This window comes from Ipomoea nil, unplaced genomic scaffold, assembly GCF_001879475.1.
Source record: "Ipomoea nil cultivar Tokyo-kokei standard unplaced genomic scaffold, Asagao_1.1 scaffold0579, whole genome shotgun sequence".
Taxonomy (NCBI): domain Eukaryota; kingdom Viridiplantae; phylum Streptophyta; class Magnoliopsida; order Solanales; family Convolvulaceae; genus Ipomoea; species Ipomoea nil.
The window spans coordinates 287,627-431,805 of NW_017617007.1; the positions used below are offsets into that span (position 1 = coordinate 287,627).

The 144,179-nt window shown below is 36.7% G+C and overlaps 9 protein-coding genes and 6 long non-coding RNA genes across 19 annotated transcripts in view; 6 read left to right on the forward strand and 9 right to left on the reverse strand.

Annotated features, from left to right (window-relative positions):
* The window catches only part of LOC109174272 (G-type lectin S-receptor-like serine/threonine-protein kinase SD2-5), a 3,289-nt gene extending 419 nt beyond the window's left edge, over nucleotides 1-2,870 (forward strand). Inside the window, exon 1 of the mRNA XM_019323517.1 lies at nucleotides 1-2,870. This exon is cut by the window's left edge and continues 419 nt beyond it. Coding sequence (XP_019179062.1) covers nucleotides 88-2,460 — 2,373 coding nt within the window. The 5' untranslated portion in view covers nucleotides 1-87 and the 3' untranslated portion in view covers nucleotides 2,461-2,870.
* A 25,503-nt stretch (nucleotides 2,871-28,373) lies between these two features.
* Nucleotides 28,374-33,446, forward strand: LOC109174273 (protein WVD2-like 5). Of its 2 annotated transcripts, none has more exons than XM_019323518.1 (9): nucleotides 28,374-28,558; nucleotides 29,413-29,708; nucleotides 29,795-30,076; nucleotides 30,205-30,263; nucleotides 30,715-30,783; nucleotides 30,896-30,995; nucleotides 31,089-31,160; nucleotides 31,259-31,369; nucleotides 32,514-33,446. In XM_019323518.1, exons 1-9 carry the CDS (start codon nucleotides 28,543-28,545, stop codon nucleotides 32,949-32,951), a joined length of 1,443 nt encoding a protein of 480 aa, XP_019179063.1. In that variant the 5' UTR covers nucleotides 28,374-28,542; the 3' UTR covers nucleotides 32,952-33,446. The 2 variants fall into 2 exon arrangements, with proteins under 2 accessions (XP_019179063.1, XP_019179064.1); XM_019323519.1 differs by having other exon boundaries at nucleotides 28,380-28,572.
* Nucleotides 33,447-33,462: 16 nt separating this feature from the next.
* Nucleotides 33,463-39,647, reverse strand: LOC109174270 (phospholipase D alpha 1-like). 3 transcript variants are annotated; one of them, XM_019323513.1, is made up of 6 exons: nucleotides 39,498-39,647; nucleotides 39,267-39,376; nucleotides 38,135-38,206; nucleotides 35,945-37,059; nucleotides 34,746-35,515; nucleotides 33,463-33,980 (listed from the first exon to the last, which is right to left on the reverse strand). In XM_019323513.1, exons 2-6 carry the CDS (start codon nucleotides 39,360-39,362, stop codon nucleotides 33,541-33,543), a joined length of 2,493 nt encoding a protein of 830 aa, XP_019179058.1. In that variant the 5' UTR covers nucleotides 39,363-39,376; nucleotides 39,498-39,647; the 3' UTR covers nucleotides 33,463-33,540. The 3 variants fall into 3 exon arrangements, with proteins under 3 accessions (XP_019179058.1, XP_019179059.1, XP_019179060.1); XM_019323514.1 differs by having other exon boundaries at nucleotides 39,494-39,647; XM_019323515.1 differs by having other exon boundaries at nucleotides 39,630-39,646.
* Nucleotides 39,648-40,002: 355 nt separating this feature from the next.
* LOC109174279 lies at nucleotides 40,003-47,524 on the forward strand. Its single transcript, XR_002053044.1, has 3 exons — nucleotides 40,003-40,014; nucleotides 44,116-44,121; nucleotides 47,385-47,524. It is a non-coding gene; the product is annotated as an uncharacterized LOC109174279 (long non-coding RNA).
* A 736-nt stretch (nucleotides 47,525-48,260) lies between these two features.
* On the reverse strand, nucleotides 48,261-109,371 carry LOC109174274 (B3 domain-containing protein At5g24050-like). The gene is made up of 7 exons (XM_019323520.1): nucleotides 109,263-109,371; nucleotides 74,206-74,298; nucleotides 74,057-74,138; nucleotides 73,580-73,831; nucleotides 72,543-72,879; nucleotides 49,860-50,032; nucleotides 48,261-49,230 (listed from the first exon to the last, which is right to left on the reverse strand). Exons 5-7 carry the CDS (start codon nucleotides 72,681-72,683, stop codon nucleotides 48,405-48,407), a joined length of 1,140 nt encoding a protein of 379 aa, XP_019179065.1. The 5' UTR covers nucleotides 72,684-72,879; nucleotides 73,580-73,831; nucleotides 74,057-74,138; nucleotides 74,206-74,298; nucleotides 109,263-109,371; the 3' UTR covers nucleotides 48,261-48,404.
* Nucleotides 50,571-51,197, reverse strand: LOC109174280. Its single transcript, XR_002053045.1, has 3 exons — nucleotides 51,063-51,197; nucleotides 50,909-50,990; nucleotides 50,571-50,658 (listed from the first exon to the last, which is right to left on the reverse strand). It is a non-coding gene; the product is annotated as an uncharacterized LOC109174280 (long non-coding RNA).
* LOC109174276 lies at nucleotides 62,591-65,110 on the forward strand. 2 transcript variants are annotated; one of them, XR_002053040.1, is made up of 3 exons: nucleotides 62,591-62,739; nucleotides 64,446-64,519; nucleotides 64,613-65,110. It is a non-coding gene; the product is annotated as an uncharacterized LOC109174276 (long non-coding RNA). The 2 variants fall into 2 exon arrangements; XR_002053041.1 differs by having other exon boundaries at nucleotides 64,449-64,519.
* Nucleotides 69,801-70,687, reverse strand: LOC109174277. Its single transcript, XR_002053042.1, has 2 exons — nucleotides 70,628-70,687; nucleotides 69,801-70,160 (listed from the first exon to the last, which is right to left on the reverse strand). It is a non-coding gene; the product is annotated as an uncharacterized LOC109174277 (long non-coding RNA).
* On the reverse strand, nucleotides 83,260-83,754 carry LOC109174278. Its single transcript, XR_002053043.1, has 3 exons — nucleotides 83,733-83,754; nucleotides 83,399-83,594; nucleotides 83,260-83,301 (listed from the first exon to the last, which is right to left on the reverse strand). It is a non-coding gene; the product is annotated as an uncharacterized LOC109174278 (long non-coding RNA).
* LOC109174249 lies at nucleotides 87,432-88,079 on the reverse strand. The gene has a single exon (XM_019323494.1). The coding sequence runs from the start codon at nucleotides 88,077-88,079 to the stop codon at nucleotides 87,432-87,434; it is 648 nt and encodes a 215-aa protein (XP_019179039.1).
* LOC109174251 lies at nucleotides 90,254-91,108 on the forward strand. Its single transcript, XM_019323495.1, has one exon. It carries the CDS (start codon nucleotides 90,254-90,256, stop codon nucleotides 91,106-91,108), a length of 855 nt encoding a protein of 284 aa, XP_019179040.1.
* LOC109174252 lies at nucleotides 98,132-99,093 on the forward strand. The gene is made up of 2 exons (XM_019323496.1): nucleotides 98,132-98,288; nucleotides 98,630-99,093. The coding sequence occupies exons 1-2, from the start codon at nucleotides 98,132-98,134 to the stop codon at nucleotides 99,091-99,093; spliced, it is 621 nt and encodes a 206-aa protein (XP_019179041.1).
* LOC109174275 (putative B3 domain-containing protein At3g24850) lies at nucleotides 107,723-109,269 on the reverse strand. The gene is made up of 2 exons (XM_019323521.1): nucleotides 109,173-109,269; nucleotides 107,723-108,743 (listed from the first exon to the last, which is right to left on the reverse strand). The coding sequence occupies exon 2, from the start codon at nucleotides 108,548-108,550 to the stop codon at nucleotides 107,864-107,866; it is 687 nt and encodes a 228-aa protein (XP_019179066.1). The 5' UTR covers nucleotides 108,551-108,743; nucleotides 109,173-109,269; the 3' UTR covers nucleotides 107,723-107,863.
* A 15,017-nt stretch (nucleotides 109,372-124,388) lies between the features above and the next one.
* Nucleotides 124,389-124,740, reverse strand: LOC109174269. The gene is made up of 3 exons (XR_002053039.1): nucleotides 124,685-124,740; nucleotides 124,493-124,591; nucleotides 124,389-124,403 (listed from the first exon to the last, which is right to left on the reverse strand). It is a non-coding gene; the product is annotated as an uncharacterized LOC109174269 (long non-coding RNA).
* A 14,232-nt stretch (nucleotides 124,741-138,972) lies between these two features.
* LOC109174266 (crocetin glucosyltransferase, chloroplastic-like) lies at nucleotides 138,973-140,313 on the reverse strand. The gene has a single exon (XM_019323510.1). It carries the CDS (start codon nucleotides 139,598-139,600, stop codon nucleotides 138,989-138,991), a length of 612 nt encoding a protein of 203 aa, XP_019179055.1. The 5' UTR covers nucleotides 139,601-140,313; the 3' UTR covers nucleotides 138,973-138,988.
* Between the last annotated feature and the right edge of the window lie 3,866 nt (nucleotides 140,314-144,179).

Here is a 144,179-nt window from a genome sequence, read left to right on the forward strand (position 1 = left end):
TGACCACTGATCAATTTGCCAATACTCCTCCGGTTCTTGATTTGATATACCTAAGTTCTGAACCGAATTTTACTTCTTGCTCTGGTCATGGGTTCAAGGGGGTTCTTGGTTTCAATGTTCATATGCCTGTTTTTCCTGTTCCTGCCCGAAAATTGTATGGCCAGCGTTCAAAATACAGGCAGGTTGGAACTGGGGTTCATAGCTTCTCAGATGTCTTGGATAGACTATAATGGAATGGTTCTGGTATCCAACAATTCGAATTTCACATTCGGGTTCCAACAAACAGAAGATGTCACTTTGTTTCTGCTTGTGGTAATGCATTGGACCTCCCAAACTCTGGTTTGGTCAGCTAATAGAGCCTCTCCAGTCCGGGGTTCTGATCACTTTCTGCTTGATGATACTGGAAATGCCTATTTGCAAAGTGGTGGATCCACGATTTGGGCGACGAATACTGGTGGCAAAGGAGTTTATGCAATGGAATTGAGGGACTCGGGGAATCTGGTTTTGGTGGGGAATGATAGTAGCATTGTTTGGCAGAGTTTCAGCCATCCTGTGGATACTCTTCTGTCTAACCAGGAGTTTATTGAAGGGATGAAGCTTGTGAGCAGTCCAAACACCAATAACTTGAGTTACTCCCTTGAAATCAAGTCTGGTGATGTGCTACTTTCTGCCAGTTTCAAACCTCCACAGCAGTATTGGGCTATGGGGAATGACAACCGAAAGACCATAAATAAGGTTGGGGGATCTGTTGTTTCTGCTATCCTCGACGCCAATTCTTGGAAATTTTATGATAAAAGCAAGGTCCTAATCTGGCAGTTCATTTTCTCGGGAATTACTGATGCAAATGCTACATGGGTGGCAGTTTTAGGAGATGATGGTTTTTTAACTTTCAGTGTTCTTGGAAGCGCTGGACCTTCCCCAATAAAAATACCAGAAGATGAGTGTGGCAGACCGGCAGCTTGTGATCTGTATTTTGTTTGTTTTAAAGGAGTCCAATGTCAATGCGCTTCATTGCTTCCGTCTTGCAAACCAGGGACTGCTTCGCTGTGCAATAAACCCGAGTCTGTAGACCTTGTTGAGGCCAGAGATAGTCTTGGTTACTCTGCTCTCGGATTTACTGTGCCCTCTTCAACGACTGATTTGAACAGCTGCAAAACCTCCTGCCTCAAGAATTGCTCATGTGTTGCCATGTTCTTTGACAACAGAACTGATCATTGTTTCCTGTTTAACCAAATCGGAAGCTTACAAGGATCAGTTAGTGCTGGTGAGTTTAGTTCCTATATTAAAGTCCTAAGTAGCCATGGAGATGGAGGGAGTGGAAAGAAACACTTGGCTGTTATCATGGTTAGTGTCATTATAACAGTACTTGTTATCCTTGGCCTAGTTTATGCAGGAATTCGTTATCACAAGAAGAAAACGGAGAAGTTACCTGAATCTCCCGAGGACAGTTCTGAAGAGGACAATGTCTTGCAGGGCTTATCAGGGATGCCTGTTCGTTTTACCTACAAAGACCTTCAAGATGCTACTAATAACTTCAGAGTTAAACTTGGACATGGCGGGTTTGGTTCAGTTTACCTAGGAGATCTTCCCGATGGGACTCAGTTGGCAGTGAAAAAGTTGGAAAGCATTGGCCAGGGAAAGAAGGAATTCCGGGCTGAAGTTAGTACAATTGGCAGTATCCATCATCTCCATCTTGTGAGGCTTAAAGGCTTTTGTGCTGAAGGAACTCACAAGCTTCTTGCTTACGAGTACATGGTGAACGGATCCTTGGATAGATGGCTTTTCCGGAATAATAATGAATTCTTGTTGGATTGGGACACGAGGTTTAGTATTGCACTGGGCACTGCTAAAGGTCTAGCTTACCTCCACGAGGAATGTGACGTAAAGATTGTGCATTGTGACATTAAGCCTGAAAACGTGCTACTTGATGATCATTTCCATGCCAAAGTCTCTGATTTTGGTCTCGCTAAGCTTATGACTCGAGAGCAAAGCCATGTGTTCACCACACTAAGGGGAACTAGGGGATATCTTGCACCAGAATGGATCAAAAGGCATGCCTTATCCGAGAAGATTGATGTTTACAGCTACGGGATGGTGCTACTCGAGATAATTGGGGGCAGGAAAAACTATGACCCATCACAAAGTTCGGAGAAATCCGACTTCCCAACCTATGCTTTCAAGAAGATGGAAGAGGGGAAGTTGAAGGATATCATTGACATGAAACTTAGAATCGATGAGAATGATGAGAGGGCCGTGAGAGCTATCAGAGTCGCCTTATGGTGCATAAAGGATGACATGTCCCTCAGACCTTCCATGACAAAGGTAGTCCAAATGCTTGAAGGCTTCTGCCCTGTATTTGAACCTATAAGTGAGGAGGGCACTTCATCTGGAGCCTCAGCACCACCGGACTGCAACAGTGATACTTATATGTCTGCTGTTCTACTATCGGGGCCAAGATAGGAATTGATACAGATACGCCCTTCTTTGATAAGTCATTTTGTATAGATTTCGAGCTGAAAAAATCCCAGACTTCCTTGCATTAGATCACTAGGAGAGTTTTGCCATACCTAGCAATAGTAAAGCTTGGAATTTCAGTAAGAACTGTTTGTCTTGTATATGAATATATCATCATGCATCAGTTGACATAATAGATAAAAAAGCCTTTGATCATTGAATTCAAGAAGTCCTTTATCACCAAACAAAACATTGAATATGAAGTTCATAACTTTTCATAGTTTGTCTGCATCTGATGAGTAGGCTGCTTTATTGCCTTCTTGATTCATTGATGATAATTGCTAAGACATGTATAAACCAGGAAGGGTGGTTGTTGGTAAAATTTATGAATACTGGTAAACATATTCAATGTTTGACTGCTATGTGATTGCTTTTCTCAGTTTCCATGGTATAAAGCTTTTTTTTTTTTTTTTTTTTTTTTTTTTTACAATGAATGACTTACTAAAAGTAGGATAACAATTTAAGTATGATGTGAATGACTTACTGTATATCTCGTTCGACTTATACTAGTTGGGTTTTTTGATGATTGAAGGTGGTGTATAGTTTTGAGTATTGTAAAAATCGTGTCTAGGTGTTGTCCAGTCGTGACGCTTTGTCATTTAGGCGTCACCTAGTCGGTCTGTCGATTAGGTGTCTAACTCGACTGACTCGTTGTCTAACTTGACTGACTCGTTGTCTACCTCGATCGACTCAGAGCTGAATCTAGCAAGTTAGCTGAGTTATTATTGTTTTTTAATTTAATTTTATTTATTTTGCAATTCATAGAGGCATATGTAATATTTTGTGTGTGTATGTATGTATGTATGTATTTATAATACGGATCAAATGGGAAAGCTTCTCAAAGTGAAAAAATAGGGTGGGATCTCAACCATTGATTAAATTCAAATCAATTGGCAGAATGAGTAAAATTTGGTAAAAACACGGGGTTGTTTGGTAAATTTATGTAAGTTAATGTTTTTTTTTTTTTTTTTTTTTAAACTTCGAGTGCATAATTTTCCTTCTTTGAATGCATATTTTTCTTTTTCAAGTGCATAATTTCTCTTTTTCCAAGTGCAAAGTTTCCTTCTTCTAGTGCACATTGTAATATGTATGTGTATATATATACTTTGAGTACATTTTCTTTCTTCTAAGTGCATATTGTAATGTTTTTTTTTTTTTTTTATTATTGTGAGTGCATAATTTTCCTTCTTCAAGACACATTTTTCTTCTTCCAATGCACACGGTAATGTGCGTGTGTGTGTGTGATTGTGTGTGGGTGTGCGTGTATATATATATATATATATATATATATATATATATATATATATATATATATATATATATTTGTATTCAAATGAAGACACCCTTTCAAATGAGGACGTGAGGACTAATTTTGACAATTTATTTTCTTTGATTTGATGGCTGTATTTTTTTTATTCATTTTCTTATTCTTTTCTTTATGTAATAATTGTATTTCTGACAATTTATATGGATATTTAATTGTAAATATTATATTTTCGATAAGTTATGCATATTTTTAGGGATGAATTTAAGGTAACTTTCAATTCTTTTCTCATTTGTTATTGGAGCAATATTTTTAGAGATGAAGAACGTAACAGTGCCAAAATCCTTTTTGGTATTGTCGGAAAAAAGTGGAAGAGGAAGAAGAATCCCCGCGAGGATTCGAATCACCTGCACTCCGGAAGTGTTCGTCGTCGCCGGTGTTCTTCAACGCCTTCAAGTTGATCTCATCGATGTCGTCGGGGTTCAACTGCACATTTTCCTTCTTCAAGTGCATAATTTCCATTTTTTGAGTGCATATATAGTTACCTTCTTCTACATATTGTCTCCCTAGCTTCTAGTGCATATTGTTTTCCCTTAAATAATTGATCAATTAAGTCACGGGCCCATTAAACTCGGAATCCATGATGAACACCACATGCATTGATCCCATCCATACAAAATGGTTTTACCTGCACAAGACCATTGAATTGAATTGAATTCTCGAATATGATGAAATTCACAGCAAAATTGAAGGAGAATGGGCTAGGAATGATCACGCAACAGCAAAATTGAAAGAGAACGGGTTGAGAATGATCGCGGAAGCTTACGTAAAAATTTTATTTTATGAAATGAATGGTTCAACTTATTTTGATTTTAGTATTTGTTTTATATTCTTACTTTACCCTCTATTATATTATTTTCTTTTCTTAAATATCCATGCATTCTGTTAGTATAAATTTTAGTAGCAAAATATTCTGTTAACTATTTATTATTTTAACTTACTCATTAATTTCTATAAGAAAGGTTTTAGTTTCGAACCTCATCCCAATCAGAGTTGACATAATTGTTGAACATATACTTCAAATATGTTAAAGTGTATTAAAAATACAATATAAAATTTAACACGAACTTTGGTTAAATAGTTAGCCCGACTAAATACAAAGCATTCAAAGTTGATCATTAAAGATTACAAATAAGGAACCTTGAAAATAATTTTCTTGCATTTTTTAAAAAAGTAAATTTAGGTTAAGTTTTTTTTTTTTTTTTTTTTTTTTTTTTTTTTTTTTTTTTTGGGTTTAATTAATCTTTCTTTGATTATATTTAGAACAAGACTCAATATTTTAATTATGTTTTTGCATTATTGATATGATTTAGGTCATTATAGTATTAATATTTTTTTTCTGTATTTCTATAATGGTACAATTGTAAATTACTTTACAAGGACAAAATTGTTCTTACATCATTATCAGACACTCAGATATGTGTGACCTAACTACAAAGTTGTTGATGAGAAATATAACTACACCTGGACTCTAAATGGTATGACCATTGTCCAAAGAATTGACAATGTTGACACTCAACTAGCTCTAATTGATCAAGTTTATACATCATTCTTGGAATTTTATCAATGTATGAAAACTTCTAAAGAAATTTGTAAGTTAATTTTTACTATATCATTATAACAATATCTATTGTAAGTTTGTAACCATATGTTTCGAATTATTTATTGATAGCAATTGTAGCAATTGTCATTGACAAAATATCAAAACAATTTGTCTCAACAACGAATGAAAATAAAATAAAAAATCAATGACTTCATTGTTGTGGATGAAAAGTAAGTACCACACCCTATTACTCTTATTAAATTAAATAAATTAGTAGATACAACCAAAAATTATATATAGGGAAAATTGTAAAAAATGCCCCTATATAATATGTCAATTATCAATGTCACCCCTGAATTATGAGTGCTGTAAATGTTGCCCCTCAATTATCAAAATGGTGCACATATAGCCCCTCCCGTAACGGACCTGTGGTTCCCCACCGTTGTCCATCGCTGGTACTTCGAATTGAGGAAGGGAAAAAACAACTACATTATATATTTACTCCGACTTAACGGTGTCGTACACTAACAGGGAACCACATGTCCGTTACGGGAGGGGCTATATGTGCACCGTTTTGATAATTGAGGGGCAACATTTACACCACTCATAATTCAGGGGTGACATTGATAATTGGCATATTATAGAGGGGCATTTTTTACAATTTTCCCTTATATATATATATATATATATATATATATATATATATATATATATATATATATATATATATATATATATATATATATATATATATATATATATATATATATATATATATATATATATATATATATATATATATATATATATATATATGCATTTCTCTAATTTAGAATTAGATGTCAACAATGACTTTATTAAAAAAAATAGAGTTAATACCTATTTTGGTCCTCTGACTATAGGTCATACTAGATTTAGTCCCAGACTGTTAAAAGTACATACCCAATTTAGTGTTCTAACTTTTAAAACGATACCATCCAATTTGGTCCTCTGTTACAATTGTCATCTATCCACCGTTATTTTGAGGAACATAAACGTCCTTTTATTAGATAAAGCACATTGAAGATCAGCCCTTTTGGTGCTAAGAATGTCGCTGTCAGGGAGGAAGCAAAACATGGAGATTTCTTCATCATCTTCTGGGTCAGTGAAGCAAAAATTACATTTTGGACTGTTTGGAGAAGTGATTCAAATTCTCCATTGTAATTGCGGTAATGAGTTAACCCTTCAAACTTCATGGACTTTTAATAATCCTGATTGAAGATTTTGAAATTGTGTTGGTATCAATTTAAGCAATTAGCATTACTTTAGCAATTAGCATTACTTTAGCAATTACTTTATTTCTATATCTTTAGATGTTTGTTGGCAAGCAGATTTGGTTCACACATTATTACAGTTGTGTTGTTTTTTTTTTTTTTTTCTTTTACGATTCAAACCAGAATTGTGTTGGCAAGCAGATTTGGTTCACAATTTTCTTTGTGTTGTTGTTTGTATTTATTTATTAATTTATTTAGAATGGTTCACAAATGTCTTTTAGTTATTTATTTAGAATTGTTGACAAATTTGTTTTTCATAAATACATACATGGGCATGCACTCATGTGGGTCTTTTTATTGGTTTGATCCTCTATGTTCAGGGTCGAAGAAGATCATTCCCGAATTGTTGAAGAGGATGAATCAAAATGAGGAAGAAATTGAGAGGCTCAAAACATTATTACTGTGAGTTATAATTAATTTAGAATATGATTAGTTAGAGGTTATTGTAGTCAAGCATGACTTTAGCTTAGTTATTTATTGTATAGGATTAGTTACACTTGTATTTGTAACTTATATTATCATGTTTAAGTTGAATTAGAATTTCAAACCTTAATCATTACGAAGTGCAAATGGTCCAAAAAAGTATTGTACTGGCAAATGACTAAAATGGTGCAAATGGCTCAAAGCATTGTTCTTGGTAGCAATAGTAGTAATGATTAATGTCATGGCAAAGAAATGTGGGAATGACGTGCTTCTGGTCGGCAATAGTACAAGTTTGATTATTTCGCGTATAGGCCATGCATCTATTCCATCTTTGTCTGTTTCAAAGTCTCTAAACTTATGTAATATACTCCAATGTGCCTGATTTATTTGTGTCGTTACTGTCTGTTCAAAGATTTACAAAAGAAAATAATGTATTCTTTGAATTTCACCTGAATTATTTTGTTGTGAAGGACTGCCTCACCAAGGGGGTGCTTCTTAAGGGTTTCAGTTCAGGTGGTCTATACAAGCTGTTAGTCCCCCAGTCACATTTGGCATTCATTACCGCCCGTACCTCGCCCGTGGTGTGGCATCGCAGATTGGGTCATCCACACGCTGGTGTCCTACAACGGGTCTTACAAAACTGTCCGATCACCGTCAACAAATCTGGTTCGTCGGGGTTATGTTCGGTTTGTCATCTTGGCAAATCCTCCCGGTTTCCCTTAGATAGAGTTAATTATTCAAGTAATAATGTTTTGGATATTCTGTACTCGGACATTTGGGGCCCTGCCCCCGTTATTTATGCAAACGGTTTTAGGTACTTTGTTTTATTCGTGGATGATTATTCACGATATTGTTGGTTTTATCCTTTACGTTTAAAGTCGGACATTAACAAAGTGTTTGATTCGTTTCGGGTCATGGTAGAACGTATGTTTTCACGTTCTATCAAAGCTATACAATCTTATTTGGGTGGTGAATACCGCCATTTGCATAAAACTTTTGAGTCGCTCGGTATTGTGCACAGGCAGTCATGTGCCTTTACACACGACTACACGAGCAAAATGGGCGGGTAGACCGCCGAAATCGACATGTTGTTGAAACCGGCTTAGCCTTATTAGCTAAAGGCTCAGTACCCTTAAAATATTGGGACTCCGCATTTGAAATAGCCACCTACCTAATAAATCGCCTACCCACCTCTGTGCTGCAATTCGAAAGTCCACATTACCGTCTCTATAAGTCCCCACCAACATACACTTTTCTTCGAGTATTTGGGTGCCTGTGTTACCCTTATCTACGACCCTACAACCGACATAAACTAGAGTACCGTTCAGCTCCGTGTGTCTTCTTAGGCTACCATATGTCCTTTAGAGGTTACCAGTGCATGGACCTAAATACGGGGAAAACCTTTATCTGTCGCCATGTCCGGTTTGACGAGTATGTATTCCCTTTTTCTACATGTTCATCTTTGCAGGTCAAGCCGCCTGACCCCACGGTGCCTTGGGGTTCGGCCCCCATAATCCCGTTTGGCCCAGCTATTACTCCACAGGCGGTCCACAATTGCGCTGTGACTACCACGACACGGAGGCGTGCGCGGCAGGCTCAACCTATTGAGCGGGGTCACGTAATGCGGCTTCGTCACATGACTCGGGGCACAGGCAAACAGTTTCATGCCTTAACTGCAACCGATGCCCCTGCTGATCCAACATGTTACTCACAAGCGGTGGGGCATTCGCAATGGCGTGACGCTATAGACCAGGAGTTCAATGCACTTCTACACAATGACACATGGAAGCCTGTACCGGCCAAACCAGACATGAATGTAGTAGGGTGCAAATGGGTCTTCCACACGAAACGCAAGGCAGACGGGATCATACAACGCTATAAAGCCCGTCTTGTAGCCAAGGGTCTCAATCATCTAGCCGGGGAAGATTTCTTCGACACATTCAGTCCCGTGGTCAAAGCAACTATGGTTCGAAACTGTGTTTATGCACCACCCACCAGGTTATGAAGATCCCGGGCACCCAAATCACGTGTGTCACCTCTAGTGGTCTTTGTATGGGTTGAAACAGGCACCGCGAGCATGGTTTAAGAGGCTTCTCGATTTTTTACTTTGCACGGGTTTTGCCGCGTCCAAGACTGACGTGTCCTTGTTCCACTATTCGGCTGGCACTTCTCGGGTCTTTTTGCTGGTCTACGTCGATGATATCATCATGATTGGTAATGACTCAGCTTTAATTGACACGCTCCTCCTACGGCTCTCGTCAGCCTTCAAGATACGAGACCTTGGTACACCCAGTTTTTTTCTCAGGATCGAGACCCTGTTCACAGATGGTGGCCTGGTATTATCACAACGTCGCTACATGGGGGATCTTTTGAACCGCGTCGGCATGACTGACTACAAACCGTTGACGACTCTAGCGTCGGTCTCATAGCATGTGTCCTCATCTGCCGAGCTATTTAGTAATCCCACACAGTACCGTCGCCTAGCTGGTGCGTTGCGGTACTTAACTATCACACAACCAGACTTGTCCTACGCGGTAAATCGTTTATGCCGGTTCATGCATGCCCCCACTCAGGAACACTAGGGCCTACTTAAGTGTGTACTTCGCTATGTGAAGGGTACAGTATCATATGGTCTCTGCCTGTCACCCTCTTCTTCTTGTGACATCCACGCTTATTCAGATTCGGACTGGGCTGGGTGTCCTATAGACCGGAAGTCCACCAGCGGATACGCGGTGTTCATTGGTTCGAACTTGGTTTCTTGGGTATCCCACAAGCAACGCACGGTTGCTCGCTCTCCAACTGAAGCCGAATATAAGGGCATGGCCGATGTCTCTGCTGAGGTTACCTGGATTGTATCGCTTCTCCATGAACTCAACCTACATTCGGGGGTCCCGCAATACTATGGCGCGACAACCTCGGAGCCACCTACATGTGCGCCAATCCTATCCTCTACGCTCGGACCAAACACGTGGAAATTGACTACCACTTTGTCCGGGACATAGTCGCCTCCGGTGATCTCAAGGTAAATTTCGTGTCCACGAAGGATCAGTTAGCCGACATCTTCACAAAGACTCTACCGTCGGCTCGCTATGCAACTCTTCGCAGCAAGCTCAATATTGTATCTCTCCAACCTCGTGCTTGAGGGGGTGTGTGAGTTATAATTAATTTAGAATATGATTAGTTAGAGGTTGTTGTAGTCAAGCATGACTTTAGCTTAGTTACCTATTGTATAGGATTAGTTACACTTGTATTTGTAACTTGTATTATCCTGTTTAAGTTGAATTAGAATTTCAAACCTTAATCATTACGAAGTGCAAATGGTCCAAAAAAACATTGTACTGGCAAATGGCTCAAAGCATTGTTCTTGGTAGCAATAGTAGTAATGATTAATGTCATGGCAAAGAAATGTGGAAAACCTAGTGATCTTTATAGGTTGCCATGAAATTATGTAATTGCTCACTATTTCGTATTTACAATGCTCACTATATAATGTAACTTCCATTACATATTTAAGGTTCTTATTTCATTGCTCATTCTTTATTTTGTATTTAAATTGCTCATTGAAAAAAGAGATTGCATAAATTGGGCAAAAAAGAAAAAGATTCCATAAATTGGGCAAAATATACCCTGCTAACAGTTTGGTTTTTTCTTTCTAACACTGCCAACAAAACATACCTTGCTAACATTTGGTACTTAGATAACACAACAAAAACATACCCTGCTAACGATTTTTTTTCTAACACTGCCAACTATGCTAACATTTTGTACTTAGCTAACACAACAAAAACATACCCTACCACTGTTTGGTTTTTATGTGAACCCTAGGGGAGATAATTTGTGTTTAAGCAAGAGATAAGTCCCATTCTGGAGTCGCGACAAAGGCCAAAGGAAGAAACGAGTTTGGAGCAAATAAAATGTTTTCTTTGCCTTCAAAATAACGATAGATAGATGACAATTGTAACAGAGGGCCTAATTGGTGTGATTTTAAAAATTAGAGGACTAAATTTGGTACTTTTAATAGTCTGGACTAAATCATGTATTACCTAATAGCCAGAGGACCAAAATGGGTATTAACTAAAACATATATTCATTATAAAAAAAATTAAAAAGAAATATAAGATTCCTTACCTTCAAATTTATAAATTAATTATATTCACTACATTGTCATATTGTCTTATTTTTACTAAGAGCATCCCCATCAGAGAAGCATTCACGGTATACAAGAAATATTTGCCTACATGGAAGAGAGACAGCCAAGAGAAAGAAATGATAAGGAATCCCTGCCAAGGGTTGAGATATTTCTCTTCCCATGCTTTTTATATTATTATTTTTTTAATAAAAAACCTGTTTTGAATTTTTTTTCTCTCCCCTCCGCATTCTCTTTCCTAATCACTCTTACATTTTCCCCCTATATATATATATCCCCAACTGATAATGTTGCTCTAATGTTGCAAAAGACGCTAGGCGCCTAGGCGCCCGATTTTTTTATTTTTTATTTTTATTTATTTTTATTATTTTTAAAAAAAAAATTAAAACAAAAAATTGTAAAATTCTATTACCTAATTACCTAAAATGGATAAAAGTCTAAAAACATTTATAAAATTATAATTCATTAGTTTAATTGTAGATTATATACAACTTTAAAGAATTACAAATTAAAACTTTATAACATTAAACACATTTTCATAAGAAATTGAATACCTAAAACTTTATTCTCAATAAACCCTAATTCTCTCTCTTCTCTGTTTTTCGACTACTCAAATTCCTATAGCCGCCGCCTCCGTGAAGCAAGCGGGTCGGAGGCGGCATCCAATTGTCTTCCTCTACTGCCATCTCCACCTCAGACAACGTCTGCCTTCATTGTCTTCTCTGTCTTCACGATCTTTTCTTTCATTCTCCACCTTCACACGGTTATTTCCCTTTACTTTGCTTTATTGGTTCAATTTTGTTTGTCGTTTCTGTGTTTTTCCTCTCGTTGTTTTGACGAGTTACTTCCTCTCGTTTACTTGGCGAGTTCTTTTTTCATAAAGCGTGAAAACGATAAAATTGGTCATGACGTATGTGAATCGCATCCTGGTTGACAAACATGACAATGAAAAAGAGACTCCTCTGAACTATGATATGCAGTTCAGCCCGATGGAGATACTGTCAATGGATAGAAGAATGGAAATAGATACTCATGTGGTGTGCAAGACTATTCAACCACTATTAGTCTTGGGTACGTTTGACCAAATCATTAAAGAAGCTTTAAGTTCTTCCAAAGAATCGAGCTTCAAATTTGTGAAATAGTTTACGAATCAAGTTTTCTTTAGCATTGTTACGAAAGTTGTTTCTATGTCTGACTGTAAGGAATGTTTCTCAAAGCAAACTTTCAAATTCTAATTTCCTAATCATAGTTTTGACTCCATAATCCATTAATCCATACTCCATACTCCATACAAACTCCAAAAGTTCAAAAAAAAAAATCATCATATCAATAATTCAATACAAAAAACTCCAAGTCATCAAATTTCAAAACAAAGTGCATGACAATTAAGTTCAACAAGATATCAAATTCAACTTTCAAGGTTTTGTTCTCCATCTATCGCACGATTTTCATCATCTTCAAACTCAACAACCACATCTTCTTCTTCACTTTCGGATTCAAAGTTATCTTCTTCAAGCTCCCTCAGTCTACAACTCCGTCGTGGTCTTAATGCTTCATCACCCTCCTCATTATTAGCCACTTCATCTTCAACATCAACCTCAACTTCATCATTATCAACAATCCAATCTTGTGCCAAACTTGCATCACTAGCAAGTAATGTTTCAACATTTTGCTATTTTTTGTTTTTGTTCATCAAGTTTGCATTGAATTGCACAAAGACTCAATTGTTTAGGCGGTTAGATTCCAACCTTTTTTTTTTTTTTTTTTTTTGTAAAACAAATGTATCAACTATCATTCTATCAAGTCATCAAGTATGTAAACAAAAATGAAAAATAACTAAGTAAAGACGTAAAGTAACAAATATTAACTACCCCATTCAAATGTATTCCAATTCCTTTCACAACCCGATGAACTTGAAGTAAGGGATATAATCTTTCTAGCAATTGTTTGCAAGTTTGAAGTTCCCAAACCAAAAGTTGACCACCACATTGCTACATCAAAATTGTATAAAAATATTAAGTATAAAAGATGTATTAACAAATAAAAGATTCAAAGATGTATTTACCCGGATCATATCGCTCATTATTAAACTCACATCCTTTGGCCGCAACTGTTTTCCCAAATACGCCATCTTTCTTCTTATACATGGGAAATTCAGCATTCAATACCTTATTTTGTATTTCTATGTTACCATGATATGTTTCGAGAAACTCAATGCATCCAAGAGAAACATTTACATCCAAATGAAGTCGAGGATCTTTAAAATGATAATAAGGATTTAAGGATTCAACATAAAAGCCATCAAATGAAGATGAGAATCTATCATATTTCTCATCTTGTTTTCGACTATCTTAATAATAGGCTCATAGTTTCTTTCAACTTCATTGAATGCCTTCTTAATGTCTTCTTTGGCCTGCATAAGCTCACTATAAACAAATCTCATTGAAGGTTTCTTATCTTGATCAACAATACGAAGCACCTTCACCAACGGTTCAAAAACCTTCAAGCATAATGTAACCCCTTGCCAAAATGAATTATTCAAGACAGTAGCATAGGTATGTTTCCCTTTAACTGTTTTGGTAAACTTACATTCATCTCATTCATTGCTTGTAAACATAGCCCTTAATTCAATTTTCTTACTAGCTAAACTCTGCAAAGTAAGAAATGAAGAAGCAAACCTAGTCACACCTGGCCTAACTATGTCACGCTTCTTTGTAAAGAATCTCATCATTGCTAAAGTTTTATGGTGTGCATAGATAAAGATAGTCAAACTCTTTGCTTGATCAAGAACTTTTTTAAACCGTGGTAAACCTGCAAGGCATTCAAGTATGAACAATTTAAAGATTTAAAGTTAAAGAATAAAGATTTAAAGATTTCACATTGATTGAATGATTGCACAATTCTGCATACCTGCAATGCTTTCAAGCATTAAATTAATGGAATGAGTTGCACAACAAGTCCAAAATATCAGTGGCCTCTTCTCCTTCAACAATTTAGCAACTCCCATGTTGGTTGAGGCATTATCTGTGACAATTTGAACCACATTCTCCTCTCCAATTTGTTGAATGCCCCTGCTCCACATATTCAAATATAAACTGACTTGCGTGTGCCTCATTTGAACATTCTTTAGAAGATAAAAAACAGTGCCCAAACTTGAATTTACGCACAAGTTCATGACGCTTCTTCTCTTCCTATCTGTCCATGCATCGTCATAATTGAGCAGCCATTTAGTTTTCACTCCGCTTCATGCACCTTCAAAATCATCTCGGACTCGATCAACCTCTTTTTTCAAATATGTTTCACTCAATTCATATCCATTTGGTGCAGGCGCTCCCAGACCGAATTGACCAACAGCTTCAATCATCAACTTGAAGTTATCTTTCTCAATAACATGAAATAGAATAGCTGCTTCATAAGCCCATCTGCATATTGTTGAGCATATAACCATTAATGTGTAATCCAACTATCAGTTTATGTTTTTAGTTGAGATGGAGCACATGCTTTAATTTGGTATCAGAGCCAGACCAAAGGTCATGGGTTCAAATCTTTTTGTCACCCGATAAGCGACTACGGGGGTTCGAATCTCTACGTTACTCGATAAGCGACTACGGTCCACGTGTCTCTATGTCACCCGATAAGCGACTACGGGGGTTCGAATCTCTACGTCACCCGATAAGACTACGGTCCACGTGTTGCTTGGAATCCACCTCACACGTGAGGGGGCGTGTTTAGCATATAACCAGATGGCTCCCGATTATCCCTCTCCTTGTCAAAGGCCTCAATTGGACGAGGTGGCTTCAAAGGTCTAAATTGTTGCAAGTCTTGCAAGTCATCAACATCTATAGTATTACTCAAACTCTCATGTGAATCAATCATTAACTTCTTCAGCTCTCTTGCTCTTCTTTTTGTTCTTTGCCATCATGAGAGCATCTCTAAATTTTAATTGATCTTCCTTTGAAGTTGTGGGGCATTTGCTAACATTTCCTTGTATGCCAGCAATATGTTCTTTAATCCGATAAACTCCACCAGACATTACTTTCTTGCACAATAAACACCTAACCTTGTCAATTGACTTAGTAGGATCATGAAGTACCCCATAGTCACAACCTATATCATTGGACTTTCTTTTTATTGTAAATGGTTGAGAAGATCCAACACTTTGACTTTGACTTTGACTTTGACTTTGAGCTTGAGTTTGAGAAATATTATTATCATCATTTGTCATACCTAATTATTAATAATGTTCCCAAACATTCACATTCGAAATTACAGTATAGTAGTAGATTGAAAAGTCAAAACAATGTTCCCAAAGATTCAAAATTATAAATATTATAAATAACAATATTCCTAAAAAGGTAAAAGTTCACATTCACCTAATTGACTAATCACATACTTCAATTCCATTCATCAACCGTTATGCCATTCCATCATATTATTCAATATTCAATTATTCATATATCATATATCATACTTCATAGTTCAGGTTCATACTTCATATTTCATAAGTTCATAATTCACAAAAATTCATAATATCAATATATCATATATTGTCTGTCATGCCATTCCAAAAATTCACATTCACCATAGTTCATACTTCATAATTGATAATTCATATCAATATATCATATATTCAATTTATTCATATAAATATATAATCAAAAAAGTCAAAAACAAAATAAGTAAAATTGTAAAAATGTAAAATAGAGTAATAGATGTAGTGATGTACTGATGTAGACATACATGAGCGGCGACGAGTCGGCGACCAGGCAACGGCGGAGGCGAAGAGACCGAACGGTGGCGACTGTTGGCTAGCAGAGGTCGGACGGTGGAGAGGAATCGCAGTCACCACTGGCTAGGGCGGAAGGGTTTGGTTTATGTTCGCGTCTGGGGGGCTGAAATCGTGATTTTTTTTATTGGGTTATTCGCTAGAACGACGTCGTTTTGGCGAACCAAAAGTACATCGAGCAGAACACTTAAAGGACTTGTATACTTTTATGCTGATAATAATATGTAAATGGTAATTAAATCATTATCTTACGTTGCTACATTTAAAACTCGTTATTAAAAATGTCAGTGTAGGGCAATATAGGGCAATATATCATCATTACACACTTGACGCATTAAAAAATGTCGAGACTACAATAGTGCTGCAATCAATCTTGCAAATCTAGAAAATGGAGAAATTTAAAAAATAACCATTATTGCAACATTCATTAGTTTTTTTTGTAAAATACTTATTGTGCATCCTTTAAATATATTAGAACTAATATAAATTTACAATTCATTTCGTTTTTTAGACTCATTCTGCTTGGATTAAAGGCATAATCAACATCAACCTTAACAATCAAAACACTTGGTATATATGAAGTAGACACTGTTTTAAAAAAGTTTATGCGCAAAGTGACAAACTATTTAACTGCATGCATTATAGTGAAAAGGAAGTAGTGGATACTCAAAGGTTATTATTAATTCAATAAAAAAAATTACAAAAAACACACACATGGATACAAAATCAAGTACTACACTCATTCATACTAATCCAAAAAATATGAACTTCAAAATCAATAGGTGCAAAATGGATGTGAAAATTGTTGATGAAACTGAACACATTGCGAAATCAGTATTCGGACTACTTGCAGAGTCATTGTTGTTACTATCAAGTAAACAAGTTATGCAACTAGAACAAGTGGTACTACTCATGAACTTTCTACAAATATAATAAATATTAATATTTTGTTCAATACTTTCACATAAGAATCTACGAAAGACATCTCATAGCGCATGAAATATGTAGGGGAAAAAATTACCAATCCAAAATATCAACAAGCGATTGCAAGATCAAGAGTTCATAGTACAACTAAGATCCCAATCAAATACAGAAGAATACAAATCCATAGTTTCCTACACCATAATCTCATTGCATGATGCTACACTCTATGGTACCACCAGTAGCCCAATTGCACATGACATACTACCAATAAAAAAAGAAGAGTACAAGTATTGAAGATAAAGACAATGACAATGCTAACCAAAATAGAATTACGAAGACTTAGAGAAATTCAAACTAAAAGTAATATTTAATTAGACAATTGTTTGAACATATTGAGTTTATGTGTCACATGATCATTATTTTGGGAGGCAGATACGCGTCTAGAACTGCCGAATCTCGCACACCAATTTCGTTTAGGCATAGCGAGTCTCAAGTATGTTAGGATGGGGTTGAGGTAAATAACCACAATTATGAATTGGAAATGGCGATACTCTCTATCCGGGAGACACAAACCAAAATCGTGCATTTGAAAGAGATCATCAGGGAATTGGGAGCATATATGCAAGCACTTGCACGACAAATCTAGTAGCACCTTAGAATATAAGGCATCAAGATATGGAGGAAAATAATTTGTGCTGAAATTTGTTGTTCAAATTCTTTGTTGCTCTGATACCAGAAGAGAATGCATATTTTCTATATATAAATCCGAAATAATTTACAATTGGAAGAATATATACATAGTTAGATGGCATAGAACTATAACACAATAAGGACTTTAAGAGTCCTAACAAGTTGAAGAATATCGTTGACATGGAACTTAGAATCGATGAGAATGATGAGAGGGCTGTGAGAGCTATCAGAGTAGCCTTATGGTGCATATAGGTTCTATCAGAGCTATTAGAAATTTAATGTATATTTAATGATTTGGTTTGAGGGAACTGTAAATCTATGGACAAAAAAAATAAAATAATAAAACCGTTTTAAATAACAATTGCCATTTGTATGAAGAATACTTGTTATTGTGCTTAATGGGGTTTGCTACAACTTGGGGTGTGGTTTGTTGTGTATGGTTGTTGATTGCATGAGGTGGAGGATGTTAGGAGGATGTCTTGGATATGGGAACGGGCTTTTAGTTGGTTGAAGGTGGAGTAGAACTCGCAAGGAAAAAATAGTCAACATGATTGGGCGGGCTTTGAGTTTGTTTGAGGTTCAATTCACCACTTTCATGGACCTTGGCCAAAGATCTCTTGAAATGGGAGTATACATAGAATAGTTTGTGGAATGTGTTGGAAAAATTAGCTTAAAATGGCATAAAATGGCATATTAAGTGGCTATTTTGTGGTACAATTATCAGTGGGGTCCACTACCGGTTTGGGTCGGCTCAAAGTGGATTCGGATTCTTCGTAGTAAGAAGAAGAGATTGATATATTGTACGCTCAAAACGGATAATGGGTGAATGAGATATTGATTCTCAAAGTAGACCCATTTAAGTTGGGAAATGAAGGGAAAATGTAGGACTTTGTCCCACATTGGTTTGGAAACAAGATTTGCCCCCCTTATATACATGAGCTCTTTTCAAGGTTGTAGAATTGTATAGCATAGAGGCTCTCTCGTGCGGGGGGGGGGGGGGGGGGGTGCAAATCAAAATCCAACTAGAGGACATCAAAAAGGCTTGAAATCAAGCCCGAGCTCGTGTGCGCCGGCACCTGCGGGCACGAATGTCGTCCAGAAATGGGCTGGCCTTGCGGGCTAAGTTATGCCTAACTTCGGTATCATTTTCCATCTGTTATAGTCACTTGGCTCGGCCAAAACCGAGAACACCACTCTCGTGCTACAGAGAGCACGAGAGGTCGTGGTGCACCGAGAGCAAAACTCTCGTGCAACGGTGAACACGAGAGGTGTACTCTCGTATTGCACCATAGCACGAGAGGTGTACTCTCGTGGTGTACCACAGCACGAGAGTTCACTCTCGTGCACCCCAACGGTCTGAAACCCGAAAGTGCAGAAGATTAAACTCATCTGTTACGGAATTAATACTGTTTTAATTCCAATTTTTAAATTCTGAGTTTAATCCTACTTAGTGGTGACCGTTACATGTGTTACACAATTGGTTTTAACACCAATTTAATGGCCATGTTGAATGCTATCACTCCAACATCCCTATATAAAGAGAGGTAGAGCAGTAGCATTTTACACACAGTGAGAAACAAAGGAATTCCAGTAACTTTTCATCTCAAAACTTCTGCTTCTACTCTCTTCTTTAGCCAATCTGTGTTCCAGCTTTGCTTTGTTTGCCGGGTTCCTTGTTTAGGTGCTTAAACAAGGAATCGTAGCACGTTTTATCCTGGGAAACCTAGGCTACAACGCTCCTAGCACTTGTGGGAGGTAGCAAATAAGGTTTTAAGGAAAAGAACTTCGTGTTCGAACTCGTGCTAAATCCCTACCCAAACACTCAACCTTTTCCTTCCCAATTCTTTCCGTTTTCCCATATAATATTAATCTTTTCGTAGGATTATTATTTTTGGGAATTTTCAACCATATTACCCAACAATCTTAAAACCTTATATCCGTTTCCCGTTGGTTGTTTATCTCTAATTTCCTAGAAGAAATGGAGAATCCAGTTTTGCCAGCTCTCGGGGAGGAGAATGTTGTTGAGAACAACAGTGGTGGGAATGGCAATAATGTTGCTAATTCCCAGGCTACACCAGTGAACGTTGGTTCACAAGATGGTGGGAGCACTGAGGGATATATTCCCATGACTCGGGTACCTACGGTACCCAGTGGTTCGGCCGAAAGACCGGAGAAATTCACCGGTATTGGATCGAATTTCAAAAGGTGGCAACAAAAGATGTTGTTCTACCTAGCAACTCTCGGCTTGGCGAGATTTTTGACCGAGAAGGTTCCCGAACTAAGGGAACAGGATGCCCAATCCGTGATGGCAGTTGGCTATTGGAAGGATTCGGACTTCCTATGCCGAAACTACATCCTAAACGGATTATGTGATGCGTTATACGATGTATATCGCAAGATTGGCACAACGAAAGCACTGTGGGAAGCTTTGGATCATAAATACCGAAGTGAGGATGCCGGCGCAAAGAAATTTGTGGTTGGCCGATTCCTAGACTTCAAAATGGTTGATTCCAAAACCGTGCTAAGTCAGGTTGAAGATTTACAACTAATCTTTGATGAAATCCGTGACGAAGGCATGACGTTGAGTGAAGCCTTCCTAGTGGGATCTGTTATCCACTTGCTGCCTCCAGGGTGGAAGGACTTCAAGAATTACCTTAAGCATAAGCGAAAGGAAATGAACCTGGAGGACCTGATCCAGCGACTCCGAATTGAGGAGGGGAACAGGACGAATGATGGAAGAAATTCTGTCACTATTGGTGCTAAAGCCAATGTTGTGGAGCATGCTAAAAACTCCAAGAAGAACAAGAAGGACAAGCAAAAGCTAGGTCCGAAAGGAGGCATTACCAAGAAGAAATTTCATGGAAAATGCTTCAATTGTGGCAAGACTGGCCACAAGTCCTCTGAGTGCAAAGTTCCAAAGAAGAAGAACAAGAGTTCTGAAGCCAACATGGTTGAGGAAAGCAATCAGAAGGAGGTCGAGATTAGCCTTTCGGCTATGGTGACCGAGGTGAACCTCGTGGACTCTAACCCACGAGAGTGGTTCATCGACACTGGTGCAACAAGGCACTTGTGTTGCAACCGAGAAATGTTCAACACCTTTGAGACCGTTGAGGGCGAGAAGGTTTGGATGGGAAACTCTGCTCAGTCTGTTGTGGAAGGCGTGGGCAAGGTGGTTCTGAAGATGACTTCCGGGAAGGAACTGACGTTGAACAACGTGCTGTATGTTCCAGAGCTGAGGAAGAATCTGGTGTCTGGCTCACTGTTGAACAAGCATGGCTTTCGCATGGTGTTCGAGTCAGACAAGGTTGTTTTGTCTAAGTTAGGAATGTTTGTAGGCAAAGGTTATGTAATTGATGGGCTTTTTAAGCTCAATGTAATGCCTATTATCATGAATAAGAGCAAAGTTAATTCCGTTTACTTGCTTGAGTCTTCCAATTTGTGGCATGGTAGACTAGGTCACGTTAATTATAATTCTATACGTAGATTAATTAACATGGACCATATTCCTAATTTTCAAATTAACACAAATAACAAATGTGAAATTTGTGTTGAGGCAAAATTAACGAAAGTACCTTTCAAATCGGTTGAAAGGGAAACTGAACCACTAGAATTAATCCATAGTGATTTATGCGATTTTAGATCGATACAAACGAGAGGTGGTAATAAATATTTTATCACGTTTATCGACGATAGCACACGTTATTGCTATGTGTATTTGCTTAAAAGCAAAGACGAAGCCTTGGAAAAATTCATTCTTTATAAGAACGAAGTTGAAAACCAACTTAATCGTAAGATTAAGAAAGTTAGAAGTGATCGAGGTGGTGAGTACGAAGCACCTATTGGTGACTTCTGTGCGAGTGTAGGTATAATACACGAGCGTACTGCACCTTACTCACCTCAATTGAACGGTGTTGCCGAACGAAAGAATCGTACATTGAAAGATATGATAAATGCGATGCTTATAAGTTCGGGCCTACCTCAAGATGCTTGGGGTGAGGCGATTTTGACAAGTAACTACCTTTTGAATAAGGTACCCCGAAAGAAGCTCGATAAGACTCCTTATGAGCTGTGGAACGGTAGGAAACCTTCCTACCAGTACCTGAAAGTGTGGGGGTGTCTTGCCAAAGTTTTGGTGCCAACACCTAAGAAAGTAAAGATAGGTCCTAAGACGGTGGACTGTATCTTTATTGGCTATGCACATAATAGTAGTGCTTATCGGTTCTTAGTACACGAGTCCCATAATCCGGACGTACACGAGAACACGATAATAGAATCAAGGAATGCATCTTTCTTTGAAAATGTATTTCCTTGTAGGTCTAATGAGGGACCAAGTTCGTCAAAACGAACATTTGACGAAGCTATGGATAATGATAGTGGGGAATCCGAGAGAGAACCCGAGCTCGAGCCAAGACGCAGTAAGCGGGCGAGAGTTGGAAAATCATTTGGTCCTGATTTTCTAACTTACTTGTTGGAGTACGATTCGAGTACTCTAACTTGTTTATTAGAAAATGAACCCGATTTTCTATCTTGTTTGATAGAAAACGAGCCTCGAACGTACGGAGAAGCCGTGACTTCTACAGAAGGACCAATGTGAAAAGAGGCTATTAAAAGTGAAGTGGATTCTATTTTACAGAATCACACTTGGGAACTTGTTGATCTTCCTCCGGGTAGTAAACCCTTAGGATCCAAGTGGGTCTTTAAAAGGAAGATGAAACCCGATGGTTCCATCGAGAAGTATAAGGCTAGGCTTGTAATCAAGGGTTACAGGCAACGCGAGGGCCTTGATTACTTCGACACGTATTCTCCCGTGACGAGAATAAATTCCATTAGAATGATACTTGCTATAGCCGCGCTGCGGAATTTGGAAGTTCATCAAATGGACGTTAAAACTGCTTTCCTAAATGGCGAACTAGATGAGGAAATCTATATGGAACAACCCGAAGGGTTCGTGGTTCCGGGCCAAGAAAGGAAAGTGTGTAAATTGGTTAAATCGCTATATGGTTTAAAACAAGCGCCTAAGCAATGGCACTAGAAGTTTGACCATGCGATGTTGACTAATGGATTTAAAATAAGCGAAAGTGACAAATGTGTCTACGTTAAAGAAACGATAGACGGTTATGTCATTCTTTGTTTATACGTAGATGACATGCTCATCGTTGGTAGTAACGATCGGATGATCAAGTCTACCAAAAACATGTTAAATGCGAGATTTGACATGAAGGATATGGGTTTGGCTGATTTAATCCTCGGGATTAGAATCATTAGAAGACCTGATGGTCTGGTGTTAAGCGAATCACATTATATTGATAAAATCCTTGAAAAATTTAACAAGGATAATCATCAAGGGACTAGGACGCCATTAGATCGAAGCGTTCATCTAACCAAGAACCACGGGGAGTGTATTTCTCAAGTAGAATATGCTCGGGTTATTGGTAGTTTGATGTATCTAATGAGCTGTACTAGGCCGGATATTGCCTTTGCGGTTAGTAAACTCAGTAGATATACGAGTAACCCCGGTGCCATGCACTGGACGGCAATAGTGAAGGTTCTGAAATACTTAAGGTATACTCGAGACCTTGGACTGCACTATGGGAGATATCCTGCTGTACTTGAAGGGTATAGCGACGCTAGCTGGATATCTGATATTAAGGACTCTAAGTCCACGAGTGGCTACGTGTTTACACTAGCCGGTGCAGCCGTTGCATGGAAATCCTCTAAACAGACCGTGATAGCTAGATCCACGATGGAATCTGAGCTGATAGCCTTGGACAAATGTTGTGAAGAGGCTGAATGGCTACGCCATTTTTTAGAGGATATTCCTAATTGGGAAAGACCTGTACCTCCAATATGTGTGCATTGCGATAGTCAAGCTGCAATTGGACGAGTACAGAATCATATGTATAATGGTAAGTCTAGACATGTGCGTCGTAGACATAATACCATTAGACAACTTCTCACAACTGGTGTTGTCTCGATTGACTACGTAAAGTCAGAAGACAATATAGCGGATCCGCTAACCAAAGGGTTATGTAGAGTAGCTGTGGAGAAGTTAAGACGAGGAATGGGTCTAAAGCCCTTGGTATAAAGTTCTATAGTGGACACCCAACCTAGCTGGCACCTAGGTTCAATGGGACAACTAAATTATGGAACGGAGCGTGTCACTGTGGGGGTCTCGGATTCCCTACCACTCCTCGTTAGAAACAGTGGCTCCCGCACAAGGTTAGCATGTTAAATGCTTTAGTGATTCGAATGTCGGTTGACATATGTGAGTATGCGGGATACTCGGGAAAGAATCACCTATGTGAGAGAGAAGTGAGGGTCGCTTCAAAGGAGAATTGACGGGCACAATTCTTCACAAACTCTTGCAGAACCAGGAATGGTGACCCACGACCAAAATGGGCACAATCATGAGAACAAAGCATGGTTGGGAGGTTCCTGTGTGAGATATGTCATCGTCTACATAAACGGCAGTCGGTTCAAAGACATCGCGTTCTACCGTACAGTCAGTAGAGTAAATGTATCTTCACGAGGGAAGGTTCAAAGGGTGTGACCCTACCTATCCTATGCAGGGATCGACCGTTGAACACAGTTGTTTCCGTTTTAAAACTACCCCGAAAATCAATTTTCATTCATGTGGGGGATTGTTGGAAAAATTAGCTTAAAATGGCATAAAATGGCATATTAAGTGGCTATATTGTGGTACAATTATCAGTGGGGTCCACTACCGATTTGGGTCGGGTCAAAGTGGATTCGGATTCTTCGTAGTAAGACGAAGAGATTGATATATTGTACGCTCAAAACGGATAATGGGTGAATGAGATATTGATTCTCAAAGTAGACCCATTTAAGTTGGGAAATGAAGGGAAAATGTAGGACTTTGTCCCACATTGGTTTGGAAACAAGATTTGCCCCCCTTATATACATGAGCTCTTTTCAAGGTTGTAGAATTGTATAGCATAGAGGCTCTCTCGTGCGGGGGGGGGGGGGGGGGGGGGGGGGGGGTGCAAATCAAAATCCAACTAGAGGACATCAAAAAGGCTTGAAATCAAGCCCGAGCTCGTGTGCGCCGGCACCTGCGGGCACGAATGTCGTCCAGAAATGGGCTGGCCTTGCGGGCTAAGTTATGCCTAACTTCGGTATCATTTTCCATCTGTTATAGTCACTTGGCTCGGCCAAAACCGAGAACACCACTCTCGTGCTACAGAGAGCACGAGAGGTCGTGGTGCACCGAGAGCAAAACTCTCGTGCAACGGTGAACACGAGAGGTGTACTCTCGTATTGCACCATAGCACGAGAGGTGTACTCTCGTGGTGTACCACAGCACGAGAGTGTGAACTCTCGTGCACCCCAACGGTCTGAAACCCGAAAGTGCAAAAGATTAAACTCATCTGTTACGGAATTAATACTGTTTTAATTCCAATTTTTAAATTCTGAGTTTAATCCTACTTAGTGGTGACCGTTACAGGTGTTACACAATTGGTTTTAACAACAATTTAATGGCCATGTTGAATGCTATCACTCCAACATCCCTATATAAAGAGAGGTAGAGCAGTAGCATTTTACACACAGTGAGAAACAAAGGAATTCCAGTAACTTTTCATCTCAAAACTTCTGCTTCTACTCTCTTCTTTAGCCAATCTGTGTTCCAGCTTTGCTTTGTTTGCCGGGTTCCTTGTTTAGGTGCTTAAACAAGGAATCGTAGCACATTTTATCCTGGGAAACCTAGGCTACAACGCTCCTAGCACTTGTGGGAGGTAGCAAATAAGGTTTTAAGGAAAAGAACTTCGTGTTCGAACTCGTGCTAAATCCCTACCCAAACACTCAACCTTTTCCTTCCCAATTCTTTATGTTTTCCCATATAATATTAATCTTTTCGTAGGATTATTATTTTTGGGAATTTTCAACCATATTACCCAACAGAATGTAAGGTGGTAAGACTCTAAATGAACTTTCTCGGTGTGGCACAAAGCAGAAGGTGAGATTTTCTTCTAGTGAGATTAGTGATTCCTTGCTCCCAATGAAAAAGGCATGAGGGATGCAAAAAGATTCAATAGAAAAAAGTTAAAAGAGACTTTAAGCTATCCTTGCTTGAGAGAGAAAAATATGAGGTGAGCCATCTCGTAGGACTCGAGCAACGATTACACGGACTCCAAAAAAGTGTAGAGCTCTACGTGAAGGCGGTTGACTTGATGAGGTGTCCTAGAGGTGATCAGAAGAAAGAGATAAACTCACGCTAAGCCAAAACGTATAAAGAGACTTGTGTCACACAATCACACTTGATTAAATGGGTCTTTGGGACCGAATGTGGCAAAGTTTGGAAAGCCCGTGTGCATCGTTTCGATTATGGGGCTCGGCTCGGTAGGCCTATGAAGGATGTGGATTGAATCATTCCTTTTGTTTGTGGATATAAGTGTGTCGAGAGGTGTCCCTTGAGTAGCAAAAACAAATGAGTGATCTTGGGGTTTTTAGTTTCCTTCAAATTTTGAGCCAATTGAGGATGTTACACTCATTTCCACCACATTTCCCAAGTAGAAGGAAGACCAACATGTTCTTGATCTATTGTACATAGCCTATTTGCTCAATACTTTAGAAGAAATAGGATTATGATGAGTGTATTTGACATTTCTATTTGTGATTGCTTGGATTTTGTCTTGCCTGAGGGCAAGCAATGTCTAAGTGTGGGGAGATTTATTTTATTTTATTTTATTTTATTTTTATTTTTTTTTAGATTTAGGGTTTAGAGTTTAGTCTCTCACATCATATTGCTATTAAAATTAACAATGATGCACGAGTAAATATGTAAATTCATTAGTTTCCTCCCATAACATATATCAAATAAGTGAAAAACAGATTTTAAATCAAAAGCATCATACTATAATTTTGTTTTCTAGAAAAATAATCATATAGCTAAATATTTTTGAAAGGGAAAATTGTAATTTATGCCCCTCTATACTATGCCAATTATCAATGTCAGCCCTGAATTATTAGTGGTGTAAATGTTGCCCCTCAATTTTCAAAACGGTACATATATTGCCCCTCCCATACCATACGGGAGGGGCAATATATGTACCAATTTGAAAAATGAGGGGCAACATTTACACTACGGGAGGGCACTATATGTACCGTTTTGAAAATTGAGGGGCAACATTTACACCACTAATAATTCATGGGTGACATTGATAATTGACATATTATCGAGGGGTATAAATTACAATTTTCCCTTTTTGAAATGATTCAGGGAAGCTAAAAGTTAAAAGACTAGTGTAATAAAGTGAAAAATATGCAATACTTTTGAAGTCAAGCAAATTTTAGTTTCCTTCAACCAAATATGTAGGGGTATATAAACTTCCGCACAAAATCGGTTAACTGATTGAATCGAAAAAATATTTTAAATAATTATTTTTAAAAATATTTTAAAATCAGGGTCAGCTGTTAAAAATTTGAAAAATCTACAAATTAGACTATTTCATGAAATTGGTTAGTTTAGGGATTCAATTGTAATTTTTTAGGTTCAATGAACTAATTGTATTATCATGTGCAGTTCGATGGCGGGACGTTATGCCATGGAACCGTGTTCACCATTCATGGTGAACACGGTTCCAACGGTGTTAGTACACCGTTATCTTTTTTTTTTTTTTTCTTAATTAATTGCGTGACTTTTCTTCTTTATTTTCACATTTTGCGGTTTCACTTTAATTTGAGGTGAACAAAGATTTCGAACATTCATAAATTATGAATTCATGCCTGCCCATTCACTTTGGAACCATACCTACACATTCCCGTCCGAAATCACGGACATTCATAAATTATGAATCCATGCCTGCACATTCACTTTGGAACCATGCCTACACATTCACTTTGGAACCATGAGATTATGAATTTTCTGTTATAAGATTATGAATTTTCTGTTATGAGATTATGAATTTTCAGTTATGAGATTATGAATTTTCTGTTATGCGATTATGAATTTTCTGTTATGAGATTATAAATTTTCATTACATTCATAATTTCAGATATTCATAAATTATGAATTCATGCCTGCACATTCACTTTGGAACCATGCCTACATATTCCCGTCCGAAATCACGGACATTCATAAATTATGAATCCATGCCTGCACATTCACTTTGGAACCATGCCTACACATTCACTTTGGAACCATGAGATTATGAATTTTCTGTTATAAGATTATGAATTTTCTGTTATGAGATTATGAATTTTCAGTTGTGAGATTATGAATTTTCTGTTATGCGATTATGAATTTTCTGTTATGAGATTATGAATTTTCATAAAATTCATAATCTCATAACAGAAAATTCATAATTTGATCAAACGCGCGCCGTTAACTCCACATCCACGAATTTTTTTTTTTTGGCCTAAAAACGACGTCGTTTTGCCTTGTGTTCACCATTCTCGGTGAACACGATTTCATGGCATAATTTGCGGTTCGATGGCTTATTTGGCTCTTATTCCTTTCCAAAATTTTATATGTAAATTGAAATTATTTTTTACAATTTTGCTAAGAGAAAAATCCGTGATAATATATTTTCCTTTCATACTCCCAAATATAGCTGGCAATTAAAAAATATAAAATATAAAAAATATATAAAAAACAAATTGCATAGCCCTCATATTTTTGAGTTGAATCTAGAGAGTGTGTGACAAGTGAGCACTGTAGACTACATTTCAATTTCAATTCCCATTCGAAAAATCTCAGGAAAGCCGTAAAAAAACAAAGAAAAAGGAAAAAAAAATAAAAAAAAATCAACAACCCATTTCTAGTTTCTCCATTGGGTCTTCAAAAATTCCATATTTTTCAACAATTTTCTCTCCCTTACTCTGCCCACTCCAAACCCTCTCAGATCCCTCGTTGATTCAATGGCTCTTGATCTTTGTAAGGTTCTTTAGGTAAACCCATTGTCTTTTGGATTAAAAGAGAAGTTAGTTCATTTCAACTTGATGTTCGTATTTCATGATTTTCATCTGTGTTTGTGAGTTTTTTTTGGTGAATGTGTGTGCGTATCTATGTTTGATGAGTGGAGAATGTACTAGTTGTCCATCCGATATTGAATCTGAGTATGTAAAGATTGGATCTTTTTTATTTATTTATTTATTTTTTTTAAATAAGTTGGGTTGGGTTTGAAGATCTAGAGTAGTGTATTTACTTCTCTTCAGTTTTGTCCTTTTGTGGTTAGCATTTTGTTTGAGATGAAAATTATTGTCTCGCTTTTCTTTGTATCGATTAGGTATTTCCATGAGTTCTGTGTTTAATGATATATGTAATTGCTTATCAAGAATTTTTGTTGAAAAGCCTTCTTAGTGAGAAGGCAGAGAATGAACACAAATTTCAGCACTTTCCTTTGCTCTCTTTCTTTTTCATCATTGCTAATTCTGAGCAAAGATGATCTTTCCTGATGAATGGTGCATATGTAGGAGTATGTTACCGAAATGAAGTTATCGTATGGTGTAAACATTTTTATCATATGCTTAATGTTGCTTTGGAAAATGCCCAGGTTAGCAATATGTATTATGCAGTGTCAAAGAAACTTGTTTTTGACTTTGTATCATCATTGTGCAATAAATTTCTTGAATATATTTCAGTCTCATCTCTATATATTTCCTTGATATTGATATTTTGGGTGTAACGGGGAAGGGTGCATTATAGGCATGTTTGCATATGATTTTCGAAACTTAATTATCCTATAACTTATATTTGGGGGATTCACTGTTCCTTCTTTATCCTTGTAGTTAGTAGGTTGCAATCTGGCAACTTGCAAAGCCCAATGGATATAGATGATAACAAATCAACTGAAAACGGGGTACACTGTGAAGGTGAATTTCACGAGCAACTTCCTAGTGCGGGGGAAGATGTTTTTGCAGAGAAGTCTGATGGGATGCCCAATGGCACTTCTACTACTGAAGAGCTGGGATGTTTGAAGAGCACTGAAAATTTGAATGATGATGAAGCTGTTGACTCTTTTGTTGAAGAAGTTAAAACCGAATCAATAGTGCCTCCAGAAAGCTACCCTGCTACTGGTTCTAAGGTAGGTGTTTTAACATGGTGCAAATTCAACTATTAATTCTGTTTCTTTTCAACCCACGACGTGTGTAATCTATTTATTTCTAGCAGGAGCCTGAAGTTTCAGATTCCGGAGAGCCCAAGAGTGGCAAAGTAGAAAAGGCTCTTAGCAAGCCCAAAAATGGTAAACCTTTGAGCCTTAAGCATGCTGTGACTGCTGGGTCAAAGAAGGGGAAATCTGGAAAAGATGGTTCATCTAGTTCTGTGGTCTCAAATGGTACTGTTTCCTTAGAATCACGGGCCAAACAGCCATCTGCTCTTAGGGCAAAATCATTTGACGAGAGGAAAACAGCTGAGAGCAATTTAAAGCCAGTGAAGGTTAATCATGCTAAGGTAGAAGATGATATCATGATGGATTCTGATATTTATAACCTACCTTTTCTTTTGTGGTTTTTTTGGTTGGTGATTATTTGTAACCATGGGTTGTTGATTACTTATCAAACTTTCCTGTTGGTAAGCAGCAGTCTGGATGCTCTGATGTAACATCTCCTCAAAGCGCTGCACAGCTTGAAGGTGTTAAGTATGTCAAGTTTTCCCTAATAGTTGTATTCCCTTTTGCGTGTAGCTGATTGGGTTAGAAGATATAACTAGTTGATAACATTAGTTGATCGTAGAAAGGTGTTTGGTAAATTAGTTGTTAGCTGATAGCTGTTTGGTATAATTTTTTTTCTCAAAAAGCTAATTGAAAAAGTTGCTTTGAGCAGCTTTTTGAATTTTAGCATTTTGGAGTTACAAAAAGCTGATTGACCAAACACTTATATTGATTTTTTAACCAAGTCAAACAGTTAATAGTGGTCAAATAAGCCAAAATTGGCTGATAAGCTAACTATTTTACCAAACAGGGTCATGTCATCTGTATATGCTTATCAAGTATAAATACGTACGTGCTATCAATTTTGGTAATCTATTGGCAAGCTTTTTCTGCAGTTTTCTGAACTCTATTTTATTTTATTTTATTTTTTTAACTTCAGAGAAAAGCCTACACTGAAGCCACTGAAGAAAGGTCCCCCAAGTAAAGCTGAAGTGACTCAATCTCCTTTGTATCCTATCGTAACAATCCTTTTGTTTCTCACTTTCTCCTGTTAAGAAATTATCATTTTGCTAGTATTTTGTTATTAATGTTCCTTTGGCTTATCCTTAAGCACTTTATAGAAGTCCTACCACTGAAGATGCTAAGTCTTGCAGAGTTGGTACTCTTCCAACTTATAATTTCAGCTTCAAATGTAATGAAAGAGCTGAGAAAAGGAAAGAGGTTAGCTTTGTCTTTCACTAGAAATACTGATTTTTAACTGTTGGTTATAAGCTGAGTAATTCACCTTAATTTCCTTCTGTTCCTACTTGTTAGTTCTACACTAAACTTGAGGAAAAGATCCATGCAAAGGAAATGGAGAAGAATAATATGCAAGCAAAGACTAAGGTGTGTATTACTACCATTTTTATTGTACAGTATATTCAGATTCTTGAGAGTGTTATGCATTTGGTTTTTTTGTCATTATCATTTTCATTTTTCAACAGGAAACCCAGGAAGCCGAGATCAAAATGCTAAGAAAGAGCTTAGCTTTCAAAGCGACTCCAATGCCAAGCTTCTATCAGGAACCTCCACCTCCTAAGGTGGAGCTGAAGAAGGTCCAATCCGCCTATTATATATGTTATGAAAGTGCATATTTCCTTGTTGCATATAATTTAGAGAACCCCCTTTTTTTCTTCATTTATCCCTTCCTTTGGTACTTGTAGGGAAAAAAAAAAATTGGAAAGTTGAAATGGTTACACCTTGTTGTTTAGTTCTCCTGAAGTCTAGAACCATATCAGCATTCCCTTTATTACATTGTACTTCAAGATTGAATATACCATTACAGGATTGTTTGCAAAGAGTTCACCTTATTTAGAGGTGCTTTTATCTAGTTTATAGTTAGTCTTTCATCCATCCTTAACCAAAGGTCAAGGGTTCGATCCTTGGCTTTGGGTATGGACCAGCCTTAAATCTCCAGGCCAGCTGTCCCACCCAAAAGAGGTGCCTACAATTCAGTGAGGGGATTAGTCACTGTGTCCGACGGTAGAAACCCTGAGTATACCCAAAAAAAATAGTTAGTCTTTCTCCATAGTATTTAGCCATTTAAATGTGCACATGGGCATGATATTGAATTAAAGGGTGCTCGGTGAGTATTTGAATATTCATGGCATACAGGGACATATCATACTAAATAACAAAACGGCCTTTTTGAAGATAAAGGAACTCCATTGTCATAACCTTTCAACCTCCTAGTAATGAACCAAGCACTATATGTGCTTTACAATCTTTGATTCTCTTTTTATCTTGTTTTGGGAAATATGGTCATTCTTTCTTTATAACAAACTCCAGCCTAGGAATATTTTTTAATCTTAGCCCCATGTAATTACTAGTGAAATATAGGGGCACTTTATGGCATTTGTTTTTTATAGGGTTCATATATAATGGATTCGTTGTATTCCTATGGTCAAATGATCATTTGGATTGCAACTGAGCTCTCGTTCTTTCATGCTCCCATAGTCCCATTCCTATCATGTAAATCGGTAAGTAATTGGCTCGAGTTTATAAGCTACATTATAAGTAATTGGCTCGAATTTAGAAGTATGTTTAAAGATTAGTGTGACTTTTTATTCTTTTGTATAGGTCCGATGGATGATTTTCAGTGCATAATGCTTATGTGCTGCTATTAATGAGTTCTTTTTAAGTCGTATTTTTATAGTGATTATTGTTAAGGTCTAATTGTACTATCTAACTGTTATACAGATTCCAACAACAAGAGCCAAATCTCCCAAGCTTGGTCGGAAAAAGAGCTCGCCTACCGATGAGGAGAGCAATTATCATGGCACGCACCACAGGTTGAGCTTGGATGTAAAAGTATCCCAGGATGAACCTGCCAAAGTGTATTCTCTTGTAAGTGTGAAAACCCCCCAACGGAAGTCCCTTCCTAAACTTCCATCTGAAAAGACCAATTTATCCGGTGAAATGAGGAAAGTACCTTCTCGCAAGTCCAAGGAGACAACTGAAATCACATCTCGACCAAACAATGCAGCCAGCAAAATTGGTGAAGCTACATCTAAGGAAACGAGCAAAGAAACAACCGTTGAGACAAACGATACTGAAGCCAAGGTAAATGATAAGTTTGTCATTGAAGATCAAGGACAGTTAACTATGGTGCAGGAATCTATCGCAGTGGATCATTAAGAGCAAGAACTGGAGCCAAAAATATATTTATTAAGCAGCAACCATAAACCCATCTTTGCGAAAATATTGGAAAGGTATCAACAAGACTCGAGTCATTTGACAAATGAAGGCATGGCCGATATTTAATAGGGGGATGGGATGGGGGGATGATGTGTCATTTTGTCCATAGTCAGTGATGTGGCTTGGACGTGTAATCTGCACTTTCTTTCAAGATTGCTGAGTTTCGGTCATTTGGAATTGCTTGCTAGCAGATTGTAAAACTGAAAGTCTACTAGTGTTTGCACGATTTGTTGGTTGCAGGTTTTGGTTAGATGAGGGCTCTAGTGAGACCCCCCGCGCTAGACTAGCAGGAAATTCTTGAGAAAATTTGTCTTGAAATGGTTCAAGATCCGAGTCTTCGACAATTTTTAGAATTTGGCTTGTGCTGGCTGTTAAACTGTGATGCCAAACTGTCTACTGTTTGTCAATTATGGTGTATCTATATTTGTTAAATGATTCCCATTGTTTGTTGTTTAAGGTAACCTTAATACTTTTTTTGTCACATTGGAAGAAATATTAATGTCTGAAGTGCATTTCTTGGAACCCCAAATTAAGTAGTGAGGATTGGTGGGAGATAAACAGATCTGGTGCCATGAATGGGAGCTTTGGTGTCTGGGAAATAGCTTTCCACTCCTGCATGTCCTTGGACCTCTCCCTTTGGTGAGATATGTACAGGGTAGGTGAGAAGATGGCCTGGAAGATCTTTCTCCTGCGTCGCGCTTATATACATGCTCCAGTTCTCGTCGCCAATGGCGTTTACTGTCTTCACGCATTCTAGACTTTCAGGGTGGAAGAACGAGTCGTCTACATAGTTCATGTGCTCACACCATAAGGCCATTCTGAACCCGAAAATCTTCCCTCTAGCCGGTTGATCAGGGCGTGCCAGGTGCATCGGTTGGTACCCTCCCATCGCGATCTCTGAGTCTCTCGCCCCGTCCATTGAGCGTTGGTTGATGTTGGCAGATCCAATTATAATGTACTCATCATCAACTATCCAAAAATGGAAAACTGTTAGCACTTAGGATCAAACACTTATCACTACACCGAACGCTACAGCGAATGCGCAACTTTATACCGCCACACATTTTCAAAACATATGTTGGGTATTGGACTTGACCCTTTAAGCCATCTACTGGCCTCCGCCCAACAATCCCCCAGCCACCCATAGCTAGACTTGACCATTTACTGACTTTGCTAGATTTGACCATTTATTGGTTTCCGCTCAACAATCCCTTAGCCACCAGGAGCTAGACTTGGCCATTTATTGGCTTCCACCCAACAATCCCCCAACCACCAGGAGCTAGACTTGGCCATTTACTGGCCTCCGCCCAACAATCCTCCAACCACTAGGAGCTAGACTTGGCTATTTACTGGCCTCCACCCAACAATCCTCCAACCACCAGGAGCTAGACTTGACCATTTACTGGCCTCCGCCCAACAAGACTCCAACCACCCAAAGCTAGACTTGGCCATTTATTGGCCTCCGCCCAACAATCCTCCAACCACCAGGAGCTAGACTTGGTCATTTACTAGCCTCCGCTCAACAATCCTCCAACTATCACCAAACCCCCGTTGCCTGTTATGAATAGAAAAAAGAGCTAAACTTAGCCTTATTGACCTCCACCCAACAATCCTCCAGCCATCAAGTGCTAGACTTGGCCTTTACTGGCCTCCGCCCCATAACATTATATTACATTTTGATATGAAATTGCAGGTGGAAGGAAGGGGTTGCTCAGGACAGTCAACAGTATTTACCTATCATCATTTTGGAGTGGACATAGATCATGAAGCGCCTGGATTCTTGAGCCCTGGCATAATCACTGTCAGGACTAGGCTTCTCAGGAGGATCATACTCATCTGGGAGCTTGATTTCGCGATTCCCCAGGCAAAAGAACGTCAAGTATTCCCTAAGATCTGCAGAAATTCCCTTAGCGTTCAAAGCAGAAGCAATATCAGTGTACATCATCTCCATCGTCCTCCTTTGCCAATCAAGAATCGCCTGCACACTTTCACTCTCCGGCACCCCTTCCGGCCACATCGGGATCACAACGTACACCGTGAACCTCTCCCCGGCCTCAATCTTGCTCACAATCTTCAAACTCAGCTCCTTCGGGATCAAATGAATCGCGCCAATATCCTCCAATTTGAACTCCTTTGAAGCACTCCATCCATACGAGCTCCCCAGGAAGTACTGGTTCTCAATGTAGATGAAATTCTTGGCGCGACGAATGGCATTGATATATGCATCTTGAATGCTATGATCAATCACGTGGTTTTTCCCAGTTATCAGCCCACTCTCCGCTGCCTCCACGGGGTTCCCGGGGAACCCAGCGGCGTCGTTCCCGTCGATGGACCGGAAAATCTGAACGTTCCACCTCTCGGGATCATCCGAAACCGGGAATTCTGAGGGGCGGATAGTTAATCCTTGGAGCTCCTTCATGGAGTATATGTACTTATCCCCGATATGTTTCTTCCATCTCTGCTCGAAATTATAGAGCACATCCCAGGCCGCAGGGCCTTCTAACCTGCATTTACGGATGTGCAAACTTCGGTAAATTTTCAGTTATTCAATCAAACAGACAGAATTCGTTAATCCTTTTTAATCCAATTTTTTTCAGTTCATTGGTTAAACATTTTTTAAAATTTGGATTAATGGTTAATTCGGTTCGGAACAGTCACTTAACTGAATTAACCAACAGTTAACCAAAATTTTAAATATATATAAAAATAAGTATATAATTGTCATTATATTGTTTTTGTATATTTTCTTATGAATTTATTATTATATGTATTATTTTAATTGGATTTATTATTATATGTATTACTTTTAGGATTTTAAAAAAAAAACTTAGATTCAGTTAATTCAGTAATACAAAATTTAGTTTGATTAACGGTTAAAATTTTTGTTAAAACTGTTCGATTAACCAAACGGTTACCCGATTGAACACTCCTACCTGCAATGAATGTCGTGCCAGGGCTCCCTCGGGCCGCCTTTATTCACATTCGCTCCTAGGAAATTGGGCTGGTGGAAATCCTCCTTGTGGGTTGTGTTTAATGTCCGGAATAACGAATGTTCCCTGGTATCATACCGGCCGTCACAGAGATCAATCCCACCCAGGAAACTAAGAATAGTCCGCTTTCCAGAACTGCCGCCGCCATGGAGCTCGCTATCCACTATCAGTGTTTTCTGGTGGTGAGTGAACACTGTTGTTCTGGTGGTGAACTGGATTCCTTGCAGAATGGAGCTCCCGTAATCGGAATTTCTCGGGGATAGGAAACAATGGACACCCGTATCCCGGAAATAATCGTAGGTTTCTTGGTCGTGGGTTGCCATTAATCCATCCCTCTTGAAAACCTCGATGGATGTCCGGTCGTCCCAAACCAGGACCAGAACGTTAACCCCTTCCTTGGCTTTCGTCTTTAGCAGATCGCCGAGAAACATCTCCCCGCCGGGTTTCTGTCTCGCCGGGTCTCTAACCAACGATATCTTCGTGTAAACGGACCACCCCGTGATGTAAATCAAATGCCGGGCATTAACGATCGCCTGAAAAATGTCTTCCCAGCACCGATCGGGGTCGGCGAAGCCCTGATCTTGGAGATACTTAGCCATCTTGTCGTCGGGGACGTGGGCGTCGGCGTAAAGCCTGACGCTGCAATTTTGCCGTTCCTTAAAAAAGGTGAACGGGACGGCGCCGGAATCCGGCGCCGGGATCCCTCTAGACCAATCGTCTTCTTCTTTTACGCTCGAGTATTGTAATCTGATGTGGATTCTTGGGTGGCCGTGGATGGGAATGCCTTCTTCGTCGAGAATTGGGAGCCATGTGTCCACCACGTACTTGTTCACCACCTCCGCCGCCGGGAGATAGGCTCTTCCGATGAGCGTGGCGTCGATTGGGTCGTCATATTTCACCGTGAAAATGACGTGGGAGATTGCGTGGGCGCAGTAGATTCGGAATGACTCGTTCCATATGGGATTGGAATGGTGGTAATGGTGGTTTTCTACCACTTGGGTCCTCCCCACTCTTGCCTTGTCTAGATCAATGGTTGCATAGAGCTTAGTACCTGTAATCTGATCAACAATTTTCACCAAGTTATTTAAAAAAAAATTATATTTTGATTATTTATGAATTGACCGACATAAAATCGTTAACGAGGTGTTTGGTACACCGTAATTGCAATTCTTAATTACAAATTTACAATACAATTCTTTGGCCGGACAAATTACATTGTTTGGTTTCAATGGTGCATGGAAAGGAAAAAAAAATAAGAAAAAGACTTTTTTGCCCTTAGTAGTTATTATTTTTAATTATTATATAGGGGCCGGCATTTTAGTTTTATATCACTTTTTCCATTCTCATTCTTAATAATTTTATTCTCCCCTACCAAATAATGTATAATTTGAATTCCTACTATATTTTCACCAAATTACAATTCACTTCCTCCTAGTTCACTGTAAAATAGGTTCAATTTTACAAGTTAGGCCCATTTAACACATTTTGAAGACAAGTTCGGTTATAAATTTCACATAAGTTACCGGTTGGCCTGCCAACTCACTCTTACATTACATGGTGTTTGATTGGGAGAAGCCGAAAAGGGATTATGGGGGAAAAGAATAATGTGCTAGGAATTCAAATTACATTATTTGTTGAAATAATAGAATTACTAGGAATATAATAGAATTACTAGGAATATAATTGAAAAGAAAGAAGTGATATAAAAATTAAAATGCCTTTCTGTTAATACACCTTTTTTTTCCTATAAGTACAAAGCAACAAAACACATGACCATTCTAACATATGAATTGTAAATAAAATATCCCAAATATTTAAATATAAATAGACCTTTTCAAAAAAAAAAAAAAATCATAATAACCTTGAAACTTTATAAACAATGAGGACATTAACAAAGAAATTTAGAAATGGTAATACATAAAAAAAAAAAATTAAAAACCGAAAATAACAAAAAAAAAATGATATAGATATATGGACACCTTCTTTTAATAATCAATAATTTATTATCCAAATATTTTTTTTTTGAAAGTAATTTATTATCCAAATATTGTTGTATTGTTAATTAAAATTATTATTGTTGCATTTTAAAATCTAAGGTAGATCAAATGAAAATATACAAGGAAACCAGGGTACCTCTGGCCTACACAATATGAATCTCTTGATGCTGTTGAGGAACTTTTTGGTTGACGATTTTGCAGAGGAATCCTTCAAGTTTCCAAGAAAAAAAAAAAAGTAAAAATTGAGATAAGTAAATTAAGGTGTAACAAATTAGCAGGCTAGTACAATCTGTCAATATCAATAGAATTGCTTCATTTAAATATATAGTTAATTCTATTTTTTGTCCTAGATTTATAGGTAACATTTTATTTTTAGTTATTTTTTTAGAACATTTTTCTTTGATCATAGTATTATTGTGGCATGATCATTTCTTGTACTCCATCAAAAAATCATTGAAATGTCATGAAATATAAAGGCATTTTGATTTTTTAAATACAAAATGGGTTGACCAGCTATATTTTTATTTTTATTTTTTTAAAAAAATTATAATTAAATACCTAAATGCCCCTGTATTTTACAAAATTTAAATGATTTTCTTGATGGAGGACTAAAAATGGTCATACCACAATCATATTAGGACCAAAGAGGGATATTTTGAAAATAAAAAACTAAAAGTGAATTGTCACCTATAAATCTAGAACAAAAAATGGAATTAACTCTATTATAATTTTGCGGAGTTAATTCTTGGTTTAGTTATTGAATATGATGGCACTTTTTGATTTAATTATTTACTAATAATTCTTTCTAATTTTGTCTTCAACTTATTCAAAACCTAAATCTTTATTCAATTGTTTAAGTGATTTGACAGGAATTTCGATAGGGTTAAAGATGGAATCTAATGGGATAAAGTATTTTATTTTTCAAATCCTCAAACTTTACAGGAGATGAAATTGTAAAAGAAAAGTTAATTAAATTAGGCATGCGGGTCTAATGGTATCCGGGTTGGACTTCCATTTGGAAGATTGTGATTTCGAGCCTCAGTGGAGGCTACTACATTGTAATAGAGCTAGTAGCATTCAAAAAAAAAAAATTAGGCATGCATAATCACTAAAGTAAATGGTTTATAAAGTCAAATTATCTGTCAATGCTGACTAAATAAAAAAAAATGTCACCACTATAAAAATCAAATCGAGAGTTAAATTTAATAGATACTTTAATAGTGATATTAAAATTTTAAAAAATATTAATTGGCGAAAAAAAATAATACCTGAACAGTACTACAAAAATCAAAGAGACCACTCGATATCTTATCAACCTCAAAGATGGTTGCATATAGTGTCCCATGCAACAATTGCTGCCCCATAGTTGATTCACGTACTAGAAACACCCGCAAAAACCAACAATGTTAAAACCTCAATACTATTGAGACATTATACGTAACTATAATTAATTAATAGATATTAGCAACAAAAAATACTGAACAAAAAGTTATACATACGCTCAAGACTTCGTGATCCGCGAACACCGACCTATGACTTTATGTTATAATGTCATAGATTCGACATCCCTTTTCCAGATCAACAAAAAAATAAGGCTATATATGTATAATGGATATCAAATTACAACATACATTTGTAGATGAAGAAAGCTTTTGGAGACAATCAAAGGTTTGAAGACATGTGGATTGATATATATATGGGAGGGAGCTAAAGGCTAAAGGGAAGATGAAGAATATCCTGTTTGGAAGAAAGAATGATGGTTTGCTTTGTGTGTTCCATTGTACAATTATGTTTACTAAGTTTGGGAAGAATGTTTACTAAGATAAGAAATTGTTTTTCCTCTTTGGTTTTCTCCTGCAACAAGTTACGTGGAGAAAAGAACATCCTTAGATTGGGAAAGTTCTGAGAAGCTAAGCCTTCAAAGAATAACATTTTGGTTGAACCAAGAAGCAATTCACTTATTAATTAAGCATTCAGTATGCCTTGGCCCATGGGTGATGGGACTGCAATACAATAGTTATTGTGTGGCTCGAGATCCACATAGTTGTGTGGACCATTGTCTAAAAATGACGTCATTTTGCGTAATTTATTTTACACGCAACCCACTTCAATATATATTTTTATACTCCATTCGTCCCATTTTATGTGTTTGGTTCGGTTAACGAGGTTTGACTGAAGTTATTTTTAATCCAAATTTTCATAATATTAAATTTTGTATTAGTATACAAAATTTATATATTTAGAAACTACACTAAAAGTACTATTAAACACAAAAAATTAAATTTAAAAAATAGTAAAAAATACTAAAGAAAATAAATAAAGAACAAAGAATTGGTTTGACCAATGAATAGTAAGTAAGACAAATAAAATGAGATAGAGAGAGTAATTCATAATGTACATTATTCTAACTCATAATGTAATTTCATTATTCTAACACATAATGTACATTATTCTAATTCATCAAATTCAACGATGTGGTTTTGGACCACAGTCCATACAATAATTTGCCACTGCAATAATCCAATATTTTTTTTCTTTTCCTTCTATCAGCAAAACATATTTTTTTTTAAAAAAAAAAGGTATTTAATATATTAATTAAGTAATATGTTTTCAATTTTTCTATATTAAGCGTATAAAAGAAATATGTTATAATTTCAAATACATATTGTATTTATAATAAAAGAGTTTCTAAAATCTATTTTGATGGGTTGAAATTACTTGATAATAATGCTTGTGTTATTATTATTATTATTATTTTTATTGCATAATGTTCCTAAAATCCTTGTGTTAATTGGTTGATAGTGTAGCTTTATGTGTGACTTTGTTATTGATAATTGATAATTAAATTTGATATAATATTAAGTCGAAATTTAAAATGTACAGTAGTTAACAACCATGTTACTAATGGCCCCTCTGTGGCTCTCCTTGGTCGAATCCTGGTGTTGGCGTATTAACTCTGTGGACAACATATAGATAAAGTATAGATCAGATAATAATGTAACTAATTAGTATTCAAAAAAATAATGTAACTAATTAATTGAAAGAAAAAAAAAATTTAGCATTCCCCCATTGCATATTTAAAATTATTTTCTATTATTTACTTACTCCAAATTATTGGTTTAACTTTAGAACTCAATAGTTTTTGGTTGTACTTGGAATTAGATAAAAATAATAATAATTTATTTAACACTTAATTTTGAACAAAAATATATTACTTATATATCACTTTTGTGTATTATCATGAAATTAGAACTTGACATTTTAAATGATGATCTTTTACATCATATCATAAAATAGTAGTCAATAGGACATTTAGTATGGGCAATATATAATTTTAGGTTTCCTATCACCATCAATAATAATTTAAAAGCATTTTTAAGAAATTAACAAAATCTAAACTAATTAGTGTCTTTTCAGTTTCTTAGTCAATCAGCGAACAAGCTTGCTCGTGCTTTAGCTAGGAAAGTTCGTTCTTAACCTGGTCTTGGTTTTTTGTTTAATTCTATCCCTTCTTTTATTGAACATCTTCTTTAATATAAGGGTCCGTTTGGAAAGCAGGAAAATGACTTCTGGAAAATGATTTCTGGAAAATGAGTCATTTTTCGGAAAACATTTTCCTTTTCCAGTGTTTGGTTACATTTGGAAAACTGTTTTGGTGTGTTTGGTACATTTTCTGAAAAATGAGTAGAATGGTATTATTAAATATTTTAATTATTTTATTTTAAATTAAAAATTCATTTTAAATCTTAAAAAAAAAAACAAAAACAAAAACAAAAAACAAAAAACAAAAAAACAAAATTTTGATTTCCGGCGGAACCCGGTTCCGCCAGAAACCATAGCTATGGTTTCTGACAGAACCCAGTTCCGCCGGAAACCATAGCTCTGGTTTCTGGCGGAACAGTTCCGCCAGATTTTTTTTTTTTTTTTTTTTTAAAAAATTGAAAGAGAAAGGCGGAAAACGACTTCCGCCCAAATTTGGCGGAAGTCATTTTCCGCCAAATTGGGCTCATTTTCCCCAGTCAACGGAAAATGGATTCCGTTGACTGGATTTTCCAGGTGTAGCCAAACACCAAAAACTCGGAAAATAATTTCCAGAAGTCATTTTCCGGGTTTCCAAACACAGCCTAAGTTCTTGAAGTTTTTCCTAAAAAAAAAATAAAAAAATAAAATTGACAATTATTAATTTGGCAGGAAGGTAATTAAAACATTAGAAATGTTTGAAAACATCAAAATATTATTTATAATAAATTTATTTAATCATAATAAATTGATTATAAATTTATCCGAGCACCGCTCCACATTACACTAGTTAGAAAACTAATGTATTGAACCTGGTTGTTGATTTGTTGCAATAAATTTGCTTGAGTTATTGTAATAGAGATATTCATTTATCATTAGATTATGTAATATATATTGTGTATACTGTATACCATCCTTTAGAGAAAGGAGAATTACTTCTTCCCTTTTTTTTTTTTTTTGAAAAGAGAATTACTTATATAGTGTGAACATGGTAAATAGTAAACCTGAAAAAAAAAAAAAACTTATAACCACTATAAATGTCCATTACAAAATGACTAAAGTGATGCCACAACACAATTTTTAATGATTAGTTAACAAGATTAAAAAAAAAAAAAAAAAAAACTTATAACCACTATAAATGTCCATTACAAAATGACTAAAGTGATGCCACAACACAATTTTTAATGATTAGTTAACAAGATTAAAAAAAAAAAAAAAAAAAAACGTCATTACAGAAAATAAAATTAAAAAAAAAAAAGAATAAAAACTAAAATAGTAGATGTAACAATATAATAACTACTATAATTTCATATGATGTTTTTAAGAAAGTACAGCCTTCAACTGCTTCAACATTCTTCCTTAGATCATAAATGTTTATAATTCAACTAAATGCATGACCAATTCATGGAAGGCTTTTACTGCTGAAACTCCCTACAAGAACATCAATTCTACTAATTAGATTCTTTTGTCAAGGACAAAAGAAATTGTAAGAAAAATCTTAAAGAGTTTCGGCATAAGAAAAATAAATCACAATAAAAAAACTTTGTGTGATGGGCTTAACCAAGAAAGTGTTGCCAATAATCGAAAATCATAGTACCTTAAAACTCCAAAACCTTTCTGCCTGTTTCTTGTTTCTCAGTAATTAATGTTTGTGAATTCCGCAGTATACAGATGTGTTCGACAAAAAAAAAAAAACACACACACACACACACACACATATATATATATATATATATATATATATATATATATATATATATATATATATATTGCTGCATTAGGATACAAATTTGCCATTGATACTATATTCCATAGTAATAATGGAAATGTCAAATGACTAAAACCTTACCTTACCTGATTGCTATTTTTGTGAGCAACCTGAACTTTTGAATTCACCAAAGCATTAATGCATTATACTGCCTTTTGGCAATTTCACCACCAACAAGACTACAAGAAAGCACATTAACCAATATGAAACTTGTTGAGTTTGGTTGTCCTAGCTATGTTCTTATTCCAGGTGATGAGAGATCAAAGTTAGATCCCAAGTCGAAGAAGTGCATCTTTTTGGGTTACAAGAAAGGTGTAAAAGGATATAAGTTTTGGGATCCTGCAACCAAAAAGGTGGTGATTCGCAGAGATGCAGTGTTTGATGAGAATTTCATGTTCCAGCCAAAGAAAGAAGATACACTAGTTGATGGTTCTAGCACAGTAGAAGTGGATATGGATCGTGTACCTTTGAGTGAGAAAGTAGTTAATCCACCTACGATTGAGACTCAAGAAGTTGCAGATCCTACATCTGCAGCAGGTTCGAGTTCAGAAAATTTACAAGATTACAGTTTGGCTAGAGATAGACCGAGACGCACCAATGTCAAACCACCTAGTAGGTATGGGTTTGAGGATATGGTTTCTTTTGCACTTCTTGTTTCTAATAATGATCCAGTTACCTTTCAAGAGGCTATTTCTAGCCAGGAGAAAGATAAATGGATGGCATGTATGATTGAGGAGATGGAGTCTTTACATCATAATCATACTTGGGAGTTAGCTCAACTTCCTCAAGGAAAGAAAGCTATAGGGTGCAAGTGGGTCTATAGAAAGAAGCCACCAGTATCAGAAAAAGAAGGGGAAAGGTTTAAGGCTAGGTTAGTTGCGAAAGGGTTTTCTCAACAGAAGGGGATAGATTATGATGAGGTTTTCTCTCCTGTTGTTAGACATACTTCTATCAGATTAGTACTGGCTTTGGTAGCTATTTGGGATTTGCATTTGGAACAAATAGATGTGAAAACTGCTTTTTTACATGGTGATCTAGATGAGCAAATTTACATGAAGCAACCTGAAGGGTTTGTTAAACCCGGAGGTGAGCATCTGGTTTGTCGACTCAAGAGGTCTTTGTATGGGCTGAAACAGGCTCCACGGCAGTGGTACAAGCGGTTCGATGCTTACATGATTCAAATTGGCTATACACGTTGTGAGTATGATTGTTGTGTCTATGTTAAAAGCCTTGGTGATGGTTCTTTTATTTTTCTGTTACTGTATGTGGATGATATGTTGATCGCTGCTAAGAGTATGAATGATATTACTGCATTGAAAGTTTTGTTGGGTCAGGAATTTGATATGAAAGACTTAGGAGTTGCACAGAAAATTCTTGGCATGGAAATTCACAGGGATAGAGGTGCAAGAAAGTTGTGGCTAACTCAACAGAGTTATATAGAGAAAATTCTTGACAGGTTTGGGATGAGTAAGTCTAAACCGGTTAGTACCCCTTTGGCTAATCATTTTAAACTCTCATCCAGTCAGTGTCCCCAAACAGTTAGTGAGATTGAAAATATGGCAAAGGTTCCTTATGCTAGTGCAGTTGGCTGTTTAATGTATGCAATGGTTTGTACTCGACCTGATTTGGCTCATGCTATTAGCCAAGTTAGTAAGTACATGTCTAAACCTGGGAAGCAGCATCGGGAAGCAGTTAAATGGATTCTCTGGTACTTAAGGGGCACTATGGAGCATGGTATTATATTTGGGAGTCAACAGAATGAGCATGTACTCATGGGATATGTGGATTCTGATTATGCTGGTGACATGGATAATAGACGTTCTACAACAGGGTATATTTTTACTCTTGGGGGTGGTCCTATTTGCTGGAGATCATCAGTTCAATCTATTGTAGCTTTGTCTACAACTGAAGCAGAATACATGGCTGTGACTGAGGCAGCTAAAGAGGCTTTGTGGCTTTCAGGTTTGATTAAGGAGTTGGGTATTGAGCAAGATGGAGTTCAATTACACTGTGACAATCAAAGTGCCATTTTCTTAGCTAAAAATCAAGTATACCATGCCAGAACCAAACATATTGATGTAAGGTTTCATAAGGTTAGAGAGTTGGTTGCTTCTGGTGAGATTTTGTTGCAGAAAATTCATTCAAGTGAGAATGCAGCAGACATGTTGACAAAGGCAGTTACTAGTGACAAGTTCAAACATTGTTTGGACTTGTTGGGTGTTTCCAGATGTTAAATGAACATGGTGGTCCTAATCCAGGGAGACTATGAGATGAGTTTTTTTCTCCTAAAGGGCTTATTTGCGAAAGGTGGAGATGGTTAGATAAGTCTTTTCTCCTAAGGGACATATTTGCTAAGGTGGACATACTTGATTTTTAGCTAAGAAAATGGCACTTTGATTGTCACAGTGTAATTGAACTCCATCTTGCTCTGATACCAATTTGTTGAGATTAACAAGAACAAGAAACAATGTAAAGAAGACAAGATTTACGTGGTTCGGCAATGTGCCTACATCCACGGGAGTGAAAGTATTCTCTTATTATTTGTGATGGTGTTGGTGGTGACACAACCCATTAGGGATACAACCAATATATTTATAGGCATCTAATCCCTATACAATGGATCTACCCGTTTCACTCCTACTTCTAGTATGAGACAAACTCATATTCCTAATCCATATATGAGACAAACTCAACAATCTCCACCTTGGCGAATATGTTCTTTAGGAGAAAAGATAACTCAACAAATCTCCACCTTGACGAATATGCTCTTTAGGAGAAAAGACTTGTCTCACCATCTCCACCTTCACATATATGCCCTTTAGGAGAAAAGACTATCTCCACCTTGGCGAATATGTTCTTTAGGAGAAAAAATAACTCAACAATTCTCCACCTTGACGAATATGCTCTTTAGGAGAAAAGACTTATCTCACCATCTCCACCTTCACATATATGCCCTTTAGGAGAAAAGACTTCTCCACCTTCGCAAATATGTCCTTTAGGAGAAAAAGATAACTCAACAAAACTAAAGCCTGATTAAGATCCACGACAATTTATAACAGCACTTTGTCAATAAATTTAGAAGTTCTTGCTTAGTATATTGGTTCATAACAAAGCCTGGCAGATGGTAAATTTTAGAATCACCCTAGTGGCTTAACTTCTAATGTCTTGGCTCTCTAAGATTTTTTTAAACCAATAACAATCCAAAGAAGGAGATGACAATTAGAATGTGCAAGAAGTCAGAGAGCATAAAATTGAAGTACAAAAACTATGGTGGAATTTTTGCAATTTGAAATAAGTGAATCTCAATGCATGTAAGCTTTGCTAAAAAAAAAAACACCCATTCACTACATCTTAGAATACTTAAGAGACATACCTGATTCCTGTATCATCCCATTCCCCTGCACCTCAGCTGCATCAAAGATAATTACCTCAATGCAATCTACTTCGCCCATCGGTTTCCTCTGGTTGTTTGAACTTGCCAGTGTATCTTTGCCATGTAAACTAGTTTGGAGTGATGATGGGTGCATGATATGTGGGCTGCTCTTAAGCTTATGTCGAATGGAGACTGGTTCTGCTTCTTTCTTCGCTAGCGCAGCCTTCAGAACAGATGATATAATGTGATTTTTCAATAAACATTAAGTGCTGGGCAGTGTAAAATCACTTCTAGTTTCCTATAATACCATAACAAGAAAGTGGAAACAAAACTTAGTACCTGTTCTTTAAGCTCTTTTACATCTGCAGAATCTTTGTTTACTCTTGCAGCACCAAGTTCCAGAGCAGCCACTATCTCAGCAAAAAAAAAACTTGCCACGTCGTTTTGGCTTGCAATGCAGAAGCTCAAACTCCTCAACAACTTTGCTCAGATCAACACCGACTCCACAAGCTGCAACAAACAAAAAGTTACTACCCTTTTGGCATGAAATGAACACAGTAGAGAAAACTTCAAAATCCTATTTAATTGATTAAGATCCAAACAGGAAGTGTCATTTCTTAATTGGACAACTAACACCCTAAGCAGATCTGCAGTAAACCCCACCCAAGGTTGGATCACAGTCTTTACAATCTCTAGGGAATTAACAAAAGGATGCTGGGGAGACAGCTAAATCCTTCAAAACTGACAATGTCCCATACAGCAATAACACAAATGCTGCCAAATACCCAAAGCAAAAAGTGAAGCAGAACCTTCAAATCACCATTCAATAGATAGATCGGCCAACAGAGCCTTTCAATCATTCATAACCCACCCGGTCATCCTTTCGGGGCAAAATCTTTAGAGTTTTGTCTCACCAAGAAATTTTCTTCTGCCAACCCTCCTCCATTGAGTTCATCTTGGCTTCATATTCTGACCATCGTGGCTCAAATTGTTTTACTTGTTCTTTTAATGCTGCATTTTCCTTTTCATTCTGTTCAATGATAGCCTCAGCCATAAGAACCCACTTTTGAAGTTGTTCAACAACAGATGGTAATATAAAACTTCTGAAGGCAAGTCCTGATAAAAATGTCAACAACTTACGGCAATATCATTAAGACTAGCACTAGCATAAATGTAGAAGAATGCACCAAAAAAAGTTGCTACACTTTATTTTCCTGTAAGAGAGATCCTTCAAACACATGAAGAGAGGCTAAACCTTTTCCCCGGTTTTTCTTACATCACACACCTTCAATCAGTGTCCTTTTTATTCTTAAAGCAAAGGCTTTTCAGTTGTCTCATTAAAGGAGAAAATTTTCCAATTGTTGTAGTCATTTCCGATTATCCTATTTGGATGAAGATTGGAAAGGTTACAAATATGGGAATTGTGAAAGCAAACCTGATGCCAAATATGAATACAATTTCTTTTTCACTGAGCTATTCCAGTGATTTTTAATTGCATTGTCTGTCTTGAAAATAAATAAACACAAAAGATCAAAATAAAGCAACCACAAAAGAAAACCAAACACAAATAAGAGCATTTATATAGCAAAATAATCCCTACTCTCATTCAAAATGAACTGAACAGTATTTGATAGACATTCATAACAAAATTCAAAACTCTTTGAATTAGTTTCGAAAAACACAAAAAAGCATATACAAAGAGCATATTTGTATCTCCTAAATTGAAGTGGTAAGTTGATTAAAAGATCAAGAAAGCCTAACTAGAGCCATCCACAAGTCTACGCCAACCCGAATAGCCCACAATTGAACTATCATCTTGCTTTCAAATTTATTCCGTCTTCTTATTTCATTCCAAGTATTAGCTATGACGTAAGATACACTGGGAACTCCCCTTTCTTTCTTCATCTCCCACCTCCTCAAGCTCACCTTTGCTACTTCCATCATTGGTGTGATCAACGGAACTTCATCTATAGAACATACATTCTTCCCATTGCACTGACAAAGTAGAAGATGCTCTTCTTCCGTAAGGAACTCCTCCCTCACAAGCCTCGCTGGGATGGACAGCCTATTCTGGGTGCTGTTTACATCCGTTTTGGTAAGCTCCTTTTGAATCACCAATTTCTCGACACATACTGCCCGGTTACCAGCCCTTTGGAGAATAAAATTTCTGAATTCAACCGGTAGTCCTGGTGGTGGTTCTGGACCGTTGTTGGGCACCCCACTTCCCCTCTTTCGCTTCTTGGAATTGATCCTCTCTGCCACAGCATTTCCCGCAACCTCATCAGACTTTAACCTCCTCTTTAAAGAAGCTCTGCTGTCATCAATGCCACTGGAATGTGAAATATCAGATTCTAGTGTGTTTCTTCGTGCTGCACTTTGCACCACAGAATTCAAAACATTCGGCCAAGATAAGCCATAAAATGATCCCATCAATTTTTTCCTCCATTCCTCCTTATCAGGCACTGTATGGTTTGAAGGAATGATCAAACTCTTATTGAGATCGACCCCACAGTAATGATCATCATCATCATCATCATTGTAGCATGCTTTCTTTTCTTGCTTATCCTCCTGTTTCTCTTTCTCAAGTAGTAATCTCTCTTGCTTACACACCGCAAGTAGATAATCAAATCTGCAAGAAGCCGCAGGAAGGGTAATGTCAGCAAAGTCTTTAAGACGAACCATGATGAAAATAAACACCACACAACAAGGTATGTATTAAAAACTGAATATAGCAGATAAAGAAAGTGAGTTCAGAACAGAAGAAAAACTAAAGAAACTCTAGTTAAGAATGAATGAAGACTAAGTGTATCTGTGTATTTATTGAAAACTGAATATATAGCAGATATAGAAACTGAGTTCAGAACAGAAGAAATTCTAAAGAAACTCTAGTTAAGAATGAATGAAGACTAAGTGTATGTATTGTAAACTAAATATATAGCATATAAAGAAAGTGAGTTCAGAATAGAAGAAAATCTAAAGAAACTCTAGTTAAGAATGAATGAAGATCGAGTATATGTGTGTCTGCCTATATGTAGGGATGGATCATATACATAATACATATATACTAAATTTGTTTCCAAATCCCATCAGAAATCAAAATTGGGATAAAGCATGTTGAGTTACCGTTGGTATGAAGCTCTACTGTCATCACTGCCACTGGAATGTGAAATAACAAACTCTGGGGTATTGCTTTTCCTCCATTCCTCCTTATCTGGCACTGTATGGTTTGAAGGAGTGATCAAACTCTCATTGAGATCAACCGTACTTAAATGGTACTGATCATCATCATCATTGTAGCATCCTTTCTTTTCTTGCTTATCCTCTTGTTCCTCTTTCTTAAGTAGTAATCTCTCCTTCTTACACACCGCAAGTAGATAATCAAATCTGCAAGAATGGAAGGGTAAATGGGTAATGTCAGCAAAGTCTTTAAGATGAACCATGATAAAAATAAACACCACACAACAAGGTATGTATTAAAAACTGAATATATAGCAGAAAAAAGAAACTGACTTCAGAACAGAAGAAAAACTACAGACTGAACCATGATAGAAATAAACACCACACAACAAAAAATGTATTAAAAACTGAATATATAGCAGATAAAAGAAACTGAGTTCATAACAGAAGAAAAACTACAGACTGAACCATGATGGAAATAAACACCCCCACAACAAGGTATGTATTAAAAACTGAATATATAGCAGATAAAAGAAACTGACTTTAGAACAGAAGAAAAACCAAAGAAAATCTAGTTAAGAATGAATGAAGACAGTATATATGTGTGTGTGTGTATATGTAGGGATGGATCAAATACATAATACATATATACTAAATTATTTTCCAAATCGCATCAGAAATAAAAATTGGGATATAGCAAATATTGAATTACCGTTTGTAGTTTGCATGATCGTAGCACCCTTTCTTTTCTTGGTTATCCTCCTGTTCCTCTTTGTGAAGTAGCAATCTCTCTTGCTTACACACCTCAAGTAAATAATCGAATCTGCAAGAACCCCCAGGAAGGGTAATGTGAGCAAAGTCTTTAAGACAAACCATGATATGATGAAGACAAACACAGCAGAGCAAGGTAATGAATGAAGATTAAGGATATGTGTGTCTGAGTGCGTAAATGTAGGAATTAGGAAATTGAGTTGAGTTAAGTTGCCGTTGGTATGAAGATTAAGTATATGTAGGGAGGGATAGAGGTTTCCAAATTCATCAGAAATCAGAATTAGGAAATTGAGTTGAGTTACCGTTGGTATGATGAATCATACTGTACCGTTGGTAATGGTATGATTCCCTCCAAACTTCCGGCCGCTCCCCCGCCGACTCCGACTAATTAAAATTTCAAATATTCCTAATTTAAAAAAAAAAAAAAATAGAAATTAAAAGCGTCTCTTAGCTTACCGGCGACACTTCTAGGTGGAAGAGCAGCTCCGGCTGAGGCGATGATAAGAGCTCCACAACCACCGCTCCACCCCTCCTCTGCTCCTCCGCCGTCGCATTCTCGTCAGAGCTTCTGCGCTTTGCTGCGGAGGAGGACGAGGAGAGAAGAGACACTTCGCCATTCTCCCTGTGTTCACCAACATTAACTTTGATGATTATGTAATTAAGAACATAGAATTTATATGGATGACTAAGTCGTATAAATGTCACCCTAATCAAGACTAATCAATAATTAACTCATCTAATAAATACATCATAGCAAATATTATGTGTACGTGAATTTCCACAATGTTTGAGAAAATCATGACATTTTTTTTTATCAAAAGCATAAATAATATTTTGATATTGTTGAGTTGAAAATATTTATTATTTTATACTTCAAATTTTATTATATGTTAATTAAGAATGTTGATAAATAATTCTGATAAACTTTAAATTTAAGAATTAGTAGAAGTTTCAAGAAGGATTGGGGAATCAGTAAAAGTTCCAAAAATGATTGAGGAATAAGAAGTTCTCGGAAGGATAGGGGAATCATAAGAAGTCTCGAAAGAAATGGAAAATCAAAATATGTACTTAGAAGGATTGAGCCATCATAAGATTGTTACTATTCCCATAAGGCCTTCTTTTGGTGGTGAAAGTCCGTCAAAGTATCTATGAGGTCCCTATACTATAGTGTTTTGTTCAATTTAGTCATTTTACCTTAATTTTGTTCAATTTAGTTCTTGTACTTTTAACAGTGAAACAATTAAGGATAATAGCTTATATTTATGTATTTTTTTAGACATATTAATGTAATATATTCGCGGTAAAAATAATTAATTTTAAATATTTATAAAATAATATATAAGTTGGCATGTAAGTATGATGATGTGACATATATAATGTCAACGTCATATCAGCTATTGTCCTTAATTGATTCACTTTTAAAAATTTAGAGACTAAATTGAACAAAATTAAGATAGAAGAATTAAATTGAACAAAACACTATAATACAGGGACCTGATAGATACTTTGATCGTAAAAGTCTAATAATGAATATTGTATATATTGTATTTAATTTAATATATATACTCTGTATATATAAAATTATTATATATTTCACATTTATTTATTATATATTTAGATTTATAAAATGAAACTAACTAACTATATGCCAAGCACCTTGTGGATGGCACTCGGGTTAGACTCCAATATGGGAGGTTGTGAGCTTGACCCTTAATGGAGGCAAAATTACATTGTAATAGAGTCAGAAGCATTCAAAAAAAAAAAAAAAAAAAAAAAAAAAAAAAAAAACTAACTAACTATATATATAATAACAACAATAATAATATTATTAAGTATGAGCTTTTTGGACTTTATACTACTTATTCCCTCTCAATTCTTGAAATTCCCATATATATATAATAACAACAATAATAATATTATTACGTATGAGTTTTTTGGACTTTATACTACTTATTCCCTCTCAATTCTTGAAATTCTCAGTAATTATATTCCTGCAAACCAAACACTGAAATTTAAATTACCACTTTATTCTCACATTATTCATTTCCTATGGAATTATAATTCTTTTTCACCTAATTCCCTCCCTCCAACCAAACACCTCGTCATAATGGAGTAGCATACTCATCCTTCCATACTGCATATATATATATATATATATATATATATATATATATATATATATATATATATATATATATATATAATAATAATAATAATAATAATAATAATAATGGAGGTGGTCGAGTGGAACATTTGATTAATCAAGAGTACAGTTGGCCTTGAGATTTTATCTTAGTTTTTAATTTTTTTTTTTTTTTTAAATTCGATTGAGGTTAAGGATATGATGCTTGTTTTTGTCACTACCTTCACAATTGTTGTTTTTTACGACTACAACTGTTGGTCTATTATTGTTATTATATTAGATTTAATTTTTTTGTCCAAATATGTAAATTTTATAAAGTGAATAATATGAAGACCCTTATATAAAGCTTACAATAGAGTATATTTACAGTCATTATATCGTGATTCAGGATCTACAGTGCATTGTGGACCTTGGTTCAATACACATAATTTGACTTCATAATGTATAAAATTCATGTTCATAATGTATAGAATTTATGTTCATAATACACATACACATAAACATGATATAATGAACATGAATTATGTGCATTATGAACATGAATTATGTATATTATGAATATGAATTTTATGTATTATGTTAAGTGTTTATGTGTCTTTATTGTATTGTGTTTATGTGTATGTGTATTATGAACATAAATTCTGTATCTTATGAAGTCAAATTCTTTGTATTGGACCAGGATCCACAGTGCACTGTGGACCCTCATCCACGATATAAATTGTTGTATATTTAATGACCTACATATTAAACATGTCTTTAAAAAGGTTTCAGGCCAGATCAAACCTATTGTAGGCTTAAGCTTGAGCCTAAAAAAAAAGCTTACATATAGGCTCTAACCTAAGTTTTCATAGCACGCCCATGCCTAAGTTTTCAAAGTTTGGCCTAGCCTAACCTATTTCAATCCCTAAATATATACTCCGTAATAGAACTTCGATCAATTGCCAATACAATGATTACTGACAAAACAACTGTAGAGTTTATAAGAGAATTTTTACATGCAAACAAAAAAATCAAGTTACGTACTCTTTTGGTAAATTTATCAAAAAAGTAACCTGAGAAATTTGATATTTCTTGTACTTTAAAAGTTCTGGTTTGATCATTCTTGTTGCTTAGTAAGAGAAATAAAAAAACTTTTGATATTTTATTTTACACACCTGAAGATTGTGATCAAGTAGTGATTCCTTATTTTTACCAAGTCCATGTTCATTAGACTTAATTATGTCCCTAACAATAATTATACAAATAGAAGTGAGGTTGTATATTTGTATATTTATAACCTAATATACCTTGATATATTTTTTTTTTCATACCAAAACAAGAAACTATAATTTTCCAGTGATCAAAGAATCCAAGTTACACAGTGGAAGATCAAAAAAGATCTACACTCCGGTAACCAACGGATTTGGCCAACAAATGAGCTAAATTATTCTCACCTCTAGCTAGGAACAAAATTAATGCTAGCATCTTGGATAATAAATGATTGATTTTATGTTCAAATTGAAAAGACTATGGACAATTTTTAATCCTTACTTTGTTAGTAATCGATAGACAAAAAATGAGAAACATTACAAACCATGAGGAAGTAAAAGTTATATATATATATATATATATATATATATATATATATATATATATATATATATATATATATATATATATATATATATATATAATAATAATAATAATAATAATAATAATAATAATAATAATAATAATAATAATAATAATAAAACATAATAAGCTTCAATTAAGGTTATATCCTTGATTTATGTCCTTCTTTTTGTATGTAAATAATTATGTACATTGTACTTTAAATGTTATACATTTCAATGTTATTAGACAAAATTACCCTTACAACGTCATAACACCGTTAGTATTTAATTCTAACATTGATAACACATCATTATTATCATATACATATATCTATCATATCTTTTCCTATTTTTAATTATCATTTTATTAAAATCATTATATATTAATTTAATGCTTAATTATATTTTAATTAAATTTTTATGAATGATAAATTATATATGTGTGTCTACAAAATACATATATTATTTTGGTATATATAATTCAAATTATAATTTTTAATTAATTGTATTTATCAATGTTTTAATATTGGGCATAAATTTTCGCGCATCGCGCATACAAAATGTTAGTATTAAAATAAATGTTAGAGTTGAAATAATTTGTAATGAAAAAAAATAATATTTTTATATTAATTTATGAAAAATTATTACATTTTTGTTAAAATTATATTATATTACACACTTTTCTCATTAGTTTCATATAAGATCAATTTACTATATATGACAAAATCTTGTGTGAGACCATTCCACACATTCTTAACCGTGAGAGCATATCTGCCTCATAAAAGCTCACAACCACCAAACCATCGCATTCTCATGAGAATTGTTGTGCTTTGCTGCAGAGGAGGACTCTTTGCCCCCCAATGAAGAGAAGATAAGATACAATGCGACTCTATTCTCATCGGGTTGTCTCAACCAAGTTATGGTACTAAATTTTGAAAATGATTTTCAGACTAAGCGACATATTTAGTTTGTTGAAATATATTATTCAATTCAGTTAATAAGAAGATATTGGTTTTAAAATATTATATGCTATTAAATCTACTTTATTTTTATAAATTTATTAAGATTTCATATTTCTCTAATATTTTTCTTTTACATTATGTAGGAAGAAGAATACAATAAAGATGAAGATGTTGATAAGGCAGTACCTAGATACAGGGGTGGAGCCAGAATTTTTTTTCATTGGGGGCACAACATTACAATAAAAGAGATAGTTTGAAAAATAAAACACTTAAGAAGTATGGACATAAATATTATTGAATATGAGTAAAAAATAAAGCATATTAGAACTATATAAAAATATTCATAACAAAATATGAAACATAATTAATTTGATAAAATAATTAGAATAGAAAATACATTATAAATTACACATCTCATTATTAATATAAAAGAAGGTTAATGTAGTTATTTATAAAATTAGCTAGATCAAAGCAATTTTTTTATCAACTTTTTGAGAAAGTCATTTTGTATGTATCAACTATTAGTTAATTACTTAATTTACTAAACATCTTTTTAAAATTAGCTAATGTTATTAACTAATCAAATCACTAACCTAATCAGCTAATAGTTATTTACCAAACACTTTCTAGATGATTTTGACAAAGCAAAATAGACTTCTATACTTCAGAAATTAGGGGCCGTTTACTAACTGAAAATTTCCGAAAACTGGAAAAATAGAAAACAGAAAACATGTTTACTAGCACAGTTTTCCATTTTGAAAACTGAAAATAATTTCTGAAATTCTGAAACACACTTAAAAAAACTGTTTTTGAAATGAAAAACCGAATCATCCATTATCTATTTAGTTATATGTCACTACAACCACATTACTATGATTACATTCATTATCATCTTTTTTACTTATCACTATCTTCTATATTTTCTGCTTACTTTACTTATTTAAACATAATTTATTTGCTTACACTTTAAAGTTATACATTATTACATTATCAAAATTAAGAATTAAACTCTATATAATATTTTAGATTTTGATTGAACTCAATAGATTATTAGTTCGAATATTTTTAATTATGTTACATCATAATACAAGTTCGATCCAGATATCGGATATTGAAATTTCATATATATTAGAATTCAAAGTAAAAGTTATATATTCATATACATGTCATTCAAATGAATATATCCAAAAAAAAATATTTTAAATATTAGCTCAAAAAAATATTAATATTATCTAAACTAAAATTTAGGTGAAAACTGAAAAATTAGAAAATAGAAAACAGAGAACAGTTTTCAGTTAGTAAACAAGTTTTCTAAATAGAAAATAGAGAATAAAAAATAGAGAATGAAAACTGAAAAATTAGAAAACAGAAAACAGATAACAGTTTTCTCTTGGTAAACAGACCCGTGTTTTGAGGGACCTAACATTACGGGGTTTTTGACTGTAATGGGAATAGACATAGGTTTATTGACAATAATAGGAATGAGTTTTTTTTTTTTTTTTTTTTTTTTGACAAAAATAGGAAAACCGAGTTTGGGAAACGCGGTTGGGCTAAAAACCGCATTTCCCAAACTAGGTTGTGGCTGAAGGCCACGTCGCTAACAGCCGCATTTGGGAAATGCGGTTGTAGTATAATATACGACAACCGCGTTTCTCAAATGCGGTTGTCGTATACACAAAAACGAATTTGGGAAATGCGGTTGTCATATATTATACGATAGCTGCATTTCCCAAATGCGGATATGATTCTGATTTCCCCCGGCGCCGGCGACCAAAACGCGTTTTGTTGCATAAGTAAACTGGAAATCGCGTCGCCGTGGTCGCAATCGCAAAACGCGGCGAGGGCGGGGGCGATGTCGATGAACAATGCGGCGCAGAATCTCTCGCAGAACTACCTGATTGGGTCTCTGGTTAGGGAGGAAGGGCATATATATTCTTTCGCTTCCAGGGATAAGATTCTGTACACGGGGTCGGACAGCAAGAACATTCGGGTGTGGAAGGACAAGAAGGAATTCGCGGCGTTCAAATCCAACAGTGGGCTAGTGAAGGCCATCGTGATATCCGGCGACCGGATTTTCACGGGCCACCAGGACGGGAAGATTCGGGTGTGGAAGGAGAACCAAAAGAACTCGGGAGTGTACAAACGGGTGGGGACGATGCCGACGTTCTTCGACATTTTTAAGGCGTCGTTGAAGCGGAGCGCAGTGTATATAAAGCATTCCGACGCGATTTCCAGTTTAACCATGGATACGGAAGACGGGCTGTTATACTCTGCGTCGTGGGACATGACTTTCAAGGTGTGGAAGAAGGAGAGCTCCAAATGCGTGGAGTCTGTTTTGGTCGCCGGCGCCGGGGGAAATAGGAATCATATCCGCATTTGGGAAATGCGGCTATCGTATAATATACGACAGCCGCATTTCCCAAATGCGTTTTTGTGTATACGACAAACCGTATTTGAGAAACGCGGTTGTCGTATATTATACTACAGTCGCATTTCCCAAATGCGGTTGTTAGCGACGTGGCCTTCAGCCACAACCGAGTTTGGGAAATGCGGTTTTCAGCCCAACCGCGTTTCCCAAACTCGGTTTTCCTATTTTTGTCAAAAAATAAAAATAAAAAATTCATTCCTATTATTGTCAATAAACCTATGTCTATTCCCATTTCAGTCAAAAACTCAATATTACGTCCTAGATTACACTTTGACTCAAAATTTAAATGCACTTTTTTCCTAACAACTAGTAGTAATTGCTTGAATTAACTTTAAACACAACGGCTCTCATATTAAGTGGAACGATTTTTGTACTAAGGCGTTGTTTGGCAAACCTAGCTGAAAAACTATAAGCTAGGAGTTGAAAGCTGAAAATGAGCTGAAAACTGAAGAACTGTTAAGCTAGCTGTTATGATGGAAAGTGTTTGGTAAAATTAGCTTTTTGATAAGCTGATAAATGTAAAAATACTAAAAAGGACATCTTCATAAAATTTAAATTAGTTTGTTTACATATTAAAATTTAATATTTTGTCTTTAAAAAAAAAACTAGTATTTTCACCCGTGCGATGCACGGAATGGAATTGTTGTAATATATTAAGAATATTTAAATCGATATATAATTATTTAAGAGTTAATTTCACCAGAGGTCGTTTATATTTCCTGACAATTCCAAATTTAATCCTAGACTATAGTTATTAATTATTACAATTTATTCTATGTTACAACTCTTACGTTAATATTCTTACTATTATTATTAACACTTAATTGCTTTTAGATATTATTATTACCACTTATATTATTATTATTATTATTATTATTATTATTATTATTATTATTATATTATTATTATTATTATTATTATTATTATTATTATTATTATTATTATTATTATTATTATTATTATTATTATTATTATTATTATTATTATTATTATTATTATTATTATTAGTTTCTTTTCAAGTACTGTTAGTATATAATGGTCCAGAGGCACAATAATAATATAACCATAATTAAATATTCTTGTATTGTATTCTGAAGTTAATGCCATTTTTGGTCCTAGACTTATTGAGGCATTGACACTTTTCATCCTCCATAATAAAAATTGCCACTTAGTAGACACTGTTATTGATCATTGGATAGTTTTGATCCTCCGTCAATGAAGCCGTTTATTGACCGTGAATTAGAAAGGCTTTTCTGTCTTTTTATGTCTTATTCTTCTAATCTTGTTTAGACCAGCGCTGCTGTGACTCCGGTGAGGCGAGACTTGGCGGCTAAGTAGTAACTGTCGGTAGTGAGTAGCAGCGAGGTTCTTCTCCGGCGAGTTGTGGGTACGGCGGCGAGCATACGAGGCAGTAACTCCTTCCGGCGACGGACCAGTAAGGCAGATCTGGCGGTGCAGCAACAGATCCGCGCGATGTTGGGGCCTTCACCGATGGTTTTTTGTTCCGGCGAAGCAGAGAGTGCAGCAGGTCGGCGAACCCTCCTATGGTAAATAGCAGTTGTAGTTGTAGATGGCGTGATGTAGAATTTGCACCTGTAAGTCCTCCCTTCCATATTGACCACAAATATCCTTCCTATCTCTCTCTCTCTCTCTCTCTCTCTCTCTCTCTGACCACAACTACTTGGTGCACAACCTCAAAAACTCTGTTATTCTACCTGAAATTCATTTAAGTTTCAAGCTGAAAATGTGGAATCCGCTGCTCCCCAAAAATCGCATTGTCTGAGGTGTTGGAATGGCCGGTGTTGACTTCCTGGCTGCTGTAGCTTCATTCCCCAACCCGGATGATAAAATTCGGAGCACCAGCTTTGAGGTTAAGGAGGTGGTAACACTGGCAATGCTTCGATAAAACCCGGATGATAAAATTCGTCTTGGTCTTAATCCAAGGATCATATCTAAGGTTGCTGATGACTCGCATGGCGAAAGAATACTTGATGAGCTTGAAAGGGATGGTGTTGTTACATCTTTTATGGTGGTGTCCAAAGGAGGAAACTCACCATTCACATATGTCATTGTTGACAACCAAAAAAAAAAAAAAACCTCGCACGTGCATTTTCACTCCAGGATATCCACCCATGATATCTGAGGGTCTAATACCCAATTCAAAATTGTCTTCAGTGCTTGGAGTAAATATTGTCTACTTAGATGGAAGGCTGCATGAGACTGCTTTGATTGTAGTGCAGGAAGCAAAGAGTAGGGGCATACCTATTATAGTTGATGCAAAAAGGTTAAGGGAGGGGTTGGGTGATATTCCTAACTTTGCTAGTTATGTTGTATGCTCGACAAAATTTCTACAGGCATGGACTAACGCCCTTTCTATTCCAACTGCACTTGTTTCCATTATCTTGAGATTGATGTCAAATGTAAAATTCGTGATTATTAGTTGGGTGAAGATGGTTTCTTAATGTTAGAAAGGACGGAAGCGGATAACCTAAGTTTGAAGAAATGGATGTAACAGTGACCAATGGATGGAGAAATACAAGGATTATAACATAAAAAGACAGAAAAACCCTTCTAATTCACGGTTAACAAACGGCGTCATTGACGGAGGATCAAAACTGTCCAACGATCAATAACAATGGCTACTAAGTGGCAATTTTTATTATGGAGGATGAAAAGTGTCAATGCCCCAATAAGTCTAGGACAAAAAATGGCATTAACTCTTATATTCCGTGAGTCACAATAATAATATAACAATAATTAAATATTGTTCAATTCTATATTCTTCTAGGATTTCTATTACCATCATTAATTATTCCCAAATTTACCATAATTAAATAATTTGACCAATTATAAAGAAAGATTATTAAATAATGCACGGGACAATTGTTTAATTAAAAATTTTTAAAATTCATTAATAAAACATAAGGTTCTCATAGTTTTTTCTTAGAAACTCTTTAATAAAGTATTTTTTTTTTAGAAATTGGTGGGCCAAACCGCCTACGGTAGTTTGCGGTGGATAGATCTCGAAAAAATACGCATTTTCAAAAAAATATTTGTCCAAAACGGACAACAGAGTCAAAAGTTATGCCTTGCCGAACTTTTGACACTTTACAACTTAAAATAAAAAATAAAAAATTAAAGGCCGGTTGAGCCGGCGAGGCGGCCGCTAAGGAGGACGATTCCGGCCTTCCTCGCCGCGGGCAGCGACATGATTTTTGCAACACTGATATATAATATTAGAATAGAATTTTAACGCATAATTATTGTACGAATAGGGAAGTAGAAATCAATATATTTTATTAGGAAGAGAGATTTTGTAGGAATTGGGCGGGAAGTTAAAATTTCAGGATTTTGTTTTTATATATAGTATAGATTGTATTACATAATTTTATAATATTACAATAGAATTTTAACGCAGAATTATTGTACGAATAGGAAAGTAGAAATCAATATATTTTATTAGGAAGAGAGATTTTTTAGGAATTGGGCGGGAAAATTTCAGGATTTTGGTTTTATATAGTATAGATTGTATTACACAATTTTATAATATTAGAATAGAATTTTAACGCAGAATTATTGTACGAATGGGAAAGTAGATATTAATATATTTTATTAGGAAGAGAGATTTTTTAGGAATTGGGCGGGAAGTTAAAATTTTAGGATTTTGTTTTTATATATAGTATAGATTAACATTTTGAAATAAAACTATTAGCATAATCATGATCTAGCATCTCATAATGAAGTAGCAATATTGTTGCAAATCAAATAATAATAATAATAATAATAATAATAATAATAATAATAATAATAATAATAATAATAATAATAATAATAAAAATAATAATAATAATAATAATAATAATAATAATAATAATAATAATAATAATAATAATAATAATAATAATAATAATAATATTTGCGGTGAAAGTTGCGGATAAAGGAGAAGAGAAAATGGTTTTAATTGGGAATGATAAATTATGTCATTTCTTTAAAATAATAAGAATAAAGACGAAAAAAATTAAGAAGCTAGGAGCTTATTTTGAATTGCGGTAGCATTCCAAAATAAGCTCTTATTTTAAGCTAGGAGCTTATTTTCGGAACATTACCAAACAAAGCTTATAGCTTATTAGTAGCTTAAAATAAGCTATAAGCTCTAAAATAAGCTCTGTCAAACAGAGCCTAAATGCTTAGACTCCCAGCTCCTGACCATTATTGGCGATGTTTGATGATCATTATGGTAATTAATATTTCGCGTTGGATACCCGTATACTTATCCAATTATCATGTCAGCCGCTATTGACAAAAAGACTATAATAATATTTGCATATGTTACAATCCTTTAACAAGCTTTTAGTATTTATTTTGTTTTCTTTTAATTATTTCTAGAAAACGAGTCCATTTATAGTTGGCCCAAAAAAAAAAAAAAACTTTTGGTCACAATGTTATTACGGAGTATTAAATGTACAAAGAATTGTATCTGTAAAAGAACTATTTCAATCCTTTTAATTTATGCTTTCTCTATTGATGTTTTGCCCAATAAATATTATCTAATATGAACATTATATTTGTTATCTATTGATGTTTTAATCCCTGCTTCTAATGCACTCCAATAACTAGAAAAGGAAAAGACAATGCAAAAAGAAAATAACAGATTTGCAAGACTTGTATATATGAGAAGTGTAGCTGAAATATTTTATGAGGATACATTCTACATCTCCTGAAAAGAAGAAAGTGGAATAGATAATAAAACTTCTTTAATTTTTTAAAATGCAAACGAATCAATTATTATTATACAATAATAACGAAATCAAAAAGTCGGGCAAAACATAGAACCATACAGAAGTGAACCATACATCAATGGCTCGGTCAGTGGCAGTCGCCGTTCGTGGAGGGGTCGGTCCGGGCAGTCATTCTCGCCGGCGACGCCGCCCTCGGCTTCTTCGTACAGAGTCGCGGAGGCATCGTCGTTCTGCACGGCGACGGACGGCGCACCGGTGGGGTCTGCGAGGTTAGTGCCGGTTCTCATGGTTTTTAGTCATATTCCGTGCGATTTTGAAATTGGTAATTTGGGTTGTTTTCCTGGAGCACATGGATGCTCGAATTGGGCTTTTGGCAGTTTGCTTGTTGTGCATTCGTAGCTTGATTGGGGTCTGCCGGCATGCATGTTGCACTAGACAGATAGGCAACCATGTAGCATTTAAAAATCCCCAATTTTAGGGTGGGGGTAATCTGTTTTTGATTTGTTGATAAACTTCTTCTGTAGTTTACTCTCTAGAAAGCACAAATGAAGCAGATAAGTCCAAACTTGAAACAGTTATTAGGAGTTTATGGGTAAAGTTCAGTATTAATCAATGAATTCAGCTTTCACCATGCTTTTATAATTGACTGTAATGGTTGGTGGCTGGTTTTTATTATGGAGCTGAACTACATAATATATAATACAGTATTTCTGTCATTTATCAATTTTTTTTTTTTATGTAATGAATAATTTAGTAAAGTTGAATATTACTCCAAACCTACAGTTTAGGAAGATGAGTAATAATATAATAGAATCAATGGTGGCCCTTGCACTGTGATATTAATCCAAACTGCAATAACATCTTTGTTAGAGATATATACTTATATTAGTGCTCTCTTTGTTAGACCATTTTGTCAGTTTGCATACAATTTAAAGATTAAGTTAGCATTTTGGTGGCCCTTATGTTAACATTTTAACATTTTGTTTTGGTTTTAATTAGAGTTGATAAATTCAGTTTATTATGAAAACAAGCTGAACTTTCAGAATTTTGCAGATTTTCCTTTGACTCGAAACACCAGCCATTCACTATTTTTTTGCACCGCATTGCAGCCTGGCACATCATCTTGTAAAAGCTCCATTCGTTCACTAATTGTTTCTCTGCTAATCTGTTCAAAGTAGGTGTAAGTAGAGTCTCCACTTGCTAGAATGGATTAAAACAAAGATAATCCACTTAATCAAGAAGCTGTTTGAAGAATCTATACTCTTTGTGCATTCTTAGAGTGCAATAAGTGGCCTGGCCCCTTTTGGCTCTGTCATGAAAGCCAGATGGCCTCTTAGATTTCTCTTCACTTCTAGCAAACGCTTTTAATGGATTATAATTTTGCTTCAGTAAGATTCTTCTAGTGAAGTTAAGGAGTCGAATGGGGAAAAATGGCTGAATTATTATAATTTTAATTTGCTTCAGTTTGATACTGCCAGTGATAGCTAAGGAGTAGAATGAGGAAAAATTGCTGAATTAAGAAATCAAGGTGGTCTTGGCTTGTGTTATCTGGTTTTATTTAGTTTTGCCCTTTCGACATTTCTCGCTTCCTACACTATTAGTGTATGTAATCATGCAAGCATTGAAGATTATTGAGAGTTTATTCTTTACCTAGATGAATTGTTTGGGTTGCCTAATATATTTACATATAATCTTCTAAGTATCAGTGTATGTAATCATGTAACTACTGGTTCCCACTTGTCTGTTGACATTTTTTGCTTCAGTTTGATACTACTTGAAAACACGTCAGTTTCATGCTTTGAAGTCACCATGGTCTGAAATTATATGCTTTGTTTCAAGTTTCATTTGCACTAATCTAGTGGGGCATGTCTTTGTGTTGCTCCAGGTCGTGATGATCAACAACCGGTGTATTTAAGCAACCGGTGTATACTGCCTCGTGCATCAGCTACACGCGCCCTTCATCCACCCATCCAAGAAGTTGATCCAGGCTACGAGGATGACACCGGTCCACCCACGGTTCACCACGTGCCCCCTCCAAGTCCCAACACGGTACGCCTACTCCACCTGTGATTCCTCTACCCCGTTTCTATCCGTGTTTGAGGCATATTTAATCTTGATTGTTTGGGATCCGTTTTGCCGTAGGGGTTTGAGCAGGAATTCGCGTCCATGACTAGGGAACTTCTTTCAATAGCCACACGGATTGCAGAGTTAGTACGCAAAAACCCCATCCAAGCTCGCATGCACCCAAATTTCCAAACGATCGCCATCGTGGCGAATTTGTTGAGGGGGTTAATACCGGAGCCGACGGAGGACACACCCCACCCCAACCCCGAACCAGCTGAGGCACCAGCCACGACATCTGGCCATCAGGACGACGCTCTTTCGCAGGACACGGAGTTTTAAAGCCACATGTCCGGGCATAGGTGATATAGAAATGAACGCCTTCGGCTAGTGTTTTAAAGCGGCGTCCAACGACTGGTGTAATTGCCGTGTCCACATTTGTATTTAATAGGAATGGTGGTTAGCTCCGTCGTACTATACGGCACACCCCCACCCACGCTCTCCAACTCTTTGCAATTAAGAAATTAGGCCGCTGTGTTCACAACACAAAACCAGGTGCATTGCAATTCATGCACAAATCATTGGTCATTATAATAAATTGATTTTATCAACTTTATTTAATACAGGTGGCTGAATTTTTTTTTTTTTTTTTTTAAATTTCTAAATTATTTTTTTAATAATTGAATTGGTAACCTGGTAGCAACCTGCAAAAAAAGTTAATTGAACAAATTTAACATGTTAGTGTGGTTAATTAGCATTTAATTTAGTTCGTGGTGGGAATTGAGCACTTAGCAGTAGTAGATAAGCTTATTTGACACTTCTCCCTAAAAATAATGATGCATTTTAGTTCATCAATTATGCAATTCTACTTGTACATTTTTATATTGTTCTTTTAGTCGTTGCATATTGCATATCCCTAATTTTACAAAAACAAAAAAAAAAAAAAAAACAAAAAACAAAAAACAAAAAACAAAAACAAAAATTGTGATTTTCATTACTCTAACAACTAAGTAGACATGTTTGGCACTCATATTTTATATGCATTTCAATTCCTCACACTAGATATGTTTGAGTTTTGAAACTCAAGATTTTATATGCTTCTCACATTTTGTATCTTTGTTTTAATATTTTGTACATTAGCGGCGGGAGAAAAGAAAGTTAAAATTTTTCATGCTCAAAAGAATACTGTTCCTACTAATAATATCGGGTCATGACATTTTTGATGAAAGAATTTGGGTTCTCAATTCTTTTTACTCGGCAACAAATTTAAAAATGCTTTGGATTCCAATTGTGGATGATCATGTAGCATGGAGAAATGAACAGTTTGAAAAATTGGTAGTGAAGATGTGATTTTTGTCAATGGATGATCCACGGAAACAGATTTCACAAAAATTCATTAGATTCGTCAAGAAAAATCTCTCATCTACCTTTCACATTGAAAAGGAGCCCGTCATCATTTCACTAGACAAACAAGGAAATTAAAGATCATTCATTCAAATGCAATGCACATGATGCTGATATGGGATCCTCGTAATATTGAAGGACAATCAATGAGAATCCAGAAACGAGACAATATAATCCAATTTATCGGAAAAGAGATGAAAGAAAGGACTCAAGGTATTGATAGTTTGATAACTGATATTGATGAATTGATAAGTCATTTGGCTTGTGAAGTTAATGACAAGATAAATGCTTGGTCACGGGACATTCTGAATAAGATAGAACAATTGGTTTGTTCTTATTTTACTCTCTTTCATTACATTTACGGTGTTACTAACATATAATTTCTAACTATGCAATTTGGAAAGCATACAAATACCACGAATATAATAAATGATTTGCAATTTTATCACTCAAAAAATTTTACATTTAAATTTCTTTGTTTTATCTAAATTATGTCATTTTGTAGCATTACTTACGTATTTTGCTTTCATTCATATTCAGAAATCTACTTCAAGTATGTACACAAGTGAAAGATAAATTACTCTATGACAAAGAGAAAAAGCTTGGAGTCTTGACCTTTTGCTGGAGAATATTGATAATATCATAAAGTCTTGGGTAAGTCCATTTTCAACCTCTTACTAATAACAACTATAAAATCTTATATTGTTTGAAGGGGTAGGGATCACAAAAATTAACTACAATATTTTTTTTAAGTAATTAAGTACACAAAATTTATTTTCAATTCTTTAACATTCCATATGCTAATAAAATATTGTTTAATATATTATTTGTTGAAACAATCAATTTTGTAACACTTCCTTATTTTCGATCTTTCACCAGATTATTCAAGAAAATCACATTTTCTTATATGGTGGAATGATGCTAAATGGGTTCGAGAGTTCACTTCTAAAGTAATTGAAGTAAGCTCTAAAACTCACTCAAATATAAAGTTGGCTTATGTAAGTTAAAATGAAATGATAAGAGCAAGCATTAGTGAAGAAAACATGGGTCATATATTGACTAGTCCCTACCATGTTTGGTGGTTTTGGGCGCGACTCCAAAGCTCTTTCCTATCAAGGATCAGTTATTTAAATGCAACAAGTCCGGTTGGTGATGAACGCAATAATGAAATTGCACGAGGGTTCAAAAATCTGTTGGCTTATATATGAAAGTGAGAGCGCAACAATAAAAGGGTGGGCATTGTTAAGTAAAGGGCAAAAAGTGATTGTTAGTGGATATGGAACTAAAATATTGAGTCATGAATATCAGAATTGGACGAAAAGCATGGCTCCACAAAGTTTTGGCCAAGCATTCAAAGATTATTGCCAGATGATTTCTTCTTGTTCATTCAATATCCATCCTTATTGTGCTCTTGAATACCCAATCACTTTGGAAGAAACTATAGAGAATGAAAAATGTCCCGAGTGCTCCTATCATATGCAAAAGTTCATCACTTTTACATGTAATCATGGTGATATTTGATTACAAGGATGATGGAAAACCTTTTCATGGCTAGGCATTCAAAGACAAGCACATGAGCAGGCTTGTTTTCTCTTGTGCAGTATATTACCACCTACTTTGTGTGTATGAGAAATTGCTTCCGATTGATAATTTATGTATTGTTTCTTTATACAATAATTTCCGAAGACTTATACCACAAAAGAAAATTGCTCATGGAAAATATAATGTGTATAATTCAGCTAAAAAAGTTATACTTAAGTCTTCAACAGAGACAAAAGTAATAGGTAAATTAGTACAATAAATTTTTGGTACAAACTAAACTTTTCTCATCGAGACAATTTTTATTTTGAACTAAAGATTTCATACCCAAAACAAATATTTTATTTAAAAATATAATTCTATGATTCCTTTAGTATAATTAAGTAGTGGCTAATGCTTAATTTGCTAATTGATCAATTGCCATTTGAATCGCCAATCTATTATAATTGTTGATTTAACCTAGTGGTCTGGTACTTAGCAATAATCCAGTGTGTGTTGTTGTTAAGGAGAATTATATTTGATTATGTGGTCCAATGGTACCCGGGTTGGACTTCCATTTGGAAGGTTGTGAGTTCAAACCTCAGTGGAGGCATTATTAGAGCTAGTAGCATTCAAAAAAAAAAAATATTTGATTATCTGGTTGTAATAAATTGGTGAGTTTTGTTCATTAGGATTTGTGTCTTTCTTGTTTTTAATGCTATCAATTGAATTATTTTATGAGTTTTATTTGATAATCAGTTGGTAAGGGAAATAACTATAGATGTCTCGTAGTTATCAACAAATTTAGGATGGATTGATGTCTGAGCCATTGTTCGGTTTGCTATAACCAAGTCTGTTTTGCAATTATTATAGGCCTATCTTTGCAACTATGATCTATTGCATGAACCATTGCGAAAATAAATCTATAACTATAACCTGTTATTCATTGAATTCTTATCACTTGCATCTTGTGTTTGTTGCTAGTTTATATTTGAATCTTTTTATTTCACGCAATTAAACCCCATGTGGATACAATCCCTACTCACCATTATATTGTTTTTTTAGGAGTAGGAATTTATTTTGGCAGTTGACACCCAACCAAAATTTGGTGTTGTTGCCGGTGGACGGCTTGTAATTGTTTTTTTTTTTTTTTTTTTTTTTTTTTTTTTGCTTATTGTATTTATTTTCCAGTTTATGCCTCGTTCTTCTAGTACAAGTGATTTGCAATTTGATCCTGATATTGATAGAATAGAGTGTAGGCTAAGGAAAGAGGCATGAGAAGCAAAACAAGTGTCATCGTTTGGGAAGAGATTACTTTAAGAGAGTTGGCTAATCCTATGTTAACGAACAACCCTTGTGCTGTTGTGCATTACTTTTCCAAATATTCGAAAACCATTTTGAGGTAAAATCTGGACTAATCCATTTGTTGCCTATTTTTCGTGGTCTTGCAGGTGAAGATCCTTACAAACATCTCAAGGAATTTCGATCATGTTGTGTGTTCAACTTTAAGCCCACAAGGACTAACAGATGATCAAATTAGATTGAGAGCATTTCCCTTTTCATTAATTGATAAGGCTAAGGATTGACTATTTTATTTGTCCCCATTCAATTACCAAATTTAGTCCTTGAGTATTGAATCATTTCCAATTGTACGTAATCCACTATAAAGTTTTTCATGTGTGAATTATAATTGAAAATGATTCAATACTCAATGACTAACTTTGCAAATGAGTGCGGGGTGGTCAAAGGAATAAATCCGGAATTAACTATAATATATATTACATACAAAAATGGTTACACAACTTCAAAACTCGTGTTTTTAACATAAAATTGAGGTGATGGACTAAAACGACAATTAAATGAACAATTCAGTGACTAAATGGGATCACATGTATAATTAATGGATTGAGTTAACCATTATAGCATAATTGAAGGACTAAAACGGTCATTCTCTCTTAATATATTCTTTAATTTATTTTAATCCACTTTTCATAAAATCAAAATAAATCCATAGTGCCCAATGTTGCAAAAATCACGCTTAGGCGGCGCCCGGCAACATCAAGGAATGCAAGAATCTGCCTCCTCCAAGGCCGGGTTCATAGGCGGCCAGCTAGATAATTTTCTTCAAGTGTTAATGGTTGGAAGTTCAACTCTCAATGGAAGTGGGCTATTGACCTTCTTAATTTGAGATGGTGAATGTTTACAGTGTGCACTCTTAAATAGTTCAATGCATTTTACTTGTATATGGCTCTCATTTTACTTGTAAGCTTTGCTAAAAAAACACCCATTCACTACATCTTAGAACACTTAAGAGATATACCTAAATCCTGTATCATCCCATTCCCCTAAAAGATAGCAAATCCATTATATATAGCATTTTCCTAGACAGATTGTGATGTAGCTTACAAATAGCTATTTGCCTCTTAAAGAATCAATGTTGCAACAGTAAAAATGCTTAAATTTTACCTAGACTAGATACATACTCTGAATTGTTGCAACAGTAAAAAATCCCCTCCCTCCTGTGTTTGAGATTGCTTTTGTAATACTACCACACTGAAGCATAATCAGAATATATCGGGTTCAAATCCATCAGGATAAAACCTCCGAACTCGAGGGGCTACTTTCAATGCTTGCCATGCTCTTATTAGGTATACTTTTCTCCCAGTGCAACACTTCCAACTGCTGCTCCCATAACCAAAGGAGTTGTCTGAAACCCAAAATGCCAAAGAGCATTCATTATACTTTCACCTCCAGAAATAGTATCTTCAAACTACATCAATACAATAGATACTTCTGTTTTAGTCTATAGACCATATGAAGAAATTCAACCAAAAGAGAAAAGAAAAAACTAATCAACTTTTCATATTATTAAATGTTTCCATACTCTGTACTCACAATTCACAACCAATCAATAACAAATATCAAGAACAAAGAAACTTTGATCTGATATGCAATTGCAATGATAATACAATGCCTAGACTGCCCTGTTAGCACCATGACCAGGCATTAGAGTTTTCCTTAAAAAGGGAATAAAAATAAAAACTTTCTAAAAGGAATTCCCAGCCCACAAGACTTGCTGATTATATTATAAAAACTTCCTAGTCTGCAGTTTCGGAACTTTAAACCATTTCTGGAAGATGGAACTAATTAAGCTAAAAGTAGAAGAAGATTTACCATATTGGAACTTCAGACGAGGAACGAATTCAATTTCGAACCTTGTTCTCTCTGCAATGAGTATTTTGGGCCATGTAATCAGCAGAAAGTAACAAATAGAAGCAGTGAATTGAAGTCAGTATACTAGGAAAAAGAGGTCATAGTTACCTCATACTCGCATATGGGAATAGTCTTTAAAACTACTACCTCATATCTATCTATAAATGCCACAATCAATGTCTCCAAAGTAGGCAGTCTTGTTTCTCAAAATTGTATTCAAATCCTTACGTTGGTTCTGCACAATAAGGTATAAATTACAAAGTAGAGTCTCAGATTCTACAAAACTAGAATTTCAACCATAAATGTACATAGAACGGGAGTACTAATGAGTAGCATATCAATGTTTGAGCATGCAGATAATGCCAATCTTAGGTTTATAGATGAATATTGAATATAAGCTGTATAAAATTGGGAACAATCCAGGTCAGAAGAACATACAGTTGTGCAGTGGTGATTTACATTGTCTATAATCACACAAAGCTTATAAATTAATGATTCAAAACAGTTCCTGTCATAGCACTTCACTGAGATCTCAATGAAAAAACACTATGCAAACTACCAAGATATTTTAGATGAATAGATCACATTTTTCAATATCACTTTCCGACAGAACTCAGCTAGGACATATAGATTCTATCTTCAAATTTGAAGATGAATTTGTGTTTCAATGGGAAGAGGAGGAAGGATTAGACTATTAGAGGGGTAAAACTACACACAAAATCAACTGAACCCCAGAAAATTTAAAATAGTAGAAGAAATAACATTCAGATAAACAAACTGTTTTAATCCACCACAATTTCAACAATGACATTAGCTAGCAACAAAGTTTTGAGAAGGTTAGCAAAACATCTTACCTGAAGTGGTTCCCTTCTGATTGAAAGCAATCAGGCTTTGATCCAAGTTTAATGAACTTCATCTTGGCAACTTCAAGATTTGTTCCTCCTTGAAACTTTAACTCTTATATATACTTCAATGTTACTAAACTGATCACTGTAAAATTAAATACCTGTGTTCATTGGCAGACAGACTAAAAGATCAAATACATCCGGAGTTCCAGAAACAGAAAATAGAAAACACTCAATATAAAGAACAATTTAAAGACATCCAGAAGAAGAAGCTGCACCGATATTATGAATTCCATAACACAATTAAAGGCATTTATATAACAAAATAATCCCTACTCTCAATCAAAATGAACTGAACTGAATTTGATAGACATTCATAACAAAATTCAAAACTCTTTGAATTAGTTTCAAAAAACACAAAAAAGCATATACAAAGAGCATATTTGTATCTCCTAAATTGAAGTGGTAAGTTGATTAAAAAAAGATCAAGAAAGCCTAACTAGAGCCATCCACAAATCTACGTCAACCCGAATAGCCCACAATTGAACTATCATCTTGCTTTCAAATTTATTCCGTCTTCTTATTTCATTCCAAGTATTAGCTATGACGTAAGATACACTGGGAACTCCTCTTTCCTTCTTCATCTCCCACCTCCTCAAGCTCACCTTTGCTACCTCCATCATTGGTGTGATCAACGGAACTTCATCTATAGAACATACATTCTTCCCATTGCGCTGACAAAGTAGAAGATGCTCTTCTTCCGTAAGGAACTCCTCCCTCACAAGCCTCGCTGGGATTGACAGCCTATTTTGGGTGCTGTTTACATCCGTTTTGGTAAGCTCCTTTTGAATCACTAATTTCTCGACACATACTGCCCGCTTACCAGCCAACTGGAGAATTAAATTTTTGAATTTAACTGGCAGTCCTGGTGGTGGTGGTTCTGGACCGTTGTTGGGCACCCTACTTCCCCTCTTTCGCTTCTTGGAATTGATCCTCTCTGCCACAGCTTCTCCCCCAACCTCATCATACTTTAATCTCCTCTTTAAAGAAGCTCTGCTGCCATCAGTGCCACTGGAATGTGAAATAGCAGATTCTGGTGTGTTGCTTCGTGCTGCACTTTGCACCACAGACTTCAAAGCATTCTGCCAAGATAAGCCATAAAATGATCCCATCAATTTTTTCCTCCATTCCTCCTTATTAGGCACTGTATGGTTGGAAGGAATGATCAAACTCTTATTGAGATCAAGCCCACAGTACTGATCATCATCATCATCATTGTAGCATGCTTTCTTTTCTTGCTTATCCTCTTGTTTCTCTTTCTCAAGTAGTAAGCTCTCTTGCTTACACACCGCAAGTAGATAATCAAATCTGCAAGAACCCGAGGGAAGGGTAATGTCAGCAAAATCTTTAAGACGAACCACGATGACCATACAACAAGGTATGTATTAAAAACTGAATATAGCAGATAAGAAACTGAGTTCAGAACAGAAGAAAATCTAGAGAAACTCTAGTTAAGAATGAATGAAGACTAAGTGTATCTGTGTATGTATTGAAAACTGAATATATAGCAGATAAAAAACTGAGTTCAGAACAGAAGAAAATCTAAAGAAACTCTAGTTAAGAATGAATGAAGACTAAGTGTATCTGTGTATGTATTAAAAACTGAATATAGCAGATAAAGAAACTGAGTCCAGAACAGAAGAAAAACTACAGACTGAACCATGATAGAAATAAACACCACACAACAAGATATGTATTAAAAACTGAATATATAGCAGATAAAAGAAACTGAGTTCATAACAGAAGAAAATCTACAGACTGAACCATGATGGAAATAAACACCCCCACAACAAGGTATGTATTAAAAACTGAATATATAGCAGATAAAAGAAACTGACTTTAGAACAGAAGAAAAACCAAAGAAAATCTAGTTAAGAATGAATGAAGACTAAGTATATATGTGTGTGTGTATATGTAGGGATGGATCAAATACATAATACATATATACTAAATTATTTTCCAAATCCCATCATAAATCAAAATTGAGAAATAGCAAATGTTGAGTTACCTTTGGTATGAAGATCTGCTGTCACTGCCACTGGAATGTGAAATAATAGACTCTGGGGTGTTGCTTTTCCTCCATTCCTCCTTGTCAGTGTGGTTTGAAGGAGTGATCAAACTCTCATTGAGATCAACTCCACCTAAATAGTATTGATCATCATCACCATTGTAGCACCCTTTCTTTTCTCGCTTATCCTTCTGTTCCTCTTTGTGAAGTAGCAATCTCTCTTGCTTACACACCTCAAGTAAATAATCAAATCTGCAAGAACCCCCAGGAAGGGTAATGTGAGCAAAGTCTTTAAGAGAAACCATGATATGATGAAAAATAAACACCACACCACAGCAGAGCTGAGTGCGTAAATGTAGGAATTAAGAAATTGAGTTGAGTTAAGTTGCCGTTGGTATGAAGATTAAGTATATGTAGGGAGGGATAGAGGTTTCCAAATTCATCAGAAATCAGAATTAGGAAATTGAGTTGAGTTACCGTTGGTATGATGAATCATACTGTACCGTTGGTAATTGTATGATTCCCTCCAAACTTCCCGCCGCTCCCCCGCCGACTCCGACTAATTAAAATTTCAAATATTCCTTTTTTTTTTTTTAAATAGAAATTAAAAGCGTCTCTTAGCTTACCGGCGACACTTCTAGGTGGAAGAGCAGCTCCGGCTGAGGCGATGATAACCACCGGTCCACCCCTCCTCTGCTCCTCCGCCGTCGCATTCTCGTCTGAACTGCTGCGGAGGAAGCGAGAAATTGAGTTACCATGGCTCTTGCTCCGCCGGAGATGCCGCCGTCGAAGCCGAACTGCTGCGCTTTGCTGCGGAGGAAGACGAGGAGAGAAGAGACGCTTCGCCATTCTCGGATCTCTCTCTAAATTCAATGAAGAGTTTGATGCTGAATGAAGAGTTCACTAACATTAAGTTTGATGACTATGTAATTAAGAACATAGTAATTCACATTTTAACTCTTAAATTTCAAGGGAGAGATAGAATTTATATGGATGAGATGACTAAGTCGTAAAATGTCACCCTAATCAAGACTAATCAATAATTAACTCATTAATAAATACATCATAGCAAATATTATGTGTACGTGAATTTCCACAATGTTTTAGAACATTATGACATTTTTTTTTTATTTTAATAAATAAGCAATAATTGTTGGATAGGTATATAATAAATGATTAAATAAATTAGTTTTGTCATATTTATTGAAACTATGAATAATATTTTGGTGTTAAGTTGAAAATGTTTATTATTTTATACTTCAAATTTTATTATCTGTTAATTAAGAATGTTGATAAATAATTTTGATAAACTTTAAATTTAAGAATTAGATGAAGTTCCAAGAAGAATTGGAGAATCAGTAGAAGTTTCAAAAATAATTGAGGAATAGGAAGAAGTTCTCGAAAGGGATGAAAAATCAAAATATATTCTTAAAAGGATTGAGAGATCATAAGATTTTTGTTATTCCCTAAGGGTCCGTTTGGAAAGCAGGAAAATGACTTCTGGAAAATGTTTTCTGGAAAATGAGTCATTTTCCGGAAAACATTTTCCTTTCCAGTGTTTGGTTGCATTATGGAAAACTGTTTTTCTGTGTTTGGTTCATTTTCTGGAAAATGAGTAGAATTGTATAATTAAACATTTTAATTATTTTATTTAGAATATTACAACATGTATAATAATATATAATAATATAATATTAATTTTAAATATAATAAAAAATAGTTAAGTTTTTCAAAAAAAAAAAAAACTAATAATATATCAAAAATATTATGGTGGTGGTGTAGTGGTAGTGGTGTTATTCGTTATATAATAATAATAATAATAATAATAATAATAATAATAATAATAATAATAATAATAATAATAATAATAATAACAATAATAATAATAATAATAATAATAATAATAATAATTGGTGGTGATATGACGGTGGTGGTGTGGTGGCGGTGGTATGGTGGTGGTGGCGACGGTGGTGGTTGCGGTGGTATGGTCGTGGAGGTGGCGGCGGCGGCGGTGTGATGGTGGTGGCGGTGGTTGCTGTGGTATGGTGGTGGCAGCGGCGACGGTGATTGCGGTAGTATGCTGGTGGTGGCGGCGACGGCGGTAGTGGTGTTTGTGTTATGGTGGTAGTAGTATGACGGTGGTGGCAGTGGTCGTGTTGTTGCGGTGGTGGTGGCGGCGACGGTGGTTGCGGTGGTATGGTGGCGGTGGTGGCGGCGGTGGTTGCGGTGGTATGGTGGTGGTGGTGGCGGCGGCGACGGTGGCGGTGGTGTGGTGGTGGTGGCGGTGGTATGGTGGTGATGGCGGTGGCGGTGGTATGGTGGTAGTGGTGGCGGCGATGGTGGTTGTGGTGGTATGGTGGTGGTGGCGGTGGTAGCGGCGACAATGGTTGTAGTGGTATGGTGGTGGTGGTGGTGGTGGCGGCGACGGTGGTTGCGGTGGTATGGTGGTGATGGCGGTGGCGGTCGTATGGTGGTAGTGGTGGCGGCGACGGTGGTTGCGGTGGTATGGTAGTGGTGGTGGCGGCAGCGGTGGTGTGAAGGTGGTGGTAGTGGTTGCGGTGTTGGTGATGGTTGTGGTGGGGGTGTGATGGTGGCGGGGGTATAGTGGTGGTGGCGGCGGTAATAGTGGTGGTGATGGTGGTATGGTGTTGATGATGTTGGTGGTGGTGTGATGTTGGTGTAAAAGTTGGAAAATGACTTCCCCCCAAAAAAAAGGGAAGTCATTTTCCTCCAAAACAAACCTATTTTCCAAAGTCAACGGAAAATGATTTCCGTTGACTTGATTTTCCAGGCACATCCAAACACTGGAAACTTGGAAAATGATTTCCAGAACTCATTTTCCAGGCTTCCAAACACACCCTAAAGCCGTTTTTTTATGGAGAAAATCTAATAATGAATATTGTATTTATTAATTTAATAAAATCTTGGTCGATTATAATGAATTTAATTTACGAATAATTTATATTATTGTTATTTAATTTAATTTAATATATATACTCCGTATATATAAAATTATTATATATTTCACGTTTATTTATTATATATTTATATTTATAAAATGAAACTAACTAAGTAACTATATTTATAAATCAAAAGATGAGAATGGCTTGTATAACATTCTCTAGTAAATTCTCTCTCTCTCAACCCTCAAAACAATTTGTTGTTTCAACTTTGTCCCAATAAAGCCCATTGTTTGTTGTTTCCATTGTTTCGTTTAACCAACGAAATGAACTAAAGGACATCAACTCGTTAAGCAATGAATTTATACAACCCACCTGCATGGGTAGCTCAACTGGTCATAGAGGTAAAATTTTGGAATAATGACCAGCGATCGAGTCTCACCAGCGGCAGAAACATCAGAATAGCCAGGGAGTGTGGGGGCTAGTCACCAAGATTTACATCCCCTCCCAAATGCTCTGTCGGGTTGGGGTCATTCTTCCTTTTCCTTTTGGAAGAATGAATTACCAAATCATGCAACATCAATTCGTGATTAATGAATTGTATACCAATTCGCCAAGTTTCGATTCGATACCACCGAATTGATTAATGCATTGATTCATTAACAACCAACGATTCATTAACACCAACGATTCGTTAACACCAACGAATCATTAAAACAAACGAATCGTGCATATCAATCTGAGTACTATTCGGTTCCAATCGTACGCAATATTCATATTTCTCAATTTACTTTCTACCAAACTAAAATAACATTCATAAATTCGCAACTCCAAATATTATTTATGCTTTCATATATGGTAGTTCATCTGAAATATTAATCTTCATTACTATATAAATGTCTAATATTCCTCCTCCATTTATATAGTAAAATTAATACTGTACCAAGATAAATCCAAAACTCATGCATAAATGAAATTAAAGTGTTTTAGAGATTGAACTTTCACATAGTGTTATATGTGTTACATTAATTCGGATTGCAGTGATGGACGAACCTTGAATCGCGCAGTCTCTTTGAAGAAACGTAGATATAACACACACAAGTTTTACCGTCATTACAACTCACTGTAACTTGACATTATTATGGGTCATGTGTCTGTATCCATTAATGAGCACGTACCAAGTAAAGCCCAAACTTGTGTGAAGCGGCCACACTTCATACTCACAGAGGCTAATCTTTTATATCATGCACTGCACCTTGCATTTTTTCAAAAGATCAGTTAAGAGTAAAAACACATCCCTACAACAATGCAGAACCAAGCATCACTTTTTCTTGGGATACAATTTTTAATTTAAACTTTTGATGCTTGCAATCACAAAAATGAAGTACTCATCTACATTGACTCAAGGTCTAACGTAATAACTTAGACGTGAGTTGAGCTTTCCTTCACTTGCAATTAAATAATAAGGTTTCCTGTATCCCTTCCGATGTCTTTAGAACCATGTCCCTTGCAAAGACTTTTGCAAACGGATCCGTTAAAACTGGGAATGTACCAAGTCAAGTGCTACAACACTATTACCTAGGATTTCCCACATAGCTAAGTCTCAAGCCCATATGCCTTCACTTGTCATTATAAACACAAGTTTATATGATATGGCCAGTGTTGTGACGATGTCATAATGTATTAAACTGGTGACATCGGTTTTGGCCAAACTAGAATCTAAATAATTATATTCCTTAACCAATCAACTTCTTGCATGTCAAAGCCAACGTAAGAAATTCAGATGCCATAGTTGAAAAGGCAACTTTACTTTTAGAAACCCATAAAACAACACCTCCTCCAAGCAGAAATATTCATCTACTAATTGAAGAACAAGTTTCATGATTAGACATTCAACTGACATTAGAATATCTTTCCATGATGGAAATTTCTATTAAATATACTAAACCATAATTAATGGTTTTATTCAAGTATATCAAAATTTCTTTTAATCCCATCCACTTAGCCAACTGAACATGATGATAGATAGAATTTTAATATTCTATTAATGAACTGGTGAAATAAAATATTTAATTGATTATACCGGAACCCACTTAATAGGTTCCTAGTCAATAAATATTTATTTCCTGCAAATTCTATAATCAAGAATTTCAATCACCATGTTGAATTCATTAACCGTGAGTGATTCTTTAAATAAAAATTAAAACTCCTCCATTTGAAATACCATCCACTTTGGAGAAATCATATACCGATAAACCTCCTCCATTTAGCAATATCCATTCACTTTGGAGAAGAAACCATTTTTTATTTAAAGCTTCAATTTTTCATGTTTCCTCTAAACTGAAGAATCATACCAACTTAAATCATAATTCATGATTTAAATATGAAATTCTTTTCACGGCTAATTCTCATACTAGATAAACCAGTAAACTTTTTGACTTTCAGGATTTTAACACATTCTTAATATGAGAAATTGTGTGTTAAATACATTCATAAATTTTTACGAATTTCATTATGCATACTTCATGCATAAAACCTCCTGCATCCCTTCAGTATACTGGAATATTTTTAATGCATTTCTGTCTTTATCAGAAACTTAAAAGAATATTCTCACGGCTTTCTGCCTTCATAAAAATATAAAAAGATATTCTAGACTTTCACAAGAATAAAATTATTTGTGTGCTAAAATAATCAATAATTCTATGCAGATATTATTAAATAATTCCACAATTTGTAACCAAGTAGAAGGCAACAAAAAAATGACATCACCAAAATAATCCATATTTGGCAGATTTACCGCACCTCAAGATCCAACGTATTATATATGTATCTTGTATACTATGCATGCAACCGAGACAAAATCTCAAAATAAAAATATTTATACACATGCATAACCATATCCTTGTATCTATCAAACTATGCAAAACTCAAAAGAATCTCATGCATATATTCTAGACATGATCCAGAACTTAACCATTAAATAAAATAAAACTTACATTCATGCCGAGGCCGAGACAAATGAAAAGTATTGTACTGATCACATTCTGTAACTTGTATCTGCTTTAATGATCCATCTCTTCCGGCTTTTGATGCGCTAAAACCACTCACCCCATCGTGGAGAGAACATATCTTCTCATGCCAATTAAATCATGGCTAACAAAATGATTTATTTAAATAAAATCATTTCACACATCTTACTAATCATCTTGCCATAACTTGATGCCACTTGATTTTAAGTGAATATGAAGGCAGACTTCATAACATGGATCAAATCCATATGTATAACATGCACACGACTTGCCATGAACACCATGCAAATATCTACACGGAAATCTTCTTGTACATAAACAACGACAAACCCAAAATTGATTTATGTCATCCTCTCATCAACAAATTCGGAATCTCATTCCGAAAATATTACCGTGATGAGAACTTATTCTTCCATGCCTGACATCTTGCCTTCAAAACTTTCAAGGCAAGACCAATGATCACATATTTATAATTTTAAAGCTTATAGATTGTTGGAAAAGAGTGCTTGTATTCTGTAATACATTTGAGATACAACAAAACTATAGAATACAACAGGGAACAAAAACTGGATCATTTGATATCTTCAGGTGTGTAATCACTTTCTTATAAGCTTTAAATCTCCCTCTGATGGATTTAATTAACCCGGGGTAGACCTGAATTACTAAACCCGATAAATAAGGGATTGGAAAAGACGTTGAATGTGTGTCGCGGGGACAACTTTGTATTGATAACGTTTGTAGAAGGGTTACAAGGTAACATATGGTAATAATAATAAGAAGTAGATGTCCTAACAAGACAAGGATATGTCCTTTTATACTAAATAATTCTTCCAACCGACCTCAAGAGAATAGGGCGGGCGGTTGGATCTTAGTTGACCGGGTCACGCGGGGAGGCCCCGTTGGGGTCTCCAACTGGGGTCCACGTAGTAGGCCCCGCCCGAGGTCCACGCCAGAGACCCCGTTGGGGTCTCCAAGGCCTCTCGTATCACGCCGCCACCCAGGGTCGGATTGCCCCGAATCCATTCTCCTTATATATCCATCATGTATAACATGCACACAACTTGCCATGAACACCATGCAAATATCTACACAGAAATCTTCTTGTACATAAACAACGACAAACCCAAAATTGATTTATGTCATCCTCTCATCAACAAATTCGGAATCTCATTCTGAAAATATTACCGTGATGAGAACTTATTCTTCCATGCCTGACATCTTGCCTTCAAAACTTTCAAGGCAAGACCAATGATCACATATTTATAACTTTAAAGCTTATAGATTGTTGGAAAAGAGTGCTTGTATTCTGTAATACATTTGAGATACAACAAAACTATAGAATACAACAGGGAACAAAAACTGGATCATTTGATATCTTCAGGTGTGTAATCACTTTCCTATAAGCTTTAAATCTCCCTCTGATGGATTTAATTAACCCGGGGTAGACCTGAATTACTAAACCCGATAAATAAGGGATTGGAAAAGACGTTGAATGTGTGTCGCGGGGACAACTTTGTATTGATAACGTTTGTAAAAGGGTTACAAGGTAACATATGGTAATAATAATAAGAAGTAGATGTCCTAACAAGACAAAGATATGTCCTTTTATACTAAATAATTCTTCCAACCGACCCCAAGAGAATAGGGCGGGCAGTTGGATCTTAGTTGACCGGGTCACGCGGGGAGGCCCCGTTGGGGTCTCCAACTGGGGTCCACGTAGCAGGCCCCGCCCGAGGTCCACACCAGAGACCCCGTTGGGGTCTCCAAGGCCTCTCGTATCACGCCGCCACCCAGGGTCGGATTGCCCCGAATCCATTCTCCTTATATATCCATCATGAGTCCTCCACTCTCTGAGTTGCGAGTCTTCGTCAACGAAAGAGAGTAGCTCGAGTATAAGGTCGACCCCAAGCCCACGAGAAGGCGTCAGCCTCGCCTCCTTCCTCTTTGGCCGATTTCTGAGGTCGTCCCCAACTGGGGTCCACGTAGTAGACCTCAGCCGAGGTCTACGCCGGGGACCCAGTTGAGGTCTCCAAGGCCCTTCGCATCACGCCGCGACCCGCGGGTCAGTTTGCCCCGAATCCATTCTCCTAATATATCCATCACCCTCTATAAAAGCAACAAGGTTCAAGATTTAATCTTATGGGATACAAGAAGATGATGAATGAAATTCTCAAGTTGCTTTGTTTGAGAATTTCATGTAGAACTGTAGAACTGTGAAATATCTTGCACTACTACACAACAGCCTTTTAACGTCGGCTAAATAGAGCTTTTAACGTCGGCTAAGTTCCGAAGTTGTTCTGGGCGACGTTGTATATATTATCTATAACGTCGGCTATATAAATAGCCGACGTTATATATTTTTTTAAATTTAATTAATAATTACCTACAACGTCGACTAATAACAATTAGCAGACGTTGTAGGTAATTTTTTTTTTTAAATACTATACAACGTTGGTCAATTGGTATTAGCCGACGTTGTAGGTATTTTATTTTTTTATTAAATACCAATTAATCGACGTTGTAAACTGTATTTATTTTAAAAAAATATATATATTCAACGTCGGCTAATACTTATTAGCCGACGTTGTATGTTTTTTTTTTAATATACAGTTTATTTGTCCATTTATACCCAAAAACATGCTCAAATTACTCCCAACCACAACCACAAACTAAACCTGCTCAATTTCTCACAACCACAACCAAAACCTGCTCAATTATTGCACCACAACCACAGCAAAATATGTAGAATCTAATATTTATAATGAAACAAGTAATAAAAAGTAATAAATCTCACAATTTGATCCTAATTAATAATACAAGTTAACATTATCAAAACCTAATATCAATTTGTTAAATTTACATACTTAACCATACATCAACAAAGAAGTCGGCCCATACGTCTCTTACTTGATCAATTTCTTGTTGAGTGTAGCTCGATCCACCAACTCTCTCAACAATCTACAAAGTTGATAATTATTAAATAATTAGTAAGCTAGCATTTTTAAAATTAGAAAGAGAAAGGTATTATATTAAATTACATGCGCATTCAAAAAAAAAAAATATTAAATTACATGCCTTACTCATTCCCGCACATGCTTCTTTGGACAGAATTTCAAGCATGTATTTCATCACATAATATCCACATGCCGACATGCCGTACTTCCAACTTGTTGAGCACACTACATTTGAATTAAATTACATTTAAAATTTTATTTAATAAAAAACAATAAAATATATGTAGTTTTACAAATGTATAAAATACTTACCAAAACCTTTGTCCATTTTGGTGAACGAGTTGATCCATTGCTTCTCAACAACTTTTCTGAATTGACACACCTAAAATTATAAGAGATTAGTATACATAAATACTTTATGACATCATGCATACTTTATTAATTATACATATTAATACTTAAAAGTTCACATACTTTTCAACAATATCTTTGATGTCATCACGTGACTGGTCTCCAATTGAATCAAACCAATAGATTTCATTAAGTTGAGGACAAATTGCCATCAACATCCAATGGTCACTACAAATCAATAATGTATTAGTTGTAAGTAAATATAATATATAATAAAAGTGTATTATATATAAGTTATTTTATTTGAAACAATTAAAACTTACTTTAAAATATATCGCGCTAGATAGCATTGCTTTTGGCCATATTGCATGGTGACGTTGATATACCCTGTCCGTTTATCTATAGAATTCGAAATTGGTTGAATGAAATGTGGATCTAAGAAGCCATATGTGGTCTGTGATGCCAAATCAAATTTGTCATAAAGACCCCTATTCAAAAATACAATCAATCATATATATTAGTAATATAATAGATGAAATGAAAAATATTATATAAATAAATATAAGTAAAGAACTTAATTATTACCTTATAAAGAACTGCAATATGGAAACATCTAATGTCTCCATCCTTAAGAAACGCATAATCTCCAACGGGTCAAGTTGTAAGGGATAGTCAACATCGCCCACAATACCACGCTCCATCTTTATCACAACATTTTCATCAAGTTTGCGAACAATTTTATATACCTTTAGACATCGAGGACTCAAAGAAGTCGGATCAGCTATAGTCAGATCAGCAGAAGGTCGTTGCACATCGGAATCATAAGTCATTTGTACCTGTTCAATATAAGTAACAATTATTATTTTTTAAAAGTAAATTAAACACTATTTTAAAATCCAAAATTTTTTAAAATACATACCTCATCAGCTTCGGTATACAACTGAACCAACTTCTTTGGCCAAATAATAAAGTTGTGCAATGCATCCCTTAACAGTTGAACCTCATCGGTAGGGAAGGGTACCTTTGCACTTGACACGAGAATTTCAGTCACGATAACCTTCACTTGATCCACATGTATTTGTATCCCGTGAACCCTTTCGGCCTTGTAAACTGTCCCATGTGCAACTTTACGTCTAATGGGAACTTCCAAATACAATTCACATCCGACGTTATATATACGACGTTAAAAAAAAAAAAAAAAAAAAAAAAAAAAAAAAAAAAAAAAAACAACGTCGGCTAATTGTTATTAGCCGACGTCGTATGATCCTTATTTTTTTTATTTGTTTTATTTTTACTATATAACGTCGGCTATTTATGTTTAGCCGATGTTATATATAAATAATTATTTAAATAAAAACAAAAATACACCTTACGACGTCGGCTATCTATACAGCCGACGTCATAGGTTATTTATTTCTTTTTATTTTTATTTTTATTTTTATTTATAACGTCGGCTATTTGATAATAGCCGACGTTATAAAGTTAATAAATTTAAAAAAAAAAAAAAATTACAAAGTCTTTAATGTCGGCTATGTATATAGCCGAAGTTAAAGGCCCGATGTTGTATGTGAATTCTGTAGTAGTGTTTGGTTTCCTGCAAATTGATTGCTTCCATCAATTGCCTGTTGATTTCCTGTATCTTTCAAATGTCCCTCCAACATATTTATATAAAATATTTTGATGGTTATGAGAGGTTACATGGAAGTTACAGAAGTTTAAAACTCCCTGCCAACTTCCAAAAAGATATATCTTAACTGATATATTAATCATGGAAAATAATAATAATTAATTAAATCTTATTTTCATAAGATATATACCTCCGTATGTTCATGCACTGCATGCGAATTTATAAAGTAAAATATATATATTATATATATTTATTATTCAATGCATGTTCCATGCAATGCAACATAATAGTAGATAATATATATATGTATTTGTACTTCACACGCATGCAGCATCACCACGTCACATGCAGCCGAAACCACACCAGCGAATTGAGAGGTTATAACGCATGCTTCAAACGAATCCATTGTTTCGCTTAACCAACGAAATGAACTAAAGGTCATCAACTCGTTAAGCAATGAATTTATACAAACCGAATCTTTCGTTAATTACCGAATCATGCAACAATTTGTATTCAACGAATTGTGCATCAATTCGTGATTAATGAATTGTACACCAATTCGCCAAGTTTTGATTCGATACCACCGAATTGATTAATGCATTGATTCGTTAACAATCAGCGATTCGTTAACATCAACAAATCATTAAAACAAACGAATCGTGTATATCATTCTGAGTACTATTCAGTTCCAATCGTAGGCAATATTCATATTTCTCAATTTACTTTCTACGAAACTAAAATAATATTCATAACTTCACAACTCCAAATATTATTTATACTTTCATGGTAGTCCATCTGAAATATTAATCTCCATTACTATATAAATGTCTAACAAATTCTAGATACCTCTCATTTAGATCTCATTTACTAACTCCAAAGAGCTCACCCACTTCTTCCTGCAAGTCCTCGATCACTTAAAAAAAAAAAAAAAAAAAAAAAAAAGATGATTTGTTGTAATTTATAGCATGTCTCAAGGTAGACCTAAACTTTATAATTAAGTACATCTATTAACATGTAGCTCTCTAGAGGATTTGTCTTACATACATTTATTATATAAATATCCAACACTGATCACTAAAGGGGAGGGCTAGCCGTGGCATGCCTCAAAATAAGTCATCAAAGGAGGATTGACCAAGACCGCTTGAGATGAAAATCACTATTGGAAATTTATATAGTTATGGAGATTAATGTTTCAAATGTACTACCATGAAAGTTTAAATAATATTTGTAGTTGTGGAGTTATAAATATTATTTAAATTTGGTAAAAAGTTAATTGGAAAATACGGATTATGCGGAAAGTTGGAACTGAAGAGTACTCGGTCAGAGGATGAAGAAGATGGTGTGAAAAGACCAAATTGCCCATGATTAACCGGAGTTCTCGCCAGCTTGTTGACAGACTACGGCCGGAGGGACTAAATCGAATAAAAATTGAGGGACTACATTGATAGTTCGCTAATATATATAATTGAGGGACTAAATCATTGATTAACTCTTTTAAGAAAAATGATCAAATTAGTCACCTAACTACATACAAAAATGCAATTGGACCATTTAAGTAAAAAAATTACAATTATGTTCTCGAACTATCCAAAATAATACAATTCAACAAAATTTGACCTGTTTCTCCGATTTTTGTTATCGCCTGCGGTCATCCTATTGAAATATTACATTTTAAAAAATTATTTTAATAATTTTAAATAAAATAATGAAAACAAAAACAAAACCAACAAAAAATTGCTTCATTCATTGTCGTTAACTTGTCATTTGTCTTTAGAATTCGTTCCTCTAGTTTCATAATTTTTGAACTTTATTTTCACAATTTTAGATCTCAATATACAAAATTACAGAACTCAATATTCATAATTTTTGAACTCTAGTTTCATAATTTTGAACAATATTTTCAAACACAAAAAAAAAAAAAAAAAAAAAATCATTTGCTGAGGAGCGGTGCCACTAACGGCACCGTTATTATAGACGCGCGTTGTGGACTTGTGTCTACCACCTCATAATTTGCCCTAATTAACTAATTTTAACTTATTTGACTACTATTAGCTTTTCGACTTGGTTTAACAATTTGATTAATTAGCTTTTGGTAACAACTTATTGCTCCAAAACTCTAAAATTCAAAAACATGTTCAAAGTAACTTTTTCGATTAGCTTTTTTAGAGAGTCATTTTGCATGTAATCAGCCATCAGCTATCAACTAGTCAAACTCACTAACCAAATTAGCTAACAGCTATTAGCTAATAATAACTATTTACCAATTAAACGCAGCTTTTATGTAATTGCTTGTTGATTATTATTCATGATTTGTTTATAAGGTTTGTATTTGTTTTTGTTAATGAGAATGAGAGTAGGGATACTTTAATTTGATGGTTTCAAAACCTTCCCTGAACTCTTGGACTTTATCATCTAGCTAGGGACACTAACACAATTTCGAAGCTCTCCCGTTTAAGATTTTTGTATGCCTCTATTAGTCTCAAGCTAAGGTAAACTTCCTGCAGCCACTGTGAGAAGTACTCATAGCAAAATACAGACCAAGTGTTTTGCCTTGAAGGTCTGACTAACACAGAAATCTGGAAATAGGAATTAGGAATAGGAATGGTAGTTTTCGATCGATCTAATATGATGGGTTTAACAAAAACCATTACCTTATTCCCACCATTTGAGATCAAATAATAGTCACGAGAACCATAGACTAATTAAGAGAGACTGCAAGCTATCAAGTATCAAGTTTTTCATACTTAACCACAATTAACATCGTTACAGGATTAACACTAATTACATGCATAAGCAAACACAACAAAATATATACTAAAATCTGTGAAACAAAAACACTCGTAATCAACTAATCAGGCATATGACACATCAAAATCTGTAGTCAATATTGAGTAGGTGCAAATTAAAAGGAGAATAAACTAATATGACAGGCATTTCAATTCCCTCCCTGGCCCGCTTCTTGCAAAATCTCTTCGGTAATAAGACCCTCCCTCAAACTATGAACAGTTCCTCCAACAAACGTTGTTGGATAGCAACTAGTTCGGGATCCTCATTCAGAATACCCATATCATCATCATCATCATTATTATCATCACAGCCGCCATTATTATTCTCCCCTTGCATAGATTGTTGCACTACACCGGCCGGTTGTGCCAAAATCTCCTCCGTAGGCGGTGGAGGCGGTAATGTCTCCGTGGCCGTGGAATCATCTAACGGAATCCCCATCAAGATTTGCCATATCTTCTCAATAGGAACATCCTTGATTTCTTGAGGTTTATCATCTGCACTCTTTTTTCTTTGGAGCCTGCAAACCACAAAATCCTTTGTATGTTCCAAAACAGGATACTTCTCCGTAGCTTTCATGATCGCTGCATCATTGAGATAAAACTCTTTGAGAAGCCATTTCCGATCTTGCTCCGGTTCCTCTTTGTTCCGGTAAAGGAAGCACCGCTTATACCCTAACGCCACTCCAGTTCCCTTGTGAATTATTGATTTGCCTTTATCTTGACCGTGCCAGGTGCCACGTCTCTTCCCCACTGTGCGCGTGCGCTCGAATCTTGAAGCGGATTTGGATTTCCTGTTCAACTTAGTGAAAAAATATTGATATTTCTCATGCGAATCCCACGGTATATCTCCCATGGCTCTTTGTCCCCGTACAGATCTTCATGCCGAATATTCGTGTTAAACCAACCCTTCCCAGTAATAAAACTTAAAAGAATCATGAGCAATTCATAGTCGTAAGGTTGAAACCGATCACAACAACTCTTCTTCATATTTAGGTATTTAGTGCATCTGCAGGTAAGGTTTTGTAATTAGTAATTTTGTATGATCGACTACCGCTTTCCTTAATATTTATATTTGCATGTCTTAATTCTATTTCAATCAGAAGACAAATTCATATTTATATTTGTCTTAATTCTATTTCAATCTGAAGACAAATTCTATCAGAAGAAGCTGCACTGATATTATGAATTCCAGAACACAAATTAGAGCATTTATATAATAATAAAAAATAACCCCTACTCTCATTCAAAATGAATTGAACAGTATTTGATAGAAATTCATAACAAAATTCCAAACTCTTTTGAATTAGTTTCAAAAAGACAAAAAAGCATATACAAAGAGCATATTTGTATCTCCTAATAAATTGAAGTGGTAAGCTGATTAAAAGGTCAAGACAGTCTAACTAGAGCCATCCACAAGTCTACGTCAACCCGAATAGCCCACAATTGAACTATCATCTTCCTTTCAAATTTATTCCGTCTTCTTATTTCATTCCAAGTATTAGTTATGACGTAAGATACACTGGAAACTCCCCTTTCCTTCTTCATCTCCCACCTCCTCTTTATTTCATTCCAAGTATTAGTTATGACGTAAAAAAAATCAATGATTTCATTATTATGGATGAAAAGCATGTACGCCACTTTATTCATAATTTTTGAACTTCATATTCATAATTATTGAACTCTATATTCGCAATTACAGAACTCTATATTCATAATTACTGAACTAATGTTCATAATTATAAAGCTATTATTCATAATTTTTTAACTTCATATTCACAATTATTGAATCTCTATATTCATAATTATAGAACTATATGTTCATAATTATGTTCACAACTCTATGTTCATAATTATAGAACTATATGTTCATAATTTTTGAACTATATATTCATAATTATGAACAGTTTTGGAACCGTGTCCACCTTTATCCACCTTGCAAGGTGGACACGGTTCCACATCATAATTTTCCCACTTTATTGCTCTTATTACTTAAATTAAAAAATAAATTAGTAGTTACAACAAAAAATAATACATATGCATTTAATTAATTTAGAATTAGATGTCTCACAACACATGAAACATGTAGGGAAAAATTACCGCTACCAAATATCAACATGTGCTTGTAAGATAAAGAGTTCATAGCACAACTAAGATCTCAGTCATATACACAACAAGACAAATCTAAAACTCCATACATCATAATCTCATTGCATGATGAATCCATTTATGATACTACCAATAACTCAATTGCACATGACACACTACCAATAAAAATAAATAAATAAATAAATAAATAACATGTACTGAAGATGAAAACAATAACAATGCTACCTAAAAGAGAATTAGAAAAATTTATCTCTCATATATTATCTTGCATTATATTTATATACATTAAATTACCGATTTAAATAAACAAGTTTAACATTTATTTACCTATGCATGAACATCTTTTATATAATATTGCATTGGTATACTTTGAAATACTTATTTAAAAATAAGTATTGGGCATTATCCTATTCGCGCAAAGCGCGTAGAAAAACTAGTATATTAATAATATTTGAGTCGATGTATAAATATTTAAATTAGAACATAAAATATTATACAGTGTAACAAATTAAAGATATGGTCATTTTCCTACTTTCCAAACAAACTTTAATAACTATACAATTAACTTGTTAATTGTCATATTAATTATTAGATAATGGCCATGTTTGATTATTGACCAATTCGTCAAAATTTTAACAAATCCGTCATTTTAACATTTTATTTTAATCAAAACACTAAAAATATTATTTAATAACTCTGCAATTTCCTCCAAACTGCTAAAAACAAAAACAACACTTATACATTTTGGGGAAAGTTTAAGATTAATCTTTTCCCAAAATCCCCTAGTAAATAAATTAATTTAAAAACAAACTAGGGTTTCTCTAGGGTTTTCTCTCATCCCTTGTTGATCAAGGCTTTCCGGCGATTTCTTGTCTTCTCTTTCCGGTTCCGACGCCGGCGATCTCTCTCTCGGCTAGTCGCATGGATCCACCGTCGACGACGGAGGCGGTTGCTGCGTTGAGTCAGCGCTGGGCTGACGTCGTGCTTGATGACGAAGAGGAGGAGATTTTCGAACCTGTGGAGGAGGGCGGTAACGGACAGCTGATTGTGGCAGTTCGAACATGGCGTCTCATTGGAAGATTCTTGACTACCAAGCTTGTGAAGATGGAGTTTATGAGCCAAGTCATGGCTTCGGTATGGCAGCCGGTTAAGGGGGTACAGGTCTCAGAATTGCAACCAGGGCTTTTTCTCTTTGTGTTCTACCATGAAACGGATATTCAATTGGTTCTTGAGGGTGGTCCACGGTCCTTTGAGAATCATACGTTTGTTTGCAAACAGATTGAAGATGGGGTTATTCCGGTCTCGGTTCCGTTGGATACGGTCGACATGTGGATACAAGTTCATGACTTGCCGCTTGGCTATACTTCTGATCTTATTCTGGAACAAGTGGGGAATTTTATGGGAACTTTCATTAAAATTGATGATAGATTTGTGAATGCACCTTGGAAGACATTCTACCGAATTAGGGTTTCAATCTCTGTATTGAAACCACTAAAGTGGTGCATGAAGCTTATGAAGAGGGATAAGACGACTTGTTGGGTTAATTTCAAGTATGAAAGGTTACACAACTTTTGTTACTTCTGTGGCATGATGGAGCATTTACATAAATATTGTTTGAAAGCACGGGATGCAAGTATACCGGTCGATCAATATCCATATTGTGAAAACTTATGCGCTAGATTTAGGAAGGGTCCGCGCAAGGTGGGAGCTTCATGGCTCCTTGACAAAAATGGCAACCCAATGGTGGAATCCTCTTCGGATGATAGGCCAAATTAAAGGCACGGATTGGGGAGCATGAGCATGGGGCATCCGAGGCTACGCTTGAATGCGGGGAAAATAATATAGTCACGGCTGCAACCAAAAGAAGAAGAGCCGAATTGAATTTGAACAATGGAGGTAGTGCGAATATTGGTGGTGATGTTGTTATGACAGAGATCCAAAAAAACTTGTCCATGGTGGGTTCTGGTTCCCAGACCCGCCCGTCATTCACTACAAAAAAAATGCAAAAATAGCGACGGATTTAGCGACGGACTCATTCCGTTGTTAATGTAGCGACGGAATAGCGACAACGTAGTGACGGAGTTTCATTTTTTTATTAAATGGACATTTAATGACGGATTAGCGACGGATTTGCGATGGATTTTACGACGGAATATTTCCGTCGTTAAATACGTAGCTAATTTTAGCGGTAAATTTCCGCGCAAAAATTAGAGACAAATTTGCGACGAATTTGCGACAGATTTTTTGCGGGTTAAGTCTATAATTTTATTTGCTACAGATTAGCGACGGATATTCAAATCCGTCGCTAGAATTTTAAGCGAGATTCATTTGTGTAGCGACGGAGTCTTAAATCCGTCGCTAGATTTAAAGATCCGTCGTTAAAATAGCTACGGATCTTAAAATCCGTCGCAAGATTACAAGGTGGTTACTTAAATGTTGGTCATAGATTTTCTTTTATAAATAAAAAATAGCTACGGATTATTGCATCCGTCGTTATGTACTAAAACACGGAACATCATTTTTTTAAAAAAATATAGCAACGGATTATTGTATCCGTCGCTAAGTAGTTAAACATACTCCGTATTAGATAGAAAATCTGCCTAGCCTGTAAACACTCTAACCCTTAACGCCACAGTGAACCCCCGCTTCTCCTCTACATAGAAAACCCGCCGACGATTATTGTATCCGTCGGCGGATTCTTCACCGCGAACCGCCGCTTCTCTTCCCAACGCCACCGCCGACAGCCGCTACCTCTCCTCCGACCGCCGCGGCATCTTCTCCGACCGCCACTACCTGCTCCGCAACCACCGCTGCTTGCTCCTACAGCGCGGCGCCGACAGCGCTACCTGCTGCATCTTCTCTACCTGCTCCGCCGGCCGCCGGCCGCCGCCTCACCTGCCTCCTTCTGGTATGTATGTTTATGGCTTCCCCATAAAATTTGTTTTTATAACACTCAATATATAATTTGTTTGCTCTGCATTCGATACATTCAATATATAATTTGTTAATGCCGCTGTTTGCTCCGCATTCGATACATTCAATATATAAGTTGTTTTTATGGCTTCCCCATATGCTGATTAGTATTCACCGGAAAATATAATATGAACAAAACTGTTTTCCCCCAAAACATTCAAAGTAAATTCAAAATTTTCCCCAAAAATTTACGTAATAGATGCAAAATGTTTTCCCCCAACTTGCTTTTTGTGCTTGGCAGTATGGTACAGTGTTTTCCACTTTCTGTTGGATAATTACTACTGCATAAATGCATGCAATAGTGTTTTCCACTTTCATTTGATCATCAATACAATTGGTGAATGATTATCACTAAAAGAAGAAGGAAAGCCTGTTGGAATCTTGTTCCTTTTCTGGTTTAATTTAGAATTAGCTTCCCACTACCACTTTCTTTGTTCTTGTTACTAAACATTTTTTTTGGGTGGCTTCTTGATTGATTACAGGTATATATGTTAGTTTTAAAGTTATTTAGAATTTATTATTAAACTAAAAGAAATATAACTACTTAAATTTGTATGATGAGATGTGTTTTTGTACTTTTGATTTAAGTACAGTGAAATAATAAAGAGATTATGATGTGTTTTTAAGCCCAAGTAGCACTAGCAGTAGTGCAACTTTATCACCTGGATAATTGAATATGCACAAAATATCTTATTTGGGTTCATCATTTACAAATTTTATTTTTGATAAATGAAGTCTGCATTAGATTGTCTTTGATGTTGAAAGGACTATTCTCTATTCATACAAAGCTGTAAAAGAAAAGGAAAATATCTACATTGAAAATGTATAATATTACTGTGAAGAGAAAATCAGAAAAAACAAGGAAGAAAATAGCAGTGTTGTACCTCATCAATTAGTAGTTGCATTATGTGAAGGCAATGTTAGTATGTTTGTTAACATTTTGAGCTTTCTTCTGATTTTATTTCATGTGTTTTTTTGTGTGCAGGATCTTAGTAACATTATTTTTTTAAATGCAATAAAAGGTAAGAAACCATTATATTCTAGCAAAGTTCCACGGGAAGATCTATACAATCCGATGCTTCTACTGTTGGAGCCTGGGATTCAGCAAATGCTGAATCTCTTATCTCTTATGAAATATACCGCATGTGTTTGCTACTTTAGTTTCTCCTCCATTTTCCCTTATTATAGAGTGATTCCCGATCTTCTTTCTCTAATTGAGTATTTGTTTGATCATGCTGTTGATCTTTGCTTGAGATGGCAATTATGATGTTTTAGCTTATTACTGGTTAGATTGGACTGGATCTTTCTAACCTGTAACCATTTTATTTTCATAGTTTTGCTTGAGGGAAAAAGTTAGGGGTTGGTTAAGGAACATTATATTGCATCATATTGTTTCTGTGATGATTAGGGAATGTTTTGATTATATTTTGTATGCATAATATTGGTGTACATGTAATTTTGGTTCAATAAAGGGGGTTAAGAAGTGGGAATGATTTGTGTGCAACTATTTTGGTGCATTATGATTATGAATCAAATACATGACAGGACCGTTATGGAGATAGAAAATTTTTAATGCATGTGCAGTTTGCATACTGTGTTCTGAGCTTTTAAGTTAGCAACCGTATGACTCTCAAGAACAATACTAGATATTTATGAGATAGCTAAGGACTATTGCATGATTCTAGATTTCTAGAACACATGGATATGTTGCCTATCAAATTAGAAATTTCTGTTTGTTGTGAGTTGCCCCGTTCATAATATTGTTCTAATGATTGCATATTTACCCAAGTATATTAAGTCTATGGTTTTTATATTTGTCAAGCATTATGCTACATCACTTAGTAACTCTCTTTTATATTTTTCTTTGCTTTTATGTAAAACTGTTCTTGTTCTTAGTTCTTTTCCTTTATGGATTATAGATGTGGCAATTTTTCTTGTTGTCAGTGTTTGAACTTTTTGGTTATGATGTTTGGAAACTGTTGTCTTTTTTTTTTTTTTTTTTCTTTTTTTTGGGTTTCTAAAGTATTAGTAATAAGTGTGCTCATTTCTTGTTTATTTCAACGTGCGAATAGAAATTGTTAATGACAAATTATGGTTTCATTTCCTCATTGACTTTCAAATTGTTTAGGCAAGAGATTGGGCCCAAAGCTTGGAAGAACTGATGATTCGGGGCCTCAGGGTAATGAATACGGAGTAATCTGAAGCTATCTGATTGCTCCTGTTACACCAGAGGCTGGTTAATGATTTTGTTAAGATCCTCAGTCAATTGAACACATGATTAGATTATGTTTATTAATATATTTAGTATTGTTTCTAATGATATGTAACATTACACAATGATATACTTCATTTCTAATGATGTAACATTATACAATGTTATACTTTGTTTTGTTATTGAATTTGAATTTTATAATATAATATATTTTTTAATTAAATTATTGATGTATTATATTATACGTTTAATGCAGGTATGTCATATTAATTAGTGGTATATATATATTTTTAATTTTAAAAATTCAGGGATAAAAATTGTAATAAATTTGTAGTTTAAATATCTAATAACAATAAAGAATGGTAACAAAATAGCGATGGAAAAATCCGTTGTTAAATTTAGCGACAGATATTTTCGTTGCTAAGTGGTAGCTAAATGGCATCCAATGCAAATAATAGAAACAAATTAGCGACGACATTTTTCGTCGATACATGTAGTAACGGACGATAGCGACGGAAAATTTTGACGTTATATTTAGCGACGGAAAAATTCGTCGCTATTTCCTCGCAAATTTCATCATTGAATCGTCGCCGGGAGAAAAAATAGTGACGGATTGTTTTTGTGTAGCAACGGAAATTTCCGTCGCTAAAATTAGCGACGGAAATAAATTGTGTCGCTAAGCTCTAGCGAGGAGGCTTTTTGTGACGGACGAATTCCGTCGCTAATCCGTCGCTAAAGTGATTAGCGACGGATTATCCCCTATTTAGCGACGGAATTGGTCCGTTGCTATTTTTACATTTTTTTGTAGTGATTATGAGTACTATCAATTGGAACTGTCGTGGCTTGGACAATCCACGAACAGTTCGAGAGTTAACAGACCTAGCGTCGCGTAAGAAGCCTGATTTTATTTTTCTTATGGAAACTAAGGTAGAACGAATACATGCTGAAAGAATTCGTGTCAACCTTGGTTTTGATGGTCTTTTTTATGTTGATCTGTTAGGAACCTTGTATTAGGATTTTGATGATACCAATGTTTTGTAGAAAAGTAGACCCCTAACTATTATCTTTTTCGATCGCTGCTTTCGTCCTAGACGAGAGTTGCCATAACTCCCGTGTATTCGTGTTAAGCTAGACAAACACACGAAAATGAGTTATGACTAGTGATAGGGTCTCCAAGACGAATGAAGACACAAGGCATGATGAACAACAACGAAAGTCAAGCAGGAGTTGTCAACTATCACGAAAGGACAGTTTTGTTAAAGACGATTCTTACCAAGCATTACTTCTCTTCAACAACGAGAAGAATGTTTTGTCTGTCTGATTTGACAACATCCTAGGACAATAAGGACCTCATCTTATGGGACACATTAATCAAGGAGCATTAAATGAAGGTGTACCATCTCCTGGAGCTAAAGGACAAAACCCTAATGCTTTCCATACCTTCAACGGCTACATGGTACAACCTCATTAATGGAGCATTTAATGCATGAGGCTCTCCGATCCTTGTCCACTAGTTAAAAGGTTCGAAAATCTCATCTCCCTCCAACGGATGAATTTTCATCACCTATATAAACACACCTTCATCAACTAAGAAGGTGCTGGTTCTTTTCACTCGACTCATTCACTTGCAAAAGCTCTTGAACGCTCTCAAATCTCTAAAAGCTTTTGTGAACCAGTATTAAGGTGTTAAGTTACTTGAAGAAAGTCAGTTATCATTTTCTTACACCTTAAAGAAGTCTTGCCATTTGTTCGAAGCAATCATCTCTCACTGTCAAGACTTCATCACGTTGGAGAAATCAAGAAATCATTTTCTACCAACCTCAACTCTGAAGAAGAAGTTGATTGAGGCGGAGTAAACTCGAGAAGTTGAAAAACTTACGAAGGCTGTCCGACTTAGTGATCAAGGAGGTCTTTGTGTAATTGTACTAAAGAGTGATAGTGCAATCCTTCCATCAGTTGTGGAAGAAGAGTGGAGTAGGCAACGTTAGCCGAACCACTATAAATTCTCTTGTCCCTTCTATCCCTTTACTTACACATTTTATCTCTGCATTCATATCATCCTCATTATCACTTACCGAAAGTTTTCCTCATATCGTAAACTCGTGCAAAGCAATTAAACGAATCTAACTTTTCCGCTGCGCCAAAACACCGAAAGGTGACTTTGAGGGCATTTCACGAAGAGAGTCTATTCACACCCCCCCCCCTCTAGACTCTCGCTACATTCTATCGGGACCAACATGATCCGACTCGTTTGGGTGGTGGTTTGGCACTACTTTGGCGAAAGAATGATACGGCAAGTCTTTTGAGCTACTCAAAAAACCATATTGATATTGAGGTGAATATGTCCAGCTTTCGAAGTGGAGGATGACGTGTTATTTTGGCTACCCTCAGCGCCATAGACGGTCAGACGCATGGGATTTATTAAAATCTTTCGCACCTCGTTCCACCTTACCGTGGGTTATGATTGGGGATTTTAACGATCTCCTGTTTCAATACGAGAAGAGAGGAGGTAATCCGCACCCTAATAGTCTTCTACGCGGCTTTGGGGAGACTATTGATCAGTGTGGCTTGTCTCAATTGCCTATGGAAGGATACCGGTTTACTTGGGAAAAGGGGAAAGGTACGCCTGCATGCATTGAAGAAAGATTGGATAAAGTACTTGCGTCTAATGATTGGCGTGAAATTGTTCCTGGGGCCAGGGTTATTAATAATCTAATGAGAAAATCAGATCATTCTGCGTTGTTTCTAAGCATCCATGAAACGGTTCAGAATGCAGGGAGATGGAGGAGATGCTTTCGTTTTGAAATGGCTTGGGTGTATGATGAAGGGTGCAGGGGTGTGGTACAGAAATCATGGGAGGAAGGGAGGAATGAAGGAATTCAAGACTGTATAGCATACTGTGGGAGTCAGTTATCCAAATGGGGTGGAGACCGGTATCATAAGTTTGGTGAGAAAATCAGGCTCCTGCGAAAACAACAGTTACACCTTAGGAGTCGCACTGATCCAGCATCTTTAGCTGAATTCCAGCGCCTGGAGGGAATTCTTAGAAATATGGAGACCCAAGAGGATAATTACTGGAGACAAAAAGCCAAGCAACACTGGTTTAAGAATGTAGATGCTAATACGAAATTCTACCACAAGTATGCCTCTCACCGTAAGAAGAAAAATACTATTTATATGCTTATGAATGATAATGGGGATTGGATGGAAGGAGATGCTATGAATGCAATTATCTTGGAATATTTTAGCCATATCTTCTCCTCTTGTGATCCTATGGATGGTAGTAACTTATTTTTTGAGGTACCCCCACGTGTAACCCAGGCTCAGAATGAGTTATTATTATGCCCCTTTGAGGTAACTGAAGTTAAGGATGCCCTGTTTGCAATGGCCCCAGACAAAGCCCCTGGGCCAGATGGTATGAACCCAGGTTTTTACCAACACTTCTGGGATGTGGTTGGTAATGATATTTCGACATTTATACTGAATTGTCTTAATAATCAGATTTTACCCTCTGACCTGAATAACACGGATGTGGTACTTATCCCAAAAAAGAAACCCCTGAGATGGTAGCAGATTTTCGGCCAATAACTTTGAGCAATGTGATTTACAGAATAATGGCCAAGATGATTACACAGAGAATGAAGCCTTTAATGGAAGGTATAATATCTGGCTCACAAAGCGCCTTTATTCCTGACAGACTGATTACTGATAATATTCTAGTAGCTGCAGAAGTAGGGCATTATTTGAATAGAAAACAGTGTGAGGCTGTAGGTTAGGGTGCTCTTAAACTTGATATGGCCAAAGCCTATGACCGTATGGAATGGCCTTTCCTCCGTGGGATGTTGGTAGCCCTGGGTTTCGATAATAGGTGGATTGAATTAATTATGTTGTGTGTGACTACTGTGTCATATACCCTTATGATAAATGGCTCCCGTAGTGCCTTCATCACGCCCACGCGTGGCCTCCGTCAGGGAGATCCATTATCCCCTATCTGTTTATTATTTGTGCAAAAGGTCTTTCAGTTTTATTGCAACGGGCACAGAATACAGGATTAATACATGGTTGTAGGGTTGCTAGAGGTGCACCTCCTATCTGTCATTTATTTTTTGCAGATGATATCCTACTGTTTTTCAGAGCAAATGTGCAGGAAGCATCTGAGATAAAAAATTGTTTAATGTTATATGAGAGTTTATCTGGTCAGAAAGTAAACTATCATAAGTCCAGTATATGCTACAGCAGGAATACGGGGCAATATGATAAGGACATGGTGGCACAAATCCTAGGTGTTACTCAAGCTCCCAACTTTGGGAAATACTTAGGACTACCCTCCTTTGTGGGAAGGAATAAGAAGGCTGCATTTGCATATATTGAAGATAAAATCAAGCAAAGGATTGGTTCTTGGAATAAGAGATTGTTATCACAGGCTGGTAAAGAAATTTTGTTGAAAAGTGTGGCTCAGGCAATGCCAACATTTTCAATGAGTGTTTTCATGTTACCTATATCTATCTGTACGGCTATTGAGCGAGTTATGAACCGGTACTGGTGGGGGTCAAGTACTGATCGGGGCATTCACTAGAAAGCCTGGGATAAATTATGTATTCCAAAAAAGCATGGTGGTCTGGGATTTAAAGATTTAAGGGCTTTCAATTTGGCGATGTTAGGAAAGTAGGCATGGCGACTGCTCACTAACACTGACTCATTGGTAGCCAGGGTTTATAAGGCCAGATATTATCCAAATGATACTTTCCTGGAGGCGAGTATAGGAAATAATCCAAGTTTTTGCTGGCGCAGAATTATGGCTGCTAAAGATTTAATATGTGGTGGTATAAGGAGACGAATTGGGAATGGGAAATCTACCTTAATATGGGAACATCCCTGGCTGCAGGATGAATTGGATCCTATGGTTCACATGGAAATGCCACAACACCTCTCTAGAGCCAAAGTGGTAGGATTAATTGATCAGGATACGGATACCTGGGATCCACATATACTAACTGATATTTTTCAACCAAGTGATATACCTAGAATCCAAAGAATACCAGTTGCCCCTGATTATGATGATATATGGTATTGGTATGATGATCCGAATGGGTGTTATTCAGTCAAGAGTGGATACAGGTGCATAGTTGGGAATTATGTAAATAATTCTAATGGAATTTTTGATGAGTGGCTATCCCTATGCAGATTAAAAATTCCACCCAAATGGAAGACATTCCTATGGAGAGCTATTTGTGATATTCTCCCTACTACCAACAACTTGCTTATAAAGAGAGTGGATGTTAACCCGGTGTGTGCCATGTGTGGGATGGTGAATGAAGATACCATGCATGCATTAGTTTTGTGTGACTATGCACACTCCATATGGGCTCAATCCAACCTTCCAATTCCCAATATTATCACAAATGTTTTCCATGAATGGTTTAGTGCAATCTTGAATGTTCTAGACTTTAATGGAATTATTTATGCAGCTGCTATTTTATACCACCTATGGAGAGTCCGGAACGGAGCGGTCTGGGATGCCTGTCTACCAAGGCCAACAAAGTTACTAACAGTTGCAACGACCACGATGAAAGCATGGATGGACGTTCACCATCGTACACCAATCCGGTAGCCTACCGCCGGAATGCCGCAACGAATCCCAACGCCGGAATGCCACTGCCGGACGACGACACTACTGACTTCCACTGCCAACAACGCCACGCAACAATCCGAGACCCATGAAATGTTATGTAGATGCAAGCTACCACCGTGGAACAAATGCAGCGGCAGTTGGTGCGGTTCTCCTAGACGCCGACGGCCATTATGTATCAGCTTTCAGTGCCCCTCTGGTAGATTGCCTCTCCCCGCTCATGGCCGAGGCATTTGCATGCAAGGAAGCATTGTCCTGACTTAAAAGGAGGGATGAAAAGTCTATACAAATTTACACGGATTGTCAACTGCTACAGAGTTATCTATCTGGACCACCAACCACATCACGTTCATATCTAGGTTATGCTATTGATAGTTGCAGAACCTACATATCTACTTTTACTTTCTGCTCAGTTATTTATATTCCTAGACTACAGAACTTATTAGCTCATTCTTTAGCTACTTCGGCATTTGATTTCGCTACTACTATGTACTAGGACAATGTCCCACCAAACACTATTTCTGCTTATCTATAAATACAACCGCCAGGTTGACCTTCAAAAAAAAAAAATAAGAAGCCATTAAGACTTTTTATATAAGAGCATTTTGACTTCTCAATACTTGCCCACATTATAGGCAAGCAATTATTTTTGGAGGAGCATTGCTCCTCTTATATAGAGGAGTTCAAGAGCTCCTATTTCCAAATATTTTTTATGTGGGATCAAAATAATCCCACCCGATTTACAAAGGGCAGCCCGTGTGGCTCCCCTTTGTCTTTTTTTTTTAATTATTTTATTTTATCTATAGTTTTGTTTTGATTATTATTATATTATTATTAATATCATTATTATTTTAATTTTATTTTATTGTTACATAATAATAATAATAATAATAATAATAATAATATAAATTTCCTTTTAGCTATACACTTATTACTACATAATTGTAATTATTGTTTTGATTAGTTTGATTACAATAATAATTATTAGTCAATTACAATATTATTTGTGTAATTATTAGCTTAATTACCATAATAATTATTAGATTGAGTTAATATCATCTGAGGTCCTCTGAGTATATTAATTTTACCACGTTTAGTCCTAAACTTTCAAATTGACCATGTGTGGTCCTTCGACTTTCAAATTTAACCATTTGTGGTCCAAGTTAACCACTCATGGTCCTCCAACTTTCAAAATTTAACCAACTATAGTCTTTTCAAGAGGACCACGAGTGGTTAAATTTTAAAAGTTGAAGGACCATGGGTGGTTAACTTTGACCACAAATGGTTAAATTGGAAAGTCGAAGGCCCACAAATGGTCAATTTGAAAGTTTAGGACTAAAATGGCAAAACCACTATACTCGGAGGACCCTATGTGGCATTAACTCTTATTAGATTCGTATAGTAATAATTTGGGAGATATAAAAATATTTTTTTTAATATATAAAAATTAAAATATTGAAGTATACAATTTTACTCATTTTCTTGTTCGTTTTCCAAAAAATGAACCAAAAACGCAAAGACATTTTCTGAAAAATGAATCAAATATACAAACACAACTTTCTGCTGTGCAACCAAACATTGAAAATAAAAATATTTTCTGAAAAATAACTCATTTTTCAAAAATTATTCCTACTTTCCAAACGAACTTTAATATCCATACAATTAATTTCTTAATTGCCATAATAATTATTAGATAATAGCCTTGTTCGATTATTGATAAATTCACCAAAATTTTAACAAATCCTCAATTTTAACATTTTGTTTTTAATCAAAACACCAAAAATATTATTTAATAACACTACAATTTGATCCAAACTGCTAAAAACAAAAACAACACATATACATTTTGGGGAAATATTAAGATTAATCTTTTCCCAAACCCCTTAATAAATAATAAATTAATTAATTAATTATTAATTAATTTAAAAAAAAAACTAAAATGAGAAGTCATTAAGGTTTTTTATATAAGAGTCTTTTGACTTCTCAATACTTGTCCACGTTGATGGGCAAGCAATTATGTTTGGAAGAGGAGCAATGCTCCTCTTATATATATCAGAGCACGGAGCTCCTCTTTCCAAACATTTTCAATGTGGGATCAAAATGATCCCACACCATTTACAAAGGTAGCCCGGCTCCCGTTTGTTTTGTTTTTTTTTTTTTTAAAAAAATTTAATTTAATTTTGTATATAGTTTTCTTTTGATGAATTATTATATTATTAATATTATTTTTATTCTTATTTTATGTTATTATTACATTATTACATAATAATAATAACAATATAAATTTTCTTTTAGACAATTTGCTACTGTGCATCTAAATATTAAAAAGAATAATATTTTTTTAAATAATAACTCATTTTTCAAAAATTATTTTCCGAGTATATATATATATATATATATATATATATATATATATATATATATATATATATATATATATATATATATATATATATATATATAATTTTTTAAATACCATAATAATTATTAGATAATGGCCTTGTTTGATTATTGACAATTCATCAAAATTTTATCAAATTCGTCATTTTAACATTTTATCTTTAATCAAAACATCAAAAATATTATTTAATAACTCAGCAATTTGCTCCTACTAAAAACTGAAACAACACATATACATTTTGGGTTAATATTTTCCAAACACTCCTAATAAATAAATAAATAATTTAAAAAATGAAAAGCCATAATTAAATGTTATAATTTGTTATAATTATTATGTTTTATTATATGTTATAATTTGTACGTTCTTATTATTATTATTACTATTATTAACACTTGATTGCTTTTAGATATTATTATTACCACTCATATTATTATAATATTATTTTTGTTTTCATGTCAAGTTATGTTAATATATAATGACCGTGAGGCACAATAATAGTATAATCATAATCCCTTAGGGTTGGGGTTCAACCTTTTGGAAGAATAGTATAATCATAATGAAATATTATTGTATTCTATTCTGTGAGGTATAATAATAATATAATCATAATTAAATATTCTTGTATTCTATATTCTTCTAGGATTTCTATTACCATCATTAATTATTCCATAATTTACCATAATTGAATACAATGAGTTTGGGCGGGAAAATGCTAAAAGAATGATTTTACTTTTAATAATACTAATATTTGCACCTGTGCGATGCATATAATGAATTTTTTGTAATATATTAAGAATATATGAATCGATATATAATTATTTAAATTAGAACATCAAATATTATATAGTGCAATTAAAAATATGGTTTGGATCGTTTATATATATCGATGTTATCATTGCTTGAATTTGTGCAAATAATTGCTCAAATTAATAGCTAATGTCTAGATGTACGCATACAGTGATATAACTTTGAAGATTTTATTTATCATTATTTAGTATTTTGATAAATTTGGCAAATGAGCTCGTTCTCTAACAACTCAGTTATAGAAATGAATTGGTATCCTTATTCATTTGTATGGAAGATATTTTTTTGTCTAGATATATAACAATTTTTTCATTAAAAAAAAAATTTAATATCACTGATTATATTTACACATTATTGAAACCTCTTTGTAGACGACATTGGTAGTTACAACACAATCTTGTTCATCTTCTTCTAGAGCTAACACCTTCAATCCATCAGGACGTGTTACTTAGGTTAAAATATATAATGGTAGAATATTACTGAATTAGTTATCCTTTTATATTTTCAGTCAATTAGTGATATCAGATTCATTTTCAGCCAATTATTCTTTTTTTATTTTTAATCAATTAGTCAATTAGAATATCAAATGCAATGATATTTTTACTTAATTTTCGTTCCATTTTTAATTGATGATGTAGATATTATTTTGAAATATTTTCGTTCCATTTTTAATTTATCTTTACTATTGTTTAAAATATGCATTTACTATTGATAATGTAGAATATTATTATTGAAATATTTTCCTCCAATTTTTAATTTTCATTCCATTTTTAATTAAAATGCAATGATTTGACCATTTCTTTCTTCTTCTTTTTTAGTCAATTATGGAGCATTTTTTATTTGCAGTCAATTATTAATATTCATTTCTTTTTATATTTTCAGTCAATTAGTAATATTAGATTCATTCTCAGTCAATTAATGAAATATTTTCGTTCCATTTTTAATTTACATTTACTATTTTTTTAAAAATATTCCTTTAGTACTTGATGATGTAAAATTTTATTATTGAAATATTTCCTTTCCATTTTTTAATTTTCCTTTATTTCAAAAAAAAAAAAAAAAAAAAAAAAAAAAAAAAAAAAAAACTTTGGACTTCTCACTACTTGCCCACATTGATGGGCAAGCAATTATGTTTGTAAACATTTTCAAGAGCTCTATCTTTCCAAACATTTTCAATGTGAGATCAAAATGATCCCACATCATTCTTCATATTTTTTTTTTCTACTTTTAATTTTATTTTGTATATCGTTTTGCTTGGATGATGATGATGATGATGATGATGATGATGATGATGACGATGACGATGACGATGACGATGACGATGATGATGATGAACAATATAGAGTACAAATAAAAGTATAATTTGTATTTATAGGTGGGAAATACTAATTCAAAAGGAAAGTATAATAAGTATAATAATTTGTAATTAAGGTAATAACATTATTATTATTATTATTATTATTATTATTATTATTATTATTATTATTATTATTATTATTATTATTATTATTATTATTATTATTGTTGTTGTTGTTGTTATGATTATTATTAAATGAATGATATTACAGAAATGTCCCTAAGTTTTGGGAGGAAAACTTGACTAGGAGGATTTTACATATATATATATATATATATATATATATATTATAGAAGATATAGATATAGATTGTCCTATTGTATTACGAATAGGAATTTAATGTAGAATTATAGTACGAATAGGAAAGTAGCAACAATATATTCTATTAGGAATTGTATTAAACTATTTTATAATATTAGAATATGAATTTTAACCATGAATTATAGTACGAATATGAAAGTCGAAAACAATATATTTTATTAGAAAGCGAGATTTTTTAAGAATTCAGCGGATAGTTAAAGTTCAAGGATTTTGTTTTTATATATAGTATAGATTATCATTATCATTATCATTATCATTATTGGGACAATGTCTCCCACCACTATATTACTTCCTACCGTATTATTTTAAAAAATAAAATGTAAACTACTAAGGCCAGTCTGTTTGTCCTTAAATGTGGTATGCGTTAATTGACTAAAAAAAACTAATGAAATCTCAATTTCTTTTCTTTTAGTTAAATAACATATATGATTAGAGTGCACTAATTATTATCATCTTGAATCTAACCTTATAATTGTTATTTGCTTCCAGAGTTGGCATATCCATTACAACATCATATGATGTATTCTAAGATTTTTCCTATTTTTAATTTGTTTAATGTGGTCTTTGTTCTTGGAAAATGATTTTCACAAAACATTCTTTAGGCTAATCTAGATCGATCCATTATCAAGATGTCTTCTCTTTATTTTTTATTTTTTTTGGTGAAGAGAAAATTTCACAATCATTATTTTATATGTGCCCAAAAATCGAGAGAGTGTTGACAAAAATCGAACTCGATAATGATCTTCAAATAATGCTTCACTCACTTGACCACTCTTTAGTCCTTTCGGAACATAATGATATTTTTTGATGATTTGATTTGGTTAACGGTTAATTCGGTTCAAAATTGTCGGTTAACCAAAATTTTAAACATATAAATAAATAATCTAATATGTAAAATCCCTATAAATTTGTAATGTTGTTATGGTATTGTTTTTGTATATTTCTTATGGATTTATTATTATATGTATTATTTTAATTAGATTTATTATTATATATATTATTTTTAGGATTTAACCGACCGATTAATCGAAAAAACTTCAGTTCGGTTAATTCGGTAATACAAAGTTCAGTTATGTTATTGAAAAGAATGCACAATATATGACAAATACTGTCCAAAATTGTGCACTTGAAGGCAAAAAATCTGCACAGAAGGAAAAAAATGGGGTTCGCTTGAATGCTAAGTATTTTTTTACACAATAATAAGATACACATACACTTTACGTAGGCATTAAATTGAGCACTTGAAGGCATAAAGATGATCACTAGAAAACAAGGGAGAAAAAAAAAAAAAAAAAAAAAAAAAAGGACACTAAAAGGAAAAATTCGAAAGAAATTAATTATGCACTCTTAGAAAAGAAAACATGCACTTGAAGGCTACAAAACGTGCAATCACTGTTGCAAAAATCGCGCCTATGCGGCCTAGGCGCTCTAGGCGAAAAATTCGAAGAAAATTAATTATGCACTCTTAGAAAGGAAAACATGCACTTGAAGGCTACAAAACGTGCAAATGTGCAATTGAAGGCCAAAAATTTGCACTTAAAGGCACAAAGATGTGCATTCAAAGGAGAAACTAAGTACTGAAACAAAAAATGATGCACTCGAAACACACATACACACACACACACACACACACACACACACACACACACACACACACACACACACACACACACACACACACACACACATATATATATATATATATATATATATATTATGAATCCAACCTAACCCGCTGCGGCCTGCAGGTTTACTTTTATAAGACCCACCACCCACTATCACCCAATAAAATTCAACCCATGCAAATGAATTCGAATGGATATTGTGAGGCAGAAAAAAAATTGTTATCCCTAATTATATCATTGAATATGAATGGTGGTAATGGTCTACAAATTTAAAGAATTGAATTGTGGAATACAATATTATGATTTTTTAAAAATTTTGCCTTTAATATTTCCTTTTATTTTGAATTATTTAATTTTTTAGATAGCGTCTAAGTGGTTAAGCACCATTGATGGGAGGTAAAGTTAGTGCTAATGCTTATAGCTTTCTCCATTAGTTATGGTAAACTCAATATAATTAAATTGGAGTGAACAATTTATATTTTTTTGCGTGACTGACTATTAATTTTTCAAGTTCCAAAATGAACAAGATGTTATTACTAGGTTGGTTTCATAGCAGAAATTTGTGTTTCAATGACAAGAGGAAGGATTAGAGGGATAAAACTGCACAAAATCAACACAACCCCAGAAAATTTAAAATAGTAGAAGAAAAAAGATTCAGATAAACACACTGTTTTAATCCACCACAATATTAACAATTACAGTAGCCGCTAGTAACAAACTTTTGAGAAGGTTAGCAAAACATCTTACCTCCCTTCGGATTGAAAGCATTGATCCAAGTTTCATCAACTTCATCTTGGCAACTTCAAGATTTGTTCCTCCTTGAAACTTTAACTCTTATATATACTTTAATGTAACTCAACTCATCACTGTAAAATTAAATACATGTGTTCATTGGCTGACAGACTATAAGATCAAATACAACCCAAAAATCTGGACAGAGTCCCAGAAACAGAAAATTGAAATCACTCAATTTAAAGACATCCAGAAGAAGAAGCTGCACTGATATTATGAATTCAAGAACACAAATAAGAGCATTTATATAATAATAAAAAATAACCCCTACTCTCATTCAAAATGAATTGAACAGTATTTGATAGAAATTCATAACAAAATTCAAAACTCTGTTGAATTAGTTTCGAAAAGACAAAAAAGCATATACAAAGAGCATATTTGTATCTCCTAAATTGAAGTGGTAAGTTGATTAAAAGGTCAAGACAGTCTAACTAGAGCCATCCACAAATCTACGTCAACCCGAATAGCCCACAATTGAACTATCATCTTCCTTTCAAATTTATTCCGTCTTCTTATTTCATTCCAAGTATTAGCTATGACATAAGATACACTGGAAACTCCCCTTTCCTTCTTCATCTCCCACCTCCTCAAGCTCACCTTTGCTACTTCCATCATTGGTGTTATCAATGGAACTTCATCTATAGAACATACATTCTTCCCATTGCGCTGACAAAGTAGAAGATGCTCTTCTTCCGTAAGAAACTCCTCCCTCACAAGCCTCGCTGGGATTGACAGTCTATTTTGGGTGCCGTTTACATCCGTTTTGGTAAGCTCCTTTTGAATCACCAATTTCTCGACACATACTGCCCGGTTACCAGCCCTTTGGAGAATAAAATTTCTGAATTCAACCGGTAGTCCTGGTGGTGGTTCTGGACCGTTGTTGGGCACCCCACTTCCCCTCTTTCGCTTCTTGGAATTGATCCTCTCTGCCACAGCATTTCCCGCAACCTCATCAGACTTTAATCTCCTCTTTGAAGAAGCTCTGCTGTCATCGCTGCCACTGGAATGTGAAATATCAGATTCTGGGGTGTTGCTTTGTGTTGTACTTTGCACCTCGGACTTCAAAACATTCGGCCAAGATAAGTAGCCATAAAATGATCCCATCAATTTTTTCCTCCATTCCTCCTTACCAGGCACTGTATGGTTTGAAGGAGTGATCAAATTCTTATTGAGATCAACCCCACAGGACTGATCATCATCTTCATTGTAGCATCCTTTCTTTTCTTGCTTATCCTCCTGTTCCTCTTTCTCAAGTAGTAATCTCTCTTGCTTACACACCGCAAGTAGATAATCAAATCTACAAGAACCCACGGGAAAGGTAATGTCAGCAAAGTCTTTAAGACGAGCCATGATGAAAACAAACACCAGACAACAAGGTATGTATTGAAAACTGAATATATAGCAGATAAAGATGAGTTCAGAACAATAGAAAATCTAAAGAAACTCTAGTTAAGAATGAATGAAGATTGAGTATATGTGTGTTGCGTATACATAGGGATGAATCATATACATAATACATATATACTAAATTTGTTTCCTAATCCCATCAGAAATCAAATTTGGGATATAGCAAAACCGTTAGTATGATACGAAATTTCCCGCCGAGCCTGAGTAATTAAAGTTTCAAATTAGATATATAGGAAATCAGAATTAGATAGGAATTAGGAAATCTTGAGTTGAGTTACCATTGGTATGATTCCCTCCAAACTTCCCGCCCGTCCCTTACCGGCGGCACTTCTAGGTCAACGAGCAGCTCCGGCTGAGGCGATGATAAGAGCTCCACAACCACCGGTTCACTCCGCCGTCGCATTCTCACGAGAACTGCTGTGCTTTGCTGCGGAGGAGGAGGAGGACTCTTTGCCCCTGAAGCAAGAGAAGAGAAGAGACGCGACGCCATTCTCGTCGGGTTGTCTACAGAAAATTAGTATCAGTTGAATTGTTTAGATTACCAGTTTTTTCCTAGAAACTCATCCTAAGTCCTAACCAAAGACTAATCAATAATTAACTCATCTAATCAATACATCATTGCAAATATTATGTGTACGTGATTTTCCACAAACAACAATGTTTTAAACATTATTATGATTTTTAAAAAAAAATTAAAAGATAAGCAATAATTGTTGGATATGTATATAGTAAATTGTTGAATGTAATTTTTTTTGAGGACATAAATTGTTGAATGTATTCGTTTGAGAAAATATCATTTTTAGTCTCCGACTATAATATATGTATCAATTTTAGTCTTTAACTATTAGAATTTTCAAATTAGGTGCATGGTTATTCAATTCGTATCACATTTGATTCTTGACTATTAATATTTTCAAATTAGATGCATAATTCTTCAATGTGTACCACATTTAGTCCTGCCATTAAATTTTTTGCCAAAATCACGGTGACCGGCTAGTTTATTTAATTTTTATTTTAAACATTATTTTAAAAATTTTTAAATTAAAAAACTTTAAAAAACAAAAATGTCGGCCCCCACCCTCCTCCTTCGTCTCCGCCGGACACGAAGGAGGAGGGGATGGCCGGCTTTCTATTTTCCCCCTTCCTCCTTCCTCTCCGGTGGAGACGAAGGAGGAGGGGGTGTGGTGGCCGTCGTTTTTCTATTTTATTTTTTATTTTTTTATATTTAAAGTTTTTAATTTAAAAATTATTAAAGTAATTTTTAAAATAAAAAATTAAATAAATTAGTCGATTATCGGTGTCTTGACCGAAAAATTTAACGGCAAGATCAAATGTGATACAAATTGAATAGTTATGCACCTTATTTGAAAATATTAATAGTTAAAGACCAAATGTGATACATATTGAATAGTCATGCACCTAATTTGAAAATATTAATAGTCAAAGACCAAATGTGATACATATTGAATAGTTATGCATCTAATTTAAAAATTTTAATAGTCAATAACTAAAATTGATACATGTATTATAGTCGATGGATTAAAAATAATATTTTCTCTATTGGTTTAAACATATTTACTTACGGGAAGCATAAATAATAATTTGGTATTGTTAAGTTGAAAATATTAGGAATAAGGGTCAAATAGGCCATCGAACCGCACACAATAATGCAATTAGGCCATTGAACTCAAAAAAGCAACAATTAGGTCCCTAAACTAACCCATTTCAAACAATTTGTCCAATTTACAGGTTTTCCCCTTTCTAACAGGTCACTCAATTTAAAATATATTTTAAAAATAATTTTTAAAAAAAAAATTAATCCAAAAAAACTAAAATTATTTATTAAACAAAAAAAAAAAAAAAAAAAAAAAAAAAAAAAAAAAACCTTAAACTTCGTCTCCGCCGGAGACGAAGATCCCTTCTTCGTCTCTGACCGGAGACGAAGAGTCTCCTCGTCTCCATGGCCGGAGACGAAGAGTCTCTCGTCTCCGGCCATGGAGACGAAGAATGGATCTTCGTCTCCGGCCAGAGACGAAGAACGGATCTTCGTCTCCATGGCCGGAGACGATGATACGTTCTTCGTCTCCGGCGGAGACGAAGTTAGTTAGTTAGTTTTTTTTTTTTTTTTTTTTAATAAATAATTTTAGTTTATTTTAATTAATTTTTTTAAAAAAATATTTTTAAACATATTTTAAATTGGGTGACCTGTTAGAAAGGGGAAAACCTGCAAATTGAACAAATTGTTTGAAATGGGTTAGTTTAGGGACTTAATTGTTGTTTTTTTGAGTTCAATGGCCTAATTGCATTATTGTGTGCGGTTCAGTGGCCTATTTGACCCTTATTCCAAAATATTATTTATTTGGGAAAAGCAAATATTATTTATTTGGTAAGAATTTTATTATGAATTGATCACTCTGGTAAATTTTGAAAAATTCGATGAAGTTCCTGAAATGATTGGGGAATAGGAAGAAGTTCCCTGAAGGATCGGGGAATCATAAGAAGTCCCGGAAGGAATGGGATATCAGAATATTTTCCCAGAAGGATTGGAACATTAGAAGATATTTGCTATTTCCAAAAGACCTTCTTCTGGTGGTGAAATAAATTCTTGATTGATCAATTATACAAATATTTAATTTATAAATAATTTAAATTATTATTATTATCATTATGAGTAATGATTATGAAAGTTACAAAACTTCATATAAACTACCTCATTACTGATTTTTTTTTAAGAGGATAGAGAATGAAATGTCTAAATATAATAAAACTTTCATTCGTTGCCACTAGGGATGGCAACGGGGCGGGGCGGGGAGTATACTCCCCGTTCCCGTCCCCGTCCCCATTTCCGGCTGGGAATTGAAAAATTCTCCGTCCCTCCGCGGGAAATTTGGCGGAGACGGGGAATTCACATCCCCTATCATTCCATAGTTAAATTAAAATATTTTTTCAAAAAAAAAAAAAATTTGAAATCTATAAGTCCGATTTATTCTAAAAACTATAGTTCTTCAACAATTAACATTCAACTATTTGTAATAACATACGAACTAACGAAGTTCCAATTTCAATCCAAAATAGAAAATGCAATGAAGTCAATTTGTTCTGCCATTCAATGAAGATACAAAGCAGTGAATAAAAATATGCATAAAAAACAGTGAATGAAGATACAAGGAAAATGTACATATACAAAGCAGTGAATGAAGATACAAGAAAAATGTATATATACACAGTAGACAGTACCTTCAACAATCAACATTCAAATATTCAATAATATAATATATAATATTATATATATATTATTTGGGGACGGGGCGGGGAGGGGTATCCCCATCCCCGTCGGGGAATTTCAAAAATTCCTCATCCCCGTCCCCAATCCCCAAAATTTTTTCCCGTCCCCATCCCCGTCTCTGACGGGGACGGGGCACATTGCCATCCCTAGTTGCCACCAGATGATTATTGATAAAACAATTGCAAAGCTTATGAGAAAATTTTTACAAACTAAAAATAAATTTACTCCCTTCGTAAATTTCTCAAGAAATCAACCTGAGAAATTTGACATTTTCTTGTGCCTCAAAAGTTCTGGTTTGAACACCTTTTATTGCTTAGTAAGAAAAAAAAAAATAATTAGAATACCTTCTTTCATACGCGTGAAGATTGTGATCAATCAAGTGCCTCCTTATTTTTACTGAGTCCCATGTTCATTATCAAGACTTAGGTTCCTAACAATAATTATACAAATAGAATTGAGGTCGTATATTTGTATACTTTATAACATGGTATACCTTAATTTAGTTATATAAATATTTTATTTACTTTATTCTTCCTTGGAAACTTGAAGGCTTCCTCTTCTCAATCGACGACAAAAAAGTTTCCCAATATCATTCCACATGAATCGAGGTTTTTTTGGGTAATAGTGGTGATGAGTCGGAGGTAAGTCTTAAAAAAGTAAACCCGCAATGAATTAAGTTAGATTTGAGTTTTCACAGGCGTTGCTCAAAGAGTCCTTTGTTTCCAATAAAGCAGAAATCTTTGTTGAGGTGTTTAAGCCCCACCCTAGCTAATATCCCAATCTCTTCTCCAATAGCTATAAGTATGGTCTATTCTTGTTCTGCTTCACAGCTTGTTACCAATCCCACTACAAAACCACTGAACAAGCTCAACAATCTCATTTTTAGGTCATTTTCAAGAACCCTCATTCTTCTCAAATTTCTTCTTCTCCTCCCTAAATTCCCCCAAATAGAAACACCAAAAGAAACATGAATCAAGAATGTGCAAGACCACCCAATTTTCTTTTATGTTAAGTTCACCTTATGCTTAACACTAGGTGATTTTGACAAAGCAAAATAGACTAATGTACCACGAAAGTTATAGTGTTTTGAGAGGCATAATATTACGTCCTAAATTACACTTTGACTCATAATCTAAATGTACTTTTTCCTATCAACTAGTAGTAATTGCTTAAATTAACTTTGGTTATAACGGTTCTCATGTTAAGTGCAACGACTCTTGTACTAAATGTTTGGATTAACTCCCGACTCCTGACTATTATTGGTGATGTTTGATGATATTATGGGGTAATGTTTCGCATTAGATACTCGCATACTTATCTAATTATTATGTCAGCCACAGCTGGCAAAGAGACTATAATATTCACATCCGTTCCAATCCTTTAACTAGCTTTTAGTATTTATTTTGTTTTCTTTTTTATTGTTTCTGGAAAACGAATTCATTTATAGTTGGCGGAAAAGGGAACTTTTGGTCACAATTTTATTACGGAGTATTAAATGTACAAAGATTTGTATGTGAAAAATTAAAAGAACTATTTCAATCCTTTTTATGCTTTCTCTATTGATGTTTTGCGCAAGAAATATCTAATATGCACATTATATTTGTTAGGTAAAATTGAGGAATAATCACGAAATTTTTTTTTAAAAAATAATATTAGGGAAAAGGTACAAATAGGCCATTGAACTATTTTGGGATAGCAATTAAGCCAACGAACTCGAATAAACTCCATATTCATCCATGAACCTGTAAAAAAAAAGTGTCATTAGCATTTTTAGCAGGTTAACAACAGGTTTGGATTGCCATGTATATATTTTATTTTAGGGAAAAGGTACAAATAGACCATTGAACTATTTGGGAATAGCAATTAAGCCACCGAACTCGAATAAGCTCCAAATTCATCTATGAACCTGGAAAAAAATGCAATTAGTGTTTTTAGCAAGTTAACAACATGTTTGGGTTGTCATGTGTATATATTACTTTATATTTTATTATTTTTATTATCTTACTAACCATTTGACACTCTGGTGTCATGTTTTCATGATTTTATTTCCTAACGAGTCGGGTATTGTATTTAAAAATAATTTTTTAAATTTATTTTAATAATTTCAAATAAAATAATTGTTTTCAATAAAATAAAATAATTATTTAAAATTTAAAAAAAAAAAAAAAAAAAAAAAAAAAAAAAAAAACCTTGTAGAGACGAAGGGGTATCCATGGCGGCCCTTTATCTCGGTGGCTAGCTGGAGACGAAGGGGTCTCCATGGCCAATCGGAGACGAAGGGGATCCTTCGCCTCCATGGCCAACCGGAGACGAAGGGGATCCTTCGTCTCCATGGCTGGCTGTCCGAAGACGACGCAGTGGGGATGGTCTCGTCTCCGGCCAGCCATGGAGACGGTTCCCTTAGTCTCCGGCCAGCCATAGAGGCTGTTTTTTTTATAAAAAAAAAAAATTTAAAGTAATTATTTTATTTGAAATTATTAAAATAAAAATGAAAAACATTATTTTTTTAAACAAAAAAAAATATTGTATTATTTTTAAATATAGTAACCGACATGTTACGAAATAAAATCAAGAAAACATCACCATGAAGAAGGTCAAATGCTTAGTAGGATGATAAAATATACACATGACACAAAAAATTTCCCCCTAAAACTTAGGGATATTTTTGTAAAACCATACTTAATTAACCATATATATTTTCATAAAATTAGCAATCAATTATAAATACATATTATATATGCCGCAATGGGATGAGTATTATTGGATCTTCTCATGTTTGGAAAATGCTCTCTGCAACTGAAGACCACGATCTGCTGGAATGCAGCACAAAGAAATCTAATCATGATGCCAATCCGACGACGCAATGATGGAGATCGTACCGGAGACGCCCGCGGAGGGGATGAGACAGGTAGGCTTGGTATTTGGTAAACCAGGCAACGGGATCGGGAGTTGATATTCGGGAACCTTACCTAGAGATGCATGGCGAGGTGGCCATGGATCTATCATAGTTTACGTCTGGATCGATCATTGCAGTACTGAAACACCATTGGTGGCCATGGTTTAATCGACGAATCATGAACCATCGAACGCAGTGATGGGTAATGCTATGCAGGCAACAACGTCTTACAAGGAGGCCGTCGCTGGGAGCTGGGTGTTACCCGCCATCGATTCAGGCAAAGAGGAGGAGTCTGAGTTTCCGACAGAATCGGGGGTGAGTTTGTTTTTACGTATGAGGGTTTGATTGATCGTGAAGGGTGATTTGAAGTTCAATTGGATTTGGGCGAGAAGTGAATTGGATCATATCGTTCTGAATTACACTTCTAGATGACGTTACCGTCTAGGGAGTCCTTCATAGTCATCGGGGAGCGTTCTTATGGACTTTAGATTCATTTTTAGCTAATAAATTTTTAATATAATTTCTCTATTATATTTTAATTAATTGATAGTAATATATCTTATGTAAAAGGTTTCGTCCCTTTTTTTATAATACTGATCTATATATATATATGTTAATTTGTTTATTATAGTAATCTATATAGGTAATTACCATTGTTTGTGACGTGTGTGACTATTTCTCTATTATACGTCTCCCGTTCTTTGTCAGTATACCCATCCACCAAAGATTTTTTAGAACGTCTCCTGTTCTCATCCAGTACACCCAACCGCCAAAGATTTTTTGAGAACGTCGTCCGTTCTCTACCAGTATATTAATCCGCCAATGGCTTTTAAGAACATCGTCCGTTCTCTACCAGTATACCCAACTGCCAAAATATTTTTGAGATCGTCCGATCTCTGTCAGTATGCTACTCCGCCAATGGCTTTTGAGGACATCGCACCGCTCTCTGCCAGTATGCTCATTCACCAAATGATTTTTTTTAGAACATTGCATGTTCTCTGCCAGTATGCACATCCGTCGAATGATTTTTTAGAACGTCTCACGTTCTCTGTCAGTATACCCATCCACCAAAGATTTTTGAGAACGTCTCCCGTTCTCTGTCAGTATACCCATCCACCAAAGATTTTTTAGAACGTCTATCGTTCTCGGCCAGTATGTCCATCTGCCAATGGTTTTTGAGAACGTCTCCCGTTTTCTGCCAATATGCTCATCCACCAATGGCTTTTGAGAACGTCTCCCGTTCTCTGCCAATATGCCCATCCGCCAATGGCTTTTGAGAACGTCTCCCGTTCTCTGCCAGTATGCTCATCCGCCAAATGATTTTTTTAGAACGTCTCCCGTTCTCTGTCAGTATACCCATCCACCAAAGATTTTTTGAGAACGTCTCCCGTTCTCTGTCAGTATACCCATCCACCAAAGATTTTTGAGAACGTCTCTCGTTCTCTGTCAGTATACCCATCCACCAAAGATTTTTGAGAACGTCTCTCATTCTCATCCAGTACACCCAACCGCCAAAAAGTTTTTGAGAACGTCGCCCGTTCTCTACCAGTATATTAATCCGCCAATGGCTTTTAAGAACGTCACCCGTTCTCAGCCAGTATGCACATCAACCGATGGCTTTTGAGAACGCATCCCGTTCTTTGCCAATACATCCATCCGCCAATGACTTTTGAGAACGTCACTCATTCTCTGTCAGTATGCCACTCCGTCATTGGCTTTAGAGAACATTGCCCGTTCTCTATTTCAATATCCCATACTTCGTTTGACTACTTTCTGCCGTCCATTTTCTATACCTTGATGACTCCTAGACTTGGCCCTATGCCCTATACCGACCAGATTTCTTTCCTATAACCTCTAGACTCTACACTAAACCCTTCACCCATAACTCCCTGTTATTTGATATTGTCGGGTTCTTTACTCCAACAGTTATATGCATTTGTTTCACTATAATTTGATTCATACTCTATGCGTGACGACCATTAAGAGGTGAGAAGGTCTATCGACCACCGAGTGGTGGGAAGACGAGTCGACCACTAGGAGGGGGGAAGGTCAGTCGACCACAGAGTGGTGAGAAGACGAGTCGACCATTGAGTGGTGGAAAGGTCTGTCGGTATGACTAGTTCGCCTAGATGACCAGTCAGGGTGACCAGCTAGGATGACTAGTCTGGATGACCAGTTGAGGTGACCAACCCACCCGCGCAGTTTGCCCAAACTAACCGCCAGAGGCATTTGAGGTAGTTTGTTGATATTGGAGGTATGTTGTCTCTATTAGTTTGATTGTTTTACTCTGGATGATTTTATGTATATTGGAGGTCATCGCCGTGTGACGCTCCCTATTGTCTTTATGTGGTGCCTGTTCTAAAGGGTGGCAGGACTACCAGGGTGCGAGTGACCCGCAATCTTTCCTCCTTGTCATGGCTTTTGAATGCATTTACTTCATGTAAAGGGTAGGCACGGAAATCCTTTCAGATCGAACTGATGACTTTATTAAAATTCTATAATATGATAATCTATTGTACATAATAACTAACCATGCGAGATTATTTTCACAACCATTGATAGTGTTTCTTGAACCGCCTTGAATTCTGGATGTGTCTTCTTGGTTTGAATTTGTAAGTATTGCTTTCCTAGCGAATTATGGGCTTGTGTTTTCAATTTTGGTCTTCTTGTTCCTCGCAGTCGTCGTCTCGCCGGCTAGGACTTTCCGGTGAGGGTTCTGTTTTTTGTTCAGTAGGGATAATGTCCCCTGCTAGTTGCGTGGGTAGTAGTGACCATTGGTTGGGGTGAGTGACCGGTCTCCCTCTATGGATGGGATACTCAGCTGGTTGTGTGGGTTGCCGTGACCATTGGTTGGTGCGAGTGGCCTATCTTTCTCTATGGACGGGATCCTCGGCTGGTTCCGTGGGTTGTCGTGACCACTGGTTGGGGTGAGTGGCCTGTCTTCCTCTATGGACAGGATCCTCGGCTGGTTCCGTGGGTTGTCGTGACCACTGGTTGGGGCGAGTGGCCTGTCTTCCTCTATGGACGGGATCCTCGGCTGGTTCCGTGGGTTGTCGTGACCACAGGTTGGAGCGAGTGGCCTGTCTTCCTCTATGGATGCGATTTCCAATCTCCTTTTGTAGAGTGATGCATTCTTCGGTGGTATGACCTGTCTTTCGGTGGTAGCGACAATATTTAGGTCCTCTAGCGGCCGGTTTCATATATAGCGACCGATTGATTGGTTGTGAGAGGGGTGGTAGTGGTCGGCTCGTGGCCGATGTATGGCGAGGTAATTTTGCATTGTACGTTAGTTGGGACCCTAGTTCAGGGACTGCTCTATAACAGTGATTGATGGGTTCCTTGTGGACACTTGGTTTATTTTTCTTTTTTGACGGTCGATCACCCAAATGTGTTCTTATATCTTCGCAAGGCCGTTCTTCTTTCCTCTTCCTTTTCTATCGCAAGGCTTCCTCTGCATCTACGTATTTATGGGCCCACTGGATGGCTTGGCATAGGTCTCGAGGTTTTTTCTTCGCAGGCTAGTGAGTAGATCCCCAGACCTTAATGCTTCCAGGAACAATGTTAGCGCTATTCGATCGTCCAAGTCCTCTGGCATCTGCATTTGTTCTTGCCATCGCTTTAGAAATTTTTCTAATGTCTTTGACTCTTCTTGTTGTACTGAAGTTAAGGCCATAGAGTATTTTTTGTCTCTTATGTTTCGAACGAAGTGTGTAAAAACTTCTTTGCCAGGGTCTCGAAACAATTGATAGATTGGGGTGGTAGTGACATGAACCATTGCTGCTCTGCCCCACTTAGTGTTGAGAAGAAGGCATGGCAGTACATAGGACCTTCCGCTCCTATCATCCTCATCCCTGTTCGAAAGTCGATGAAGTGGTCATCGGGGTTTCCCGTCCCGTCGAACGTGGGCATCGCAGGGCATTCAAAGTCTTTTGGTGTGCGATATTCTTGGATTTCTATAGGGAACGGGTTGGTGGACAGCGGAGACCGAGTGGCCGGCCGATCCTTTCTACCCTTAGTCTCCATCTAGAGGTCGGGGGTCTCACCACAACTTTCTAGCAGGCCATCTAGAGAACCTTCTCTATTACGCTCCTCCCCTTGTGATTCTTGCGCGTGGAGGAATGCCATTTGAGCGGCTCTCGCTCATCGTTGAGGGTTGAGCCTTGTTTTTCGTCGCGATCGTTTAACTATTGGATTTTCCTGTCCTAGTCGTGAGGTGGGGGGTCGTTGGCTTGAAAGTCCTGGGCGGTCAAGGATTGAAACCGTGAGGCGATGTTCTCTGAATGGGTCAGATCCATGCGTTCTCTCGAGTAATCTGTCCCTGTTGTTAGCTCTGCCTGAATGATATTGATGAGGGTGGTCCAGTGGGGACTCGCCTATCAGTATGCAATCGCGCTGCAAGACTCCCAGGAGGTGCTCGGCGGCCTCCACTACAGTAAGAGGAAGTTCGACCGGTTGGGTCTGTGAGACGCCAATGACCGGTGGGCGTGTGCTCGAATGGATCCCCCCTCTTCTCGAAGATTTTCCAGATTGACACCTTCCCTTAGGAGCACTGACCGACTGGGCAGCATGCGAGAGGTAGGCTAGTTGAGGGTTTCTCGTAGATCTCGAATGAGTCGGCCAGTGTGGGTGCCACGTTGAGTGTTCCCCATGATTAGGGTTTCGATCGTGTGTTTTAGGTTTGAGGAACAAACGTTAACTTTACGTATCAAATCCCATGGACGGCGCCAATGTTGGTTTTATGACTTTTGGGCAATCAACGGCAGGCCAACACTACCGTTAGAATAACGAGAATATAGGAAAAATATATAGAGAAAATATAGGAACTTTGTACTGATGAGTATTGCTAGTGAATAATGAAAGTTGTCCCCCTCTCTTCTATGTGAGCGGTCTATTTATACATATTGCCATATTTTGGGCCTAGAACCCTACAAGGAATAAGAATTCTAGATTGCCTCATATTGGGAGTCTTAGTTACATAATGAGACCTAATTCTATTATACTAGAAATAGTGAGCCCAGTTCTAATTATATTAGGAATAACAGGCTCAATCCTTGACAAACTCTTGGATTGCTCCGTACTGTGTGTCCTTCTTTGGCTTCCTTGATCCAATTGTTTTCTTGGGCCGGCCAATATGGCCCAGGCCTAGTATGTCATCCATCAACCATATACTATTTACCATCTAAATAACACATGGTCATTACTAATCGCATTTAACATCTAAATTTATTATGATAATTGATTAAACATAGAGAATTTCTTCTTACAACGATTTTTTTTTTTTGAAAAATGGCACTTTTTCCCATTGAATTATATGTTTATAGCACATTTTCTCCCTGAATTATTCATATAAGCACATTAGCCCCCTCAATTATTCTAAAAGTGGCGGTTCCCCCCTGATATATTAAATTGACATTTCTACCCTTAAAGTAACATTTAATTTATTTTTCTTCTCCAACAAATTATTGATTATACGTAGGGATGACCACGGTTCGGTTCGAACTAAACCGGACAATATAGCAATCAAATTGAAAATTTCCGGTTATGATTCAGATCTAGAACCTAATATTTGGATTAGGGATGGCAACGGGGCGGGGCGGGGGCGGGGAGTATACTCCCCGTCCCCGTCCCCGCGACCACGTCCTCATCCCCATCCCCGTCCCCGTCCCCGACGGGGAATTGAAAATATTCTCCATCCCCGTCCCCACGGGGAATTAGGCGGGGACGAGGATTCCCCATTCCCCGTCAACTATTAATCAAAATGTTAAACAATTGTAATTTTTAATAAAAAATAAATAAAATCTAAGTTCTAGTTTCAAAAATTAAAGTACCAAGTCAACAATATATATATATATATATATATATATATATATATATATATATATATATATATATATATATACATACATACATATATATATAATTATTCGGGGACGGGGCGGGGCGGGGAGGAGTATCCCCGTCCCCATCCCCGTCCCCGTTCTCCGAAAATTTTTCTCATCCCCGTCTTTGTCGGGGCGGGGATCGGGGATCCCCGTCGGGGACGGGGCATATTGCCATCCCTAATTTAGATTTCAGTTTATTAAAATTATGAATTGAAAAAACTAGATCCTGAACCGTGAACCGGCGTTTCCGGATCCGGTTCGCGATTTTGAACCGTCTTTATTATAAAATTTTATTTTTTATTTTTAAAATAGTCTAAATTCAACAATAAATGTATTTTATTTGTTTCAGTTCAGAACATGAAGCGATCGTTCCGTTCGCGATTTTAATAAACTCTAAATATCAGGTTTCGATTCTAACTTGTAATTGGAATATTTCAGTTTCGTTGCTATAATGTCTGTCCGATTTGAACCAAATCGTGGTCGTAATTCGTTGGAGAAGAAAAATAAATGAAATATTTATTTCAAGGGTAAATATGTCCATTTAACATTTCAGGGGTAAAAAATAGCCACTTGAATAATTCAAGAGAAAAAGTGCTATAAGTATATAATTCAGGGGGAAAAGTGTTATTTTTTCCTCCATTTTTTTACTTCAAATAATATCAATTGCCCATGAACTTCCTCTGATTACTTTTGAAATGACAATTAAGAAAATTAATGGTACACATATTATGGACATAATTACAGAAAATAAACATACACATATTACGTCCATAGTTAAATGAAAATAAACATGCACATATTATTTATTAAGAATAATATATACTCCTTAATTACCATAATTTTTCAGATTGCATTAGACGTCATAATTAGCATAATATTAATTAAGAATAGTATATACTCATTAATTACCATATAGTAATCATAATAAAATGACCTCATTCTTATTGGAATTAACGATAAGTTTTACTGCCTATTTAGGAAGTTAAACATACACATATTACTGTGAGTAATTAAAGGAAAATAAACATACACATATTACGTCCATATTATCAACCTATATGACTATATTTAACACTTTAATCTTACTATGGTATATTCAACATAGAGATTCATTCCTTTCATTTGATTATAGTTTATTTTTGTTAATTAAAATAATATCAAATAGTCATGTTCTTCCTTCTATTTTTTGTTTAGACATTTCCTAATATAATTTTTAAGTAATTAATTTCAACACTAATATATAAATCTTATAATTTCAAATAAATGTACACTTCCAAATATTAGATCGAATTGTTTCTAACTTCATCATTAATGTTTTCAAAAAAAAAAATCATCATTAATTTTATTATTTAATTATATATATATATGTATATATATATATATATATATATATATATATATATATATATATATATATATGTGTGTGTGTGTGTGTGTGTGTGTGTGTGTGTGTGTGTGTGTGTGTAAAAGAAAAAAAGTTTATCCGTGTATCGCAAGGGTAATTTACTAGTACCTTTACATACATGCATGCATACATACATACATACATACATACATACATACATACATATATACCTCCCATGCATATTTTCAAACCATTCTTCCCTATTTTTACCCATTTCTATTGATTTTTTTCATTATTGTAGGTATTTTTTCACAAAATCATTCACAATAGTGTTAAAATCAAGTTAGCGTTTATTAAAATAACTAGTTATCACACGCGCTTTGTGCTATACATCATCTTAAAAGTAGCTTACTCTGTTAAATCTCTCCGATTACTGGCCCAATACTGGCATTTATTTAAACATTTACTTTTAGTGCAATAATAAGCATTTATGATTTAATAACTAGTATTAGAATAATTTAATAACTGGTATCTGAATAATGTTACATTTTAAAAAATTGCATCATCTTCTACCACATGATACTATTTTTCTATCTTAATGTTCCATTGCCCCGTCCTAATAAGATCTTGCAAAAATATAGAAATATCCTCAAACGAGGGGTGATCGTCAGGTCTAATTGCCCAACAGTTGATAATAAACCCTTTAATACTTTCAGGAAGTACTTCGAATGCTGCCGGATTTCTGAATAGGGACCCGTGGGAGAACAACTCCCAAAGTATGTAGGAGAAACTGTAGACATCAACTAACTTTGCTTTCCCAAGGCTTGAGTTGGTTTATTCAAGCAATCAAAGTTAGAGGTGGAATGACAACTTCTTGCATGGCTGCCAAAATCTCCGGGGAGGTCTACTTGCCCACATTTTCTTGCTTAGTCTGGAATAGAAATTCCCCTATTTTTACGTGTTTTAGGTCTCCAGTTAAAAAGATATTGTTTGGTCTTAGACAACAATTGAACTATTCCAATCGAGTGAAAATGCTCCATTCCTTTACTAATATCCTGAACAAAACTCAAAGCTTTTTCGAAAGTCAAATTTGTCGCAGGATTTTCAAGAAACTCAAGAAGAGAACCCCTCCTCATGTAGTCGGTAACAAAAACCAGATCGAGTTCAATGCTCGCTCCATGAAAGCCTACAATGTTATTATGGGTTCCACCCTAGAATGCATGTGGGCATATCTACGAAATGTCATACGCCTTTCTTGGTCTATTTCTCTCGTGAGCGTCCTTATCAGAACATCATCTTGAAAGTAGCTTCCTCCATTAAATCTACACTAGTCAATCTCTCCGATTAGTGGCCCATTACTGACATTTATTTAAAACATTTACTTTTAGTGCAATAATAAGCCTTTATGATTTAATAACTAGTATCAGAGTAATTTAATAACGGGTATCAGAGTAATGTTATATTTTAAAAAATTGCATCATCTTCACTAGTACGGAATTGCAGATAGGCAACCATTGTAAAAGACAATAGGCGATCATTATACAATGGTCGCCTATGAGAGGCTCGCGGAAAGGCATCGACTTTACGCGACCATTGTGAAATGGTCGCGCATTGTTAGTAATACGCGACCGTTCTTGACAAAGAACGGTCGCGTATTGTTTTTTTTTTATTTTTTTTTAATTCGAAGGGAAAACGCGATAGAAATGGTCGCATTTTCTATTTTTATTATTTTAATAAAATGTCATCCGCGACCATTTCTGGCTAGGAATGGTCGCGGATGACATTTTAATTTTTTTATTATTTGTTTATTTTATTAAAATCCCTAATTTTTTTTATAATTCCTGTTCATGTTACAGCTTATTCAAATCCTATCAACATTACTCCACTATCAACACACTTTAAAATAATACCTTTAACACATAATGCAAATACTATCATCAAAATACAATAATAAAATTCTCATACTTTAATACAATAATATCATCAAAACATGCCCAACTCGATCAATACTATCATCAAAAACAAAATACTTTTTATCAATTAAATAAAAGTTACAAGCACTCGGAAAAGAAGAACTTTGACCAATGCTCTCGAACCTCATTTATGTCGTCGATAGAATACGGACTATCTCTTTCAAATGCCTACAAAAAATTAAATTAATAAAATTATTAAATATGTTAATTAATAAAATATAACTTAAATATACATAGTTCTATTTAAATTCATTTACCCCATCCAAATTATCAACAGATGAATATTTTGTCACGATGTCATACATGTATCGCATGACATAATATCCACACTCATGACCTCCCGGTTGGACCGGGCACTAAAAAATATACATATATTATTTTACTAATTTAAACAACTTAATGTAATTCAAAATATCACACTAAAACTTAAATTCAATTTTCATACATACTTTGCATGGCTTCCAATTGATGTTCTTATCACGTGCACTCGTAGGAACAGAGCGAAATGCCCTATAATAATTATAAGCATACAAAAAATTTATAAATAATATCATAGCTGCTAAAATACTTATATAAATAATAAAATATTTACTTACAAATTCACAGATCCTTTGATTAAACCTATGTTGCGATTAGAAGGCAAGAGATCCAAGATACATACGCTTTTTGACCGTATGCAAATCACCAAAAGTAACCAATGAGAGCTACATTTAAAAACACAAATATATATTAAAAATTTAATATCTAATACTCCAAATATAAAGTTATGAGTTATATTAATAAAATATAAGAACAATTTTCTTACTCTTGATGATATGGTGCTAAAATAAAGTTTTTATCTTTGTGCTGCTCCATAACGTGGATGAAATATGATGTAACTTTGCTGGAACTGCTTTTAAGCATAGTGTGGCAAATCTGAGTCGGACAGACAAATCCGATTGACCTAATGTCATACTCATTGCACAACTAATTAAGAAATCTGAAAATTAAGAAATAATGAATAAGAAATTTCACTAAATATAGGTAAACATATATATAAAATACAATAATAATTAAAAAAAAAAAACTTACAGTATAAATACTTGTATGATTGAGACATTAAGCCAATTCATCATCATCAAATCCGCTATATCATTCATCATCACAAAAATAGAACTTGTGTTTTTATGATGGAAGATAGCTTTATCCAGCTCCAACTCAATACAGTCTTTACCAAGTGGAATGCCTGTCAACAAATCCACTAAACACTTGCAATTGTCCCCCAAGTGCGTTAAGACATCATCACCAACAATGTGATTATGGGTTCCACCCTAGAATGCATGCGGGCATATCTACGAAATGTCATACGCCTTTCTTGGTCTATTTCTCTCGTGAGCGTCCTTATCAGAACATCATCTTGAAAGTAGCTTCCTCAATTAAATCTACACTAGTCAATCTCTCCGATTAGTGGTCCAATACTGGCATTTATTTAAAACATTTACTTTAGTGCAATAATAAGCCTTTATTATTTAATAACTAGTATCAGAGTAATTTAATAACTGATATCAAAGTAATGTTACATTTTAAAAAATTGCATCATCTTCTACCACAGGATACCATTTTCTATCTTAATGTTCCATTGCCCCGTCTTAATCAGATCTTGCAAAAAGAGTTTCTTCATCTCCGGTCATAGAGAAGAAAACTTCTTATTCTCCATGGCTGGAGACGAAGAAACTCTTGGTCTCCATGGCCGAAGACGAAGAAACTCTTCGTCTCCATGGCGGAGATGAAGAAACTCTTCGTCTTCATGGCCGGAGACGAAGAAACTCTTCGTCTCCGACCGTGGAGACGAAGAAATCGGTCGGAGACGGTCGTCTCCGGCGGGAGTCATGTTTTTTTTTCTTAATATTTAATTTAAAAATAATTAATTTTTAAAATTTATTTTTTAAAAAATAATTAATTTGGAAGAATGACCTGTTGACATGTTGGAAACCTTCAAATTGAAAGAATTGTTTGAAATTTGTTAGTTTAGGGACCTAATTGTTAATTCTTTAGGTTCAGTGGACTAATTGCGTTATCGGTTCAATTGAAAACACAGTACACGATTTGATTTGTTTCATTTTCCCATTTTTTATTAAATTAAAATTTGAAATTGTTATAATTAAAATCGTAAATTTCAATTTACATTTAATTCCTTTATTATATTATTGAATTATAAGTTTATGAGATTATCAATGTATTACTATTTATATTATCTTACATTATTATTTGATTGTTTTTATTTTTAATAACGTGTCGCTTTGGATGAAAAAGTGACGATTCGCTTTGCGCTTTCGCTTTAAAGCGAAGCCCATGCTCGTCGCTTCGGTGCACTTTTTCACATTGAAAAGTTTGAGTTGGTGTATGTAGTATCAGCTTGCTAGCTACAAATATTAATTCATTAGTGATTGACACTCCAATCTTCACCAAATGTTCATATCTAAGATTCTAAAAAGAGACTTCTAACTCTTTAAAGTTGATTCTTCTTCACTAAAAAAAGCTAGCTAATTGTTCTTGTTAACCAAGAACTTTTCGCCATTTAAGCACGAATTAAAGTGAAGAAGAACTATATATGGCCAAGTAGATTCTCAGGCTTGAAGCTACATCTTTCTTAACTAAGAACTTTTGGTCATTTAATTTGTCTTGTTATCGGTTCATATTTGCTACTCTTTATTTTGTCTTTCAAAACTTCTCTTTTGATTCCCTCTCCTATCTTTTATTTCCCTCTTTTCTTCTAAATTCAATAAGGATGCCTTGCCTTTTATAATGTCTTTTGGTTCTCTTTTGAAGATTTATAATCCCAAGTTTTGCCATGGCTTCCATTATGAGGGATGTCAATTTTAATCTAAAACCGATGATCTGACCTGATAAGTCTGAAAAATTTTAGTCAGAGCCAAGAAATTTTCATTAGATAAAAAATTAGCTCGATAAACTCGAAACGAATAAGCCCAATAACCTAAACAGGCTATCACAAAATTTAGTGAGCTAGCTTGATAGCCCGAGCCACTTAATGTCATTCTTCATTTCACAAGTGATGTGGGACAAAATATATAGGAAACTTATATGTAAGCTCATCTTTAGTAATTTTTATTAAATTTGTAACTAAAATTTTAATAAATGTATTACAAACAAAATATTTTTTATGATAATAAATAATGAAAAATAATTAGTATAATAGGTGATTGTGTTAATTCCACGTAAGCGGTTAATAGTAATCAAGACAGTCCAATCAAAAGCAATTAAATCTTTATTGATCAGGCAAAGGACCTAATAAAATCTACAATGGCTATTCCGAGGGCCGACTGACTGCGGTCGGGATGCTCTGTAAATAGCCTATCGATCGTCCAAAAGTCCCTCACACTGTTGCCGCCGCGGGTATTTATAGCCGCGAGGCCGGAGACACAAGTCCGACCATCCGGCATGTACCCCACGTAGCAACCACGTGTCTTCTTCCCGGGAGCCCTGCCTGTCAGCGCGTAATGCTGTCACGTGCCTCTTCTCGGCTTTATCGTCTAAGGGCTATCGATCGGGAGTTGAAAACGTCGGTCGGGCGATGCCCGGTCGGAAGCCGACCGGGTTCTTCTAAGAATGTCCGACCTGTAACCTGCTGCATAAACAAGAATAAAAGACGAAGGTATGTCGGTCGGGGTATTCCCTACCAAGAGCCCCCCCCCCCCCCCCCCCCAGCCCGGGCCTTTTTGACCGCCCGCGGAAAAATGGGACGGGATGAAGAATTCCAATCGTCTGCCGCCAACCCGACCAGACAGCTGTCATTCTTTGTCGTGCCACGCGTCGGCCTCTGCGCGCCTCTACGACCACAACGGTCGCCTCGGAATCTGGAGCGATCGCGTCACGCAAGTGGGCCGTTTCTCGCCCAAACGTCCTCCTATAAATAGGCCTTCTTGAAATTCATTTGAACTTTTACCAAGACTTCAAAGTCGGTCAGAGCATCCCGAGCGAGCAAGTCAGAAAGTCGGTCGAGCAACCAATCCTCAGCCTTTTCCAACAAACCGCACCCACTCGGTAAGTTCCCTGCTCCTTAACTCTTTATTTTTCGCTTTACTTTTCCTCGTAACGGCCAACTACGGGCCTTAACTGACTCCGCCCGGGTCGTTCCCGACCCTAACGACATCCCGACCGTCCTTTAGGAAGACGAAAAAATGTCAAACACGGACAGTCAAAATATCTCAGGCGCGGATTACGACGACGCGGTCGAGCAAATGAGCGAGGAGGTGGACATCATGGCGTCTTCGCCAGAGGTCGTTCAACGACCACAGAAGACCCCCGAGCGACGAAGGTCGTCTAGCTCGGAGGGAACGTCGAGCTCGAGCGGATCAGGTAGCTCGAGCGATAGGAGCGGCGAGACAACCACGAGCGGGCAAGGCTCCCCGAGTGGTGGCGTTCGGGAAACGCTGACCCGGATTATTGGGGTGTACCCTCAAGCCGCCCCCCCAACGAACGATCGGGAGGCAACACCAGAACCGGTCGAGGAAGACCCGGCCGCACCGGCTGCCGATGGATATGCGTTTTTGAACCGCAAAAACGTCGAGCGGCAAATGAGAAAGTTGACGAAAGGAGAGGTAGCGAAGATCGCCGCAAGGCTTCGCGGTCGGGTGCAGTTCGATACTAGCCGCCAGCTGGGGAATATAATCGAGCGTCACCAGGGGAAATGAATCGGGATGCATTACGATTCACTGCAGGCCCCGATCGCCTTCCCCTTCTCGGCCCTCCTGACAGCGTTCTTGGGATACTACCAAGTAGTCGCGGCCCAGATCTGCCCGAACGCGCACAGGATCCTGGCCTGCTTTCCACAAATCTGCGCTCGGCATAAGGTGCCGTGCACGATGGAGTTGTTCAACTTCATCTACCAGGTGAAGATCCCCCCGCCCAAGTATGGAGGCGGGTTTCTGATGATCCAGTCCCGGGCGGAACTATGCTCGACAATCTGCCCGGGAACAACAGGGGGTGGAAGAATAGGATCTTCTCGGTCAAGTATGACCCGTCGATCCTCCCGGTCGAGAGGGTATGGAGCACCCATTATAGGAAACAAGTCACGCCGGTCGAGACTCAGGCTCTCCGGGACGCCGTCTCCTGGATCTCGAGCGAGGTCCATGAGTACAAAATTTTCCGGTCGGTGGAGAGCTATGATGAGGCCCAATTGCCACCGCCGCGGTATGATCTGGAGGAGAAATACAAGCCCGAGCCAATGGGCGTAACAATCGCAAGGGCCGCTGATCGGGTCGAGCCGGCGGACAAAGGTCTAACACTAACCCATCATCCCCGACCCTAACTCCCCGATCATATCTTAACCTCGATCTAATGGCTCGTTCTTTTTTTTTTTTTTTTTTTTTTTTTTTGCAGAAATGGCCCCAGCAGGTTTTGACGAGGAGGAGGTGCCCCTAGGCCCCCGAGCCAAGATCTCGCTCGGGGAGAAGAAGGCGGCCGCCGGGTCGTCCGGAGGGCAGCAGATCCCGATTGCCCGGCCACTTGGTGCGACCACGACTATCACCACAGCTGAAGGGGGCGTGGTCGAGACGTCGGAGACCCTTGTCACCCGGGTGACGGCTCGCAAGGGTAAGGAGAGGGTGGCCGAGAGGGAAACCGAGGAGAGCGCCACACAGAAGCGCCAAAAGAAACAAAACACCCCGAGCCCCGCGGTCGGGGCCCTTACGGGTGACGCATCCCTCCTCACTCGGATCGGCAATCTCAGGCCGATCATGAAGGACATGTCCAAGCTGACCCCAACCCAGGTGGCCGAGAAGATCAGCCACAATCTGGTGGAGGTAAGGATCTCTCATCTTCGTCTCTTTATATATGAACTGTCATCACTCGGGCTAACCCGATCGATTTTGCATCTGTCCCGAGCGACGCAGGCACTTCATCGTCGAGCGTTATTGGCCAACGAGGCCGACGCTTTGAAGAAGGTCGCCGACCAGCGGCTGGGGGAAATCACCGACCTCCAAGCAGAGATGAAAAAAGCTAAGGAGGATCGAGACCTCGCTGAAAAGGTCGCCCAAAAGGCGATCGGGGAGGCAGCCGAGCTGAAGGCCCGACTGGGCAACCTCGGCGACTTGGCGCAGTTTCTTTACCGGGACGTGGAGTCGGGCACTCAGTTCCTCCGGGAGACCCAGAAGACTAAGGTCGGGGAAGAGCTGATATGGTCGTTCGGCCGCTGGGCGTTCAAGTCCGGCCAAAGGAGGATGCGGGAAAAGACCCAGAAGATCATGGAGCAAGTGCTCGAAGGCGATGATCTCCAACTGGTCTTGACGACCCTCCTTGATGAGATCCCCGACCCCGGCATGGCTCCTTTCGGCGCTGAAGACGATGTTGCCGAGCTGAGCAGTGCGGCAAAGAAGTAGTTAGGTCGTGTAGATTCCGACCATTGTACCTTGCTTCTTCGTTTTTTGTATTTAAGTAAACTTGATCGGGAGCCCGGTTCCGCTTTTGTACCGGGCACCTTTTAACATTAATGATTTTTTTTTTTGTCAACTTGTCTTGCTCGTTTTTACTTGTTTACTTTTGCTTGTTTGTATGCCGGTCGTCCGTTGCCCGACCCTTTGGCCTAATGGCCTGGTCGTGCATGTCCCGACTTGATGGCCTTTTGACATTTCAAAGACTTCGAAAACTTTTTTGGCCTGCTCGTTCAAGATTTTCCTGACCGTTTGGCCTTGTCGAAAATTCGAAAAAGATTTTGGCCATTTCGCTCGGGGTCTTCCCGATCGCTTGGCCTGCCTTGTACTTCCTTCATCCTAGCCCCCACACTATTGTGCACACAAGGCACGAGTGAGTGCGACAGTGGAAAGACGTTGGACGGAACAGGGATAATCTGGTTGTAGCTCTGGTTTCCCCGATCGGTGGCGTGACCCAAGTGTCCGCCGAAGAGGAGCGCATGAGTCGGTCGGTAAATTCGCCTAGCTGAGTTGTAAAGGCTATTAGAGCCAAGGTATTGATGGCCATTAGAGCCAATTAGTTGTGCACCCCTATCGGTCGAAACCGAGGGAGAGGTGCTACAAGGGGCGAAAAGCCCCTTGTCATTGCTGATGTTGAATCTCGATCGATTGGAGCACGAGCGAGACCAGTTGATGAAGCAGATTTTAGGGAAACCTACCTCATACTAGAGCGATAGAAAAAAATCGATCGGGCCGCCGTATGCAAGCGGTCGAGCAATCACCGATCGTATATACATTAAATTTTCCCGTTCGCATACGGTTAAAATATTTACATCAAACATTTACAAATAATGAATGACGATCGGGGCCCACTCGCAGGTCGAGCCCCCACTCCGTGTGTAATTACACAAAATAGGCTAATGCCTGAATAAGACGAGGTGCTCGGAATTCCACGTGCCCTCGATCTGTCTTCCGGTTGTCGTCTCCAATCGGTAGGTTCCCGGCCGTACAACGGCTGTGACGACGTATGTACCTTCCCAATTCTGAGCTAGCTTTCCTCCTTCCAAAGGCTGACTTGCCTCCCGTCGGCGTAAAACGTAGTCCCCGACCTGAAAATACCGAGGGTTGACCCGGACATCCTTCGTACTCTTCACTCTCTTCTGGTACTCGGCCATACGCCGAGCGGCTAGCTCTCTCTTTTCCTCGACCCCGTCAAGATCCACGACCATTGAGTGTTCATTTTCCTCTGCGTTGTAAGATCGCTCTCTGGTGGTGGAATCCATGCCTCGACCGGGAGTCGGGCTTCAGCCCCGTAGACTAGGGCAAACGGTGCCTCCAAAGTTGCTTCTCTCGGGGTCGTCCGATAAGTCCAGAGAACATAAGATAACTCATCAGCCCAACTACGACCAGTCGAGTGCAACTTCTTTTTCAGACCTTCCAGGATTGTCCGATTGACATTCTCGACCTGTCCATTTCCCTAGGGGTAAGCCACCGACAATCGAATGTGGGTTGTCCCGATCATGGCAAGAAAGTTCTGGAAGTATTGGCTTACAAACTGGCGGCCTTTGTCGCTGATGAGATGAACGGGCACACCAAACCGGGAAATGACGTTGCGCCAAAGAAACCTAGCACACTGTTGGGAAGTGATCGTAGCTAATGGCTCGGCCTCGATCCACTTGGAGAAATAGTCGATGGCGACGATGATGAACTTTCTCCGACCGAAAAGTTGCGGGAATGGCCCCAAAATATCCACCCCCCACCTAGCAAAAGGAATTGCAGTCGTGACCGACTGGTAGAAGGTAGCCGGTCGTCCGGGCATCCAAGCGAACAACCCACGTCTCACAATCCCTTGCAAGCTTCTCACAATCTAACTGGAGAGACGGCCAGTAATACCCGATCAACATGATACGGCAAGCTAGCGATCGGCCTCCTTGATGCGATGAGCAGATGCCCGAATGCAATTCCTTCATAACCAAATCAGTTTCAAATGCGGTCAAGCAACGAATGAGCGGGCCTCCATACGACCGCTTATAAAGACGACCGTCTTGGACTTGAAACCTTGGAGCTCTGAGCTTGGCCTTCCGAGCACATTGGGGGTCGTCTGGGAGCCGATCGTGCTCGAGGTATTCCATCAGATCGGTGATCCAAGTGTCTTCCGCCGGTTGGATAGGTGCGACCGGCAATCAGTGGATGCTGTGCCTCGGGATCACCAAGATCCGAGCTATCTTTGACATATGTTCCGGGGCGTCTTGCGCTAATTTGGACAAGATGTCCGCAGCAGCATTATCCAATCGGGGTACATGTCGAACGGTGTATCACCAGAACAAGGTGAGCTTCTCCATTGCGAGGTCCCAGTAGGCTTGTAATTGCTCACCGTTCACTTCATAGTCACCCAGGACCTGCCCGACCACGAGCGCAGAATCTGTCTGAGCCCGGATGTAATCAGCCCCCAAATCCCGAGCACACTGTAAGCCATTGACAAATGCTTCGTACTCGACATCGTTGTTGGTCGGATGGAACTGATACATTAATGCAAAGTACACTTTGAAACCCTCCGGGGTTTGGTTAATAAGATCCAAAAAGTTTATCGATCCCAGTGAGTGCAGATTCATAATCGGCATATCGATCCTTTTTTGCTACTGGACCCATCTGTTGCTAACGACCACCACTCCGCCTCAGGATCCTCGACCTCCGGGGGTCGGGTGTCCCGGGTGGTGCACTCGACCAAGAAATCTGCTAAGGCTTGACCTTTGATTGCGGGTCTCGGTCGATACTCGATCGCATACTGGGTCAGCATTAACGCCCACTTGACTAGGCGACTGGATGATGAAGCAGTACGGAGGACTGGCCCGATCGGCTGATCGGTCAACACACGAATGACTCTACCCTGAAAGTAGGGAGCTAACTTCTTCGCGGCTATGTATAATGCGTAGACGACCTTCTCTAGCCGGGAGTACCGGAGCTCGGGACCATGTAGCGCGTGGCTTACATAGTACACCGGTCGCTGGACCCCTTCCGGATCAGTTCGTCACAAAACTGCGCTTACTGCTCGATCGGATACGGCGAGGTACACGTCTAGCTCTTCCCCGAGCTCTGGCTTCGACAGTACGATCGGTGACATGAGATATTCCTTCAACTCGTCGAAAGCCGCTCGGCACTCATCGTCCCAGACGAATCTGTTCACCTTGCGCAATACCTTGAAGAACGGTAAAGCGCGCTCGACTAACTTGGAGAGGAAACGGCTCACGGCTGCCAACCGGCCGGTCAATTGTTGCACCTCCCGAACGGTAGTGGGGGGCTGCATAACCAGAATAGCTTTGACCTTAGTCGGATTGGGCTCGATCCCTCTCTTGGTCATCATATAGCCGAGGAATTTCCCTGTTTGAACCGCAAATGTGCACTTGGTCGGGTTCAATCTCAGCTGATACCTCCGCATAATCTGAAAGCATTCCCGGAGGTCCCGAGTGTGGTTGGATCGGTCCCGACTCTTGACCACCATATCATCTATGTATGCTTCCATCGCTCGGCCCAAGAGATCCGTAAAGAGCATATTGACCATTCTCTGATAGGTTGCTCCCGCGTTGCGAAGGCCGAACGACATCACTCGGTAGCAGTACAGCCTGTTCGGGGTCACGAAGGCTATTTTTCTCTCGTCTTCATGGTGCATCATTATTTGGTGATAACCCTTGAAGGCATCCATGAAGCTCATAAGCTCGGCCCCGGCTGTCTCGTCGACCATCTGATGAATGCTAGGGAGCGGATACGGGTCGAGCGGACAGGCCTTGTTGAGGTCGGTAAAGTCTATGCACATCCTCCAAGCTGGGGGCTTAGGAACAAGAACAATATTTGCCACCTACACGGGATAAATCACCGGTCAGATGTGCTCGATCGCCGCCATCTTTTTGACCTCTTCTCTAACGAACTCTCGGCGATCGGAAGATAAGTGCCGTGTCTTCTGAACGACCGGCTTGGCCGCGGGATCTACGGCAAGTTTGTGGCAGATGACTGTACGGTCGATCCCGGGCATGTCATCGGGCCCCCACGCAAAGATGTCGGCAAATTCCCGAAGGATTGCCAACACTTCTGATCGTAGCTCGGGGGTAAGGGCCCAGCCAATTTTGATCTTCCTGTCCGGTCGATCCTCGGACAGGGGAACTTCTTCGATTTCTTTGGAAGGCTCGGGTTGCTCCTTCCGGTCACTGGTAGCGTCTTTCACGATCGTGTTCACCCGGGAAGACGTGCCAGTATCACGTTTGTTGACGGCCCGTGTGTAACATTTCTGCGCGGATTGAACATCTCCGCGAACCACACCGACCCCATTAGGGGTGGGAAATTTCATGCATAGGTGGGGCATAGAAATTATCCCACCGATCTTCATTATGGCCGGTCAGTCCAAGATGATGTTGTGGACGCAGTGCAGGTTTACCACAACGAATTCCATCTCGGTCTTGATAGATTTTGGCGGGGTGCCGATCTCGACCGGGAGCATGATCTTTCCTTCGGGGCGAATGAGGGCCCCGGTAAATCCCGACAAGGGTACACCGACTAAAATCAGCTCGCGCTTGTCGAGTTTAAGCTTCTCGAACACGTCCAAATAAAGGACGTTGACACTGCTCCTGGTGTCCACCATAACTCTGTGGACATCGGTCCCATTCACATCAATAGTGACCACAAGAGCTTCGAAGCCGTGGTCACCGCTAGGGGTGTAAATGAGCTGAGTCGCTCGCGAGTCGCTCGTGAGCGGTTCGGTCAACGCTCGGCTCGAACTCGGTCAAAATCGAGCTCGGTTTGAGCTCGAGCAGCTTGTGGATTAAACGAGCATGAGCCAAGCTTAGGTATTGTAGGCTCACGGCTCGAAGAGCCGCTCGCGAGCCTTATAATATATAATATATAATATAATTATATTATATTTAGTATATAAAAATAATAATTAGGGGAGAGAAATTAAAATACTTTAATAATTATGTATGTATAAAAGTCATAAAACAAAGTAGTTTAAATTTTAAATCAAACAGATCAAATTCGAGATCAAAATTGAGCTCAAATTCAAGCCTAAACTCGAGCTCGAATTCGAGCCTGAACTCGAGCTCGAGTTCAGGCTCGATTTCGAGCTCGAGCTCGAACAACCGAGCTGTTCGAGCTCAAGCTCGAGCAGCTCGACAATTGCCGAGCTCGAGCTCGAGCATCAGTTCACGAGCTCGAGCAATGCTATCATTAACGAGCACGAGCATGAGCCTACCCAAGCTCGGGCTCGGCTTGACTCGTTTACACCTCTAGTCACCGATGTTGGGCTGGTCCTCCAAGGAGAAGGTTATGGGCTCCATCTTCTGCCTTTTCCCGGTATCACGGGAGTCTACGATCGCGACCGGGCAGTTTTCCCTCGGTCGGGAAGCATCATCCAATCCACCAAAGATCACGTGGATGGTCGGCTTGCCTGCCGGTCGGCTGCTGGATGGAGGGTCGGGGTCCCTGCGGTCATCTCTGTGGTCCTGACCCGACCGATCGGAACGTTCTGCACGATCGGAGCAATCGGAGCGATCAGAGCGGTGATGGGAGCGCATGTGATCTCTCCGATCGGTAACCTTCTTTGTTTCTTCTCTCTTTCCCACACATTTATCCAGCTTTCCAATACTGAGCAAATCTTCCAATAGCTGGCGTAAGTGCATGCACTCTTCCGTGTCATGCCCGGCACAACGGTGGTAAGCGCAATGCTTAGATTTGTCCGGTCCGTCTTGTCCGGGATGAGGGAGTCGGATGAGATTGCAGGACTGGGCGTACTGCATGGCTTCTGCCGCGGATCAGTTCAAGGCCGTAAACTCGCCAGGCCGGGTGCGGGGTCGGGGATGATCATCACCCAATCGATGTTCCGCCCGGCCGGTTGGCTTACGGGATGAAGTCCCGACCTCCTGCGATCTTTTAACGGCGTTCGCTTCACCGGCGTTAGCATAATCCGTCACCCTTTGGAGGGCCTCTTCATATGTGCTCGGGGGGTGGAGGATAAAATCCTGATAGAGATAGCCGGCGCGGAGGGAAATATGGAGCATGTGAATGGCAGTGAGATCATCCATTGGTTCAACCTCCCCGACCGCGGCTTTCTACTTGACCAAAAAATCGGCCAAGCTCTCCCCCTCCAGCTGCTTGGCCTTCTCCAGATACATATAGGGCTTTCTTATGATCCTGGAGGTCACAAACTTGCGGTTGAACTTCCTCGCCAAGGTTTCGAAATCGGCGATGGAGTGACCTGAACCATTCCGCCGCCCGACCGACGAGCGTGGAATAGAAAGCCCTACACATGACGGCGTCAGACACGCCCATCATCATCATGTTGCCGTAGTAGGTGTTAACATGGACCTCAGGGTCCATACGACCATCATAACCTTTGTTGCCCGGGACTTGCAGATCGAGCGGGTATGGCTGGGTCATTATCTCCGCAGTAAAGGGTGTCCTCAGCAGGGAGGCTGATTGATCGACTGGGGGCCTCACCGCGTGCTCGTCTCTAAACCGAGTGAACTCCGCTCGGAGGTCATTGAGCAGTACTCGGGTCTCGTTTAGCTCGACCGTCGGGGCCCGGCCGGTTCCCAGGCGCGTCGTCGACGGTGTGATCACGACCCACTGTGCGCAGATGAACCTTCCTGGCTGGCTTCTCTCATCGGTGAGTCTACTGAGCGCCGGCTCGGGTCCTGTGGTCCCAATCGTTGTCGCATGGCTGGGCGGAGCCGCTCGAACGTCATTTCCCAATTGGCTTCGTCTTTAAGGTTTACGGTCGAGGCTTGTACTTCCGGCCGAACCTGTTGGGCCTGTCGTGGTACCTCCATGGCCTCGGCACCCAGCGACCCTAACCTCGAACGAGCCGAGCGCCTAGCCCGGGAAATGGGCTGAAGCTCCGGCTCGACCGGTACAGTCGGGTAAATCGGAGGGGCTGGGGATGGAGCCGTGTGCACAGGCATGTATGGTGGATATCCGGTCGGGGACGGATAGAACATCGGTTGACCGGGCCAATATCCATATGGTGGAGGTGGGACCGGGTATGGATATTGCCCAGGATACTGGTACTACTGACCGGGTGCTGGATATCCCGGTTGAATGCATTCAACGGGCTGCTGGGCGGCCGGGTTATGGACCGGCAGATGGGGCGGTGAGAGGTTGAGATTGAGATCAACATTATGATCCTGGTTGTCGGCTGAGCTAGCTGCGTCTGCCTGGTCATAATCATTGATGTTGTACATGTAGGGATACATGGTGATAGGTAGGACGGGTGCTCGTCAACGTTAGCTTTCGTGCACGGGTCCCCACAGACGGCGCCAAAATGATAGTGTTAATTCCACGTAAGCAGTTAATAGTAGTCAAGACAGTCCAATCAAAAGCAATTAAATCTTTATTGATCGGGTAAAGGACCTAATACAATCTACAATGGCTATTCCGATGGCCGACTGACTGCGGTCGGGATGCTCTGTAAATAGCCTATCGATCGTCCAAAAGTCCCTCACACTGTTGCCGTCGCGGGTATTTATAGCCGCGAGGCCGGAGACACAAGTCCGGCCGTCCGGCATGTACCCCACGTAGCAACCACGTGTCTTCTTCCCGGGAGCCCTGCCAGTCAGCGCGTAATGCTACCACGTGCCTCTTCTCGGCTCTCTCGTCTAAGGGCTATCGATCGGGAGTTGAAGACGTCGGTCGGGCGATGCCCGATCGGGAGCCGACCGGGTTCTTCTAAGAATGTCCGACCTGTAACCTGCATAAACAAGAATAAAAGACGAAGGCATGTCGGTCGAGGTATTCCCTACCATAGGTATTATAGTGTAATATATTATTTATTTTTAGTTGGCATTTAGAAATGGACTTTATATTGATTGAATGATGCATCATGTATAAGTTTATATTAAATATACTGGTTTTATCAAAACTAGAAATTTAGAATTTTAATTTGAAAATGTCAAAAGTTTTACTTGAACCATAAGCCCGACACTTTGAGGTTTTAGCGGTAAGACTAAGAATTTTAAACTCAACTAGAAAAAATGATAAGAATTTTAAACTCAATCAAAAAAAATGATAAGTCCTAACCAATAAGTTTGACAACTCGATAAGACTAGTCTGAAATCGGATGTGCTGATCGACTAGCATCCATATATACATGTCCAAGACTTTTTTCACGTCCTAAATAATTTCTAAATGGAGTAAAAGACATTTTTGGTCCTAGACTTATAGTGGCACGGACAATTTTAGTCCTTAATTAAAAAAATCAGACAATTTGTGGACACTCATTGTGACGAGGACAATTTTGATCCTCTGGCACTCTTTCCGTTAGATGCTCCGTTTTGAGAGGGGTATTTGCGTCTTTTCATCATATCAACTCAGTCTCAGATTCTGAGCCACCGTCACAATGCACCGCTTTATTTCATCACTCCCAACAACGCCGTCTTCGCCTTGTGTCACCCGCACGCCGGTCTTCCACGCATCTTGAATCAGCTTGGCGTTAGTCCCTTGGTCCGTCCAGTGAGGGAACGCCACCGCCGGTGTGCCGGAGTATATGCTTTCGAGAGTCCAATTCCATCCACAGTGCGTGATGAAGCAACCCAGAGAGGGGTGTTTCAGGACTTCGATTTGGGAACGCCATGGCACTATTAATCCATGTTTTTCCAATTCCTCCATGCAACTCAATTTCTCCTTTTCTTCTTCGTTATTGTCTCCTTTATCGTTTTCTGGTTTGTCTCTTATCACCCACAGGAATGGGCTTTTAATCTCCAGCAACCCTTTCGCGGTATCTTCCTTTTGGGTTTTGGAAGGGTTCAGGAGGCTTCTGAATGAAATGTAGACCACAGAAGACTCCAGCTGCGAGCTCAGCCAGTCGTTGATGTAGCCGCCGTCCTTTGATTTCTTGAAAAGATCACCGTCGAAGGCGGTGTCGTAGGGATCTTTTCCATCCAAGAAAGCGGAGGGAATTAATGGCCCAACTCCCATCAAATTGTAGCTACTTATGGATTTCAGTCCCTCTGCCTCCAAAGCGTCGAAAGTGTTAACCAGCACAGTTAGATTAGCTTAAAGGTTGGCATGGCAAAACTGTAATCTCCACCGGAGCCGGAGGGGAGTAGAGATGACGGGAGATCGCGGCTGAACAGGGGAGGAAGCCCAGGTAGTTAGACGGGGCGGTTTGGATCGCTAGCGGCATTCTTGAAGTCATCCTCATATCCATGGAAGTAGTAATAGTAAATATCCAAAACAGTCGCGGGTTGAATCCAGAGCAAGGCGGAAGGGAGGTTGACATCACGGGCCACCTCAGAAACCTAGGGGAGCATAATAGTATGAATCACGGCCACGATGGGGCGGCATTGAGCAAATTAGTATCCAATACTTCTTCTGCTTATTACAGGTTGTCATGCCAAAACTGGGCTGGAGATGGCTACTTGCGTTTTCTTCTGTACCCTCTTCATTGCTTCTTTTGTTCTACGGTTTCACCATTGAATCACTGAGATTTTTATGCGCAAAGGGGAGACGAGAAGAAGCATTACTTATCCTGGAGAAAATATCGAGAATTAATGGAACAAAACTGCCACCTGGAATGCTTGTTTCTGAAAGAGAAGTTGCGGTGGAAGGTAATGGCTCTGCATCAGACGATACACATTTGTTGTCACCAAACTTAAACTACGTCGTTTCAAAGGTCTGAGATTGAGTTAATACGATGAAAAGACGCAAATACCCCTCTCAAACGGAGCATCTAACGGAAAGAGTGACGGAGGATCAAAATTGTCCTCGTCACAATAAGAGTGTCCACAAATTGTCTGATTTTTTTATTAAGGACTAAAATTGTCCGTGCCACTATAAGTTTAGGACCAAAAATGTCTTTTACTCTTTCTAAATGTTTGGAAGTGGTTGAATATTTTGCCTCAACAAATTTTCAAAAAAAAAAAAACACAAAAACAAACAACAAAAAACTTGCGTACATTAATTTGCGAAGTATATATAATTTCTTACTACATTTTAATTGGTATCATCAACATTTATTATTTACAATTAATTATAACAGCTTTTCCATTTATACTACAACTACAATATAATTACACAATACCCATTAATAATTTTCTTTAAAAAAATAAAAAAAAAAAAAAAAAACAAACAAACAAACAAACAACAACAACAACAACAATTTACGTACTAGCTCGGCATCGTTTCTACTGTTATTCAATTCAGTCATGTCCAATCAGCACAACTATTAACTATCAGTTAACTCGATCATCTATCAACCGTTGTCGAACACCTCTTTGACCTTTATAGTATCATTCGTGACCTCCTCGGCACTTGGTCTGTTCTTCATCCTATGAGGACTCCTGTTTTAGAATCTACGAAAAAACGATTTAAATTTTTGGTACCCATAAATTTTTGGGTCCTTGAGTGTTAGCCGAATAACCTTTCTCTACCCATCTAGGTCTTTCCCAATATGGAGTATGATTACCTAATTCCACTTTTCTTTTGATTGGGCATTTATTCACCGTATGACCATGCTTCTCACAATATGTGCAACATATAGATGATGATGAATAATGAGTCATATGAGAAGATATGTTTTGCTTATTTGTATTGTGATTATTATTGTAGCCTATTCCTCTTTTATCCCAACATAAGCGTTGTGAATCAAGAATAGTATCAAGTGCGGTGCTACCTTTGGTGAACTTTTCAATTGTCAATTTTTGATACTCACAAACGGATTTCAAAGAATCAATTTCTTTTGAAAAAGTATCCACTTGCAATTCAAGCTTGGATTTTTCAACAAGAATTTTATCAAGTTGCGATTGCAGAGAATCAAGTTGTTTTTTCGAAACGCATTTTTCTTCAATCATTTTTGTCAATTTATGAAAGCATTCAATGAAAGCATTTTGTAATTCATGAAACGTATAATCATATGAGTTCTCGTTCTCGTCGTTAGCCATTATGAATTATGTATGTTTGATGTAAAAGAAAAATACCAACCTCAAAGAGTGTACGAAATATCCTATCAACCTCGAAGATGATAGAGATTAGCAATAGAAATATTACTGATTAAAAGGCTATATAAAGAGTTTGTGTATGGTTTAAGATCGTCTTATGATGAATTTGTATATATGTATTTATAGATGTCGAGGGAAATGGAAGAATATCCTTGTTGAAAGAAAGAATGATGTTTTGCTTTGTGTGTTCCATTGTACAATTATGTTTCTAAGAAATTGTGTTACCTTCCTCTTTGGTTTTCTCTTGCTACAAGTTACGTGGAGAAAGGATCTCCCTTGGGAAACTTCTTATACGTGAAACTAGCCTTCAAAGAATAATAATTTCGTTCAAATAAGTAGGGGTGTCAAAGTGGGTTGAAATCCGTTGTTAGTCCGCTCTCACCCACAATAAAATGAGTTAAGTCACAAAAAATATGAACCGCAAAAATGTGGACCTAACGAGGTTCAATCCAAAGAATCGATGTCTTCACCATTGAGGTTCGATTTTGTGACTACTTATTTAGAATAGTAATAGAGGTGTCATCACACTACAGGATAGTTGGCAAACAAAAGTTTATATATGCTAATGCAATGTAACAAATCTTTTATATTTATTAATTACCCGTAAATGCATCAATTTCATTATAAAAAAAATAGGAAAATGGAATAATTGGTCCCTGAGTTATACCTATATTGACGACTTATTCCTTCTGTTATGAGCGAAGTGGCATATCTGGTCTCTGACGTTATGTTTCTATCTCAACCTGACGGAAAATTCAAAAACCCTCTATTATTAGAGGGTTAAAATATGAAATTCACATCTTATTTTCCTTCTTATATTGAAACAACTTTCGCAACAGTATTTTCTACTTTCCAGCCTCCTATTTCAAATTTCTTCAACTCCAAAAGTATTTCAATAATCCTTGACTTGTTAGAGTATCATTATCCGAGGTTTTTTTGGGGTTCTTAGTACAGTGTATGATGAAGTGGAGAGAGAGAAAATTGAGGAGCTTCTGCACGCCATGGTTTTTAGAATAGTATTTGCGTTAAAAAATTAAAAAAAAAAAAAAAAAAAAAAAGTTACCCTGTGCGTGTTTCGCACACAGACTGTAGCGCTTCAGGCGCGCCTGACAGTACATTTAATATTTGTTTTTTTTTAAAGAAAAATCAGTTTTGCTTTTTTTTAAAAAAAAAAATCTTTTTCATCTCTCTTTCCATATTATATTTCCTAATCACACTTACAAAAATTCCTCAAAAATCACAAAATACTTCAACTATTGTGGATGCTCTTAGGAACATAATCTCGTATAAGGAACCTGAGACTTAGTACAAATAAAGGAACACTTTATCATTGTCTTTAGGCGTGTGAAACACACTGATAGTTGATAGCGTATTAACTTAACTGATAGTTGTTAGCATATTGAGTAAGCGGATTTGACTTAGTTGGTTGTAGAAAAATGTTGGATAAATTAGTTGTTCGCGGATAACTAATTAGTAATTACAAAATCACTTTTAAAAGTATGAGTGTATTATTTTATTTTAAATAATAATAATAAGTAATATTGTTATTAGAAGAAATTTCAATTTTGGTCATATGACTGTAGGGGTCTTGTTAATTTCAGTCATTGATTTTTAAAAGTGTCAATTTAGTACTTTAACTATGCAATTTTTGTCAATTTTGGTCACTCCAGCCAAATTGCCCGCCAAATTTCTTCGGAAAATTTTAATTAAAATAATAAGAGTATTTTGATCATTTCACGTCTCTTTTCTTCTTCCCACGTGAGTCCATCCCTTCCTCTCCCGTTTCCGGTGAATGCAATGAACTAAGATGATGGGGAAAGGAGGCTTGATGATATTAAAGATAGGGTTTAGAGGGAGAAAGAACGCTGGAAATGGGAGAGAAAGAGATGGACTCGCCGGAGAAGAAGAAAAGATGACCGAAACGACCAAAATACCCTCATTATTTTAACTATTAAAAATTTTCCAGCGAAATTTGGCCGGAGTGACTAAAATTAACAAAAATTGCATAGTTAAGGTACTAAATTGAGACTTTTGAAAGTCAGGAACTAAAATTAACAAGACCCCTATAATCATATGACCAAAATTGAAATTTACTCTTATTATTATTATAAAATTTATTTATATAAAAAAATAAACATATTTTCATGGACTTAGGAAGCCAGTGAACACTAATTAACAATCACATGTCTCATTTGTTAATTACCTTCAGAGTATTAGGGCATATTATGCTATGCATCCGTATGCACCATGCATGGTGCATACGGAGGCAAAAACGACGTCGTTTTGGTTAAAAAATGTGCGTCCCACTTAAAAAAGAAATCAGGTTCAATTTCCGGCAATAGCATTTTTATATATCCATAAATTCATAACTATATATCCATAAATTCATAACTATATATCCACAGTGAATGAATGCACTAAATATCCACAATGATTGAACTAAATATCCACAATGAATGAACTAAATATCCATAAATTCATAACTATATATCCATAAATTCATAACTATATATCCACAGTGAATGAATGAAGTAAATATCTACAATGAATGAATTAAA

Bases quoted from the DNA above. Each gene is read 5' to 3' on its own strand.
- LOC109174266 (XM_019323510.1), bottom strand. From the start codon at position 139,600: ATGGGAGTTGGGCCATTAATTCCCTCCGCTTTCTTGGATGGAAAAGAT.
- LOC109174251 (XM_019323495.1), top strand. From the start codon at position 90,254: ATGGATCCACCGTCGACGACGGAGGCGGTTGCTGCGTTGAGTCAGCGC.
- LOC109174252 (XM_019323496.1), top strand. From the start codon at position 98,132: ATGGCCAAGATGATTACACAGAGAATGAAGCCTTTAATGGAAGGTATA. The intron at 98,289-98,629 runs GTTAGGGTGCTC...TATTTTTTGCAG, and splicing joins AAAACAGTGTGAGGCTGTAG to ATGATATCCTACTGTTTTTC.
- LOC109174275 (XM_019323521.1), bottom strand. From the start codon at position 108,550: ATGGGATCATTTTATGGCTACTTATCTTGGCCGAATGTTTTGAAGTCC.
- LOC109174273 (XM_019323518.1), top strand. The intron at 30,996-31,088 runs GTTAGCTTTGTC...CCTACTTGTTAG, and splicing joins GAGCTGAGAAAAGGAAAGAG to TTCTACACTAAACTTGAGGA. The intron at 31,370-32,513 runs GTCCAATCCGCC...ACTGTTATACAG, and splicing joins CTAAGGTGGAGCTGAAGAAG to ATTCCAACAACAAGAGCCAA.
- LOC109174249 (XM_019323494.1), bottom strand. From the start codon at position 88,079: ATGGGAGATATACCGTGGGATTCGCATGAGAAATATCAATATTTTTTC.
- LOC109174270 (XM_019323513.1), bottom strand. From the start codon at position 39,362: ATGGGGCAGCAATTGTTGCATGGGACACTATATGCAACCATCTTTGAG. The intron at 37,060-38,134 runs GTACCCTGGTTT...ATTGTTGATCAG, and splicing joins TCATATTGTGTAGGCCAGAG to ATTACAGGTACTAAGCTCTA. The intron at 35,516-35,944 runs GTAGGAGTGTTC...CCGTAAATGCAG, and splicing joins TGGCACGACATTCATTGCAG to GTTAGAAGGCCCTGCGGCCT.
- LOC109174274 (XM_019323520.1), bottom strand. From the start codon at position 72,683: ATGGGATCATTTTATGGCTTATCTTGGCAGAATGCTTTGAAGTCTGTG. The intron at 50,033-72,542 runs AAGTATGATGAG...AGATTTGATTAT, and splicing joins CTTCTTTAAAGAGGAGATTA to CTACTTGCGGTGTGTAAGAA. The intron at 49,231-49,859 runs ATGGAGGAAAAG...TGAGAAAGAGAA, and splicing joins ACAGTGCCAGATAAGGAGGA to ACAGGAGGATAAGCAAGAAA.